The 144179-nt window shown below is 44.7% G+C and overlaps 1 protein-coding gene across 2 annotated transcripts; it reads right to left on the bottom strand.

The window, feature by feature from the left end:
- Positions 1-70034: 70034 nt before the first annotated feature.
- DOK2 (docking protein 2) lies at positions 70035-129814 on the bottom strand. 2 transcript variants are annotated; one of them, XM_040414850.1, is made up of 5 exons: positions 129337-129814; positions 92616-92903; positions 75885-75984; positions 74000-74172; positions 70035-70924 (listed from the first exon to the last, which is right to left on the bottom strand). In XM_040414850.1, the coding sequence occupies exons 1-5, from the start codon at positions 129397-129399 to the stop codon at positions 70286-70288; spliced, it is 1263 nt and encodes a 420-aa protein (XP_040270784.1). In that variant the 5' UTR covers positions 129400-129814; the 3' UTR covers positions 70035-70285. The 2 variants fall into 2 exon arrangements, with proteins under 2 accessions (XP_040270784.1, XP_040270785.1); XM_040414851.1 differs by lacking the exon at positions 129337-129814 and adding an exon at positions 108047-108051.
- Between the last annotated feature and the right edge of the window lie 14365 nt (positions 129815-144179).

The following is a 144179-nucleotide window of genomic DNA, read 5'->3' as shown; positions in this document are numbered from 1 at the left end:
AAAGGCTGGCACCCTGGCCAAAGGCTGAAGGCCCAGGGTCTGTGGCAGAGTATCCCTGTTTCGGTGTCTTCTTCTGGTCACTGAATAGTCTGGCAGAGTTTTCCCCTCCAAGCACTGGTCACTAACTGCAGAACACTAGGGGCTCTGACTGCTCTCCTGATATACAGTTTCTGGCTGAACTAGAACCTTCTAGTGGGAGGGGTGCGGTGGAGAAACTCAGCACAAACAGATACAATGTTACAACTTTCCGTCTCTCATAGACTTGTATTAGACCATAAATGATACTCAATGGCAATGACACAGAAGTTGTTCCAGACAAAAACAGGCTTTCAGACATAACAACATAGCTAAACCAGACATTCAAAAGGTAAGGCTGTCTGGTTTTCTTGGTAAACAAGTTTTTTCCTCCAACACATGCTCTTCTTTAAACCTTATGGTAACTGTGAAAAATTACCAGCTTCTCATTATTGGCTAGAAAGTCCCAAAAGTGTCTCAGTATTCATTATCCCTTTCCACAGTGCAGTGCAAACACAGTGCAAATGAACATATATATATATATATATATATCACAGCCTACATATAAAATGCAGTTACAAAGTATTAAACAGTATTAGGCTACTTTCACATCTATGTTTTCCCTTTCCGCTATTTTGATCCGTCATAGGATCTCAATAGCGGGGGAAACCGCTTCCGTTTTGTCCCCATTCATTGTCAATGGGGAGAAAACTGAACTGAATGAAACGGATTGCACCAGAATGCCTTCCATTCTGTTTGGCTGCGTCCCCATCGTGGACAAAATAACGCTGCAATAGCTTGGCTATTTTAGAGATAATACAACCGGATGTATTATTATTATAATGGAAACGTTTTTGGTGATCCATGATGGATCCAGCAAAAACACTGGTGTGACAGTAGCCTAAGTCTACTTTTACACCAACACTTTCCCTTTCCGCTATTGAGATCCGTCATAGGATAGCGGGGAAAACGCTTCCGTTTTGTCCCCATTCATTGTCAATAGGGACAAAACTGAGCTGAACGAAACGGAGTCACCAAAATGCATTCTGTTCCGTTTCATTGCGTTCCCATGGCGGACACAAAAAAACTCTTTAAAAGTGTGGCCTGGGATGCGGAGCAAGACCGATCAGTCATGACACACAAAGTGAGTCAATGGGGACGGATCCGTTTTCTCGGACACAATCTGACACAATAGAAAACTGATCCGTCGCCCATTGACTTACAATGGTTTTTGCATAGGGGGAACAGGCAAATGTCCAGACTTCAAAGTATCCCTGCTCCAGGGCACTACATTAACATCTGGTGTGACGCAGGTCACATGACCCAGTGACATGATGCATTGGGGGGGGACATGTCACCACTGCAACCAGTCATTGGCTGCAGTGCCCATGTGGCCCACATCAAACAAGATGCTGTGTATAATTCCGTCCACTGGTCCGACCACGCCGGGGTGGGGGTTGAACATACTATTTAAGGGTCCAGTTGGCGGTCCCTGGATAAGAGCATATACAGATAGCTATGAATCATTGATAGGACCACCCACTGGACTCCTAAGCTCAGAATGAGCAGAGATTTAGACATATTGCTGTCAGTACAGGACTTAAAACATCATAGAACGCCATCATTCAGTGAACTTGGCTCAGCTGAGCTGCGGTCGGTGGCCATCACAGGGACCGTATTTCCCGGACAACACGCGCTCGTGTGAAACTGGTCCAAGTGTAGTCTACTATTGAAAGGGTCCAGAAAAATCACCGCAGGCTGGTTCTCGGATTGCTGTTCAGCCCCCATCTCTTGCTGTAATACCAGGCATAGCCAAAGGACAAGAGTGGCGCTGTTTCTGGACAAAAGGTCCCTCCTGGCCAGATTCCCATTATGGTGGCACCCTCAATGTCCAAGCGCTCGCTCAGTATACATTAGCTGTACGTTACGCCTTATTCCCCCCGACTGGAGAGGACATTTGTTTAAGGCGTAGACACCAAGCTGCAAGTTAAACATATAAAAACGTACATGCACCAGCAGTAAGATCAATATGGCTGTGAAGATGAGAGCGCTGACAGGAACCTCATCTGGAAATGAGCGCTTGTCCCCTGGGACCGATTGTCATCAGGAGATCACAGGACAGACATAGAGACCTGCAGAGCGTCTCCACATTAACTATGTCCCCTGTCAGAGGTCTGTGGAACATCGCTCCATTACCCCCGTCCCAGCAGAGACCACTCACTTAACCCCTCCCCTGCTGGCAACGTGTCCTCCGAGGACTGCCGCACTACCGCCGTAGTGATGGACATTGCTCCATTTAACTTGCCTGCGAGGCTGCAGATTATTACTCCCATTAAGTACCAGCTTATGACTCCATTAACACTCCGCCAGTGTCTATAATAAAAAGCCTGCAGAGCAGAACTCTAGAGGTGCCCCATAAGAGGCTGCAGATCATTGCTCTGGTGGTCAGACGCTGTAGTCCATAGACCTGCACTGAGCCTACGAGGCCGAGGAAGCCATGACTGAGGTCATTTGGGCACATTCCCTTTAAAAAGTTTGTAAATATACTACAAGTCAAGCGACTTTACGTCAGAGACTCGGCGTGGCTGGCACCGTGTCAGAGTCGCAGCCGCAGCAGCCGCTATGGGGGCCAGCAGCTAAGGGGCGGCATCGCCATGCAGATGTGAAGGGCCGGCTATTGAACATAGATCAATGAATACCACAGATCAGGCTGGGATCCCGGGCAACATCCCCGCAACCCCCTATCCCGCCGCTAGTCAAGACCGCCCACACTTGCCATACAACCCACCACCCATGAGTCATGTAAAAAATATGGAAATAAAATTATAATTCATCAAGACATCTCAAGACATAAGGAAGAGTCGAGAGTTTACTTTACAGTATGGTGCCTTGGCCCTCTATGCCCCTTAAGACTCCACACAGTAGTTATGTCCCCTTAGTGCTCTTACACAATAAAATGTCCCCCTTAGTGCCCCCACACAGCAGTTAACCCCTTAGTGCCCCTTATAGTAGTGCTGCCCCCTTAGTGCCCCCACACAATAAAATACCCCCCATAGTGCCCCCACACAGTAGTTATGTGCCCTTTGTGCCTCCACACAGTAGTTATCCCCCTTAGTGCCCCCTGATAGTAGTGCTGCCCCTTTAGTGCCCACACAAGGAATGCCCCCTTAGTGCTCCCATATAGTAGCTATTCCCCCTTAGTGCTTCCACAAAGGTATGCCCTCTTAGTGCCTCCACATATTAGTTATGCCCCCTTAGTGCCCTCACATGATAAAATTCCCCCTTAGTGCCCCCACACAGTATTTCTGCCCCATTAGTGCCTCCTTATAGTAGTGCTGCCCCCTTAGCGCCCCATACAATAAAATCCCTCCTTAGTGCCCCCACACAGTAGTTATGCCCCCTTAGTGCACCCACACCAAGAATGCCCCTTAGTGCCCTCATACAGTAGCTATTCCCCCTTAGTGCTCCCACAAACATATGCCCTGTTAGTGCTTCTGCACAGTAGTTATGCCACCTTAGTGCCCCCACACAATAAAATGCCCCCCCAGGTGCCCCATTATAGTAGTGCTGTCCCCTTAGTGCCCACATATAGAATGCCCCCTTAGTGCCCTCATACAGTTGTTATTCCCCCCTTAGTGTTCCCACACAGGTATGCCTTCTTACTGCCCACACACCATACAATGTTCCCATATAGTAGTTATGCCCCCTCAGTGCCCAAACACAGTAGAATGCTGCCTCAGTGCCCAAACACAGTAGAATGCTGCCGCAGTGCCCAAACACAGTAGAATGCCCCCTTAGCGACCCCTATAGTAGTTTTGCCCTCTTATAGTAGTTCTACATTTTAGTGCCCCCCTTGTAGTGTTAAATGATCACTGGTTCCTGATAATTCTCCCATGTGAATGTTCTGGCTGATGTTCCTGCAGCACAACCTTCTTATTAGTTGCAGTTTATGATCATTCTATGATCCTTTCCCATTGGCTACATTCAGACGACCGTATGAATGAGTCCGCATCCGTTTCGCAACATTTTTTGTGGAATGGGTGCGGACCCATTAATTTCAATGCGGCCACAAACGATGCGGACAGCAGACCGTGTGCTGTGCGCATCCATAGTTCCATTCCGCTGCCCGGCAAAAAAAAGTAGAGCTTGTCCTATTTATGTACGCAATTGCGAATAGGCGGTGTGTGGTCCGCAAATTGCGAAACGCACACAAGTCGGTATCTGTGTTTTGCGGATCCGCAATCTGCGAATCCGCAAAACACTACGGTCGTGTGAATGTAGCCCGAAGAACATTGCCGTTACACACAGTGATCAGCTTGTTTTTTACGCCCAGCAGTTTGTAGGAAGCAGAAAAGCAGTGTAAAGCACTAGGGACAAAGTATGAATCTAACATTACTTCCGACTGGCAACGAGCAATGCAGCTAAAACTGAGTCACTGATTATAATGTACTCCAAAAGCTAAGAAGAAGCAATCACGAAACACTAAGAAAATAAAAGGAACTTACCATACTACTATATTATCATTACTTAAACCTAGGCTGTAATCGCACACAGTGTTCAGATCACACAAGCAATGCAGAAAAACCCCAGATTTAATTTAGATAGTATAGAGAGCTAAAAGGATCAAGAGGGTTAAAAAAAAAAAAAAAGATTCCCGTTCACTGAATGTTCTGTTGCTCAATTATTTGAACATTAACGTTTATTTTAGGGAAATTCCTATGCAAGAAATGAACTGAAGCGAGTTCTACTCTCCACAGCAATGGATTTGACTTTGAAAAGAAAATTGTATTTGCTTCTTGGGTGTGATCTGGGGTCCGTATTTGTTTATTAGGTCTGATCTAGAGGCTGTATCTGTTCCTTGGGTCTGATCTGGGGTCTGTATTCTTTCTTTGGGTCTGATCTGATACTGTGTACATACAGATACCGGTAACCGTAATCATTATATACGTGTACATTATCAGTGTATATACAGATACGGCTCATCATTATATACCGTGTACATTATCAGTGTATATACAGATACCTCTCATCATTATATACCGTGTACATTATCAGTGTATATACAGATACGGCTCATCATTATATACCGTGTACATTATCAGTGTATATACAGATACCTCTCATCATTATATACCGTGTACATTATCAGTGTATACACAGATACCTCTCATCATTATATACCGTGTACATTATCAGTGTATATACAGATACGGCTCATCATTATATACCGTGTACATTATCAGTGTATATACAGATACCGCTCATCATTATACACCGTGTACATTATCAGTGTATATACAGATACCTCTCATCATTATATACTGTGTACATTATCAGTGTATATACAGATACCGCTCATTATATACCGTGTACATTATCAGTGTATATACAGATACCTCTCATCATTATATACCGTGTACATTATCAGTGTATATACAGATACCTCTCATCATTATATACCGTGTACATTATCAGTGTATATACAGATACCGCTCATCATTATATACCGTGTACATTATCAGTGTATATACAGATACCTCTCATCATTATATACCGTGTACATTATCAGTGTATATACAGATACCTCTCATCATTATATACCGTGTACATTATCAGTGTATATACAGATACCTCTCACCATTATATACTGTGTACATTATCAGTGTATATACAGATACCTCTCATCATTATATACTGTGTACATTATCAGTGTATATACAGATATCCGCTCATCATTATATACCGTGTACATTATCAGTGTATATACAGATACCGCTCATCATTATATACCGTGTACATTATCAGTGTATATACAGATACCGCTCATCATTATATACCGTGTACATTATCAGTGTATATACAGATACCTCTCATCATTATATACCGTGTACATTATCAGTGTATATACAGATACCTCTCATCATTATATACCGTGTACATTATCAGTGTATATACAGATACCTCTCATCATTATATACCGTGTACATTATCAGTGTATATACAGATATCTGCTAACTATTATATACCGTGTACATTATCAGTGTATATACAGATACCTCTCATCATTATATACCGTGTACATTATCAGTGTATATACAGATACCTCTCATCATTATATACCGTGTACATTATCAGTGTATATACAGATACCTCTCATCATTATATACCATGTACATTATCAGTGTATGTACAGATCCCGCTCATCATTATATACCGTGTACATTATCAGTGTATATACAGATAACTCATCATTATATACTGTGTACATTATCAGTGTATATACAGATACCGCTCATCATTATATACCGTGTACATTATCAGTGTATATACAGATACCTCTCATCATTATATACCGTGTACATTATCAGTGTATATACAGATACCTCTCATCATTATATACCGTGTACATTATCAGTGTATATACAGATACCTCTCATCATTATATACCGTGTACATTATCAGTGTATATACAGTTACCTCTCATCATTATATACCGTGTACATTATCAGTGTATATACAGAGACCTCTCATCATTATATACTGTGTACATTATCAGTGTATATACAGTTACCTCTCATCATTATATACCGTGTACATTATCAGTGTATATACAGATACCTCTCATCATTATATACCGTGTACATTATCATTGTATATACAGATACCGCTCATCATTATATACCGTGTACATTATCAGTGTATATACAGATACCTCTCATCATTATATACCGTGTACATTATCAGTGTATATACAGATACCTCTCATCATTATACACCGTGTACATTATCAGTGTATATACAGATACCTCTCATCCTTATATACCGTGTACATTATCAGTGTATATACAGATACCGCTCATCATTATATACCGTGTACATTATCAGTGTATATACAGATACCTCTCATCATTATATACCGTGTACATTATCAGTGTATATACAGATACCTCTCATCATTATATACCGTGTACATTATCAGTGTATATACAGATACGGCTCATTATTATATACCGTGTACATTATCAGTGTATATACAGATACGGCTCATCATTATATACCGTGTACATTATCAGTGTATATACAGATACCTCTCATCATTATATACCGTGTACATTATCAGTGTATATACAGATACCGCTCATCATTATATACCGTGTACATTATCAGTGTATATACAGATACCTCTCATCATTATATACCGTGTACATTATCAGTGTATATACAGATACCTCTCATCATTATATACCGTGTACATTATCAGTGTATATACAGATACCTCTCATCATTATATACCGTGTACATTATCAGTGTATATACAGATACCTCTCATCATTATATACCGTGTACATTATCAGTGTATATACAGATACTGCTCATCATTATATACCGTGTACATTATCAGTGTATATACAGATACCTCTCATCATTATATACTGTGTACATTATCAGTGTATATACAGATACCTCTCATCATTATATACCGTGTACATTATCAGTGTATATACAGATACCGCTCATCATTATATACTGTGTACATTATCAGTGTATATACAGATACCTCTCATCATTATATACCGTGTACATTATCAGTGTATATACAGATATCTATCACCATTATATACCGTGTACATTATCAGTGTATATACAGATACCTCTCATCATTATATACCGTGTACATTATCAGTGTATATACAGATACCTCTCATCATTATATACTGTGTACATTATCAGTGTATATACAGATATCCGCTCATCATTATATACCGTGTACATTATCAGTGTATATACAGATACCTCTCATCATTATATACCGTGTACATTATCAGTGTATATACAGATACCTCTCATCCTTATATACCGTGTACATTATCAGTGTATATACAGATACCTCTCATCATTATATACCGTGTACATTATCAGTGTATATACAGATACCTCTCATCATTATATACCGTGTACATTATCAGTGTATATACAGATACCTCTCATCATTATATACCGTGTACATTATCAGTGTATATACAGATACCGCTCATCATTATATACCGTGTACATTATCAGTGTATATACAGATACCTCTCATCATTATATACCGTGTACATTATCAGTGTATATACAGATGCCTCTCATCATTATACACCGCGTACATTATCAGTGTATATACAGATACCTCTCATCCTTATATACCGTTTACATTATCAGTGTATATACAGATACCTCTCATCATTATATACCGTGTACATTATCAGTGCATATACAGATACCTCTCATCATTATATACCGTGTACATTATCAGTGTATATACAGATACCCTACGCTGACGACACACAAATCTACCTCTCTGGTCCAGACATCACCACCTTACTATCCAGAATCCCACAATGTCTATCTTCTATATCATCCTTCTTCTCCTCTCGCTTTCTAAAACTTAACATGGATAAGACAGAATTCATAATATTTCCCCCATCTTGTTCAACCCCCCCAACAGACCTATCTATCACTATCAATGGCTGCACACTCTCCCTGGTCAACAAAGTCCGCTGCCTTGGAGTGACCTTGGATTCTGCCCTCTCCTTCCGACTGCATATCCAAGCCCTTTCCACCACCTGCCGCCTCCAACTCAAAAACATCTCCCGCATCCGCGCTTTCCTTAACTTTGAATCTGCAAAAATGCTTGTACATGCCCTCATCATCTCCCGCCTAGACTACTGCAACATTCTCCTCTGTGGCCTTCCATCTAGCACTCTCGCACCCCTCCAATCTACCCTCAACTCTGCTGCCCGACTACTCTAACCCTGTTACTCCTCTGCCTCTCCCTTCACTGGCTCCCCATTGCCCAGCAAATTCACTTCAAAGTACTAACAAATACATACAAGGCCGTGCTACTCTGAGCTACTTTCCCGATACATTCCCACACGCAATCTCCGATCCTCACAAGACCTCCTTCTCTTCTCTCCTCTTATCGCCTCTTCCCACAATCGCCTCCAAGACTTCTTCCATGCATCCCCCATTCTCTGGAACTCGCTACCCCAACATATCAGACTCTCACCTACATTGGAATCCTTCAAAAGAAACCTGAAAACCCACCTCTTCAGACAAGCCTACAACCCGTGACCCTGCTGCCTCTATACCGCCACCACCAGCTTCACCCGCACCTACTGTGTCCTTCTCCCATACCATGTAGACTGTAAGCCCTCGCGGGCAGGGCCCTCTCTCCTTCTGTACCAGTTTGTAACTCGTCTTGTTCATGCTTAGTGCAATTGTCTGTATTATGTATGTGCACCGCTTATCATATGTACAGCGCTATGGAATGAACGGCGCTTTAACAATAAATAATAATAATACCTCTCATCATTATATATATATATTTGTCCCTTGGGTCTGATCTGGGATCTGCATTTGCTAATTGTACTTAAGTTGTAATTAGAAATGCAGTATAGCTGCGGAATTATTCTCTGATAACTATCTGTATAGCGCCATCTGCTGTTTGTTGTTTTTCTAATTGAAACTCCCTGAGGTGGACACACATGCCCAGTTATATTCTTTATCTGCCACCAGCTGCAGCAGAAAGGACACGTCCCCGTAGCTGCAAGGCTGAAATAAATCTAGCAGAACAACTGGGGCAATGAATGGGGAGATCTCTGGATCTGTGTATGTGAAGTATGTGTCTGTTAGAAAGAGATTGTCATGTACTATATGATGTCTGATTTACATCAGTCATGGGACAACCTCTTTAAGTTTCTGAAGTTTCACGTTCATTAACCACTTTCCTGCCACTCAGACCTGTAGAGCGTGATCCTCAGCGGAGTGATGGTCTGCAGACTCTCTCACTCCTCTCTCTTTCCTTCCCCGGTCACTCTGGTCCTAATTGATTTCCGAAGAGCTGATGCCTGATGAATGGCCGGTTCCACCTATCAATCAGCCGACGTCGCAGTACCACGGGCTCTCATCGCATTTTGCTGAGAGGTCCCCGGGGAGGGTTGAGTGGACCAGCGTATTATTATTTATGTGTTATTCTTATTTAATGGACTTAGTGCTGAACAAGGAAAAAAACATGTTGGCAAAGCTTAGGCCACAGAGCTAGCAATTCACTTACATAATCAATAACACTATAGTACAAACTATCATCTAATCAAGATCCACCGTGACATCATATTTCATACTGCCATAGACTAGGCTTGTAGATGATGACATCATACATAACGCTGATTTAACGTGACACCATCCTCCATGGCACAAGATCCTCAAGAAGTACGACACGAGATGACAGAAGAGATCTGCAGTGCATCCCCTCCTCACTGCAGAGCATTGCTCTTGATGAGATTGATAGCAGACCCCAAAACACTTTTATCTCTGGAGTGACGCACTGCTCGGCATGAAAACGCAATGCAATCCACGTCTGTGTGGGCCCCAAGGGCTTCTTTCGGCTTGGGCCCCAAGCCCCTGAATTTCAATTATTCAGAAAAACGAAGAAAAAACTACTTGAAATATGCACAACGTATAAAAAATTCACCATTCTCCCGTCTGTTCTGCTCCCATTCCTGAGGACATCGTCTTATCCCCTCCCCGAGGCTGTAAAATGATGCCGAATAACTCCAGGAGCTTATAGTACAACTGCCTGATGCTGGGAGGATAATGAGCCATATACTGATGAAAAGACTGTGTATATACCAATAGTTATATACCACACTATATACACTATATATAATGTACACGGTATATAATGATGAGAGGTATCTGTATATGCACTGATAATGTACACGGTATATAATGATGAGAGGTATCTGTATATACACTGATAATGTACACGGTATATAATGATGAGCCGTATCTGTATATACACTGATAATGTACACGGTATATAATGATGAGCGGTATCTGTATATACACTGATAATGTACACGGTATATAATGATGAGAGGTATCTGTATATACACTGATAATGTACACGGTATATAATGATGAAAGGTATCTGTATATACACTGATAATGTACACGGTGTATAATGATGAGAGGTATCTGTATATACACTGATAATGTACACGGTATATAATGATGAGCGGTATCTGTATATACACTGATAATGTACACGGTATATAATGGTGAGAGGTATCTGTATATACACTGATAATGTACACGGTATATAATGATGAGCGGTATCTGTATATACACTGATAATGTACACGGTATATAATGATGAGAGGTATCTGTATATACACTGATAATGTACACGGTATATAATGATGAGAGGTATCTGTATATACACTGATAATGTACACAGTATATAATGATGAGAGGTATCTGTATATACACTGATAATGTACACGGTGTATAATGATGAGAGGTATCTGTATATACACTGATAATGTACACAGTATATAATGATGAGAGGTATCTGTATATACACTGATAATGTACACGGTATATAATGGTGAGAGGTATCTGTATATACACTGATAATGTACACGGTATATAATGATGAGAGGTATCTGTATATACACTGATAATGTACACGGTATATAATGATGAGCGGTATCTGTATATACACTGATAATGTACACGGTATATAATGATGAGCGGTATCTGTATATACACTGATAATGTACACGGTATATAATGATGAGAGGTATCTGTATATACACTGATAATGTACACGGTATATAATGGTGAGAGGTATCTGTATATACACTGATAATGTACACGGTATATAATGATGAGAGGTATCTGTATATACACTGATAATGTACACGGTATATAATGATAAGAGGTATCTGTACATACACTGATAATGTACACGGTATATAATGATGAGAGGGATCTGTATATACACTGATAATGTACACGGTATATAATGATGAGAGGTATCTGTATATACACTGATAATGTACACGGTATATAATGATGAGAGGTATCTGTATATACACTGATAATGTACACGGTATATAATGATGAGCGGTATCTGTATATACACTGATAATGTACACGGTATATAATGATGAGAGGTATCTGTATATACACTGATAATGTACACGGTATATAATGATAAGAGGTATCTGTACATACACTGATAATGTACACGGTATATAATGATGAGAGGGATCTGTATATACACTGATAATGTACACGGTATATAATGATGAGAGGTATCTGTATATACACTGATAATGTACACGGTATATAATGATGAGAGGTATCTGTATATACACTATATATAATGTACACGGTATATAATGAGAGGTATCTGTATATACACTGATAATGTACACGGTATATAATGATGAGAGGTATCTGTATATACACTGATAATGTACATGGTATATAATGATGAGAGGTATCTGTATATGCACTGATAATGTACATGGTATATAATGATGAGAGGTATCTGTATATACACTGATAATGTACACGGTATATAATGATGAGAGGTATCTGTATATACACTGATAATGTACACGGTATATAATGATGAGCGGTATCTGTATATACACTGATAATGTACACAGTATATAATGATGAGAGGTAACTGTATATACACTGATAATGTACACGGTATATAATGATGAGAGGTATCTGTATATACACTATATATAATGTACACGGTATATAATGATGAGAGGTATCTGTATATACACTGATAATGTACACGGTGTATAATGATGAGAGGTATCTGTATATACACTGATAATGTACACGGTATATAATGATGAGAGGTATCTGTATATACACTGATAATGTACACAGTATATAATGATGAGAGGTATCTGTATATACACTGATAATGTACACGGTATATAATGATGAGAGCCGTATCTGTATATACACTGATAATGTACACAGTATATAATGATAAGCGGTATCTGTATATACACTGATAATGTACACGGTATATAATGATGAGAGATATGTGTATATACACTGATAATGTACACGGTATATAATGATGAGAGGTATCTGTATATACACTGATAATGTACACAGTATATAATGATGAGCCGTATCTGTATATACACTGATAATGTACACGGTATATAATGATGAGAGATATCTGTATATACACTGATAATGTACACGGTATATAATGATGAGAGGTATCTGTATATACACTGATAATGTACACAGTATATAATGATGAGAGGTATCTGTATATACACTGATAATGTACACGGTATATAATGATGAGCGGTATCTGTATATACACTGATAATGTACACAGTATATAATGAGAGGTATCTGTATATACACTGATAATGTACATGGTATATAATGATGAGAGGTATCTGTATATACACTATATATAATGTACACGGTATATAATGATGAGCGGTATCTGTATATACACTGATAATGTACACGGTATATAATGGTGAGAGGTATCTGTATATACACTGATAATGTACACGGTATATAATGATGAGAGGTATCTGTATATACACTGATAATGTACACGGTATATAATGATGAGAGGTATCTGTATATACACTGATAATGTACACGGTGTATAATGATGAGAGGTATCTGTATATACACTGATAATGTACATGGTATATAATGATGAGAGGTATCTGTATATACACTGATAATGTACACGGTGTATAATGATGAGAGGTATCTGTATATACACTGATAATGTACACAGTATATAATGATGAGAGGTATCTGTATATACACTGATAATGTACACGGTATATAATGGTGAGAGGTATCTGTATATACACTGATAATGTACACGGTATATAATGATGAGAGGTATCTGTATATACACTGATAATGTACACGGTATATAATGATGAGCGGTATCTGTATATACACTGATAATGTACACGGTATATAATGATGAGAGGTATCTGTATATACACTGATAATGTACACGGTATATAATGATAAGAGGTATCTGTACATACACTGATAATGTACACGGTATATAATGATGAGAGGGATCTGTATATACACTGATAATGTACACGGTATATAATGATGAGAGGTATCTGTATATACACTGATAATGTACACGGTATATAATGATGAGCGGTATCTGTATATACACTGATAATGTACACGGTATATAATGATGAGAGGTATCTGTATATACACTGATAATGTACACGGTATATAATGATAAGAGGTATCTGTACATACACTGATAATGTACACGGTATATAATGATGAGAGGGATCTGTATATACACTGATAATGTACACGGTATATAATGATGAGAGGTATCTGTATATACACTGATAATGTACACGGTATATAATGATGAGAGGTATCTGTATATACACTATATATAATGTACACGGTATATAATGATGAGAGGTATCTGTATATACACTGATAATGTACACGGTATATAATGATGAGAGGTATCTGTATATACACTGATAATGTACATAGTATATAATGATGAGAGGTATCTGTATATGCACTGATAATGTACACGGTATATAATGATGAGAGGTATCTGTATATACACTGATAATGTACATGGTATATAATGATGAGAGGTATCTGTATATACACTGATAATGTACACGGTATATAATGATGAGCGGTATCTGTATATACAATGATAATGTACACGGTATATAATGATGAGAGGTATCTGTATATACACTGATAATGTACACAGTATATAATGATGAGAGGTATCTGTATATACACTGATAATGTACATGGTATATAATGATGAGAGGTATCTGTATATGCACTGATAATGTACACGGTATATAATGATGAGAGGTATCTGTATATACACTGATAATGTACATGGTATATAATGATGAGAGGTATCTGTATATACACTGATAATGTACACGGTATATAATGATGAGAGGTATCTGTATATACACTGATAATGTACACGGTATATAATGATGAGCGGTATCTGTATATACACTGATAATGTACACAGTATATAATGATGAGAGGTAACTGTATATACACTGATAATGTACACGGTATATAATGATGAGAGGTATCTGTATATACACTATATATAATGTACACGGTATATAATGATGAGAGGTATCTGTATATACACTGATAATGTACACGGTGTATAATGATGAGAGGTATCTGTATATACACTGATAATGTACACGGTATATAATGATGAGAGGTATCTGTATATACACTGATAATGTACACAGTATATAATGATGAGAGGTATCTGTATATACACTGATAATGTACACGGTATATAATGATGAGAGCCGTATCTGTATATACACTGATAATGTACACAGTATATAATGATAAGCGGTATCTGTATATACACTGATAATGTACACGGTATATAATGATGAGAGATATGTGTATATACACTGATAATGTACACGGTATATAATGATGAGAGGTATCTGTATATACACTGATAATGTACACAGTATATAATGATGAGCCGTATCTGTATATACACTGATAATGTACACGGTATATAATGATGAGAGGTATCTGTATATACACTGATAATGTACACGGTATATAATGATGAGAGGCATCTGTATATACACTGATAATGTACACAGTATATAATGATGAGCGGTATCTGTATATACACTGATAATGTACATGGTATATAATGATGAGAGGTATCTGTATATACACTGATAATGTACACGGTATATAATGAGAGGTATCTGTATATACACTGATAATGTACACGGTATATAAAGATGAGAGGTATCTGTATATACACTGATAATGTACATGGTATATAATGATGAGAGGTATCTGTATATACACTGATAATGTACACGGTATATAATGAGAGGTATCTGTATATACACTGATAATGTACACAGTATATAATGATGAGCGGTATCTGTATATACACTGATAATGTACATGGTATATAATGATGAGAGGTATCTGTATATACACTGATAATGTACACGGTATATAATGAGAGGTATCTGTATATACACTGATAATGTACACGGTATATAAAGATGAGAGGTATCTGTATATACACTGATAATGTACATGGTATATAATGATGAGAGGTATCTGTATATACACTGATAATGTACACGGTATATAATGAGAGGTATCTGTATATACACTGATAATGTACACGGTATATAATGATGAGAGGTATCTGTATATACACTGATAATGTACACGGTATATAATGATGAGAGGTATCTGTACATACACTGATAATGTACACGGTATATAATGATGAGAGGTATCTGTATATACACTGATAATGTACACGGTATATAATGATGAGAGGTATCTGTATATACACTGATAATGTACACGGTATATAATGATGAGAGGTATCTGTATATACACTGATAATGTACACGGTATATAATGATGAGAGGTATCTGTATATACACTGATAATGTACACGGTTTATAATGGTGATAGATATCTGTATATACACTGATAATGTACACGGTATATAATGGTGATAGATATCTGTATATACACTGATAATGTACACGGTATATAATGATGAGAGGTATCTGTATATACACTGATAATGTACACAGTGTATAATGATGAGAGGTATCTGTATATACACTGATAATGTACACGGTATATAATGATGAGAGGTATCTGTATATACACTGATAATGTACACAGTATATAATGATGAGAGGTATCTGTATATACACTGATAATGTACACGGTATATAATGATGAGCGGTATCTGTATATACACTGATAATGTACACGGTATATAATGATGAGAGGTATCTGTATATACACTGATAATGTACACGGTATATAATGATGAGAGGTATCTGTATATACACTGATAATGTACACGGTATATAATGATGAGCGGTATCTGTATATACACTGATAATGTACACGGTATATAATGATGAGAGGTATCTGTATATACACTGATAATGTACATGGTATATAATGATGAGAGGTATCTGTATATACACTGATAATGTACACGGTATATAATGATGAGCGGTATCTGTATATACACTGATAATGTACACGGTATATAATGATGAGAGGTATCTGTATATACACTGATAATGTACACGGTATATAATGATGAGAGGTATCTGTATATACACTGATAATGTACACGGTATATAATGATGAGCGGATATCTGTATATACACTGATAATGTACACGGTATATAATGATGAGAGGTATCTGTATATACACTGATAATGTACACGGTATATAATGATGAGAGGTATCTGTATATACACTGATAATGTACACGGTATATAATGATAAACGGTATCTGTATATACACTATATATAATGTACACGGTATATAATGATGAGAGGTATCTGTATATACACTGATAATGTACACGGTATATAATGATGAGAGGTATCTGTATATACACTGATAATGTACACAGTATATAATGATGAGAGGTATCTGTATATGCACTGATAATGTACACGGTATATAATGATGAGCGGTATCTGTATATACACTGATAATGTACACGGTATATAATGATGAGAGGTATCTGTATATACACTGATAATGTACACAGTATATAATGATGAGCGGTATCTGTATATACACTGATAATGTACGCGGTGTATAATGAGAGGTATCTGTATATACACTGATAATGTACACGGTATATAATGATGAGCCGTATCTGTATATACACTGATAATGTACACGGTATATAATGATGAGAGGTATCTGTATATACACTGATAATGTACACGGTATATAATGATGAGAGGTATCTGTATATACACTGATAATGTACACAGTATATAATGATGAGCGGTATCTGTATATACACTGATAATGTACGCGGTGTATAATGAGAGGTATCTGTATATACACTGATAATGTACACGGTATATAATGATGAGCCGTATCTGTATATACACTGATAATGTACACGGTATATAATGATGAGAGGTATCTGTATATACACTGATAATGTACACGGTATATAATGATGAGAGGTATCTGTATATACACTGATAATGTACACGATATATAATGATGAGAGGTATCTGTATATACACTGATAATGTACACTGTATATAATGATGAGAGGTATCTGTATATACACTGATAATGTACACTGTATATAATAATGAGAGGTATCTGTATATACACTGATAATGTACACGGTATATAATCTGTATATACTGTGGGGTTTCGCCCTGGTAGATAGGGTAGGCGGGTGCAGTACAGAGGCAAAATACAAGTTCTTAACTCAAAACGTCAGTGTTTATTCACATTTGAGGCAATTGCACAAAACAGCATGTGACTTTGCAGTCTTGGTGTTAATTCACACATAATGGAAAGGTCATGTAACACAAGTCACCTTGCTGGCAGTTCTGCCTCCAGTAGTCCACAGCAGGATTTAGGGGGCCTGTTTCCCCAGCATGCGGCTCTCAGCCCTCCAGCACGGCACAAAGCCTCAGATCCCAAAAACAGAGACATCTCTGCTGAGCCCAGCTGCCTATTTAGGGACAGCCAGGGGCTGCCAAAACCCGGACCGGCACTTAAACTCCGGTCCGGTATTTGACTTCACCTGGCTGGAAACCAGCGCAGCCGCACATGCTGGGAGGAATATACAGTACCTGCCTTGCCAGACACAAGCCCTCACTGTGTCACATATTCCCCCCCCTATTTGTTCAACCCTGAGGGGGTGGACACACGCCAGACAATGCACCCCGGACAGGGCATCCACATTTCCCTGCAACCGGCCTGCTCTGTGTTCTACCGAGAACTTAAAGTTCTGCAGAGACAAAAACCATCTGGTGACCCAGGCATTCCTGTCTTTGGCCTGGCTCATCCACTTGAGAGGGGAGTGGTCGGTCACCAGGCGGAACTTTCTCCCCAACAAATAGTAGCGGAGAGACTCGAGTGCCCACTTGATAGCCAGGCACTCTTTCTCCACTATACTGTACCTGGTTTCGGCTGGGGTGAGCTTGCGGCTTAGAAAGACAACGGGATGCAACTCCCTGTTGACTTCCTGAGACAGTACAGCACTGAGGCCTACTTCGGAGGCATCTGTTTGTACCACGAACTTCCTCTTGAAGTCAGGCTTCACCAAAACCGGTGACCCAAACAGGGCTGACTTCAAAGCTGCAAAAGCCTCTTCTGCCCGATCATCTCAGCGAACCATCACTGATTTTCGTCCCTTCAAGAGCCCTGTCAAGGGAGCGGCTAGAGTAGCAAAGTGGGGAACAAAACTCATGTAATAGCCCACCACCATTTCCAGGAATGACTTTATTTGCCTAGTGGTGACAGGTCGGGGCCAATTCCGTATCGCCTCTATTTTGTTCACTTGGGGCTTGATGACTCCGTGCCAAAAGACATACCCCAGGTACTTAGTCTCTTCTAACCCTATCGCAAATTTTTTGGGGTTGGCGGTTAGGCCAGCTTTCCTAAGGGAGTCCACTACAGCCTGCACTTTGGGTAGGTGACTTTACCAGTCGGTACTGTGAATGACAATATCGTCCAGGTAAGCCGAAGCGTACCGACGATGTGGACGAAACACAATGTCTATTAGTCGCTGAAAAGTGGCAGGGGCACCATGCAGACCAAAGGGTAAGACCTTATATTGATACAGCCCCTCAGGTGTGATAATGGCAGTTTTCTCTTTGGCAGCCTCCGTTAAGGGCACCTGCCAGTACCCTTTCGTGAGGTCCAAAACAGAAAAATACCGGGCTTGCCCTAACCTTTCGATGAGCTCATCCACCCAGGGCATGGGATACGCATCGAATTTGGAAACCTTGTTAAGTTTTCGAAAGTCGTTACAAAACTGCAATGTACCGTCCGGCTTGGGTATCAATACTATAGGACTGGCCCACTCACTTTTTGACTCCTCAATGACGTCTAGCTGCAACATTAGTTGCACCTCCTCCGATATGGCTTGTCGCCGAGCCTCTGGTACCCGTTATGGTTTTAATCGGACTTTTGCCTGAGGCTCAGTGACAATGTCATCCTGGATTATGGAAGTGCGTCCAGGGAGGTCTGAGAACACATCCGTGTTCCGACTAACGAACTCCCTGGCCTCCTGAGTCTGGTTAGAAGAAAGGCTGTCAGCAATTTTTATTGTGGCAGCCGCCTCTCTTGCATCAGACAGAGGGGCCGGAACCTCTTCTCCTAGAAAACCCGGCCATGGGCTGTCTCCTGCACAGGTTTCCCTATCTTTCCGCGGTTTGAGTAAATTCACATGGTAAACCTGCTCCGGCTTTCGCCGGCCTGGCTGGTGTACCTTGTAGTTTACATCTTCAATTTTCTCGAGTACCTCGTAGGGCCCCTGCCACCTAGCCAGGAACTTACTGTCCACTGTCGGCACCATAACCAAAACCCGATCACCTGGGTTAAAGATTCGGACCCGAGCCTGCCGATTATAGACCCGACTCTGGGCTCGCTGAGCTGCCTCTATATGCTCCCTAACAAGAGACAACACTGTCTCTATCCAATCTTGCATCTGGGTAACGTACTCAATGACACTTTTATGTGGAGTCGGTTGTTGTTCCCACAGCTCTTTGACCACGTCCAAGAGACCACGAGGGCGTCTGCCATATAGCAGTTCGAAGGGTGAGAACCCAGTAGAGGCCAGGGGTACCTCTCGCACTGCGAACATGAGATAGGGCAGAAGGAGGTCCCAGTCCTTCCCATCTTTAGACACTACCTTTTTCAACATATTTTTTAATGTTTGGTTAAACCGTTCTACAAGACCGTCCGTTTGCGGATGGTAAACGGACGTCCGTAGTTGTTTAATGTGCAACAACCTACAGAGTTCCCTCATCACCCTGGACATAAAAGGGGTCCCTTGGTCAGTCAGAACCCCTTTAGGTAGTCCAACTCAGGAAAACATCTCCATAAACTTTTTAGCTATGATTTTGGCCAAGGTATGTCGCAGTGGCACCGCTTCCAGGTACCGAGTGGCGTAGTCTAGAATGACTAATATGTGTTGATGCCCTCTGGCGGACTTCGGTACTGGGCCTATGTGTCATGGTCTTACCTGCTTGCTGCTCTCCTTCGTTTGACATGTGCTGGTGGCCATCTTGGTTTCTGGGTTTCTTGTAGCCTTCCACCCTGCGGCTCCTCCTTCCCCTGGGATGAGCTGGATGCCTAGCTCATATATATAGGAGGTCTGTGGCTTCAGTTCCTTGCTTGGTCCTCTTGTGTTCACATGCTTCTAAGACTGCTGCTGCTTCTGGTTCCTGATCCTGGCTTCGTCTGACTACCCTGCTGGTTCCTGATCCTGGCTTCGTCTGACTACCCTGCTGGTTCCTGATCCTGGCTTCGTCTGACTACCCTGCTGGTTCCTGATCCTGGCTTCGTCTGACTACCCTTCTGGTTCCTGACCTCTGGCTTCGCAAAGACTCTGCTCGGTTTCACCATCCGTTTGGACTTTTGCTTTACAGCTTTATTTTCATTAAAGCCTTCTTATTTTCACTTATCTCTTGTTGTACGTCTGGTTCATGGTTCCGTGACATTAGGACCAAGCCATGAATTCTGATGGTTGCCAGACTTGATCAGCAGGATCACCTGTTGGGTCGGTTCGCTGTGGCGTTGCAAACCCTGCTTGAACGCACGGCTCATTTCGCTCCCGTTGCTGATGGGTCGGTTGTCGCTCCTGGGCTCGCTCCTACTGCCGCTCCGGTTGTTGCGCCAGAGTCTACCCCGACACCTGTTGTTGCGCCTGCGGTGTTTCGGGGTATGACCGGTTCTGCCCCTCTTCCACAGCGCTTTGGGGGAGAGCCAACTCAGTGCCGAGGTTTCCTTAACCAGGTGGGCATTTATTTCGAGTTGCTGCCACATGCCTTTCCTACTGAGAGATCAAAGGTGGGCTTCTTGATCTCGCTGCTCTCGGACAAGGCCTTGGCCTGGGCCAGCCCTTTATGGGAGAACAACAATCCGGTGGTTGCCGAGTTTTCCGGTTTTGTTGCTTCTCTTCGGAAGGTATTCGATGTGCCGGCTCGTGCTGCCTCTGCTGCGAAGCTCCTTATGTCCATCAGACAGGGTTCACGATCCGTAGCTGAATACGCCATTGAGTTTCGTACCCTGGCAGCAGAGGTGGGCTGGAATAATGAGGCTCTGGTCGCTGCTTTCTCTCATGGTCTCTCGGATGCCTTGAAGGATGAGGTTGCAGCTAAGGACCTACCAGTTGAGCTCGAGTCTCTTATTTCTTTCCTGATTTTGATTGACACCAGACTCAGGGAGAGACCTTCCTTTAAGGAGAACCTGCGGAGGTCTTCTAACAGATTGGTGCCTACGTTTTCTGTCCCACCCGTGCCTCCCTCTCCTCCCACGCCTCCTGGGGATGACTTGTCTGGGGGTGAACCCATGCAGCTGGGGTTTGCTCGCCTGTCCGAGGGGGAGAGGGCACTCCGGAGACGCGAGGGCCGATGCATGTACTGTGGTCTCGGTGGGCATTTTCGGTTGGCATGTCCGAACCGTCCGGGAAACGCTCGTACCCTGAGATCCTGTCGGGGGCAGATCTTGGGTGGAGTCTCCTCGTCCCCGGTTTCCCGTGTTGACAAACCACTGATCACTGTTGTCCTCTCCTGGGTCGGGGGCTCGGTGACGACCCAGGCGTTGGTGGACTCTGGTGCTGGTGGTTTGTTCATTGATAGTGTGTTCGCTGCCGCCAATTCCATTCCTCTGCAGGCTCGAGGTTCCCCACTGGCTCTTGAGGCGATAGACGGCAGACCCCTTCTGCCGCCACACGTGACTCATGAGACCCTTCCAGTGGGGATAGCCATTGGTGCCGTTCACAGAGAGTCGGTCTGCCTCCAGGTTATTTCGTCTCCACACTACTCGGTGGTCTTGGGGTACCCCTGGCTCCAGAAGCATAATCCGACTTTCGATTGGAGATCGGTCGAGATCCTCTCGTGGTCACCGCAGTGTGGGGCTAGTTGCATCCATGGGTCTGTCAAGTTGCTGTGTACTTCCTCGGACTCTCTGTTGCCTCCTGAATACGAGGAGTACCGGGATGTATTCGATAAGGTGCGCGCGGTTGCCCTACCTCCGCACCGCCCATACGATTGTGCCATAGAGTTACAATCTGGTGCCGTTCCTCCTCGTGGCAAAGTCTATCCACTGTCGGTAGCGGAGAATGAGGCCATGGAGGAGTACGTGAGGGAGGCGCTTTCACGCGGACACATTCGCAAATCTTCGTCCCCGGCAGGGGCTGGATTTTTCTTTGTGAAAAAGAAGGGCGGTGAGTTGAGGCCTTGCATCGATTACAGGGGTCTCAATCGCATCACGATCAAGAACGCTTACCCGATACCCTTGATTTCCGAGCTGTTCGATCGCCTTAAAGGGGCCACGGTCTTTACCAAACTCGACCTGAGGGCGGCATATAACCTGGTAAGGATCAAGGCGGGCGATGAGTGGAAGACCGCGTTTAACACCAGGACCGGTCATTACGAATCCTTGGTTATGCCCTTTGGGTTGTGCAATGCGCCCGCAGTCTTTCAGGAATTCATCAACGATGTTTTCCGTGACCTGTTGCAGCAGTGTGTGGTAGTCTATTTGGATGACATCTTGGTATATTCTGAATCCATGGAGGCCCACATTCTGGATGTCAGACGAGTGTTGCAACGGTTACGAGAGAACAAGCTGTTCGGTAAGCTTGAGAAATGCGAATTTCACCGATCCCAGGTAACCTTCTTAGGTTACATCATTTCCGCTGAGGGGTTCTCCAGGGATCCTGAGAAGGTTTCGGCTGTCTTACAGTGGCCCCAGCCCAGTGGTCTTCGTTCCCTGCAGCGCTTTTTGGGCTTCGCCAATTATTATCGGAAGTTCATCAGGGACTTTTCCATGCTGGCCAAGCCTCTCACGGATCTGACCAGGAAGGGAAGTAATTCCCAGGTCTGGCCGCTCGAGGCCATCCGAGCTTTTGAGGCCCTAAAGTCCGCCTTTGTGTCGGCTCCGATTCTGTCGCATCCCAACCCTGGGTTGCCCTTTGTCCTCGAGGTGGACGCGTCTGAGACGGGAGTAGGCGCCCTTCTGTCTCAGCGTAGAACACCAGAGGGTCCTCTGCTTCCTTGTGGGTTTTACTCCCGGAAACTGTCTACCGCGGAGTGCAACTATCAGATTGGTGACAGGGAGTTATTGGCCATCGTGCAGGCCCTTAAAGAATGGAGGCACTTGCTCGAGGGTTCGGTGGTTCCGGTTCTCATCCTGACGGACCACAAGAATCTGACCTACCTTTCTGAGGCCAAGAGATTGACACCACGTCAGGCCAGATGGGCTCTGTTCTTGTCACGTTTTAATTACGTGGTCTCCTACCTACCCGGTTCCAAGAACATCAGGGCGGATGCCTTATCACGGCAGTACTCCGAGCTGTCCAGGGAGGAGTCGATTCCGACTTCGGTCATACCTCCGAATCAGATCCTGGCCGCCATTCGCACCAGCCTGACCTCTCCCCTGGGTGAGCAGATTTTGACGGCTCAATCTGGTGCTCCCTCTGGGAGACCCAACGGCAGATGTTTTGTGCCTGAGGAGTTGCGCACTCGGTTGTTGCGAACCTACCATAACTCCAAGACCGCGGGGCATCCTGGAAAGAATCAGCTGTCCTGGGCTGTTTCACGTCTGTTCTGGTGGCCTTCCCTACGTTCCGACATCGCCGCATATGTAGCGGCATGCTCCGTTTGTGCCCAGAGTAAGTCCCCTCGGCACCTTCCGTTGGGCCTTCTGCAACCCATAGCCACCGGGGAGCGCCTATGGTCACACCTGGGGATGGATTTCATTGTGGACCTCCCTGCATCCCGAGGCCATACGGTCATTCTCATGATTGTGGATCGGTTTTCCAAAATGTGCCACTGTGTTCCTCTCAAGAAGTTACCCTCTGCACAAGAGTTGGCCACGATTTTTGCCAGGGAGGTCTTCCGGTTGCACGGTTTGCCTAAGGAGATTGTGTCGGATCGGGGGAGTCAGTTTGTGTCCAGGTTCTGGCGCGCCTTTTGCTCCCAGTTGGGGATTCATCTCTCCTTCTCCTCGGCCTACCACCCTCAGTCCAATGGGGCCGCAGAACGATCCAATCAGGCCTTGGAGCAATTCCTTCGTTGCTATGTCTCCGATCACCAAGACAATTGGGTTGACCTCCTGCCTTGGGCTGAGTTTGCCAGGAACACGGCGGTGAACTCTTCCTCTGGGACGTCTCCCTTCATGGCCAATTATGGGTTCCAACCTGCCGTGTTACCGGAGGTATTCTCTCCCCAGGATATTCCGGCTGTGGAGGATCACCTTTCCGTCCTACGTGCTTCTTGGGTACAGATCCAGAAGTCCCTTGAGGTCTCTGCGCAGCGCCAGAGACTCCAGGCTGATCGCAGACGAGCGCCTGCTCCTTCCTACCAGGTCGGAGACCGTGTATGGTTGTCCACCCGCAACCTCAACCTTCGAGTGCCCACTCCCAAGCTGGCGCCTCGCTTTGTTGGTTCCTTCCGAGTGCTTCGCAGGGTAAACCCGGTAGCCTATGCCCTTGCGCTTCCTCCTGGCATGCGGATCCCCAACGTGTTTCATGTCTCCCTGTTGAAGCCACTGGTGTGTAATCGTTTCACTTCCTCGGTTCCTCGGCCTCGTCCGGTCCAAGTGGGCAATCGTGAGGAATATGAGGTGAGCAATATCCTGGACTCACGCCTGGTCCGCGGTCGGTTGCAGTTTTTGGTCCATTGGCGTGGTTATGGTCCAGAGGAGCGTTCCTGGGTTCCCTCCGCAGATGTCCATGCTCCTGCCTTGCTCCGAGCCTTCCACGCACGCTTCCCTCAGAAACCGTTTTGTGCTCCGCGGAGGAGGGGCCCTTGAGGGGGAGGTACTGTCATGGTCTTACCTGCTTGCTGCTCTCCTTCGTTTGACATGTGCTGGCGGCCATCTTGGTTTCTGGGTTTCTTGTAGCCTTCCACCCTGCGGCTCCTCCTTCCCCTGGGAGGAGCTGGATGCCTAGCTCATATATATAGGAGGTCTGTGGCTTCAGTTCCTTGCTTGGTCCTCTTGTGTTCACATGCTTCTAAGACTGCTGCTGCTTCTGGTTCCTGATCCTGGCTTCGTCTGACTACCCTGCTGGTTCCTGATCCTGGCTTCGTCTGACTACCCTGCTGGTTCCTGATCCTGGCTTCGTCTGACTACCCTGCTGGTTCCTGATCCTGGCTTCGTCTGACTACCCTTCTGGTTCCTGACCTCTGGCTTCGCAAAGACTGCTCGGTTTCACCATCCGTTTGGACTTTTGCTTTACAGCTTTATTTTCAATAAAGCCTTCTTATTTTCACTTATCTCTTGTTGTACGTCTGGTTCATGGTTCCGTGACACTATGAGGTCCATAGCTATTCGGTCAAACGGTACTTCGATAATCAGGAGAGGTACTAGGGGACTACGGAAATGTGGCTGGGAGCTATTTATCTGGCAGGTCGTGGAAGACTTACAAAACTCTTCCACTTCTTTGAAGTTGCTGGGCCATTAAAACCGCTGTAGAATACGATCCAGAGTTTTCTGCAGTTTCAGGTGACCCCCGAGAAGGTGTTGATGGGCTAGATCTAACACAAGCTTGCGATAAGCCATATTTTTGTAGTATTTCTTTTGCTCTAAGGATAACTTGGGCCAAGAATCCCAATGGATCATATATAGAAGCCACTGCGGAAAGAATGGTGCGTCTAGTTGCAACTCTCTCTTCAATAAATACTTCAAAGAAGAACTTGTCATTCTCTACATTCCATCCCAATCCAACTATGTTCTGAATTGGAAGATGATCATAATTGAGATCTACATTCTTCACTGTTGCTGAGATAAATTTGTTTGAGATAAATTTGAGAAGGCGCAGGTTTCCTCTTGCGCATAACTCTTGGCTTTCTTTCACTAGTTTGATTGCAGATTCTGTGGACTCTAGAATTATAAGACCATCATCTAAATAAAAGTTTTTATTCATAAATTTGCATATTTGCTGCTGATGGGAAATTCTTTTCATTCTGATTGGCCAGGTACTTCATACCATAATTGGCGCAACCTGGAGACGATGCTGACCCAAACAAGTGTACTTTCATTCTGTATTCTGCTGGCTCTGAATCTGTATATCCGTCCTCCCACCATAGAAACCTCAGGAAGTCTCTATCTTCATTCTTCACATGAAACTGGTGGAACATATTTTCAATGTCACACATGACCGCTACAGGATGCTTTCTGTATCTACAGAGTACTCCAGGCAGAGTGTTTGTAAGATCTGGTCATTTTAGTAGATGATCGTTCAATGCAACACCATCGTAGTTTGCTGAGCAATCAAATACCACTCTAATCTTATCTGGTTTCTTTGAGTGGTAGACACCTTGATGTGGGATGTACCACACTTCTCCTTCTTTAGGCTGATTATTAACTTTCTCTGCATGTCCTTCTTCAAGGATGCCTTCCATGAATTTCAAATAATCATTCTTCAGTTTGGGATCTCTTACCATCCTTTATCTTCAAACATTTCAATCTTGCTAGGGCAAGGTCGTTCTCTAAAAGGTAAGAGCATTTCAAGATGACCTTGTTAATTTTGCTGAATAATTTCTTCTAGAGTGTGTATGAACTTTATGTCTTCTTGGGATACACTCTTTTCTTTAGAACTTATGTCTGCAAAGTCGGATTCAAGGATCTTGATTACTTTTGCTGGACTTACAGTTGGTAACTCTTGGACAGATATTCATGTCTTGAGTGTGCGATCTGCTGTGTTCCTCCAACAACACCCCATCCTAGATCAGTTTTGAACAGCGTAGGGTTTACCCTTTCCTCCTGTGATTACCTTTCATGGTACCAAGGCTCTGGGACAATCATAGCCTATCAACAGTCCAACACCAAACTCTTTCATGAGATATGACAGATAGGTGTTCCCATTTATTGGCTGTTTCACAGGTAGGTATGTGATCTTTTGTATAAGCTGAAGGTAGATTTAATGTGAGTTATGTGATCTTTTGTATAAGCTGAAGGTAGATCAGTGAGTTTGAGCTTCGCTGGTTCTGTAGCCACTTGTAATTTCTTGCATATTTCTTGATCAATGAAGGTGACATCACTCTGGGCATCCAGTAGCACATAGGCTTATACCTTCTTGTTCCTCCTTTTAGGATTTGAAATGCACACTGGTACAACCAGTACACACTGGTACAACCATTGATGTGCTGTTGCTTTCTCCTTCCCTCACTCTGCAAGAGAATACCAATACTTTCTTTCCCAGTATCTTTAAGTATTGAGGATTTATCTTTCTTTGGACGTTCTTCATGTAGCGGTGTAGGATGGTGTCCTTTGCAAACGCTGCATGTGGACTTTTTCTTACACTCCTTAGTAACATGGCCTTTTCTTAGACATTTATTTATTTATTTATTTATTTAATGCACTTATATAGCACTACTATATTCCACAGCGCTTTACAGACATTAGCAACCAACTGTCCCCAATGGAGCTCACAATCTAAGGTCCCTATCAGTGTGGGAGGAAACCCATGCAAACACGGGGAGAACATACAAACTCCATGCAGATGTTGTCCTTGGTCGGATTCGAACCTAGGACCCCAGCACTGCAAGGCACCAGTGCTAACCACTGAGCCACCGTGCTGCCCTAGACATCCGAAACACAGTTGTTTATCCAGTACAATTTTTTTTTAATTGTTGGCACTTGTGTATGGAGTAGTTCTCTCCACAGAACATACATTTGAAGGTAGTCTGAACATTTGTCGGTTCTGTCTCTCTGCTGATCCCAGTAGTGACTTTGGTGTCGTAAGCAACCGCAGGTTGACATATGCTGCCATAAGCTCTGATTCAAATTCTTCTACCGTCTCTACCATATCACTCAAGTTCCCTTTGCCGTTCTGCCACTTTAAGAGTCGGCTGCAGTTTGAAAAATGCACATGTTCCTATGGTCTCTATGGTAGCTCCGCTGAGGTGTCTTTGCTTGCTCAATCATGGATCAGTTACTGCGCAGCGGTATAAGCTGGCGATCCGCTGCTCTAATGCGCTCTTTTCTGTGCAAGTTGAGGAGCGCTATCGCTTCACCCTCTGAGGGTAGTAGTTCCACTGTGGCAGGCGCTGCACTATGAAGTTAGAAGAGTTTTGGTATCTCTGAGTTTAACTGTTGTTTCTGCTGTGTCATTGAGCTTACCTCACAGCCATATAATGAATCTTAAAGGCATATTATCTTTTCTGCTTCTGTGAACACAATATATAACAGTTACATGACATCCAAACATGAAGTCACTGTAAATAACTCTGCTTTTGTCTTTAACACACAAACATAGGAACTGTATTAAGGTTATTGGCAGGTCTAGCTGTTGTAGAAAGCGCGAGGGGCCGTCATTGACCGAAGATATGTGTCACCGAGGTTCCTGGCCTCGGTAAAGTAAGAGCTGGTAATTTAAAATGTCAGCGGCAGCTAGTGCTGACACTATTGATTATTTAGTGTGGCTGTAAAGCCAATCCGGGCCGGCTCTTACTGGGAGCAGCCAAAGTGCAGGGTGGGTGGCTGTTCCCCATGTTCCATGCCGAATGGGTGGATTATCCTCCATCTGACACTGGAGCTTTGTCAGTCTGGGTGTTGGAGCCTGAGAGTTTGGGCCGGGACTAAGGCCTGCTATATTGTTTGGGAAAAAGCACGTGGACTTCTGCTTCACCCAAGGACTTATGTGCTGCAGCCTGGTGTGAACAAACACCAGACTCAAGGTGACTTTTTTTCCTTGAAACTGACTTTTTGTTGTCACTTTACTTATGTGTGAATAAAACACTGCACTGTTTAAGTTAGACATTGTCATTGCCTCTATATGCGTCCGCAAGCCTGTCTACCAGAGCAAATCCCCACACTGTATAAACACACAAGCTATATTAGCAACCTAGGACAGGTCTTAGCTGGCCAGCTACAGTATCTGTATATACACTGATAATGTACACAGTATATAATGATGAGCGGTATCTGTATATACACTGATAATGTACACTGTATATAATGATGAGTTATCTGTATATACACTGATAATGTACACGGTATATAATGATGAGAGGTATCTGTATATACACTGATAATGTACACGGTATATAATGATGAGAGGTATCTGTATATACACTGATAATGTACACGGTGTATAATGATGAGCGGTATCTGTATATACACTGATAATGTACACGGTATATAATGATGAGAGGTATCTGTATATACACTGATAATGTACACGGTATATAATGATGAGAGGTATCTGTATATACACTGATAATGTACACGGTATATAATGAGCGGTATCTGTATATACACTGATAATGTACACAGTATATAATGATGAGCCGTATCTGTATATACACTGATAATGTACACGGTATATAATGATGAGAGGTATCTGTATATACACTGATAATGTACACGGTATATAATGATGAGAGGTATCTGTATATACACTGATAATGTACACGGTATATAATGATGAGAGGTATCTGTATATACACTGATAATGGACACGGTATATAATGATGAGTGGTATCTGTATATACACTGATAATGTACACGGTATATAATGATGAGAGGTATCTGTATATACACTGATAATGTACACGGTATATAATGATGAGAGGTATCTGTATGTACACTGATAATGTACACAGTATATAATGATGAGCGGTATCTGTATATACACTGATAATGTACACGGTATATAATGATGAGAGGTATCTGTATATACACTGATAATGTACACGGTATATAATTATGAGAGGTATCTGTATATACACTGATAATGTACACGGTATATAATGATGAGAGGTATCTGTATATACACTGATAATGTACACGGTATATAATGATGAGAGGTATCTGTATATACACTGATAATGTACACGGTATATAATGATGAGAGGTATCTGTATATACACTGATAATGTACACGGTATATAATGATGAGAGGTATCTGTATATACACTGATAATGTACACGGTATATAATGGTGAGAGGTATCTGTATATACACTGATAATGTACACGGTATATAATGATGAGAGGTATCTGTATATACACTGATAATGTACACGGTATATAATGATGAGAGGTATCTGTATATACACTGATAATGTACACGGTATATAATGAGAGGTATCTGTATATACACTGATAATGTACACTGTATATAATGATGAGAGGTATCTGTATATACACTGATAATGTACACGGTATATAATGATGAGAGGTATCTGTATATACACTGATAATGTACACGGTATATAATGATGAGTGGTATCTGTATATACACTGATAATGTACACGGTATATAATGATGAGAGGTATCTGTATATACACTGATAATGTACACGGTATATAATGGTGAGAGGTATCTGTATATACACTGATAATGTACACGGTATATAATGATGAGAGGTATCTGTATATACACACTGATAATGTACACGGTATATAATGATGAGAGGTATCTGTATATACACTGATAATGTACACGGTATATAATGAGAGGTATCTGTATATACACTGATAATGTACACTGTATATAATGATGAGAGGTATCTGTATATACACTGATAATGTACACGGTATATAATGATGAGAGGTATCTGTATATACACTGATAATGTACACGGTATATAATGATGAGTGGTATCTGTATATACACTGATAATGTACACGGTATATAATGATGAGAGGTATCTGTATATACACTGATAATGTACACGGTATATAATGATGAGAGGTATCTGTATATACACTGATAATGTACACGGTATATAATGATGAGAGGTATCTGTATATGCACTGATAATGTACACGGTATATAATGATGAGAGGTATCTGTATATACACTGATAATGTACACGGTATATAATGATGAGAGGTATCTGTATATGCACTGATAATGTACACGGTATATAATGATGAGAGGTATCTGTATATACACTGATAATGTACACGGTATATAATGATGAGCAGTATCTGTATATACACTGATAATGTACACGGTATATAATGATGAGAGGTATCTGTATATACACTGATAATGTACACGGTATATAATGATGAGAGGTATCTGTATATACACTGATAATGTACACGGTATATAATGATGAGAGGTATCTGTATATGCACTGATAATGTACACGGTATATAATGATGAGAGGTATCTGTATATACACTGATAATGTACACGGTATATAATGATGAGAGGTATCTGTATATACACTGATAATGTACACGGTATATAATGATGAGAGGTATCTGTATATACACTGATAATATACACGGTATATAATGATGAGCGGTATCTGTATATACACTGATAATGTACACGGTATATAATGAGCGGTATCTGTATATACACTGATAATGTACACGGTATATAATGATGAGAGGTATCTGTATATACACTGATAATGTACACGGTATATAATGATAAGCGGTATCTGTATATACACTGATAATGTACACGTTATATAATGATGAGAGGTATCTGTATATGCACTGATAATGTACACGGTATATAATGATGAGCGGTATCTGTATATACACTGATAATGTACACGGTAAATGTGGTATGCCAGAACCGCAGGGGCGACACGTGAGGTGCACGGTGGGCCGATGAGGGGCCAGCAATAATACAGTTCATCGGTTTACTCACGGTTAGCAGAAAGCCTCCTTGGGCCAGCAGCACAGCACGAAACCTTCCGGGGCACACTTTGTGATAGGGGAGCACCAGCCAAGATGGAGGTTGAGGTGCCCTTGATGACAGCGGTGTTTAGGGTGCTTGTGGCGGCTGGGTCCCTTGGTGGTATTTGTCGTGACGCCAGTACCGTTTATGGTGGTACAACCAGTTGTAGTAGTAGTATTAAAGAATGAAGTAGACAGTGGTAGGATACAACTCACAACTTTTACTGTAGCTGGTTTTAGTTGCAGCATAAACATCCAGACAGAATACAGTCTCTGGGTATATAGATTACATAGATAGAAACATAGAATGTGTCGGCAGATAAGAACCATTTGGCCCATCCAGTCTGCCCAATATACTGAATACTATGGATAGCCCCCGGCCCTATCTTATATGAAGGATAGCCTTATGCCTATCCCATGCATGCTTAAACTCCTTCACTGTATTTGCAGCTACCACTTCTGCAGGAAGGCTATTCCATGCATCCACTACTCTCTCAGTAAAGTAATACTTCCTGATATTACTTTTAAACCTTTGCCCCTCTAATTTAAAACTATGTCCTCTTGTAGCAGTTTTTCTTCTTTTAAATATTCTCTCCTCTTTTACCTTGTTGATTCCCTTTATGTATTTAAAAGTTTCTATCATATCCCCTCTGTCTCGTCTTTCTTCCAAGCTATACATGTTAAGGTCCTTTAACCTTTCCTGGTAAGTTTTATCCTGCAATCCATGTACTAGTTTAGTAGCTCTTCTCTGAACTCTCTCCAAAGTATCAATATCCTTCTGGAGATATGGTCTCCAGTACTGAGCACAATACTCCAAATGAGGTCTCACTAGTGCTCTGTAGAGCGGCATGAGCACCTCCCTCTTTCTACTGGTAATGCCTCTCCCTATACACCCAAGCATTCTGCTAGCATTTCCTGCTGCTCTATGACGTTGTCTGCCTACCTTTAAGTCTTCTGAAATAATGACCCCCAAATACCTTTCCTCAGATACTGAGGTTAGGACTGTATCACTGATTTTATATTCTGCTCTTGGGTTTTTACGCCCCAGGTGCATTATCTTGCACTTATCAACATAAAATATTAGTTGCCAGATTTTTGACCATTCCTCTAGTTTTCCTAAGTCCTTTTCCATTTGGTGTATCCCTCCAGGAACATCAACCCTGTTACAAATCTTTGTGTCATCAGCAAAAAGACACACCTTACCTTCGAGGCCTTCTACAATTTCGCTGATAAAGATATTAGACAATATGGGTCCCAGAACAGATCCCTGAGTCACCCCACTGGTAACAAGACCTTGGTCTGAATATACTCCATTGACTACAACCCTCTGTTGTCTGTCCCTCAGTCACTGCCTAATCCATTCAACAATATGGGAGTCCAAGCCCAAAGACTGCAATTAATTGATAAGCCTTCTATGTGGGACAGTATCAAACGCCTTACTAAAGTCTAGATAAGCGATGTCTACTGCACCTCCTCCATCTATTATTTTAGTCACCCAATCAAAAAAATCAATAAGATTAGTTTGACATGATCTCCCTGAAGTAAACCCATGCTGTTTTTCATCTTTCAATCCATGGGATTTTAGATGTTCCACAATCCTCTCCTTAAGTATGGTTTCCATTAATTTCCCCACTATTGATGTCAGGCTTACTGGCCTATAATTGCCCGATTCCTCCCTACTACCTTTCTTGTGAATGGGCACAACATTTGCTAATTTCAAATCTTATGGGACGACTCCTGTTGCCAGTGATTGGTTAAATAAATCTGTTAATGGTTTTGCTAGTTCACCGCTGAGCTTATTTAATAGCTTTGGGTGTATCCCATCAGGCCCCTGTGACTTATTTGTATTAATTTTAGACAGCTGACTTAGAACCTCTTCCTCTGTAAAGACACATGCATCAAAAGATTCATTAGTCTTCTTTCCTAACTGAGGTCCTTTTCCTTAATTTTCCTTTGTAAAAACTGATTATAGAGGAATATTGAGGAATTCTGTTGATCCACTGTTAATAGGTTTGGCTGGGTTCTGACTCAGGCTGTGGTTCTGTAGTACTCTTTTCGGGTATGCTTAGACCTATAATTTCTGTATCTTCCAAGCCCTTGAACAGGTAGCTAATCTGTCTTCTATACTTACTCAAGGGGTATTCCCTTTTGATTAATCATCTTTGATTAAAATATTTATCCCCCATTTAACTTTTTTGTAAATATATTTCATCAACAAAAACCTACTGTTCTCTTTTAAATCTAAATTTCAAAATCCATTGTTTATCTTCGTGGCCCATGGATACGGCCACCGCTCGCCGGCCGCATCCATGGGCCGCGCTTGCGCAGTAGTTTCCCCTTCAATGCGCGGCCAGCCTCTAACTCACAATGGGGGTGCGCACGTCGCCAGCCGGGTGCGCATGCGCGGATCCATATTCTTTTGAGCCGCGTCTAAAAGAGAGCCGTGCATGCGCGACTCCAACGCAGCACAAAAGAATATAGTTCTGCGCATACGTGGCCGCCTGAGACGATTCCGGACAGCGTCGGAGAGGAGGACCGGGAGACAACTTCATAAGCGGTGGGTAAGTATTATTTTTACATGCACCACCAATTTCACCAACGATTGGGGGCTATTTGAGGCATTTGGGGGGCTATTTGAATGGGGGCTTATGGAGGCACTTGGGGGGCTATTTGGGGGCTTATGGAGGCACTTGGGGGGCTATTTGAGTGGGGCTTATGGAGGCACTTGGGGGGCTATTTGAATGGGGGCATATGGAGGCACTTGGGGGGCTATTTGAATGGGGGCTTATGGAGGCACTTGGGGGCTATTTGAATGTGGACTTATGGAGGCACTTGGGGGGCTATTTGAATGGGGGCTTATGGAGGCACTTGGGGGGCTGTTTGAGGCACATGGGGGGCTGTTTAAAAGAACATATGGGGTCTATTTGAGGCATATGGGGGCTGATGGGGGCTGAATGAGGCATATGGGGGGCTATTTGAGGCATATGGAGGCTGATGGGGGCTGATTACGGCATATGAGGGCTATTTGAGGCATATGGGGCTAATGGGGGCTGTTTGAGGCATATGGGGGCTATTTGAGGCTGATGGGGGCTTATGGAGGCTGATGGGGGGCTGTTTGAGGCATATGGGGGGCTATTTGAGGCTGATAGGGGGCTGTTTGAGGCATATGGGGGGCTGTTTGAGGCATATGAGGGGCTGTTTGAGGCATATGGGGGCTGATGGAGGCACTTGGGGGCTGATGGATGTAGCAGAGCTGAATATGCTGCTGTTTAGCCATAGTTCTAGTGGGGAAGGGAATAGACAGATGTAGCAGAGCTGTATATATGTCCGGTCAGCATCAATGCTGGTGGAAGAGAGAAAATGATGTAGCAGAGCTGTATATGTTGCGGGTCAGCATCAATGCTGGTGGAAGAGAGAAACTGATGTAACATAGCTGTATATGTTGCGGGTCAGCATCAATGCTGGTGGAAGAGAGAAACTGATGTAGCAGTGCTGTATATGTTGCGGGTCAGCATCAATGCTGGTGAAAGAGAGAAACTGATGTAGCAGAGCTGTATATGTTGCGGGTCAGCATCAATGCTGGTGGAAGAGAGAAACTGATGTAGCAGAGCTGTATATGTGGTGGGTCAGTATCAATGCTGGTGGAAGAGAGAAACAGATGTAGCAGAGCTGAATATGCGGCTGTTCTGACACAGTGCTGGTTGAAGAGATAAACAGATGTAGCAGGGCTGTATATGAAGCTTTTCAGACACAATGCTAGTGGGGGAGTAGAATAAAGATTTAGCATGGCTGTATAGGAAGCCATTCAGCCAAAGTGATGTTAGGGGACTGGAGAAGACACATGTAGCTGAGCTGTATATGCATCTATAAAGATACATAGTGTGAGGTTTATACACAACTAGAGTACAGCTGTAATAGAAACAAATCTCCATCAGTGCTGGTGGGTGGGGGTTGGTCAAGCTTTTGAGCTAATGTATAATATGGAATTATAGTTTTTGATGCGCAGAATGGGTTTGTAAAAGATCAGAGATTTTGTGTGTAAAACTGCATGACAGCCACGTGTTACTGTACACTGAGCTCACTTCACATGGCTCTCTGATTCCCCGGCAGGGGGAGGGGCCTCACACACACTGCAGGCTGCCAGACTGATGAGTCATACTCTTCACATGAACTAGCACGCAAGGACTGAGTTCTCAGTGTGATGTCATAAGGAGGCGTGGCCGGCCTTCACTCTAGCTGCCTAAGCCCGCCCAGCCTTAGCAGCAGAAAACCAGGAAGTGAACAGCTAGCTGGCAGCAATTCAGGATGAAGTAGCAAGATGAGAATACCCCTTTAAGCCTTAGGTAGCGGCTGTATCACCGATGTCTCTGTGCTTGAATTTCTTCCAGGGACGAAACTCTATCCTCTGGTTGTAAGATGAAAGGAACTAAGAGGGCCACAGGAGGAAAACACTCTCCTGCTCCTCATACCTTGGCACTACCACATATCTGTATATACACTGATAATGTACACGGTGTCTAATGATGAGAGGTATCCTGAGGAAGAGATAAGCTATCTCGAAACGCGTCGGGCGGGAATACATGGCCATGTACTAAACTTCATCGTCAAGAAGCAAAATATCGCTTTACCTACGAAACTTACAGACGGACCAAGTCTCTCGAGAATTGGGACGAGATCCCGAAAGACACTGCAAAACAAAACCAACATTGCTGGAGCGTGGTGGAGCTGTGGGACGCCACTGAAAGAACCTCTACACGCAAAAAGGTTTTTTGATCAGCGCAACGTATCGTGAGTACCAAATGTGTACATCATATTTTCTATAGAACGGGTAAACCCTATTGACTCTGAAAGCTTGGGACTACGTAGAAGTCGTGTCCCTCCACACAAAGAACAGAAGTCCTATGCATATAGACTGATTACATGGCACTTGTCACCGGGATTTCTACCTATACAAACATGTCTCTATAGAGAACCAAAGTACTGTAGAATTCCACCTAGAGTGATTAATTGATGTTTTTAATTTATGAATTTTTATCAATTATATATTTGTATCAATTATATATTTTATCAATTAGATGTATAGTACCTAGGTACATTGCGGTTTTACCACATAATAAATTTGTATGTTTTCACATATTCTCGGTATGTTTTGAGTGCCGGTTCAACTCTCTGACTATATAATTAAGAACAAGGGGTGTTTCTTTTCAACCTGAGCACCAGTCGTGGTTATCCACAGTGAGCCATCTGTATATCGTATTCAACAATAAACTTTACACAGTGCAAATCCTTTTCTCCGATGGTGAGGTATGGAGTCTGGCATAGTGGCAAATAATGTCACTTTTGGTACGCTATCTTGCTAAAGCCTCTTTCTCTATAATCTCTGGCTGATATCTGTACTCTGCCTGTAGAGTCCACTGTGGGACACATGTTTTAGATGATGTCAGGCCAGAATGTGATTAAGTGTGATTGGTGTCTTAACAGTAATCCCTCACAAGCAGCAACGTCTGCATATCTGTAGTCGCAGTATACCTTGCTAACTCCTATGCTTTAGCCATGCAGATTCTGAGTTCTTGTCTTTCCCTCTTTCTTGCCGTAGCAGAAGCTGTAAGGCCTCTTTCACACGGGCGTTGCGGGAAAAGGTGCGGGTGTGTTGCGGGAACATGCAAGATTTTTCCGCGCGAGTGCCAAACATTGTAATCCGTTTTGCACTCGCGTGAGAAAAATCGCGCATGTTTGGTACCCAAACCCGAACTTTTTCACAGAAGTTCGGGCTTGGGATCGGTGTTCTGTAGATTGTATTATTTTCCCTTATAACATGGTTATAAGGGAAAATGATAGCATTCTTAATACAGAATGCATAGTACAATAGGGCTGGAGGGGTTAAAAAAAATATAAAAAAATTTAACTCACCTTAATCCACTTGCTCGCGCAGCCCGGCATCTCTTCTGTCTTTTTTTTTGCTGTGTGCAGGAAAAGGACCTGTGGTGACGTCACTCCGGTCATCACATGGTCCATCACATGATCCATCACCATGGTAAAATATAATGTGACGGACCATGTGATGACCGGAGTGACGTCACCACAGGTCCTTTTCCTGCACACAGCAAAAAAGAAGACAGAAGAGAAGCCGGGCTGCGCGAGTAAGTGGATTAAGGTGAGTTTAATTATTTTTTAATTTTTTATAACCCCTCGAGCCCTTTTTTACTATACATTCTGTATTCAGAATGCTATTATTTTCCCTTATAAGGGTACTTTCACACTTGCGGCAGAGAGATCTGGCAAGCAGTTCCGTCGCCGAAACGTATGCCAACTGATGGCATTAGTAAGACTGATCAGGATCCTGATCAGTCTTAAAAATGCCTGATCAGTCAAAAAAATGTATTGAAATGCCGAATCGGTCTTTCCGGTGTCATCCGGCAAAACGGATCCGGCATTTATTTTTTTCACCTTTTTTTCAGTCTGCGCATGCGCAGACCGAAAGGACGGATCTGGCATTCCGGTATTTTGAATGCCGGATCCGGCACTAATACATTCCTATGGGAAATCCGGCATTCAGGCAAGTCTTCAGTTTTTTTCGCCGGAGATAAAACCATAGCATGCTAAGGCCTCTTTCACACTTGCGTTGTTGGGATCCGGCATGCACTTCCGTTGCCGGAGGTGCCTGCCGGATCCGTAACAACGCAAGTGTACTGAAAGCATTTGAAGACGGAACCGTCTTCCAAATGCGTTCAGTGTTACTATGGCACCCAGGACGCTATTAAAGTCCTGGTTGCCATAGTAGGAGCGGGGAGCGGGGGAGCGGTATACTTACAGTCCGTGCGGCTCCCGGGGCGCTCCAGAATGACGTCAGAGCGCCCCATGCGCATGGATGACGTGATCCATGTGATCACGTGATCCATGCGCTTGGGGCGCCCTGACGTCACTCTGGAGCGCCCGGGGAGCCGCACGGACGGTAAGTATGCCGCTCCCCCGCTCCCCGCTACACTTACCATGGCTGTCAGGACTTTAGCGTCCCGGCAGCCATGGTAACCATTTTGAAAAAGCTAAACGTCGGCTCCGGCAATGCGCCGAAACGACGTTTAGCTTAAGGCCGGATCCGGATCAATGCCTTTCAATGGGCATTAATCCCGGATCCGGCCTTGCGGCAAGTCTTCAGGATTTTTGGCCGGAGCAAAAAGCGCAGCATGCTGCAGTATTTTCTCCGGCCAAAAGACGTTCCGTACCGGAACTGAAGACATCCTGATGCATCCTGAACGGATTTCTCTCCATTCAGAATGCATTAGGATAATCCTGATCAGGATTCTTCCGGCATAGAGCCCCGACGACGGAACTCTATGCCGGAAGAAAAGAACGCAGGTGTGAAAGAGCCCTAAGATTTTCTCTTTTGCCTGATCAGTCAAAACGACTGAACTGAAGACATCCTGATGCATCCTGAACGGATTACTCTCCATTCAGAATGCATGGGGATAAAACTGATCAGTTATTTTCCGGTATAGAGCCCCTGTGACGGAACTCTATGCCAGAAATGGAAAACGCTAGTGTGAAAGTACCCTTACCATGTTATAAGGAAAAATAATAATGATCGGGTCCCCATCCCGATCGTCTCCTAGCAACCGTGCGTGAAAATCGCACCGCACTTCCTTGCAGATGCTTGCGATTTTCACGCAACCCCATTGATTTCTATGGGGCCTGCATTACGTGAAAAACGCACAAAGAGTAGCATGCTGCGATTTTCACGCAACGCACAAGTGATGCGTGAAAATCACTGCTCGTGTGCACAGCCCCATATAAATGAATGGGTCCGGATTCAGTGCGGGTGCAATGTGTTCACCTCACGCATCGCATCCACGCGGAATACTCACCCGTGTGAAAGGGGCCTAACTTTCACAGAGATCGGTTAGTCTCTGGATACTGAGGCGTAAGGAGAAGGAGCACATAGACTTGCTTCCTCTATCCTCACTCAATAGTCTAGACTCCTCCTCTAGACAGGAAGTCGAAGTAGCCCACTACTGCTAATAGGGCAGGAACAGAGTGGTTACCCCAGTTCCTGCCAACCATACCACGTCATGCTGGGTGTACATAACATAGTAAAACAACACATTACACATAATAAACCATCTGTAGATACCCTCTGTACTGCAGGTACAGTTTGCTATTGAATACCGGTGTGTACGCGTTATACTGCAGCTTTATTTCGGCTGTGTACGGCATATTTATTGGCAGGATTGCTCAGTAGGTGCCTCTATAATCTACACAGTATTTGTGCTGCCATTTGTGTTTTTTGGTGCTTTAGTTATAGATAAACAGTCCACTTGCAGTGGAAGTTAAACAGAAGTTTTTCAGTAATTTCTGTGCTGGAAAATAAATGATGGCAATTTCTACCTCCTGGAAAAATCCATGAAATAGCTGCCGCCTACTGAACCTTACTTTCAGAAAATAACTTTGGTAAATTAAGGCCTGCTTTATGCTGTGTCCGCCCCCTAGTGTTCACTTTAGGAACTGCAATCATATACTTTGTATGTACTTGAAAGGATAGAAAATTTTTCAAAGATGCTGAAGATTTTTATTTTTCTTGGTATTTTATTAAGAAATAATAGCCAGGTGACTATGAGGATGATGATGTTTTTAGTACTATTTTTATTTTTTACTATAGCTATAATAGTCATGCCTGAACACACTAAGACCAGACATATTGCAGATACCACAAATGCATGTTGCCATCTGCTGGATGTCAGTGGTAAAACAAGAAGTGTTATCCTTTAGGCCTCATGCAGATGACTGTATCTGTTTTGTGGTCCGCAAAACATGGTTCCCTTACGTCCTCAACAGCAGCACAGATGGGGTTAACTGCCCCTGTGGACTGGTAGGACCGGCGGAATTTTAATGAGCCCAAGAACCAATAAACGATCTTCAGCTCCCTGAAAGGGAGGAGATCACCCCCCAGCCCACCGTGTTTTTTTCTGTCCTCTGGACAGGTGGACTGGCGTGTCGCTCCCTCTCTGGGAGCTGAAGATTGCTTAGGGGTTCTTTTCCCCTCCTTAAGCTTAGCTCGCTTTCTATGGATCTCAGTGCCTTTATTTTAGGCCTGATCATGGCGATTTCGGTCTGGGGTACCGTCGGGGAGGGGGGCGTCCCCTCCCCTCTTCTCTCATCATCTGTAGACGGTGCTCCGTCCCTCCGTTACCGCATGTGTGCGGCGCTATGGGCGCCGCCATTTTCCGGAAGTGACGCGCCCTAGGTGCGCTACGTCACTTCCGGTTTTCCGAAGCGTTGCGGTGATGTATAAAACTCACTTTTCTTTTAAACTGGCTCCCTAGAAGGACATCCTGGACTTAGGATTAGTCTGGGGAGACAATTTTCGTATAGGTAGAGCCAGTATAGGCTCTGGTTTTTCTACAAGAGAAAAAAAAAAAAAAGGGCGTGGTGCTGATCTCGTTTCAGGAACCCGCCCATTGGGCGGGGCTTCCTCCTTTTAAGCGCCCAGAGCCCATCAGTCAGTGCTCTGGTTGCGTTGCTTTCACAAGTTAGCTCCAGAGCTCTCCTGTGCTTTGTGATATTCCTGCAGTATTGCTTTGCTTGGGTTTTGTACTTCCTCTTCTTTCAGCTCTATTTCTTCTAGTGCTAGTGGGCCCCCTTAAGGTCTGGTTTTCTCCACCTCCTGATATTGTAGGTGTTATGACCTGTTTTGTTTCTTCCATTACAGACTATGGCTTCCCCTAAGGAGCAGGATCAGCGGAAGGCTGGGGCCAAGAGGAAGCATTTGGCATGTTACGAATGTAACACACCCCTAGATGACAGGCTGTCCTTACTCCAGATGTGAGAGTTGTCGCACGGCATCCACGGAACCCACGATGCAGGAGATGTTCCAATGGACCAAGACATACGTGGATGATTCCATCAAGGGAGTAGTTCAGCTGCTTAATGAGAGGCTACCAGGTCCCTCTCAGACTCCCATGGAGGTGGTCGCACCGGTCGAAAGACCTACCCCCTGTTCAGTGGGGTCTTCTTCTTCTGAGGAAGAAGAATCTACTTCTTGCTTTTTCCCTCCAGAAAAGACGCAGAAGTTACTCAAGTCCATCAGGTCGGGGGACCAGGATGTTGACATGGGGGAGTCCTCCGATCCCGCCGGTCGGACACAGCGTGTCTTTAGAGCGGATGAGACCCTCCTCTCTGTGATGCGCACAGAGTGGAAAAAGCCTGAGAAGGGTCCAGTGCTTACCAGAAAATTCAGACTCATGTACCCGATGGCTAAACCCTTGGTGGAATCGTGGGGTTCTGTTCCCAAGGTGGACATGGCTATAGCCAAGTTGTCCCGGCGCACTCTAGTCCCTGCAGACGATGGGTCTAGCCTGCAGGACCCTCTAGACCGGAGGGCAGAGTGCACCCTTAGGAGGGGTTACGCGGCGGCCGCTGCCTCCGCATCTACTTCCATTGCGGCCACTGAGGTAGCCACCTATCTACGCTCTAGGCTTAATCAAATCCAGACGGATGTGGACCAGAGCGTATCAAGAGACGACATCCTGGCAGCCTTCAAGTCAGCCAACCTGGCTATGGACTTTTTAGTTGATTCCTCCCAGATGCAGCTGAAGCTGGCCGCCAAAACTATGGCCCTAGTTTCAGCTGCCCGCAGACCACTCTGGCTGAAACCGTGGATCGCGGATAACGCATCCAAGTTTAACCTTTGTGGGCTCCCCTTCGAACCAGATAGGTTATTCGGGTCCGAATTGGACAAAATAATGGAGGGGCTCTCCGATAAAAAAGGGAAGAGCCTCCCCCAGCAGCCCTTTCGGGGACGCCCCAGACAGGAAAATAAGGGCGGAGGTCGTCCTGGGCAGCAGTCTAGGCGCAGAGATTGGGGGGGGGGCCGTCTCGTAAATATCCGAGACGCCCCCGCAAACCCACCAGGGAGGCAAAACCCTCCTGACTATGGGCCTCTTCGAGGCTCTTGGATAAGCCCTGCTGCCCCTGCAGTGTCTCCTCTAGATTTTCCCGTACCCCTCCCCCAGATTCCCGTGGGGGGCCGTCTTACCCATTTCAAAGACTCTTGGAGCCGGTTGATTGCAGACCCCTGGGTCCAGGACATAGTTTCCGCCGGGTACCGGGTAGATCTTATCTCTCTCCCCCCAGAGAGATTCATCGCCACACGAAACTTCGGGTCTGCCAAACAGGTGGTCCTAGAATCTTACATTCAGGACTATATTTCCAAGGGAGCCCTAGAGGAGGTACCGGCAGGGGAGAGGGGCCTAGGGATTTATTCACCAGTGTTCCTGGTTCCCAAGAAGACAGGAGATCTCCGGATGATCATCGATTTGAGATTCCTCAATCGATTTATAAGGAAAACAAGGTTTCGCATGGAAACCATAAGGTCAGTCAGCCATATCCTCAATCCTGGGGACGTCATGGCTACTCTGGACCTCAAGGATGCGTACCTTCACATTCCGATCCATTCCGCTTCCCGGAAACTCCTCAGGATCGCGGTCCAGATTTCAGGGGTTTGCAGGCACTTTCAGTTCGCCGTGCTTCCCTTCGGAATCTCTTCTGCCCCCCTTATCTTCACCAAGGTGGTGGTTTCGGTGGTGGCAGCTTTGAGAATCCAAGGACTGACTATTATTCCTTATCTGGACGATTTGCTTTTCATAGCCTCTTCAGTTCCGATCCTTACCCACCATCTTCAGGTCGCAATCTCTTTTCTCTTCCGCCTAGGCTGGATTATCAACTGGCAGAAGTCGAATGTGAGCCCATCGACTTCAATCCATTACTTAGGATTCGTAGTCGACTCTGTGGAGATGTCCCTCCGGTTGACTCCAGAAAGGAGAGCGCGGATTCAGGACCTGGCAAAGGTCCTTTATGTCCCTCGTCGAGTCTCTATCCGGACTCTCATGAAGATGCTGGGGCTCATGTCAGCGGCTGCGGTCCCTTGGGCGCTATGGCACCTCCGTCCTCTTCAGTCGGAGGTCTTACACCTATGGAACGGCAGCCCTGCGGGGCTAGATTCCCTGTGCTCCCTGTCCGGTCAAACCCGAAATTCCCTCAGATGGTGGTTTCAGCTACCAGCAGGGAAGTCTATGACCCAACCAGCTTGGGTCATATTGACTACAGACGCGTCCCTTGTAGGCTGGGGCGCTCACCTGGACGGATCCCCAATTCAGGGATCTTGGTCTCCTCTGGAGCGGCATCTTTCCTCCAATCTTCGCGAGATGCGAGCTATCCGGCTAGCCCTCCTTCACTTTGCGCCTCAGATCCGGGGCAAAGCAGTGAAAGTCCAGTCAGACAATATGACTGCAGTTCTCTATATAAACAAACAGGGAGGCACAAGATCATTGCCCCTTCTGTCAGAGATCGGGGTAATTCTTCGGTGGGCAGAGCTGAACCTTTCCCATCTATCTGCCGTTCATATTCGAGGCTCCCTCAATATGATAGCGGACCGCTTAAGTCGAGGATTACCGACCATGGAGTGGTCTCTGCATCCGGAGATCTTCAGGCAGCTAGTTCACAGATGGGGTATGCCAGAAGTGGATCTCATGGCAACCAGGTTCAACGCCAAGGTGATGAGGTTCTGTTCCCTCTACAGGGAAGACAACCCCCTGGCGGTAGATGCTCTGTCAATACCGTGGAGGTTCAGGCTGGCTTACATCTTCCCTCCCTTTTCCATGATACCGAGGGTATTGATGAAAATCCGTCAGGATCAGGCCTCGGTAATAGCCATCATACCGTTTTGGCCCAGAAGATCCTGGTTTACCCAGCTCATTCAGATGAGTCGGGGACAATACTGGAGACTCCCCCCGGATCAGACCCTGGTGTCGTGGGACACTCACCTCTGCCTAGATCTGCACAGGTTCAACCTGACAGCCTGGAGGTTGATCAGTCCCTTCCCAACATAGAAGGGCTTTCCGAGTCGGTCCTGAGAACTTTGTCGCATTCCCGAGCAGAGTCTATAAAGAAGGCCTACTCCAGGATCATGAGAATCTTCGAGGCATGGTGTGATTCCAGACAGGTGGCGTCTGCAGATCCGCCCCTTCCTGCGATACTTCAATTTCTTCAGGATGGATTAGATAGAGGCCTATCTCCAGCTACCTTGAAGGTACAGGTTTATGCCATCTCGGCCTGTCTCAACAGGCCACATTCTCGGGACCCACTCATCAAACGCTTCCTGAAGGGAGCTGAAAGACTAAAGCCTACTATACTGAAACCTATCCCCCAGTGGGATCTTTCAGTAGTGCTCAGGGGGCTAGCATCTCCCCCCTTCGAGCCCTTGGAGGAGGTAAATTTTAAAATTTTGACTTTAAAGATGGTCTTTCTTCTGGCTATAGCTTCAGCCAAAAGAGTTTCTGAATTGCAGGCTTTCTCCGCAATTCACCCGTACATTATTTTTTTTACAGGATAGAGTACTCCTGAAGTTTTTACCTTACTTCAGGCCTAAGGTGCCTACTTTCCAGAACATCAATCAGGTAATATCTTTACCAGTTTTGTTTACAGCCTCCTCCTCTGATACTCCAGCTAGAGACCCGCTGGATATTTCAAGATGCCTCCAGATCTATGTGGATAGATCTAGTGAGTTCAGGATAAATGAGAATCTTCTTATCCTGTTTGCCGGTAAGTCTAAAGGCCGTAAAGCGTCTAAAGCCACCATTAGTCGCTGGATCAAGGAGGCCATTATGGAAGCTTTCGTCTCCCAATCCTTAGATCCTCCTGAGTTTGTGAGGGCCCATTCTACTAGGGCGGTCTCCACCTCGGTTGCGGAGAGAAGACTCCTCCCCTTAGAGTTGATCTGTAAGGCGGCCTCCTGGAGCTCTGAGTCAACCTTCATCTCCCATTATAGGATAGATGCTAGGATGGCAGAGTTTTCAGCTTTTGGGCAGACTGTTCTTAGTTCTGCCAGGCATGAGGACCCTCCCTAGGGGATTCTTCTTGCTATCTCCCCATCTGTGCTGCTGTTGAGGACGTAAGGGAATCGTTAATTTCTAACGATAATTTGTTTTCCCTTAGTCCTAACAGCAGCACACAAATATCCCACCCTAAATACATTATGCTTGTTAAAAACACGGTGGGCTGGGGGGTGATCTCCTCCCTTTCAGGGAGCTGAAGATCGTTTATTGGTTCTTGGGCTCATTAAAATTCCGCCGGTCCTACCAGTCCACAGGGGCAGTTAACCCCATCTGTGCTGCTGTTAGGACTAAGGGAAAACAAATTATCGTTAGAAATTAACGAATACTGGTTGTTTGCGTCCCACATTTTCCTATTTCGCACGACCCGCACTCTGTTAAAAATACCTATTCTTGTCTGCACAAAAACAACAAAAATAGTACATGTTCTATGTTTTTTGCAGAACAGCAGACCGGGCATATGGATGCTAAAGGGCACACAGTGTGCTGTCCACATTTTTTGCAGCCCTGTTGAAATGAATGGGTCTGCATCCGATCCTCAAAAAAATGCAGCTTGGACGCAGGCCAGGAATACGGTCGTGTGCATGAGGCCTAGACACATGACAGGTTATGGCTGTTTAAATTTAGGCCTTTTGAACACACTGCTGGTTTGATAAGTATTTTGCATCAGTATTTTCACTCTAGAATTGTGGGGGAAGGGGGGGGGGCAAAGAAAAGAAGAAGTAGAAATCTTTCTAATATATTCCCCGTGCAAAACACGGACACTGGCAATGTGCATTCCGCAATTTGCGGACCGCACATCGCCAGCACTATAATAGAATATGCCTAATCTTGTCCGCAATTGCGGACAAGAATAGGACATGTTCTATTTTTTGGCGGAAACGGAAGCACAGATGCGGAAGTGCGGATCCGCAAATGCGGATGCGGACAGCACATTCCGGCCCCATTGAAAATGAATGGGTTGCGGAACGGATGCGGACCCATTTTGCGGATCTGTGAATGGACCCTAACAGTCCCGTTAAAATTGGAAAAAACCCTCCCAAAAATGTCACTTTTGTATTGTAGATTTTTAATGTGTGTCTGCAGTAAATCTTGTTGGAGCACAAATCAGGGGACACACTTGCATTTTTAACCCCCTAGTGACCAATAATATTTTCCCCCTTTGAGTTTCAGTAGTGATAACTTTTTAATTTTTTTCTTCTAATTTTTTTTTATTGTAGTTGTAGGTTTGTTTAGGAACCATTTTGGGGTATACTGTATACTGTATAATAACTTTTATTTTTTATTTTTAGGAGGAAAGATACAGCATTTTTTCCTTATTTTGTGGAATTTATTTACGGTGTTCACTGTGTGGTAAAAATAACATAACTTTATTATCTGGGTCAGTACACTGCTTATAATACCACATTTCTATATATTTTTACTATTTTTCTCTCCTCCTGCAGCCTGTCAGCTCTGCAACTGATCCCTCTCCTCCTCCAGACTGACAGGGAGGAGGGGCTGCTTTAGTTGCTCATAGCTCTGGTTTGGTACTAGCTAGAGACTAGCTGACATTCCAAGCTTTCAGACAATACCAGAATGACAGGAGTATGTTCAGTACAGGGGAAGATACCGCTGTTAGAAATTGCGACGCAGTGAATGCAACTGAATGTAAAAGCAGGTTTTATTGGTGATTATTCCAGACTCGATTTCTAACAGTGATTTCTCTTCTGTTGCTTGGACTTTAGCTGTCATTTGTTTTGAAAGCCTGGAATGTCAGCTTTCAAACAAGACCAGTTGCATGCTTCTAGCTGCTACCATTCATGAGATATCAGCAGCTAAAGCAGCCCTCCCCCCTCGACTTTCTGCCCGAACGGATATCGGGTACAACAGTTAAAGGGGTCGTCTCACTTCAGTAAGTGGCATTTATCATGTAGAGAAAGTTAATACAAGGCACTTACTAATATATTGTTATTATCTATATTGCTTCCTTTGCTGGCTGGATACATTTTTTCAATCACATTATACACTGCTCGTTTCCATAGTTACAGACCACCCTGCAATCCATCAGTGGTGGTCGTGCTTGCACAATATAGGAAAAAACACCTGCCTAAATGCGCTCCCGTGGTCCCGGCCACTAGAGAGGCTGACTCTTTTTCCTATAGTGTGCAAGAACGACCACCACTGATGGACTGCAGGGTGGTCGGTAACCATGGAAGCTAGCAGTGTATAATGTGATAGAAAAATGTATCTAGCCAACAAAGGAGGCAATATGGACAATCACAATTCATTAGTAAGTGGCTTTTATTAACTTTCTCTACATGATAAATGTCACAACCCCAATAAGTACTTTTCCCACTGCCCAAGCTGAGTTCAAGCAGAACAGTTAGGTGGTTAAAGGGGTATTCCAATCTCAGACATTGGGGGCATATACATACAAGGGAGCCCGGAAAGTCCTGGATGTACTGCCTCCCTCTATTCATTCCTATGGGAGAGCCGAAAATATTTTCGGAAGCTCCATTGAGATAAATGGAAGACGCACCACACAATCGCAGCCACCGCTCCATTCAATTCCATGGGGCTAACGGAAATAACCGAGCCAATGCTCGGCTATTTTTGGTACTCCCATAGGAATGAATGAAGAGCGGCCATGCATACGCTGTGTACCCTCCTTCACTTTGTGGGCTCCGTTCTAAAGATAGGTTCTGGTCCCACCTCTGGAACACACACCTATCAGATATTGGGGGTCTATCCTAGCGATATGCCCCCAATGTCTGAGATGGGAATAACGCTTTAAGATCCACTCCAGTTTTTGGCTTTTATGAAAGAAAAAAAATACTGGGGGTCACTTACTAAATGTGCTGTGCCAGGTTAGTTACAAGACCCCTTTTTGCAACTTTTTAAGTGCCCGTGCAACAATATTTTTGTGCTGTCCCCTCCATTTGGAAGCGATGAGGGAGAGTCAGGGGCTTAGCCAGGACCGGGACATCGGGCCAGACAAATTTACTAACTTTTACTCCTGAAAACAGATGTAAAAGCAGAGTAACAACTACTACAGTTAGGGGCACGGACTGCCAGAAGTGCGCCTAATTATTGGGCCTTCGTCTTGTCATAAATTAGCAGGTTTTGGGAGTACCCAAATGTTATTGTTATTAGTGCCCTAATTATTATTAAAGTATCCTAATGTGTTATTAGTGTTAACCAATTGAATACCAGAGGTGTTTTCAGTTTTGCGTTTTCATTTTTCCTCCCTGTCTTCCCAGAGCCATAACTTTTTTTATTTTTCATTTCACATAGCAGTATGAGGGCTTGTTTTCTGTGGGACAGGTTGTACTCTCTAATGCCACCATTTAATAGGACATAAAATGTAGTGGGAAACAGGGAGAATTTTTTTTTCAAATGGGGTGGAATTGGAAGCAAAACGCTATTCTGACATAGTTTTACGGGTTTATCTATAGCGCTAGCTATGAGGTAAAACTGACCTGTGCACTTTATTCCCAGGGTCAGTACGATTACAACAATAACACATTTATATAATTTTTCTTGTGTTTTATAATAAAGAAAAAAATAATTTTCTTTCTTTTCATCACCATATTTTGACCCCCATAACTTTTTTATGGTTGTGCCTTCGGAGCTATGTAGGGGCTCATTTATTGCTGGACATTCCATAGTTTTTATTGATACCAATTTTTTGGAGTAAGGGATGTCTTTTTCCATTACGCCATATGGGATAAATATTTTTCGATTTTAATAGTTCAGGCATTTTGGGATGCGGTGATGGTCATGATCATTATGTTTTTTATTCATTTTTATTTTAATCCTGGGTGATTTAAATTTTTCTTTTTTAAAATATTTTTAAAACTTTTTTTTAGCCCATCTGGGATACTACAATATGCAACAATCTGATTTATTTCCGCTTAGACTGTGGTTCAAAAGAACTACAGTTTAAAGGGGTTGTCTCATCATGGACAATGGGGGCATATCACTAGGATGGGACCCACGCCTATAAGACAATGGGGGCATATCCTAGTGATATGCCCCCATTGTCTATGATGAGACAACCCCTTTAAAGGGGTTTTCCGAGTTATTTTTTTGTTCTTTGTATGTTTCTATGAAAGGTCTTTATAATTTACTTACTTTATCTCAAGTTGCTGGTTTCTTAGATTTCACTGAGGGTCACATGACCTGTGATGTCAGCTTCTCTCCCTGCTCTGATGATTGGTGCACAAGCCTGAAAGGGCAGATGTGTGTCTCTACAGAGGTCACTGCGCTGGCCACGCCCCCTTCACTGCTGTCTGCTCTCTCCCTGGATTCTTAACCCCTTTAGCTGCACAGACTCAGGGCTGAAGGCTTTACTGAGTAGCTGCAGGCAGTGAGGAGACAAATGGTGGGCATAGGAGCTCACAGACTAGAGGAGTTCTGCACAAGAACAGGTAGGGGGAAGATCCTGTGTGTATCAGCAGTGTCATTGTACAGCTGGGACTTGTAGTCCTACACATACAACATGCCAGGGGCGGACTGAGCGGTCGGACACTTCGGACGTGGTCCGAGGGCCCGGCCGGGAAGGGGGCCCTCGGCGGCAGGTCACAGGGAGATGAACGCTTCCATTGTGGAAGCGTTCATCTCCATAGTCATTAGAGATGTCCTGAACTATTCGCCGGTGAACATCGCTTGTTCGCGTTCACCGCGGCGGGCGAACATATGCGATGTTCGGTCCGCCCCCTATACGTCATCATTGAGCAAACTTTGACCCTGTACCTCACAGTCAGCAGACACATTCCAGCCAATCAGCATACCCTCCCTCCCAGACCCTCCCACCTCCTATCAAAAAGCAAGGACAGCATCCATCTTAGATTAATTCTGAAGCAGCAGTGTTAGTGAGAGCAGGGAGAGTGCTGCTGCTGCTGAATTAATAGGGAAATCGTTAGCTAGGCCAGTGTTCTGTGTCCACTCCAGTCCTCAAAGACTCATCTGCTGTAAGGACAGCGTCCTGACAGCACCCCAAAAAGCCCTTTTTAGGGCTGGTACATCAGTCTGCTTTTATTTTTTTTCTTCTATATATATATTGCAGTTGCCTGCCAGTGTGTGAGAGGCCACAGGCCCACAGACTGTACTGTGTGCACACCACTCATATCGGGTGGCACAGTACCTTGCAGATAAAAAAGTCATTTAATATTTACCATTTAATATAATTGCAGTTGCTTGCCAGTGTGTGTCAGGCCCACAGACTGTACTGTCCCTACTGCCCACCACTCATATAGGGTGGCACAGCACCTTGCAGATAAAAAATTCATTAAATTTTTCCTCTGTAATATAATTGCAGTTGCCTGCTAGTGAGTGTGAGGCCCACAGACTGTACTGTGCCCACTGCCCACCACTCATATAGGGTGGCACAGTACCTTGCACGCATAGTACCACTAATCTAAAAAAAAATGACAGGCAGAGGCAGGCCACCCCGCAGGGGCCGTCGTGGTCGTGGTGCTGTGATTTCCTTTGGCCCTAGAACAATGCCCAGTGTTCAGAGGCCACGTACCCTGAACTCGAAAAATTCTGAGGACATAGTTGACTGGCTTACACAGGACACCCAATCTTCTACAGCTTCCGCTCGGAATCTTGACGCACCATCCTCCTCCAGCTCAGCTTCGGGCACCTCACAAGTTACCACTCGCCCGCCCGCCACCACCAACACTAGCACCACAGCCACTTCACTTGATCTGTCAGAGAAGTTATTTACACATCAGTTGGAAGAAATGAGTGATGCGAAACCATTATTGCCAGAGGATGTAGATAACAGGGATATGTCTCAGTCAGGCAGCATTACATACATGGACGTATGGTGGGATGATGATGATGATGTTGTACCCGCTGCTGCTTCCTTTGCTGAGTTGTCAGATACAAGTGAAGCGGTTGATGATGACGATGTGTCCGTGGATGTCACGTGGGTGCCCGCTCGAAGAGAAGAAGAACAGGGGGAAAGTTCAGATGAGGAGACAGAGAGGAGGAGGAGACGAGTTGGAAGCAGGGGGAGGTCATCGCAAGGAGCTAGTGGCACAGTCAGACAGCATGTATCAGCACCCGGGGTCAGCCAGACAGCACGCCAATCATTGCATGCTGTTGCCACCACCAGAATGCCGTCATTGCAAAGCTCAGCAGTGTGGCATTTTTTGTGTGTGTCTGCCTCTGACAACTGCGATGCCATTTGCAACCTGCCAAAAGAAACGTGGGAACAATATAAGTTGCCCCTTATATTGTTCTTAAATACGATTTTATTCCTGCATTTTCATCCGCAACCGCTGATACGTACTTCACTATTTCTGCGCCTTCCTTCCTTTCTGAGTCCTATGGAAGTGTGAGACGGGTGCTATCTTGAAGTGACGCTCTCCTGGTGGGATCGGAGTTCAGACAAAGATCTCCTGAACCAACGGCTCCTGGTCCTCGCCTGCTTTACAACTAGAGCTCCCTGATTGAAGACACACCGGTCTCTTTCTATGCGCATTACGAGCGATCTTTGTGAGTACACTCACCTAAAGAATTATTAGGAACACCTGTTCTATTTCTCATTAATGCAATTATCTAGTCAATCAATCACATGGCAGTTGCTTCAATGCTTTTAGGGGTGTGGTCCTGGTCAAGACAATCTCCTGAACTCCAAACTGAATGTCAGAATGGGAAAGAAAGGTGATTTAAGCAATTTTGAGCGTGGCATGGTTGTTGGTGCCAGACGGGCCGGTCTGAGTATTTCACAATCTGCTCAGTTACTGGGATTTTCACGCACAACCATTTCTAGTGTTTACAAAGAATGGTGTGAAAAGGGAAAAACATCCAGTATGCGGCCGTCCTGTGGGCGAAAATGCCTTGTGGATGCTAGAGGTCAGAGGAGAATGGGCCGACTGATTCAAGCTGATAGAAGAGCAACGTTGACTGAAATAACCACTCGTTACAACCGAGGTATGCAGCAAAGCATTTGTGAAGCCACAACACGCACAACCTTGAGGCGGATGGGCTACAACAGCAGAAGACCCCACCGGGTACCACTCATCTCCACTACAAATAGGAAAAAGAGGCTACAATTTGCACGAGCTCACCAAAATTGGACTGTTGAAGACTGGAAAAATGTTGCCTGGTCTGATGAGTCTCGATTTCTGTTGAGACATTCAAAGGGTAGAGTCCGAATTTGGCGTAAACAGAATGAGAACATGTATCCATCATGCCTTGTTACCACTGTGCAGGCTGGTGGTGGTGGTGTAATGGTGTGGGGGATGTTTTCTGGGCACACTTTAAGCCCCTTAGTGCCAATTGGGCATTGTTTAAATGCCACGGGCTACCTGAGCATTGTTTCTGACCATGTCCATCCCTTCATGACCACCATGTACCCATCCTCTGATGGCTACTTCCAGCAGGATAATGCACCATGTCACAAAGCTCGAATCATTTAAAATTGGTTTCTTGAACATGACAATGAGTTCACTGTACTAAAATGGCCCCCACAGTCACCAGATCTCAACCCAATAGAGCATCTTTGGGATGTGGTAGAACGGGAGCTTGGTGCCCTGGATGTGCATCCCTCAAATCTCCATCAACTGCAAGATGCTATCCTATCAATATGGGCCAACATTTCTAAAGAATGCTATCAGCACCTTGTGGAATCAATGCGACGTAGAATTAAGGCAGTTCTGAAGGCAAAAGGGGGTCCAACACCGTATTAGTATGGTGTTCCTAATAATTCTTTAGGTGAGTGTATATTGCATACATTCGATGCGACAGGTGTCTAGAACATACTACACCATAGTGCGTTTTTTTCATTGCATTTTAGGTTTCCATGCAACGGTTGAAAATTAATGATTGAATGTGGTCCATATAACTGAAGATTTTTCCCAAAAGAGAAGAAAATAGGAACATTTAAAAGAATCTTCTCCTGTAGCGCAGTCCTTTTTTTATCATTTCACATCCCGGATACGACAGTGTCACGCCGTCTTGGGGTTGACTTGCCTGAAAGCAGAGAGTCACACCGGACCAGCACTCCTGTCCGCCCTGAACGCACAGTTGGATCAGTGGCTGACCCCGCACCAACTGGAGATTGGCAAAGTGGTGTGTGACAACGGAAGCAATTTGTTGGCGGCATTGAATTTGGGCAAGTTGACACATGTGCCGTGCATGGCACATGTGTTGAATCTGATCGTACAACGCTTTGTGCATAAGTACCCAGGCTTACAGGACGTCCTCAAGCAGGCCAGGAAGGTGTGTGGCCATTTCAGGCGTTCCTACACGGCCATGGCTCACTTTTCCAATATTCAGCGGCGAAACAACATGCCAGTGAGGCGCTTGATTTGCGACAGCCCGACACGTTGGAATTCAACACTCCTAATGTTCGACCACCTGCTCCAACAAGAAAAAGCCGTCAATGAGTATTTGTATGACCGGGGTGCTAGGACAGCCTCTGCGGAGCTGGGTATTTTTTTGCCACGTTACTGGACGCTCATGCGCAATGCCTGTAGGCTCATGCGTCCTTTTGAGGAGGTGACAAACCTAGTCAGTCGCACCGAAGGCACCATCAGCAACATCATCCCATTTGTTTTCTTCCTGGAGCATGCTCTGCGAAGAGTGCTGGATCAGGCCGTAGATGAGCGTGAAGAGGAAGGGGAAGAGTTGTGGTCACCATCACCACCAGAAACAGCCTTATCATCATCGCTTGCTGGACCTGCGGCACCGCTGGAAGAGGAGTCTGAGGAAGAGGAGTCAGAGGAGGAATGTGGCTTTGAGGAGGAGGAAGACCAACCACAGCAGGCATCCCAGGGTGCTCGTTGTCACCTATCTGGTACCCGTGGTGTTGTATGTGGCTGGGGGGAAGAACAGACCTTCAATGAGATCAGTGAGGACGAGGAACGGGACATGAGTAGCTCAGCATCCAACCTTGTGCAAATGGGGTCTTTCAGTCATGCCTGTTGAGGGACCCTCATATAAAAAGGCTGAAGGAGAACGACCTGTACTGGGTGGCCACGCTACTAGACCCCCGGTATAAGCAGAAAGTGGCTGAAATGTTACCGAATTACCGGAAGTCGTAAAGGATGCAGCAGTTCCAAAACAAGTAAAAAAGTATGCTTTACACAGCGTATAAGGGTGATGTCACAGCACAACGGGAATCTAACAGGGGAAGAGGTGAAAGTAATCCTCCTCCTACCACGACCACGGCGGCAAGGACAGGACGCTTTACAGACGTGTTGTTGATGGAGGACATGCAGAGCTTTTTAAGTCCTACGCATCGCCACAGTCCTTCGGGGTCCACCCTCAGAGAACGACTCGACCGACAGGTAGCAGACTACCTCGCCTTAACTGCAGATATCGACATTCTGATGAGCAATGAACCCCTTGACTACTGGGTGTGCAGGCTTGACCTGTGGCCTGAGCTATCCCAATTTGCGATAGAACTTCTGGCCTGCCCCGCTTGAAGTGTCCTGTCAGAAAGGACCTTCAGTGCAGCAGGAGGTATTGTCACTGAGAACAGAAGTCGCCTAGGTCAAAAAAATCTAGATTACCTCACCTTTATTAAGATGAATGAGGCATGGATCCCTGCAACAATACCTGATTTTTCAGGCATGTGTACATGCCTAATTTTTCTGGCCTCTGGTGCTGCACTGTGGTTGCAAAAACAAAACAAAAAAAGGCACATACATGTGTCAATTCCCCTTCGTGATCGTTACCTTGTTGTGGTGAAGGGGCTTGCGTATCACAATGAAGCGATCACCTCTATGAGTGTGTTGGCAATGTTGGCACACCCCAGATGATAAGGTCGTTGCTTCATTGTGAACAGACCAAAAGCGATCGGCTGGATAATTTTTCATAGAAAAAACATTAATTTTCTTTGTGATCATCTAATCATTGTTTTCTGGGTCACTTAACTGTCACTGAACTACCTCAGCACGACCATAGGCTTTGAAAAACCGCCATCGCCTGCAATCTCCCAAATGTGCGCATGAGCACAGTCATCACTACACTAAGATTGACGCATAGAGGAATAAAATTTATGTCATGAGTGTGTCAACTATTGACAACTCTTTGCGGTTGTCTAAACTCTATTCGATACACTTCCCCTGATAGGGGACGTAACAGGGATTAGTAACATAGTAACATAGTATATAAGGCCGAAAAAAGACATTTGTCCATCCAGTTCGGCCTGTTATCCTGCAAGTTGATCCAGAGGAAGGCAAAAAAAAAACCTGTGAGGTAGAAGCCAATTTTCCTCACTTTAGGGGAATAAAAAATTCACTCCCAACTCCAATCAGGCAATCAGAATAACTCCCTGGATCAACGACCCCTCTCTAGTAGCCATAGCCTGTAATATTATTACGCTCTAGAAACACATCCAGGCCCCTCTTGAATTCCTTTATTGTACTCACCATCACCACCTCCTCAGGCAGAGAGTTCCATAGTCTCACTGCTCTTACCGTAAAGAATCCTCTTCTATGTTTGTGTACAAAACTTCTTTCCTCCAGACGCAGAGGATGTCCCCTCGTCACAGTCACAGTCCTGGGGATAAATAGATGATGGGAGAGATCTCTGTACTGACCCCTGATATATTTATACATAGTAATTAGATCTCCCCTCAGTCGTCTTTTTTCTAACGTGAATAACCCTAATTTTGATAATCTTTCAGGGTACTGTAGTTGCCCCATTCCAGTTATTACTTTAGTTGCCCTCCTCTGGACCCTCTCCAGCTCTGCTATGTCTGCCTTGTTCACAGGAGCCCAGAACTGTACACAGTACTCCATGTGTGGTCTGACTAGTGATTTGTAAAGTGGTAGGACTATGTTCTCATCACGGGCATCGATGCCCCTTTTGATGCAACCCATTATCCTTGGCAGCAGCTGCCTGACACTGTTTTTTGCAGCTTAGTTTGCTGTTTATTAAAATTCCTAGATCCTTTTCCATGTCAGTGTTACCAAGTGTTTTACCATTTAGTATGTACGGGTGACTTGCATTATTTCTTCCCATGTACATAACTTTACATTTATCAGTGTTAAACCTCATCTGCCACTTCTCTGCCCAAGCCTGCAATCTATCCAGATCCCTCTGTAGTAGTATACTGTCCTCTTCAGTGTTAATTACTTTACACAGTTTAGTGTCATCTGCGAAAATTGATATTTTACTATGCAAGCCTTCTACAAGATCATCAATAAATGTATTGAAGAGAATAGGGCCCAATACTGACCCCTGAGGTACCCCACTAGTGACAGTGACCCAATCTGAGTGTGTACCGTTAATAACCACCCTCTGTTTTCTATCACTGAGCCAGTTACTTACCCACATACAGATGCTTTCTCCCAGTCCGAGCATTCTCATTTTATATACTAACCTTTTATGTGGTACAGTGTCAAATGCTTTGGAAAAGTCCAGATACACGACATCCATTGATTCGCCGCTGTCAAGTCTAGAACTTACCTCCTCATAGAAACTGATTAAATTAGTTTGACATGACCGATCCCTCACAAAGCCATGCTGATATGGCGTTATTTGCTTATTTCCGTTAAGATGCTCTAAGATAGCATCTCTCAGAAAACCTTCAAACAGTTTACCCACAACAGATGTTAAACTTACTGGCCTAAAGTTTCCAGGCTCTGTTTTTGGACCCTTTTTGAATATTGGCACCACATTTGCCATGCGCCAATCCTGTGGGACATTCCCTGTCAGTATAGAGTCCGCAAATATCAGAAATAAGGGTCTGGCTATGACATTACTTAATTCCCTTAGGATACGGGGGTGTATGCCATCCGGTCCTGGCGATTTGTCTATTTTGATCTTTTTAAGTCGCTGTTGTACTTCTTCCTGGGTCAGACAGGACACTTTTAATGTCGAATTTATTTCAACATTCAGCATTTCATCTGACAGTTTATATTCCTCAGTGATTACATTGGAGAAAAAAATATTTAACAGCTTTGCTTTCTCCTCGTCGCTCTCTGCGACACCCCCCTCATTACTCTTTAAAGGGCCGACACCTTCAAATTTATACTTTTTAACATTTATATAATTAAAGAACATTTTAGAGTTAGTTTTACTCTCTTTGGCAATTAATCTCTCGGGCTCTAGTTTGGCCGCTTTTATTTGTTTTTTACATGTTCTGTTTTTTTCCTTATAGTTTTTCAGTGCTTCCGTGCTACCCTCCTGTTTTAGTGTTTTATATGCTTTCTTTTTGTCATTTATTGCTTTCTTTACAGTTCTGTTTATCCACATTGGTTTCTTTTTGTTCCTTAACCTTTTATTCCCATACGGTATGTACCTCTCACAATGAGATTTTAGGATGTTTTTTAAAGATATCCCATTTTGTGGCTGTATTTTTATTTTTGAGGACTTTGTCCCAGTTAGTTAGGCCTATGGCCTCTCTTAGTTGGCTAAATTTAGCTTTTTTGAAGGTTGGTATTTTTGTTCCTCCCTGTAAAAACGCTCTTTTGAATGATAATTGGAAGGTTATTACTTTATGGTCACTATTTCCCAGGTGTCCCCCAACCTGCACATCTGTTGTTCTGTCAGGTCTATTGGTTAATACGAAGTCCAGTATGGCCGTCCCTCTAGTCGGGTCCTGAACCAGTTGGGAGAGGTAATTGTCTTTGGTTATTGCCAAGAATCTGTTTCCTTTATGAGATATACAAGTTTCAGTTTCCCAGTCTATATCTGGGTAGTTGAAGTCCCCCATAATAAGCACCTCATTATGATTTGCCGCCTTGTCTATCTCGTTTAGTAGTAGATTTTCTGTGGACTCTGGTATATTAGGTGGTTTATAGTAAACTCCTATTAGTAATTTATTGTTGTTTTTAGCTCCATGTATTTCTACCCACAGTGACTCCACATGTTCATGTCCCTCACTTATATCTTCACGGAATGTGGGCTTTAGACAGGACTTTACATAAAGGCAGATTAAACTGATAAGAATAGTACTACTTAACACACCACTCATATAGGGTGGCACAGTACATTGCACGGCGCACGCGCAGTGCCCCAAATTGGAAGTAAGAGGACCGACCAACCATCTTTTTTCATCTCCCGGTTCCTAAAATCTATTCCATACACCGGTCCCTGATAGGGGACAAAACAGAGATTAAACTGGTAAGAACAGATTTTTTTAATTTAAAAAAAAGAGGACAGCCTCTGCGGAGCTGGGTATTTTTTGGCCGCGTTACTGAACGCTCATGCACAATGGCTGTAGGCTCATGCGTCCTTTTGCGGAGGTGACAAACCTGGTCAGTCAAACCCAAGGCAACATCATCGACCTCATCCCATATGCGTTTTTTCTGGAGTGTGCCCTGCGAAGAGTGCTGGATCAGGCCGTAGATGAGCATGAAGAGGAAGAGTTGTGGTCACCATCACCACCAGAAGCAGCCTTGTCGTCATCGATTGCTGGACCTGCGGCAACACAGAGAGAGGAGTCTGAAGAAGAGGAGTCAGAGGAGGAAGGTGGCTTTGAGGAGGTGGAAGACCAACCACAGCAGGCGTCCCAGGGGGCTTGTTGTCACCTTTCGGGGACCCTTGGTGTTGTGGCTGGGTGGAGGAAGAGACCTTCAATGACGTCAGTGAGGACAAGGAACGGGACATGGCTAGCTTGGTATCCAACCTTGTGCAAATGGGGAGTTTGCGGTTGTGCAAATGGACTGTTTGCAGTGCGTTAAACGGGAGTTTGATCTGTCAGAGTTTGGTCTGTCACTGTGAAGCGGGCGTAACCCTTACACTACCTGATCGATACAACATCATATCTGATCGTATACACACACTGGATGTTTTAAAGCACGTTATTCCAAACAATTTAGGAATGTTAGGTGACTTATGCCCTTTATGGATTAAAACCCGACTCTGCGTCAACTATGTAATTTTCCATGGGAGTTTTGCCATGGATCCCCCTCCGGCATGCCACAGTCCAGGTGTTAGTCCCCTTGAAACAACTTTTCCATCACTATTGTGGCCAGAAAGAGTCCCTGTGGGTTTTAAAATTCGCCTACCTATTGAAGTCTATGGCGGTTCGCCCATTTGTGAACATTTGCAGAATTTCGCGTTCGCCGTTCGCGAACGGAAAATTTTATGTTCGCGACATCTCTAATAGTCATATATATTTCTGTCCTCAGGACTATACCGGACTATCTGTTCCTGGCACATGGGGGGGGGGGGGGGGGGGAGAGGCACTTGTTACTGGCACATGCAGGGGGAGAGAGGCACTTGTTACTGGCACACGGGGGGGGGGAGAGGCACTTGTTACTGGCACATGGGGGGGAGAGAGGCACTTGTTACTGGCACATGGGGGGGAGAGAGGCACTTGTTACTGGCACATGGAGGGGAGAGAGGCACTTGTTACTGGCACATGGGGGGGAGAGAGGCACTTGTTACTGGCATATGGGGAGGAGAGAGGAACTGGTTACTGGCACATGGGGTGGAGAGGCACTTGTTGCTGGTATATGGGGGGGAGAGGCACTGGTTACTGGCACATGGAGGGGAGAGAGGCACTTGTTACTGGCACATGGAGGGGAAGAGAGGCACTGGTTACTGGCATATGGGGGGGGGGGGCGCTTGTTGCTGGTATATGGGGGAAGAAGCACTTGTTACTGGCACATGGGGAGAGAGAGGCACTTGTTACTGGCATATGGGGGGGGGGAGAGGCACTTGTTACTGGCACATGGGGGGGGGGAGAACTGGCATATGGGTGGGGTGAGAGGCACTTGTTACTGGCATATGGGGGGTGAGAGAGGCACTTGTTACTGGCATATTGGCAGGAAAGAGGCACTTGTTACTGGCACATGTGGGGGGAGAAGCACTTGTTACTGGCACATGGGGGAGAGAGGCACTTGTTACTGGCACATGGGGGGGAGAGAGGCACTTGTTACTGGCACATGGGGGGGAGAGAGGCACTTGTTACTGGCACATGGAGGGGAGAGAGGCACTTGTTACTGGCACATGGGGGGGAGAAAGGCACTTGTTACTGGCATATGGGGAGGGGAGAGGCACTGGTTACTGGCACATGGGGTGGAGAGGCACTTGTTGCTGGTATATGGGGGGGAGAGGCACTTGTTACTGGCACATGGGGGGAGAGGCACTTGTTAATGGCACATGGGGGGGAGAGAGGCACTTGTTACTGGCATATGGGGGGAGAGAGGCACTTGTTACTGGCATATGGGGGGAGAGGCACTTGTTACTGGCACATGGGGGGAGAGATACACTTGTTACTGGCATATGGGGAGGAGAGAGGCACTTGTTACTGGCACATGGGGTAGGCACCTGTTACTGGCACATAGGGGGGGGAAGAGAGGCACTTGTTACTGGCACATGGGGGGAAGAGAGGCACCTGTTACTGGCACATCCGGGGGAAAGAGAGGCACCTGTTACTGGCACATGGGGGGAAGAGAGGCACCTGTTACTGGCACATGGGGGGGGGGGGCATGGAAAAGCACTTGTTACTGGCACATGATTGGGGGGCACTATGGGGGCTTCTACTGAGGCCACAAAGAAGGGGTATTTTATATGGGGGGCTCTGTGTGGTACTAGTATTATCAGGGGTATTATCTGTTTCTGTAGTATAGTATTGGGGAGCACAGCGGCACAGTATTGGGGGTAGTAGGATGATTTGTCCAGAAGATGGGAGGATGATGGAAAAGTAGTAACTAGTAAAGTAAGATTTTTTTTTTTGCTATCAAACTGCAGAGACGGAAAATGGCGACAAAATGGTGGTCTGGTCTGAAAGGAAAAGATGAGGACAAAGAACATCTACATCAAAGGAGATGTCACTGGATGTAAGAGGTATGGGACGCTATATTTCTGTAGTGATGGGATCAGGGGCATAACGATCGCAGGGGGTGGAGGCGGGATATGGGTGTGTCTGGAGGCGGAACATGGGTGGGCCCTGGAAGGGAGCCCTTGATCTATTTTGCCCGGGGGCCCTGAGGGTTCTAAGTCCGCCCCTGCAACATGCTGCTGAGTCTCCTAGCAGGTAGACATGTTGTCACACAGGGCAGCACTTGTATTCACTCCCTTTGCAGAGCAGGGGAAGGGGCAGAGATTGGAAATGAGGAAATATAATTTTTTTTACCTAAAACTTGCTTAGCTCAGTTATATATTGCTGCCCATCAGATTTACAGTTCCATAGGTACTGCAGCTCTGATACGCTGGGTTTCTTCTGAGAGACGCAACACATCAGAAAGAAGGAACAGCTGGGGAGCTGGTCCTAACCTGAAAGTGAGCGCCTCCGGTTTTTAAGAAGGGTTAAATGTATGTGATCTGCATTATTGCCAGACATTAGCCCCAGGCCTCTGCTGTTTGTAAAATGGGTCGTGTGATTATTTTTACACCAAACTGATGATAGTAAATGACCCCCCCCCCATGTGTCCGAGGTACTTCCCACCCTGAACGTTGCTCAGACGACATGGATGATATATATCTTGGAATTGCAGGCACACTGAATTAGCTGAATCAGTCATTTTTAATGCATTGTATCTATAATAGGGACAGTTTTGCCGTCAGAATTTAAGAAGTAAAAAAATGGCTGCCACAACGGTGTAGAAAAATGTCAGTATCTTTGTATGTAAAATAAATCTACTTACCAAACTTTCAGCGTTTCTCTAACTTCTTAGAGGGTATCAGACTCAATGCCATAACTGCCATGTGCCAAGCCTTGTGACGTCTTCGTCCTGGGACCTGCACATGTGCAAGATTTCATCAAGGTGCACAAGAACAAGGCAGGCGGAGTTGTGGCCAGATCGTGGCGTCGAAGAGGAGGGGGCGGACATAATGGCGCAAGGAGCAGCACTGGGAACTCATCTAGGGGCGGGCTGGGGCACTTGCAAGAGGCGGGCTTGGGTTCCTACAGCTGATAATCCTGCCCCCTGGGCACTTTGCAGCCTAATTTGCATATGAATAAAACATCTTTTTCTGACGTTTGCAACCTGCGCTTTAGGTAGGGTTGAGATGATGTACAATGAACTAGAACGTATTGCCATTTGTTAGATAAACATGAAGGAGGTGACAGAGTCCCTGTAAAGGGTGACTGTCACCATGGAATTCACTGTTAAGCCTTGGAGGGCCCAGCCGCCAGAATACTAACCCCTCTCATAGTACTGGTCGATCGGTGGTCCGTGCCCCACCAGCATCCCCAGGAGGTTCTGCTAGTGTTTGCATGTGTCTGTTTCCAGTGTTTGCATGTGTCTGTGCGTGGAGCAGTGTGCGGCTACATATACTGTAGTGTGTGTCTGCTCCACGCTATAGGCCTCTTCTGGCTCTTCACCTCTTACCTGCTATTCTCTGGTCCCGTAGAGTGCAGACGCTTTTAGAGGGTCAGAAAATGGCGGCTTTCCCCTATGTGCAGATACCTGAGCAATAAAGTCCTAGCTTGTTTAGTCCTGTGAAGGTGCGCCCATGTGTTGTGCTTTCTCCTGTGCCTGACCTCTGCCTGTTTACTGGATTGACCCAGTGCTGCCTACCCTGACTCTTGCCTCACTTCCATATTCCCCCTGTGCTACCTGCGCTGATATTCTGCCTGTTTATTAGATTGAATGAACTCTGCCTGCACCAACCTTGTCTTGTCCTTTGACCTCGCTCTTGTCTGTCCTGAAGCCGGACTTTAAAGAGGCTCTGTCACCAGGATCAACCCTATTAAACCAGGCATACTGGTTGGTAGGGCTCCTCATTTGCTGATTAAAACAATACCTTTCTTTTGTCTGTATGATAAATAGCTGCAGAGAAATATGCGTTTTTATTCATATGTAAATGAGCATTTTGAGCACTCAGAGGTGGGGCTGAATGGTCTGAGCACTGCTCTGTAACACCCCCTGTTTCTGCACACGCCCCCTCCCTTTGATTGACAGGACGAGACATGCTGAGGGCAGAGCTGTGTCCTAGCATCTACATATCATATACTCCATGTACTATAGCCTTACCACACTGAGATCTGCTCAGAAAGCTAATATACATATTACCGCTGTACAGGCACAATATATCATTATAAAGACACCAGTAATATGTGTTAGCTTCTAAGTATAGAAACACCATGTATCTCTATGAAGTAATGCTATAGCTTAGTGGTGTAGTGCTTTACCCTGTATGTAGAGATCTCAGGAGATATACACGTTTTCTTTCTGTTATATATTTTTTCTCTTATTCAAAACCATATTAAAAGGCTAAACTATAATAAATAATATATAATCATATAATAACAAGGCCTTACTATATTGAGAAAAGTTTTTTTTTTTTTTTTTGCTAAAACCTATTACTGGTTTATTCACAGACACAATATATGATTATACAGAAACCAGTAATATTTATTAGCTTTCTCAAAAAAACATTATTCTTAGGCCTCATGCACACGACCATATGCATTTTGCAGTCCGCAAAAAATGGATTCGCAATAAATACGGATGACATCCGTCTGCATTTCGTATTTTGCGGAACAGAACAGCTGGCCCCTTATATAACAGTCCTATCCTTGTCCGTAATGCGGACAATAATAGGACATATTCTATTTTTTTGCAGAATGGAAATACGGACATACGGAAAAGGAATGCACACGGAGTACCTTCCGTTTTTTTTTGCGGACCCATTGAAATGAATGGTTCCGTATACGGTCCGCAAAAAAAAAACGGAACAGACACGGAATGAAATTACGTTCGTGTGCATGAGGTCTTAACATAAGGACATAGAATTTTCTTATGGGATAAATGTTGAAGAAAAAAAAAATTATGTCTCTCAGGGATTTCTACATACAAAAAAACAACCACTTAACCACTAAGCTATAGAATTACCTCATATTTCTCTGCAGCTGTTTAGCATACAGACAAGAGAAAGGTATAGTTTTAATCAGCATGATCAGCCCTACCAGCCAGTATGCCTGGTTTAATAGGGTTGATCCTGGTGACAGAGCCTCTTTAAGAGACTATGGACACTCAAATAAAGGCTGCCCAGGCTGCCGTATGATTGTCAGGAGTCAGAAGTTGCAGCCTATGAGGATCAGCAGTTGTAGCTGAAGAACAGGGGCATAACAAAGAACAAAGAGCCCCATAGGAAAACTTGTAATGGGGCCCCACTCCACTAAGATCACATTCAACAGCAAGTTCAGAACATGAAAAGCTTATGATTATTTTGGTTATCCTAATGAACAGGGACAATACACAAAGTAATGTCACAACTGAAGGATAATGCACTCAGTGATGTCACTGTACGCAATAATGCAGGTATAATAAACAGTGATGTCGCAGTACAGAGATGATGAAAATTAGCTCTCTTTCCAAAAGAAACCTGAGCCTCCAATGCCACTAGAAGTAAGGTAGCTATCCTATAACTCAATGCTCAACTTAGTGTCACTGCCTGCCCTGTGAGAGATCTGAGAAGATCGGATAGACTTGCAGCACGTGAGTCTGACAGCTCTTTCTGTGTTTCCTTTCTGCTTGTTGTTGTGGGCTGGATCCCACCTCTCCACAGGTTCTGCTCGATAGCTGTTTAAGGCCTCTTTCACACGGGCGAGATTTCCGCGCGGGCGCAATGCGTGAGGGGAACGCATTGCACCCGCACTGAATCCGGACCCATTCATTTCTATGGGGCTGTGCACATGAGCGGTGATTTTCACGCATCACTTTTGCGTTACGTGAAAATCGCAGCATGTTCTATATTGTGCGTTTTTCACGCAACGCAGTCCCCATAGAAGTGAATGGGGCTGCGTGAAAATCGCAAGCATCCGCAAGCAAGTGCGGATGCGGTGTGATTTTCACGCACGGTTGCTAGGAGACGATTGGAATGGGGACCCGATCTTTATTATTTTCCCTTATAACATGGTTATAAGGGAAAATAATAGCATTCTGAATACAGAATGCATAGTACAATAGGGCTGGAGGGGTAAAAAATAAAAAAATTAACTCACCTTAATCCACTTGTTCGCGCAGCCGGCATCTCTTCTGTTTTCTTCTTTGAGGAATAGGACCTTTGATGACGTCACTACGCTCATCACATGGTCCGTCACATGATCCATCACTATGGTAAAAAAGATCATGTGATTGACCATGTGATGAGCGCAGTGACATCATCAAAGGTCCTATTCCTCAAAGAAGAAGACAGAAGAGATGCCGGCTGCGCGAACAAGTGGATTAAGGTGAGTTAATTTTTTTTTTTTAACCCCTCCAGCCCTATTGTACTATGCATTCTGTATTCAGAATGCTATTATTTTCCCTTATAACCATGTTATAAGGGGAAATAATACAATCTACACAACACCTAACCCAAACCCGAACTTCTGTGAAGAAGTTCGGGTCTGGGTACCACATTAAGTTTTTTATCACGCGCGTGCAAAACACATTGCACCTGCGCGATAAAAACTGAACAACGGAACGCAATCGCAGTCAAAACTGACTGCAATTGGGTACCTACTCGCGCGGGACCTTATCCGGACACGCTCGTGTGAAAGAGGCCTAAGAGGCTCTATTTAAAGGGAACCTGTCACCAGGATTTTGTGCATAGAGCTGGGGACATGGGCTGCTAGATGGCCGCTAGCACATCTGTAATACCCAGTCCCCATAGCTCTGTGTGCTTTTATTGTGTTAAAAAAACGTTTTGATCCATATGCAAATGAACCTGATATGTGTCCTGTGTCCGGAGATGAGTCCAGCGGAAAGGAGCCCAGCACCGCCCCGCGTCCTCCGAATCTCCTCCTTGCAAGCTAGCGCATGCGTAGTTCGTTCCCTGTGCTGATGCCAGCACAGGGAATGAACATGATGCTGACACTGCGCATGCGCTAGCTCGCGCATAGCGAGATTTCGGCGCTCCAGCTCTGTGACGTCAGCCAGCAAGGAGGAGATTCGGAGGACGCGGGGCGGTGTTGGGCTCCTTTCCGCTGGACTCATCTCCGGACACAGGACACATATCAGGTTCATTTGCATATGGATAAAACATTTTTGTAACACAATAAAAGCACAGAGAGCTATGGGGACTGGGTATAGCGGCCATCTAGCAGCCCATGTCCCCAGCTCTATGCACAAAATCCTGGTGACAGGTTCCCTTTAAGTCCGCCTCTTACTGCTGACTTTGCGGTTGATATTTTCCTTCCGGAGATCTATACTGGTTGTTTGCGGATCCTCTACTTCCCCCTCGTCTCAAGCTAAGTCCTCCTGTTTTCTCCTTTTGTGCGTGTGTTGCTGCTAGGTCTCAGGGAGACGCTGGTCCCTTCATGGTGGAAGGTACCGGCTGTCTCATTCCCCTCTCCCTAAGTTAGTGTTTGCTACAGTGTCAGCAGGGCTTAGGTTCCAGTGTATGAGTTTGTTCACCATCAGGACTTGCTCATACTGTTAGCAGTCAGGGAGAGGCTCAGGAATTGTTAGGAGGTTGCCATTCCCTCCTCCCTAGCTTTGGGGCCTAGTCTGTTTACCTGCTGTTGTTTGTTTACTTGGTGTTCCTCTTATCCCCACTTGCCGTGACACCTAGCTGTTTCAGGATGCTTGCCCCTCATCAGTGCAGAGTAGAGAGATGGAGAAATATTATCAATGCCTGGCGAAGGCCTCTCACCCAGTCAAGCCAATTCTCTCTGCTCTGCACCGATGAGGGGCAATTACCATGAAACAGCAGTCTGCATATGAGGTGCTGGCTTAGTTATAATCCTAATTATGTCTCAAGGCCTGTTTAACAGGTTGAGCATTGACTTATAGGATACCTATCTTACAGAGGCTCAGCTTTCTTTTCTTTTGGAGAGCTAATTTTCATACCCTTTTCACAGAGGAGCATTGTCTGACCTATAAAACGTGCTACATCTACTAGTCACTCTCCATAAGAAGAAATAGTACCCCCAGAGTGTAGAAATAATAATTCCACAGTACAGGTATAATAAACAAAGTGATGTCACAGTACATGGATAATGTGCACAGTGATGTCATAGAACAGGTATAAGCACACAGTGATGTCACAGTACAGGGATAATAAACACAGTGATGTCACAGAACAGGGATAATAAACAAAGTGATGTCACAGTACATGGATAATGTGCACAGTGATGTCATAGAACAGGGATAAGCACGCAGTGATGTCACAGTACAGAGATAATAAACACAGTGATGTCACAGTACAGGGATAAGCACACAGTGATGTCACAGTACAGGGATAATAAACACAGTGATGTCACAGTACAGGGATAATAAACACAGTGATGTCACAGTACAGGAATAATAAACACAGTGATGTCACAGTACAGGGATAATAAACTCAGTGATGTCACAGAACAGGCATAATAAACACAGTGATGTCACAGAACAGTGATAGTAAACACAGTGATGTCACAGTACAGGGATAATATGCACAGTGATGTCACAGAATAGGAATAATAAACACAGTGATGTCACAGTACAGGGATAATAAACACAGTGATGTCACAGTACAGGGATAATGTACACAATGATGTCACAGAAAAGGGATAATGTACACAGTGATGTATCAGTACAGGAATAATACACACAGTGATGTCACAGTACAGGGATAATAAAAACAGTGATATACACAATGGTGGGCTAGTGTGCAGTTAGAGGTACAGTAAAGAGATAATGCACACAGTGATATAATTGTTCAGGCATAATCTACTCATTACAACACAATAATTGTACTAACAGTACAGGAATAATGCACAATAAAAGGACGCCATGTACCCCTTGACATCACAGCATAGGAATAAAAAACATAATGATGTCACCATGCAGATATAATTAATACCTGATATCATAGCTCAAAAAAAGGCAAAAGTAATAATACCCCTTCCCATTGAGCACAGTACAATCACTAAGTGCACGTTATGCCAGAGTGGACATGGGCCCCCTTAGTTGTTGGGCCCCATAGCCGCTGCTACTCTTTCTAACCTGGTAGTTTTGCCCGTGTTGGGAAAGCTTTTGATGTGTCTCCTCTCTGACTAATAAAGCAAAGTTCGGCAATACGGTATAATTAGGGACAGTGGTTGTTCAGTTGGGACAACAAGTTTAACACCTAAATACTGCCTCAGTCATAAACATATAGGTCCCATATATGAGGTACACATACATGAATCTAGTAGCTGAGCAGTTCATGTGTCAATGAGTGGGGCTGTATGGGTAATCGTTTGCCCACAGGCAATACAGAACAGCCCTCATGGTACTTCGTAGCTACAAATACAACCCATAATAATATCCTGCTGCGGGATCTAGCCTGCTTGTTGACAGTTTACGGGTCGAAAATATATTTTTCTACACTGCAAAGCGTCAAAATAAATTGTAGCAGAAATAATGTTATGGTCCCCTACATCTTGACTTGTCTTGAGGATCGTTCAGTGTTATAGGGGTTTTCCAAGATTTTTTAACCGATGAATCGATGACCTATCCTCTGAATAGGTCATCAGTATCTGATCGGCATGGATCCGATACCCGAGACCCACTCCGATCAGCTCTTTGAGAAGGCACCGGCAGTAGCACCGCAGCCTTGTCTCAGCTCACCAAGCACAGCGCCGTACATTGTATAGTGGCCGTGCTTGGTATCACAGCTCAGCCCCATTCACTTCCATGGGGATGAGCTGCGCCTAGGTCATGTGACCGATGAACGTGATGTCACATGACCTAGGGAAAAGAGAGAGAAGGCCGCGATGCTACTGTTTGCATGGTGCCTTCCCAAACAGCTGATCGGCAGGGTTCCCGGGTGTCAGTTAAAACCCCTTTAATGTATTTTAAGGACACCCAATAAATAGTGTGCCTACAATTCCCACACTAATTAGTAAGAAAAAAAAACTGCACATCAGTTTTTCATAACAGAATTCTGTATTTGATCATTTTTGGTATTGGAGAGAAACATAGGTTCTGTCAAATATGGCAACAGTTCTTCAGCTGTCCTTTGCTCCCCTTAATGTAATATTGTCATATTCCCTTTCATTTGTTGCCTGTGTTCCCCAATCATCCTCCTGTTCTTGCCCCTCTCCTTGACGGGTCTTTACCCCTCCCCTGGGTACTGCATAATCATCCCATCCTGGTAGATATGGATATTCATACCCAATCTCATGAGCATCAGTGGCTTGACTTTTCCAAGCATCCACACGGATTCCCTCTGGCTCATCGTACACTGGAGTAAGTTCTGGCTCGTCATAAATATGCTCAGGTTTACGAACCTTTCTCGATTTTGCTTGTGGAGGAACATTAGGTCCAAGAAGACCTCCGAAGCCCGTAGCCAAAAGATTTTGTGCCACTTTATCAAAAGGTACGGCGTATTCACTCTCAGGGATGGGTTGGTTGGAAGGCAAAGTGGAGTGTGACGCTCCCACAGCTAAGGAAGCAGAACGAACTGGTTGACGAGGTACATTGGTGACCTCCTCGTGATATTGTTCGTGGCCAAGTGGGGAATCATTGTGATTTGCTTTGATGGCGGATTCAATGGATTGGAAAATGTTACTTCCGTGGGATGTTTCAAATTCAAAGTTGCCTTCTCCTGAAGCACAACGCCGGCCAGCCTCGAAGGAAAACATGGTCTGTTGGTGGAGATAAGAACTATGAAATGAGGAAGGATGAGGTATGGTCATAAGATGTAGCTGTACATGATCTGTCTGAAAGCCACTGGTGACGTATGGCCAGCCACATCATCATGAAAATGACAATCGAGAAAAACTTTTACATAAGCAATTATTGTAAATTAAAGTAATTGCCCAGTTTTTTTTAGTTTTTTTTAACCTGTTTTACCAGTGGAAATAATATTCTTTCCTGCTCCTGACACTCTGTCCAGTTCTCAATGATCTTCAGATCGTTTATATATTGATTCTGTAAAAGTATACCAAAGCATTTTTGCCTGCCAGTACAAAACTGACAGGCAATCAATAAGCCATACCTTTGGCAACCCATTGGCACCATGCAAACACGCTGCACCAATGGGTTGACAGAGGGAGTCCACTGCCTCTGTGCCTAACCACTTAGATGCTGCGGTTGCTACTGACTGTGAAATATAAGAGGTTAAACCATCAGAATATCTCTGATTCTGGACATTGTATATTGCTGTATATTATAGCTGGCCCCAATGCTGAAGAACCAGGCACAGTGCCTGTACCTATGCTATTAATTAGATATAACTGTGCTTCCAATTTGCAGCAGTGCACCAGTAAAATGTACAGTTACATCTATTTGGGAAATGGGGTTGCTCCAACAGTACAACCCCTTTCCATATGCTGATTTTCTGGGCATATGCAAGTCGTACAATCTGACAATTTCTGACCCCCACCTCTATGAGCTGTATAAAGGGGGCCTCCAACTCTGGCTGGCTCAGCCCATCTGTTTGACTGAGCAGTATATAATACTGCAAGGGATGTATGTGGCCATCTGAATCTTCCCATATCATTAGAAGTACATGATTTCCCTTTAGCGATGACTGCAGTAAGATGAAGGGATTTGGAGCTCACACCCCAGCTTATTACCCAATGCGGGGAGCTGCTAACAAGCGGGGTGTCTCCCAGTAGTCTCAGCAAATAAATGTGCTACATAAATGCCAATTTATTCAAGGTACTGCCGAGGAAATGTATGACACATTGCCAGGGGTTTCTAAAGTTGGATATGTCCATCTGACAAGGGGTTGTATTCATGAACCATCGGGGCAGTACTGGCGGTACTGTAGTACGGGGCCGGCAGCGTCTGGGGGGCCCCACAGCCTCATAAGTACTCACTTCAGTGCAGAGAGTATTAATAAAGCTGTGCTGGATATGGGTTGGGTGAGGGGCCTTCTCCCAGTACATAGAGTTTTACTAAAGAAATTAGTAGGTTTTTACTGGGATTTGACCTTCTGTACAGCAGACAGAATAGTTACCATTACACTACAGACCTGCCCTGTTGGAAGGGCAGAATTTTCTGGGCTTAAAGGCTGGGACCCACACCTACCTCTAGAACCGGCTCCCGAAAGTGAAGGACAGCGCACCGCACATGCGCGACATTCTCTCCATTAATTTCTATGGAGTTTCAAAAATAAGCAAGCACACTCAGCTATTTTTGGAAGCCCTATAAAAATGAATGACTCCATTCACTTCTATAGGACTGATGGATATAGTCGAGCCAGCTCGGCTATTTTCAACAGTCTCATAGAAATGATTGGAGGGTGGTCACGGATGCGTGGCTGCTATCTACTCACTTTGGGGGTCTCATTCTGGATATAGATGCAGGTCCCTATGTCACCTCTCTGACAGTGGTGGCATATCCTAGCGATATGCCACTAATGTCTCAGATGAGACAACCCCTTTAAGCACAAAAAAATCATGTCTATACAACAGAGTAGTGCTATAGATTAGTGATAAGTCTATTGCCTTACCACTATACTTGCTATTAAATATCACAAACCAGTATCTGGTATCCTTGTAATTATAACAGCCCATACAATATATTGAACATATTATTTATGGTGATTGGTAAAAGGCGTAAATAAAAATGGCGGCAACTGTTTTTTTTCCTTTCATTTAACCTATAATAAAAATTGATAAAAATTAAAATCTTACTGATGTCTATGACAAAATGGCCTGACGCAAAAGAAAAGTTATGACTGTTATGTCTATGGATGTGAGAAGGGTCCAGGAGGGGGGCACACGGTTTACCTGTATAGGGCCACAAAATTCCTGACGCTAGCCCTGGATTTACCGCTACAACAGACACACCAACAAAACTAACGGGAAGATATTTGTGTAGTTTTCCTATCATTAAATAGGTTCCATTTAAATGTATTCCCCATCTATAGGATAAGAGATAAGTGTCTGCTAGGTAGAGGTCCAACTACTGAGACCCCCATCAATCATGAAAACGAGGGTCCTGTGTCTTCCTGTATGAATGGAGCAGTGGTCGAGTATGCGTGCTGCAGCTTTATTCATCTCAAATGCCAGCTTCTCGGCATGCTTGCATGCTTGACTGCAGCTCCATTCATATGGGACAACACAGGACCCCTGTTCTCGCAATCTGTGGGGGTCCAAGTGGTCAGACTGTCCTGTAGTTAGGGGTTTTCCAGGACACACCTTAATTATGCATAACACAACTATAGGAGAAAGTTTGTAATATGCTTACTGTTTCGAAGTTGCATGAATCAGCCTTTTGGGAACCCAGTCATTGGACACCCCTCTTCTGCTTCCACTGACGTAACGTCCTTTACCAGGTTTTTGGCCAGGGATATGGACAAGACATCCCTTTTGCTTTGGATGAGGCCTGAACTATTCCTTTCCGTGCCACATGCCCAATTTGATGGATTCAGGAGTTTGCACATACTCCAGAAAGAGGAAAAGTTCTGGCCCTCTCCACAGCAGAAGGGCTGCCCCAGAGTGTCTCGTCAGGCCCATCAATGTAAATTCAGAATAGTAAGTATATTACAAACCTTCTATAGGCATGGCATGTGTAATTAAGGTTGGTTTGTGGGACCCTGAAAAACCACTTTAACACTTGGCACAACCCCTGACAAATGTCCTCCACCACAGTTGTGTTAATGTATCCTGTAGACCGGGGATAAGCTGAAAACTTGGCATAAGCCCTTTAATCTTCTTGAAGGACACTACAGTATCCCTTTAAGAAAAGCACAGAACAGATCTTCTCACCTTGTCTCTTCCAAACCTCCTCAAGTATGGATAAGGCCAGCTGAAAACCACATTTCCCGTTTGGCGATCTCTCAGAGAAAGACATTTGCTTTCAGTTACTAGTGTGTACATACCGGACAGACCACAGCGAGAAGAAGCATCTGTCTGCCTCACTCGCACTGCAAACTGACCACCTATGGACAAGAAAAAGTCACATGAACATTGCAGAAGATAGTTTGTTGGAGGGGCTGTGTCTCTGAATAATGCAGAGGGGCCTTCGTTCGTGGTGGGGTTCCCACTAGCTCAGACATTGTATAACCTGGTCAAAGTCTATGGCAAGGACTCATTAGCCAAACACCAGCAGTACTAAACATAGTGCCAAGAACCCCAAAGAGTCGTGGATCCAACACAAAATGTGCTGAAAAATAAGCAAATAATCAGCGGAACAATTATACACTACAGGGTCCACATTATTTTCAACTTGAACTTATTTTTGAGAAATGTGATAAAAAATTGTCTGCTGACTTTATGACATGCTATGACTACTGCCATGTTCAGGGGGGACTGGGAAGTTAAAGTGGCCCTGGAAAAAACACTAAAAGTGTAACAGTGACAGAAGGCAGAGTAACACGAGCCGGCAGGGTCAGCAATAAATACCACAGTGCACACAATATTCTGCCCCAAAAGCTGTCCCTCTGTGGTGGCCATAAATGGCTGCCATCTTCTGTTCCTCTTCCAGTTCTCTCTGATTAAGATATGGAGCAGGGGGCTTAGGAGGTGAGGTATGGGCCACAACAGTTAAATTCAGGAGGACATGTGTGGTCGCTGGCCGGGTACATGAGTACCTGATTCTCACAGCGTTAATTACCACTGATAGCTCATTATGTACCCAGCCAGAGGCAGAGAGGAGGGCTTGGGTGACCCCTGGGCATTGGCCCACCAGGAAATTTCCCTGTAGGGTCTATGGCCAGCCTGCCCCCTGGTTATGTTCATTTCCCCTTCTCTGTACAGTGCCAATGTGCATGGTCACTGTGATTAAAGTAGATATACTACTGCACACTACAGCAGCATTGTCAGATAAAGCACCCCTAATAACCAACCCGTCTCAGATTTACAGGTGTAAATGAAAGCTCCTGAACCCCCCTTCAAAATATCGTGTGCCATTTATAGTACTGGTCTCCGCTATGCAGTAAATAGGTCATTTGTCCCATTGAATTGGTACTCCCATCTCGACCTTTAAGGCATACCCATGGGATATGTCATAAATGTCCAATAGGTGTGGGTTCCACTCGAGAACGAAGCCCCTCGTGAATGGCAAGGTGACAGCGCATGTGCGGTTCTCCACTCACTATGGGAGTTCCGAAAATAGCTGCCCTCCGCTATCAGAACTCCTACATAAGTAAATAGAGAGAGCCACACATACGCATCCACCTCTTTGTTCACAGTAGTCACAAAACGGGGCCCCCCCCCATTGTTAAGATAGGTGCAGGTCCCCAGAGGTGGAGACATGTACAATTCACAGAATGTTTAAGCCCCTTTAAATTTGGTCATTGTCCCTGAAGATTGGAGACCAGATTAATGTACTGTATAATGCTGTTCAGCTTCTGCTAATCCTCCCATCTCCTGCCCAATAATTATCTTGTCCTCTGCTACGCCCTGCTGTGCCATCATCTGCACATGCTTTGTCTATACCCCCTGCTTATTATCCGATCCAGCACAGTGCTTTCCTCCACACCTGCTGAATGCCACTTTCTCATCTCCGGCTCAAAGCTTTCTCTCTACCACATCAAAGACTTCTCAGACTCATTAGTTTCCTATATGTGCAAAAAATGCACTTTTTACTGACTGCTTGACCTGTTTTTGCTCATAAGATATTGTGAACATGTCAACCGATGTCTTTCCTCACCCGGTGAGGCCTCCTGGCTGGTGCTGTATAAAGAGTTCTCTTGTAGTTGGAGACTAGAAGTTGGCGGCTGGCTGCCTGTCCTCTCCAAAGTTCGGCGTTCCTGAACACAAGCAGAAAGCTATGTAAATACTACAATAAATCCATAACCGCACTTATGTGCTATGCAGTTGAATTAGATTATTTTCTGTTATTGCAGTGAGCCCCTGAGGAACCGGAGCGGAGGTTAGGAGTGGTAGTGGCCCTGACTAGAGAATGTGTCACAGTGGTCTCCTTCAGGCTGTCACTCACTAGGGCTGGTACAGTCAAAAGGAGGGTGCACCCTTTCTTCCCTCGGGGTACTACCTTTAGTTGGGGCTCCTGACTTATGGTAGTTTTGGGTGCCTGGCTGGAGGTGTAGTAAGTGCAATGCCATGCAAGTGTCAGCGTGTGGTGTAGTAGGAGTCAGTAACCAGGCCAGGTTAAACACAACAAATGTCTTTTCTTTACTTGAATGCAAAATTGGACTTGTAGTACATCTAACAGTCTGTACACAATCTACTCAGATGTCTGTGCATGAGTTAGGCAATATTGGAAGCAAACAATGGTCCTATTGTTACATTATTTTGCTAAAGTCTCTCTGTAGAATCTCTGGCTGACCTTCAATTTTCACTGTGATGTGCAGGTTCAATGATATGACTGGCCAAGTTGTTACTGAGTTGGGTAGGGTGTCTTAACTTGTTTACCCCTCAGCAGCAGCAGGGTAATCAATGCTGAGAAACACAGGTACATACTTATCCATCATGCAATACCATCAGGGAGGAATCTGATTGGCTTCAAATTTCCTCTGCAGCAGGACAACGACACCAAACATATAGTCAATGTCATTAAGAACTTTCTTCAACGTAAAGAAGAACAAGGAGTCCTGGAAGTGATGATATGGCCCCCACAGAGCCCTGATCTCAACATCATCAAGTCTGTCTGGGATTACATGGAGAGACATAGGATCTGAGCAAGCCTACAGCCACAGATCTGTGGTTAGATCTCCAAGATGTCTGGAACAAGCTCCTTGCCGAGTTCCTTCAAAAACTGTGTGTAAGTGTACCTAGAAGAATTGATGCTGTTTTGTAGGTAAAGGTGACACCCGATATTGATTGAATTTACATTTCTCATTTGTTCATTCACTTTGCATTTTGTTAATTGATAAAATGAACTATTAACGCTTCTATTTTTGGTAGGCATTCGTAAGTCAGGTTCACACGTTGCAATGTACAGCCGATTGTCGGGAAGGAAGCGTTCCTTCCCGACAGTCGGCTGCTCGTTCAGTGGATGTGAAGCAATGCATTTACATGCAGCGATCTCCTTATGCGATCGCTCACCCCTATACAGCTGCACTGTTTCTGGGCAGCAGATTGCTGTTTAGACCGCACGATCTGCTTCCCAGAAACGATGATTGATGTGCCTGCGCGAACGACGGGATCACCCGATGAACAAGCACTTTGTTCGTTCATCGGGTGATCGGCGGCACACTTACATGGGCAGATTGTTGGGAATGAGCGTTCGCAGGAACATTCATTCCCGATAATCTGCCCAATATTCGGCCTGTGTAAATACCCCCTTTACTGTGCAGAATTTTCATACATCTCCCTAAAACTATTGCGCAGCACTGTATGTCTGGAAATAATCTTAGTCCTAGCGGTAGCAGCTGTCACGATTATTGTTGGGATTGTGTAGAGGCAAACACTTATCAGTTCGGTGTAACTACCACCAAACTGGCCAGGTGATAGCCCAAACTTCTTTCATCCTGGCCACTTCATATAAAATGAGATTTATTTTAGTAAGTCAGTTTTGCTTATGAATCCATTTTATTTTAATTGATCCAATGTTGTTTTTGCTTTTGCGCATTTCTGTTTATGGTTATGGGAAACGACAAGCCTATAGACAAAAAGAAATGCTTCTATTGATCCACTCAGTGACCGTACTCCAAATACGCCATTTATAGAAATGTAATTTTTCTGCCGGAATCTAGTGATTGATCAGAGACGTAGGGATACGAAAGACTAAATATACCGGTTGTGCAGTCATAAGTTTACAAACCCCTGCAGAATTTATGGTTTCTTAACCATTGTTCAGAGAATATGAATGATAACACAAAAACTTTTCTCTCACTCATGGTTAGTGGTCGGCTGAAGTCATTTATTGTCAAACAACTGTGTTTACTCTTTTTAACCCCTTCTTGATATATGACGTAATAGTACGTCATGGCGGCAGGTGCGTTCCCGCATTTTGACGTACTATTACGTTATGGTGATCGGGCGGGCAGCGGAGCGGTGCGTGCCCGATCACTGCAGGGTTCCGGTAGTCCCTGGTAGCCAGGCCCCTACTGTATCCGCCAGCATCGCTGTACAAGACGATGCCGGCGGATTAAGCCCTTCTTTGACGTGATCAGAGCTGACTGCGGCATAGAGGGGATTTGCGGCGGGTGAGGGAGCCCATCGAGTCTCCGCGCTGCTGTGGCGGGGACCCGATGGGTGAGAAGGCAGCCCGATGCCGTGCAGAGGCTCCCCAATGCCCTGCACAGCATCGGGACCTGCCTTCTACAGGTGCTCAGGAGATCCAGCCTTAGGCTCATCTCCTAGGCAAACTGTTAGGGCTCATGCACACGACCATATGGCTTTTTCAGTGTTTTGTGGTCCGTTTTTCACGGATCCGTTGTTCCGTTTCCATTGTGTTTCCGTTTTTCTGTTCCGTTGCTCCATATGGCATATACAGTATTCAGTAATTACATAGAAAAAATTGGGCTGGGCATAAAATTTTCAATAGATGGTTCCACAAAAACGGAATGGATACAGAAGACATACGGAGTACATTCCGTATGTGTTCAGTTTTTTTTGCGGACCCATTGACTTGAATGGAGCCACGGAACATGATTTGCGGGCAATAATAGGACATGTTCTATCTCCGAACGGAACGGAAAAACAGAAATACGGAAATGGAATGCATTGAAATGAATGGTTCCGTATACGGATCATATACGGAATGCTAAAAACTGCCCGTATAAGGAACGCAAAAACGTTTGTGTGAACGAGGCCTTAACATACATAGAAACATAGAATGTGTCGGCAGATAAGAACCATTTGGCCCATCTAGTCTGCCCAATATACTGAATACTATGGATAGCCCCCGGCCCTATCTTATATGAAGGATGGCCTTATGCCTATCCCATGCATGCTTAAACCCCTTCACTGTATTTGCAGCTACCACTTATGCAGGAAGGCTATTCCATGCATCCACTACTCTCTCAGTAAAGTAATACTTCCTGATATTACTTTTAAACCTATGCCCCTCTAAATTAAAACTGTGTCCTCTTGTGGTAGTTTTTCTTCTTTTAAATATGCTCTCCTCCTTAAATATGCCTTAGTGTATTACTCAGTGTGATACACTAACAGGCAATGCATTACAATAGAAAAGTGTAGTAATGCATTGCAGAGGGGATCAGACCCCCAGACCCCCAAAAGAAAAGTCCCAGAGTGGGACAGAAAAAAGTCAAAAAAAAGAGTTTTTAATTAAAAAAAAATAAAGTTTCAACTAAAAACTAGAAAAAAACGCCCCTTTCCACTGATAAAAAATAGAAAAAAAAAAAAACACACACACACATATTAGGTATCGCCGCGTCAGTAACGACTGGCTTTATAAATATATCACATGATCCACCCTGTCTGATAAACACTGTAAAATAAATAAAATAAAAACAGTTTGAAAAAAAAGCCATTTTTGTCACCTTACATCACAAAAAGTGCAACACCAAAAAGGTGTATGCCCCCCAAAATCATGCCAATAAAACCGTCACCTCATCCCGCAAAAAAAGAGCACCTATTTAACCACCTCAGCCCCCAGTGCTTAAACACCCTGAAAGACCAGGCCACTTTTTACACTTCTGACCTACACTACTTTCACCATTTATTGCTCGGTCATGCAACTTACCACCCAAATGAATTTTACCTCCTTTTCTTCTCACTAATAGAGCTTTCATTTGGTGGTATTTCATTGCTGCTGACATTTTTACTTTTTTTGTTATTAATCGAAATTTAACGATTTTTTTGCAAAAAAATGACATTTTTCACTTTCAGTTGTAAAATTTTGCAAAAAAAACGACATCCATATAGAAATTTTGCTCTAAATTTATAGTTCTACATGTCTTTGATAAAAAAAAAATGTTTGGGTAAAAAAAAAATGGTTTGGGTAAAAGTTATAGCGTTTACAAACTATGGTACAAAAATGTGAATTTCCGCTTTTTGAAGCAGCTCTGACTTTCTGAGCACCTGTCATGTTTCCTGAGGTTCTATAATGCCCAGACAGTACAAACACCCCACAAATGACCCCATTTCTGAAAGTACACACACTAAGGTATTCACTGATGGGCATAGTGAGTTCATAGAACTTTTTATTTTTTGTCACAAGTTAGCGGAAAATTATGATTTTTTTTTTTTTTTTTTTTTTCTTACAAAGTCTCATATTCCACTAACTTGTGACAAAAAATAAAAAGTTCTATGAACTCACTATGCCCATCAGCGAATACCTTGGGGTCTCTTCTTTCCAAAATGGGGTCACTTGTGGGGAAGTTATACTGCCCTGGCATTCTAGGGGCCCAAATGTGTGGTAAGGAGTTTGAAATCAAATTCTGTAAAAAATGACCAGTGAAATCCGAAAGGTGCTCTTTGGAATATGGGCCCCTTTGCCCACCTAGGCTGCAAAAAAGTGTCACACATCTGGTATCTCCGTACTCAGGAGAAGGTGGGGAATGTGTTTTGGGGTGTCATTTTATATATACCCATGCTGGGTGAGAGAAATATCTTGGCAAAAGACAACTTTTCCCATTTTTTTATACAAAGTTGTCATTTGACCAAGATATTTATCTCACCCAGCATGGGTATATGTAAAAAGACACCCCAAAACACATTCCTCAACTTCTCCTGAGTACGGGGATACCAGATGTGTGACACTTTTTTGCAGCCTAGGTGGGCAAAGGGGCCCATATTCCAAAGAGCACCTTTCGGATTTCACTCCTCATTTTTTCCTGAATTTGATTTCAAACTCCTTACCACACATTTGGGCCCCTAGAATACCAGGGCAGTATAACTACCCCACAAGTGACCCCATTTTGGAAAGAAGACACCCCAAGGTATTCCGTGAGGGGCATGGCGAGTTCCTAGAATTTTTTATTTTTTGTCACAAGTTAGTGGAAAATGATGATTTTTTTTTTATTTTTTTTTTTCATACAAAGTCTCATATTCCACAAACTTGTGACAAAAAATAAAAACTTCCATGAACTCACTATGCCCATCAGCGAATACCTTGGGGTCTCTTCTTTCCAAAATGGGGTCACTTGTGGGGTAGTTATACTGCCCTGGCATTCTAGGGGCCCAAATGTGTGGTAAGTAGGTAAATGACCTGTGAAATCCGAAAGGTGCTCTTTGGAATGTGGGCCCCTTTGCCCACCTAGGCTGCAAAAAAGTGTCACACATCTGGTATCTCCGTATTCAGCAGAAGTTGAGGAATGTGTTTTGGGGTGTCTTTTTACATATACCCATGCTGGGTGAGATAAATATCTTGGTCAAATGCCAACTTTGTATAAAAAAATGGGAAAAGTTGTCTTTTGCCAAGATATTTCTCTCACCCAGCATGGGTATATGTAAAATGACACCCCAAAACACATTCCCCAACTTCTCCCGATTACGGAGATACCAGATGTGTGACACTTTTTTGCAGCCTAGGTGGGCAAAGGGGCCCATATTCAAAAGAGCACCTTTCGGATTTCACAGGTCATTTTTTACAGAATTTGATTTCAAACTCCTTACCACACATTTGGGCCCCTAGAATGCCAGGGCAGTATAACTACCCCACAAGTGACCCCATTTTGGAAAGAAGAGACCCCAAGGTATTCGCTGATGGGCATAGTGAGTTCATGGAACTTTTTATTTTTTGTCACAAGTTAGTGGAATATGAGACTTTGTATGAAAAAAAAAAAAAAAAAAAATCATCATTTTCCACTAACTTGTGACAAAAAATAAAAAATTCTAGGAACTCGCCATGCCCCTCACGGAATACCTTGGGGTGTCTTCTTTCCAAAATGGGGTCACTTGTGGGGTAGTTATACTGCCCTGGCATTTTCCAGGGGCCCTAATGTGTGGTAAGTAGGTAAATGACCTGTGAAATCCTAAAGGTGCTCTTTGGAATATGGGCCCCTTTGCCCACCTAGGCTGCAAAAAAGTGTCACACATGTGGTATCGCCGTATTCAGGAGAAGTTGGGGAATGTGTTTTGGGGTGTCATTTTACATATACCCATGCTGGGTGAGAGAAATATCTTGGCAAAAGACAACTTTTCCCATTTTTTTATACAAAGTTGGCATTTGACCAAGATATTTCTCTCACCCAGCATGGGTATATGTAAAATGACACCCCAAAACACATTCCCCAACTTCTCCTGAGTACGGCGATACCAGATGTGTGACACTTTTTTGCAGCCTAGATGCGCAAAGGTGCCCAAATTCCTTTTAGGAGGGCATTTTTAGACATTTGGATACCAGACTTCTTCTCACGCTTTGGGGCCCCTAGAATGCCAGAGCAGTATAAATACCCCACATGTGACCCCATTTTGGAAAGAAGACACCCCAAGGTATTCAATGAGGGGCATGGCGAGTTCATAGAAATTTTTTTTTTTTGGCACAAGTTAGCGGAAATTGATATTTTTAATTTTTTTCTCACAAAGTCTCCCGTTCCGCTAACTTGGGACAAAAATTTCAATCTTTCATGGACTCAATATGCCCCTCACGGAATACCTGGGGGTGTCTTCTTTCCGAAATGGGGTCACATGTGGGGTATTTATACTGCCCTGGCATTCTAGGGGCCCTAAAGCGTGAGAAGAAGTCTGGAATATAAATGTCTAAAAAATTTTACGCATTTGGATTCCGTGAGGGGTATGGTGAGTTCATGTGAGATTTTATTTTTTGACACAAGTTAGTGGAATATGAGACTTTGTAAGAAAAAAAAAAAAAATTCTGCTAACTTGGGCCAAAAAAATATCTGAATGGAGCCTTACAGGGGGGTGATCAATGACAGGGGGGTGATCAATGACAGGGGGGTGATCAATGACAGGGGGGGTGATCAATGACAGGGGGGTGATCAGGGAGTCTATATGGGGTGATCACCACAGTCATTGATCACGCCCCTGTAAGGCTTCATTCAGACGTCCGGATGCGTTTTGCGGATCCGATCCATCTATCAGTGCATCCGTAAAAATCATGCGGACATCTGAATGGAGCTTTACAGGGGGGTAATCAATGACAGGGGGGTGATCAGGGAGTCTATATGGGGTGATCACCACAGTCATTGATCACTCCCCTGTAAGGCTTCATTCAGACGTCCGGATGCGTTTTGCGGATCCGATCCATCTATCAGTGGATCCGTAAAAATCATGCGGACATCTGAATGGAGCTTTACAGGGGGGTGATCAATGACAGGGGGGTGATCAGGGAGTCTATATGGGGTGATCACCACAGTCATTGATCATGCCCCTGTAAGGCTTCATTCAGACGTCCGGATGCGTTTTGCGGATCGGATCCATCTATCAGTGCATCCGTAAAAATCATGCGGACATCTGAATGGAGCTTTACAGGGGGGTGATCAATGACAGGGGGGTGATCAGGGAGTCTATATGGGGTGATCACCACAGTCATTGATCACGCCCCTGTAAGGCTTCATTCAGACGTCCGGATGCGTTTTGCGGATCGGATCCATCTATCAGTGCATCCGTAAAAATCATGCGGACATCTGAATGGAGCTTTACAGGGGGGTGATCAGGGAGTCTATATGGGGTGATCACCACAGTCATTGATCACGCCCCTGTAAGGCTTCATTCAGACGTCCGGATGCGTTTTGCGGATCGGATCCATCTATCAGTGCATCCGTAAAAATCATGCGGACATCTGAATGGAGCTTTACAGGGGGTTGATCAATGACAGGGGTGTAATCAATGACAGGGGGGGTGATCAGGGAGTCTATATGGGGTGATCACCACAGTCATTGATCACGCCCCTGTAAGGCTTCATTCAGACGTCCGGATGCGTTTTGCGGATCGGATCCATCTATCAGTGCATCCGTAAAAATCATGCGGACATCTGAATGGAGCTTTACAGGGGGTTGATCAATGACAGGGGTGTAATCAATGACAGGGGGGGTGATCAGGGAGTCTATATGGGGTGATAACCACAGTCATTGATCACGCCCCTGTAAGGCTTCATTCAGACGTCCGGATGCGTTTTGCGGATCCGATCCATCTATCAGTGGATCCGTAAAAATCATGCGGACATCTGAATGGAGCTTTACAGGGGGGTAATCAATGACAGGGGGGTGATCAATGACAGGGGGGTGATCAGGGAGTCTATATGGGGTGATCAGGGGTGATCAGGGGCTAATAAGGGGTTAATAAGTGACGGGGGGGGGGGTGTAGTGTAGTGTAGTGGTGCTTGGTGGGACTTTACTGAGCTACCTGTGTCCTCTGGTGGTCGATCCAAACAAAGGGGACCACCAGAGGACCAGGTAGCAGGTATATTAGACGCTGTTATCAAAACAGCGTCTAATATACCTGTTAGGGGTTAAAAAAAACACATCTCCAGCCTGCCAGCGAACGATCGCCGCTGGCAGGCTGGAGATCAACTCTCTTACCTTCCGTTCCTGTGAGCGCGCGCGCCTCTGTGCGCGCGTTCACAGGAAATCTCGCCCATCGCGAGATGACGCATATATGCGTGACTCTGCGCAGGGCTGCCACCTCCGGAACGCGATCCTGCGTTAGGCGGTCCGGAGGTGGTTAAGACAATCGCCCAAAAAATAAAAAAACTATATACAGGGAGTGCAGAATTATTAGGCAAGTTGTATTTTTGAGGATTAATTTTATTATTGAACAACAACCATGTTCTCAATGAACCCAAAAAACTCATTAATATCAAAGCTGAATATTTTTGAAAGTAGTTTTTAGTTTGTTTTTAGTTTTAACTATTTTAGGGGGATATCTGTGTGTGCAGGTGACTATTACTGTGCATAATTATTAGGCAACTTAACAAAAAACAAATATATACCCATTTCAATTATTTATTTTTACCAGTGAAACCAATATAACATCTCAACATTCACAAATATACATTTCTGACATTCAAAAACAAAACAAAAACAAATCAGTGACCAATATAGCCACCTTTCTTTGCAAGGACACTCAAAAGCCTGCCATCCATGGATTCTGTCAGTGTTTTGATCTGTTCACCATCAACATTGCGTGCAGCAGCAACCACAGCCTCCCAGACACTGTTCAGAGAGGTGTACTGTTTTCCCTCCTTGTAAATCTCACATTTGATGATGGACCACAGGTTCTCAATGGGGTTCAGATCAGGTGAACAAGGAGGCCATGTCATTAGATTTTCTTCTTTTATACCCTTTCTTGCCAGCCACGCTGTGGAGTACTTGGACGCGTGTGATGGAGCATTGTCCTGCATGAAAATCATGTTTTTCTTGAAGGATGCAGACTTCTTCCTGTACCACTGCTTGAAGAAGGTGTCTTCCAGAAACTGGCAGTAGGACTGGGAGTTGAGCTTGACTCCATCCTCAACCTGAAAAAGGCCCCACAAGCTCATCTTTGATGATACCAGCCCAAACCAGTACTCCACCTCCACCTTGGTGGCGTCTGAGTCGGACTGGAGCTCTCTGCCCTTTACCAATCCAGCCACGGGCCCATCCATCTGGCCCATCAAGACTCACTCTCATTTCATCAGTCCATAAAACCTTAGAAGAATCAGTCTTGAGATATTTCTTGGCCCAGTCTTGACGTTTCAGCTTGTGTGTCTTGTTCAGTGGTGATCGTCTTTCAGCCTTTCTTACCTTGGCCATGTCTCTGAGTATTGCACACCTTGTGCTTTTGGGCACTCCAGTGATGTTACAGCTCTGAAATATGGCCAAACTGGTGGCAAGTGGCATCTTGGCAGCTGCACGCTTGACTTTTCTCAGTTCATGGGCAGTTATTTTGCGCCTTGGTTTTTCCACACGCTTCTTGCGACCCTGTTGACTATTTTGAATGAAACGCTTGATTGTTCGATGATCACGCTTCAGAAGCTTTGCAATTTTAAGAGTGCTGCATCCCTCTGCAAGATATCTCACTATTTTTGACTTTTCTGAGCCTGTCAAGTCCTTCTTTTGACCCATTTTGCCAAAGGAAAGGAAGTTGCCTAATAATTATGCACACCTAATATAGGGTGTTGATGTCATTAGACGACACCCCTTCTCATTACAGAGAGGCACATCACCTAATATGCTTAATTGGTAGTAGGCTTTCGAGCCTATACAGCTTGGAGTAAGACAACATGCATAAAGAGGATGATGTGGTCAAAATACTCATTTGCCTAATAATTCTGCACGCGGTGTATAGCTCTCATAACATGGAGACTCTAAAACATCATTTTTTTTTGTTTCAAAAATGCAATTACTGTGTTAAAGTGAAATAAAAATCAGCTCAAAAAAAAAAATCACATGACTTAACCCTCCAGGTGAACACAGTAAAAAAAAAAAAAAAAGAATGCCAAAAAAATGCCATTTTTGTCACCTTACATCACAAAAAGTACAACAGCAAGCGATCAAAAAAGCGTATGCCCACCAAAATAGTACCAATCTAACCGTCACCTCATCCCAGAAAAAATGAGCCCCTATCTGAGACAATCGCCCAAAAAAAGAAAAAAATATGGCTTAGAATATGGAGACACTAAAACATCATTAAAAAAAAAAAAAAAAAAAAGCTGTTATTGTGTAAAACTTACATAAATAAAAAAAAAAGTATACATATTAGGTATCGCCGCATCCGTATCGACCGGCTCTATAAAAATATCACATGACCTAACCCCTCAGATGAACACCGTAAAAAATAAAAAATAAAAACTGTGCTAAATAAGCCATTTTTTGTCACCTTACATCACAAAAAGTGTAATAGCAAGTGATCAAAAAGTCATATCCACCCCAAAATAGTGCCAATCAAACTGTCATCCCGCAAAATCTCATCCCGCAAAAAATGAGACCCTACCTAAGATAATTGGCTTTCAGAATATGGAGACACTAAAACATGATTTCTTTTGTTTCAAAAATGAAATCATTGTGTAAAACTTACATAAATAAAAAAAAAGTATACATATTAGGTATTGCCGCGTCAATAATAACTTGCTCTATAAAAATATTACATGACCTAACCCCTCAGGTGAATACCGTAAAAAATAAAAATAAAATATATAAAAATAAAAATACCACATGATCTAACCTGTCAGATGAATTTTGTAGATGACCAAAAATAAAAACGGTGCCAAAACAGCTATTTCTTGTTACCTTGCCTCACAAAAAGTGTAATATAGAGCAACCAAAAATCATTGGTACCCTAAAATAGTACAAACAAAACTGCCACCCTATCCCTTAGTTTCTAAAATGGGGTCACTTTCTTTGGAGTTTCTACTCTAGAGGTGCATCAGGTGGGCTTCAAATGGGACATGGTGTCAAAAAAACAGTCCAGCAAAATCTGCCTTCCAAAAACCGTATGGCATTCCTTTCCTTCTGCGCCCTGCCGTGTGCCCGTACAGCGGTTTACGACCACATATGGGGTGTTTCTGTAAACTACAGAATCAGAGCCATAAATATTGAGTTTTGTTTGGATGTTAACCCTTGCTTTGTAACTGGAAAAAAAATATTAAAATGGAAAATCTGCCAAAAAAGTTACATTTTGAAATTGTATCTCTATTTTCTATTAATTCTTGTGGAACACCTAAAGGGTTAACAAAATTTGTAAAACCAATTTTGGATACCTTGAGGGGTGTAGTTTCTAGAATGGGGTCACTTTTTTGGAGTTTCTACTCTAGGGGTGCATCAGGGGGGCTTTAGATGGGACATGGTGTCAAAAAAAAACAGTCCAGCAAAAACTGCCTTCCAAAAACCGTATGGCATTCCTTTCCTTCTGCGCCCTGCCGTGTGCCCGTACAGCGGTTTACGACCACATATGGGGTGCTTCTGTAAACTACAGAATCAGAGCCATAAATATTGAGTTTTGTTTGGCTGTTAACCCTTGCTTTGTAACTGAAAAAAAAAATATTAAAATGGAAAATCTGCCAAAAAAGTAAAATTTTGAAATTGTATCTCTATTTTCCATTAATTCTTGTGGAACACCTAAAGGGTTAACAAAGTTTGTAAAATCAGTTTTGAATACCTTGAGGGTGTAGTTTCTAGAATGGGGTAATTTTTGGGTGGTTTCTATTATGTAAGCCTCACAAAGTGACTTCAGATCTGAACTGGTCCTTGAAAAGTGGGTTTTTGAAAATTTCAGAAAAATTTCAAGATTTGCTTCTAAACTTCTAAGCCTTGTAACATCCACAAAAAATAAAATGTCATTCCCAAAATGATCCAAACATGAAGTAGACATATGGGGAATGTAAAGTAATAACTATTTTTGTAGGTATTACCATGTATTATAGAAGTAGAGAATTTTAAACTTGGAAATTTGCAAATTTTTCCAAATTTTGGGCAAATTTGGTATTTTTTTTATAAATAAAAATGATTTCTTTTGACTCCATTTTACCAGTGTCATGAAGTACAATATGTGACGAAAAAACAATCTCAGAATGGCCTGGATAAGTCAAAGCGTTTTAAAGTTATCACCACTTAAAGTGACACTGGTCAGATTTGCAAAAAATGGCCTGGTCCTTAAGGTGAAAATGAGCCCGGTCCCTAAGGGGTTAAAGGTAACTATCTTCACCTGTGATCTGTTTGCTTGTAATTAGTGGGTGTGTATAAAAGGTCAATGACTTTCTTGACTCCTATGGGGTATAAAGGGAGAGAGAGAGTTTGAGGGTCAGAAAGATCTGGTGGAAAGGATTCCACTGGATCTGAAAAACTTGAAGCGCCAAGGGTTTGTAGGAGTGGAGTGGAAGAAACGGAGTGGTAAAGGCTAAAGGCTGCTCGGGGTTTGTCAGGCCGACTAGAGTGTCTGCCTGTATAAGATATGGGAGTATACCGAACTGGGGGGACTGATGGGTGTTGATAACACCTCAATCTCGCCTATTCTTGGAAAACCCCTATTCAGCGCCAATAGTGGTAGGTCAGTGTGGAGATATTTTTGGGTAAAGTGGGTTTCAAATATAATAAAAGTTCATAATAAAATGTTTTGTTAATTTGGCGCCATTTTTAACTACAGACAAAGGGTATAAATACTCTGCCATTCCACACAAATGAAATATTGCTCCGGATGAAGGGACGTGCCTGTCCCGAAACGCGATGAGCCGGATTTATACATATATTCCAATAAAGACAAGTGAACAGAAGCACCGGTGTGATTGGCTGCCTTCATCTTGTTAAGATTCTAGAAGCGATCCAGGCTGGGGGGGTGTTTGGTTTACAGGTGTATTATGCTTATCCTAGTAAACCACCCCCCTCGTGATGTGAGTAAATAAGTATACGATACTTCAGTATTTTTATCATATTTACTTGTATCCTTTTAAACAGATTTTACTTATTTGTTACAACTCATTCGCCCCATTATGCCACACTTGGACGTGTATGACACTACAGAAAACGGTCTCTTAGGCACTTGAGACCTAATGTAGTGTACGTATGCTCATCCAGTTCTGAATTGTTCCTACCATTCCCTTTACATATATATATATATATATATATATATATTTGAAATATCATTATTTTATTATATTATTTATCTATATATTTATACACATTTTATTACACTTTTTAGAACTTTTATTATATTTGAAACCCACTTTACCCAAAAATATCTCCACACTGACCTACCACTATTGGCGCTGAATAGGGGTTTTCCAAGAATAGGCGAGATTGAGGTGTTATCAACACCCATCAGTCCCCCCAGTTCGGTATACTCCTATTTCTTGACTCCTGACAGACCCTTGCATCTTTCATCCAGTGCTGCACTGATGTTTGGATTCTAAGTCATGGGGAAAGCAAAAGTGTCAAAGGATCTGCGGGAAAAGGTGGTTGAACTCTATAAAACAGGAAAGGGATATAAGAAAATACTACGGAGCAGAGATTACATGACGTCAGTATAGTGCAGTGAATAAATTAAGTAGTAGGCGGTGCTGGGCTCCGGATCGATGTGCGCGGCTGGGCTCCCGGAGATCGTAGGACAACCCCTTAGGCTCCTGACAGAGGTGATTTACATATGAATAAGATCGCTTTTTATAAGAATATAAGGCACACAGAGCATAAACAGTGGGATCATTGTAAACACTGCATGAAGACTAATGGGCACATATACAGTCAGGTCCATAAATATTGGGACGTCGACACAATTATAACAATTTTGGCTCTATACACCACCACAATGGATTTGAAATACAACAAACAAGATGTGCTTCAACTCCAGACTGTTAGCTTTAATTTGAGGGTATTTACATCCAAATCAGGTGAACGGTGTAGGAATTACAACAGTTTGCATATGTGCCTCCCACTTGTTAAGGGACCAAAAGTAATGGGACAGAATAATAATCATAAACCAAACTTTTACTTTTTCATACTTGGTTGCAAATCCTTTGCAGTCAATTACAGCCTGAAGTCTGGAACGCATAGACATCACCAGACGCTGGGTTTCATCCCTGGTGATGCTCTGCCAGGCCTCTACTGCAACTGTCTTCAGTTCCTGCTTGTTCTTGGGGCATTTTCCCTTCAGTTTTGTCTTCAGAAAGTGAAATGCATGCTCAATTAGATTCAGGTCAGGGGATTGACTTGGCCATTGTATAACATTCCACTTCTTTCCCTTAAAAAAACTCTTTGGTTGCTTTTGCAGTATGCTTTGGGTCATTGTCCATCTGCACTGTGAAGTGCCGTCCAATGAGTTATGAAGCATTTGGCTGAATATGAGCAGATAATATTGCCCGAAACACTTCAGAATTCATCCTGCTGCTTTTGTCAGCAGTCACATCATTAATAAATACAAGAGAACCAGTTCCATTGGCAGCCATACATGCCCACGCAATGACACTGCCACCACCATGCTTCACTGAAGAGGTGGTATGCTTAGGATCCTGAGCAGTTCCTTTCCATCTCCATACTCTTCTCTTCCCATGTCTCTGGTACAAGTTGATCTCAGTCTCATCTGTCCATAGGATGTTGTTCCAAAACTGTGAAGGCTTTTTTAGATGTCGTTTGGCAAACTCTAATCTGGCCTTCCTGTTTTTGAGGCTCACCAATGGTTTACATCTTGTGGTGAACCCTCTGTATTCACCCTGGTGAAGTCTTCTCTTGATTGTTGACACACATACACCTACCTCCTGGAGAGTGTTCTCGATCTGGCCAACTGTTGTGAAGGGCGTTTTCTTCCCCGGGGAAATAATTCTTCGGTCATCCACCACAGTTGTTTTCCGTGGTCCTCCGGGTCTTTTGGTGTTGCTGAGCTCACCGGTGCGTTCCTTCTTTTTAAGAATGTTCCAAACAAGTGTTTTGGCCACGCTCAATGTTTTTGCTATCTCTCTGATGGGTTTGTTTTTTCAGCCTAATGATGGCTTGCTTCACTGATAGTGACAGCTCTTTGGATCTCATCTTGAGAGTTGACAGCAACAAATTCCAAAAGCAAATAGCACACTTGAAATGAACTCTGGACCTTTTATCTGCTCATTGTAATTAGGATAATGAGGGAATAACACACACCTGGCCATGAAACAGCTGAGAAGCCAATTGTCCCATTACTTTTGGTTCCTTAACAAGTGGGAGGCACATATGCAAACTGTTGTAATTCCTACACCGTTCACCTGATTTGGATGTAAATACCCTCAAATTAAAGCTGACAGTCTGCAGTTAAAGCACATCTTGTTCGTTTCATTTCAAATCCATATAGAGCCAAAGATTTTACAATTGTGTCCATGTCCCAATATTTATGGACCTGACTGTAAATATCTACATATCGTTAATCCTGGTGACAGAATACCAGGGTGTTCCCAGATGGAAGAAAAGGTGCACCCTACACTCACTACATGGCCCCAGGGAATGCCAGAGGGAGATATTGTTATTGTGATCTGTGAGTACTACCACCACCGTCAAGGCCACAACTACCACTCCCTACCTCCTCGTCTCACCTCCAGGTCGCTACATATGTATATCTGTTGCCTGGTCATCCAGACCGAGGATGAAGGACCGAGGAGCACGTGCAAGTAAGTCCACCAGACACTACACGGGTCAAGGGCAGTATATTCACAGTGTATATTTTATATAGGTTATTTATCCACACTTAATTTGAGCACTGTGTAAAATTCTTACTTTTTCTGTGTATCTAGGGTTTTGTGTCCGGTTTCTTTTTGCTGTGATTTTGTGCAAATTGTGGGGTAAAAAAGCCACAAAACAGGTGTATGTAAATATACCCTGACATAGGTAAAAAGTCATAGTTGCCAACAGTCCCCTGATTGTCCTGAGTTTTTAGAGATCATCCTGGGAAGTTCGGCCTCGGCTCGAAAGCGGTGGAGTTTATGTAAACCCTGTCCAGAAGTGGGCCACCCCGAGCAGGTTTGAGCAGGGGTGGGTCTCAAACACCCCAAAAGTATTGGTAAGTATGTGCGGTGTTGTGGGCATGACTCCATACTGGGCATGATTTGCTGCTAGGACCTAGGACTGCCTCAGACATACACTGCCACATTCCTCCCCTTCTGACCTCCGCGTTTGTCACTCACCTGTGGAAATGCCAGACTGCAGAGCATTCTCACCCAGTTTGGCTGTTCAGGGATCTCGCTGGCAATCAGGTACACCCGCTGTGCTGTCTCAATGCTGAATGCCCGGGTGTCTTTTGGGCAGCTCTCTCCACATCGATCTGATAAACTCACGCATTCGCTGAGTTGTAGCAGTTTCCAGCACTCCTGCTTCCGCCCTGTTTCAGGAGGCAGAGAGCCCTCGTACATCTCCAAGCGTGCCAGGCCGGAGGACGTGGCTTCATACAACAGTGCCCATACCTTCTTCCACTTCTGTGAAAAAAAAAGAAAAAAAAACAACTACTCAACATGGCGACTATACGACGTACCTTGATTCATGGCATGTTGGCACCTACCCGTGCCTATTTTAAGCAAAGTGGCACACATAAAAACAAGATCCAGGCAGGATCACAGCAGCAGCATGGGAGCAGTGGGACATTCAGAAGTGAGAAATGTATTATTTTGTTTGCCAGTTTTAAAAAATATTGTAAAGCCCCTTTAAGGAAGAGCCCTGAGCCTATACAGGCCCCCAGCTCTTTCCTATGTAAATTGTTGTTACGTATGCCTTCACAGGCGCCTATGTTTTTGCAATGCATTATACTTATAATACAAAAGCGCATTGAAAAGTAAAAAAAATGAAGTTTGTTCAATCAAATAAAAAAAACGCATTAATATAATTTGACATATTAGATCATTGTAACCTGTAAAGTAAATGTAAAACATAATTAAAGGTTCTCAGAATGACAAGAAAACTTCCTTACAAACAAAATAATGGCGGCATTTCATTTTTGTGCATATATACAGTACAGACCAAAAGTTTGGACACACCTTCTCATTCAAAGAGTTTTCTTCATGACTATGAAAATTGTAGATTCACACTGAAGGCATCAAAACTATGAATTAACACATGTGGAATTATATACATAACAAACAAGTGTGAAACAACTGAAAATATGTCATATTCTAGGTTCTTCAGTAGTAGTAGCCACCTTTTGCTTTGCACACTCTTGGCATTCTCTTGATGAGCTTCAAGAGGTAGTCCCCTGAAATGGTTTTCACTTCACAGGTGTGCCCTGTCAGGTTTAATAAGTGGTATTTCTTGCCTTATAAATGGGGTTGGGACCATCATTTGCGTTGAGGAGAAGTCAGGTGGATACACAGTTGATAGTCCTACTGAATAGACTGTTAGAATTTGTATTATGGCAAGAAAAAAGCAGCTAAGTAAAGAAAAACGAGTGGCCATCATTACTTTAAGAAATGAAGGTCAGTCAGTCAGCCGAAAAATTGGGAAAACTTTGAAAGTAAGGGCTATTTGACCATGAAGGAGAGTGATTGGGTTCAGGTCCGGTGACTGTGGAGGCCAGGTCATCTGGCGCAGCACCCCATCGAGATGGTTTGGTGTGAGCTGGACCGCAGAGTGAAGGCAAAAGGGCCAACAAGTGCTAAGCATCTCTGGGAACTCCTTCAAGACTGTTGGAAGACCATTTCAGGTGACTACCTCTTGAAGCTCATCAAGAGAATGCCAAGAGTGTGCAAAGCAGTAATCAAAGCAAAAGGTGGCTACTTTGAAGAACCTAGAATATGACATATTTTCAGTTGTTTCACACTTGTTTGTTATGTATATAATTCCACATGTGTTAATTCATAGTTTTGATGCCTTCATAGTCATGAAAATAAAGAAAACTCTTTGAATGAGAAGGTGTGTCCAAACTTTTGGTCTGTACTGTATATATATATATATTTATGGTCAGGGCTAGGAATGTAGTCGGCGTACGCAAAGAACCCTGCCCTGAACATAGTGGCTGAATTGTGGAGGGAGCCACGGGCGCGGGTACACCAAGAAAAAGGGGGCATACCCAAGAGAATCTGGAAAGAAGGGCGGGAGGGAGGGGCGTGATGATCGGGCGTCTGGCTGACCGCAGGCATGGAGAATAAGTAGCCAGACGCCCCTCCCACAAATACAGGCTGGCACCAGCCTTACCTATTTATGGTCAGGGCTAGGAATGTAGTCGGCGTACGCAGAGAACCCTGCCCTGAACATAGTGGCTGAATTGTGCCGGGAGCCACGGGCACGGGTACACCAAGAAAAAGGGGGCAAAAACAACAGTTAGGTGCAACACTTTATTGTGAATGATTACAAAGCCAAGGAACAAAAGGCTCGAGATATCTCTAATTGAGGATTGGGTATATATCTGGTGAAACAGGAGGACCGCCATCGACCCATGGACCGAATGACATGAGCTGGCACCTGATGCCGGGATGCTGCTGAAGCCCCCCCCCCCCCAAACGGAATGAATGCCCCGAAATTACCTTGGGGTCATAACCTAGGCCCTGGGCGAGAGCACGGATGTAGGAAATGAAATGCGATGTGTTAAGAAGTTTGCCTGCGTGTGGCAGGAACGGGCTGTCTGGCCGCGAAGCTTGAATATGTGACAGTAATTGATGAAGCACCTGAACCGGGCACCAATTCTTCGAAGTCGGGTAGAATTTGACCTCTGTGGGGGAACCGGTCTGATTAGTTTTGGTGGAAGGTAGTAGGAGGGTATAATGGCCAATGCCCCATGACAAATGTTGCTTCAAAGGGTAACCTTGACGATTTGGGCCGGCTAAAACTTCCCCGGGCCTAAGGAACCCGTAAAAACTGAGGTACATGGCAGCTTTCAGGATCAGGCTAGTGGAGGGCCCAAAAGGATTACCATCTAAGGACAAGGAGAGTTCTCTAAACAACTCGCTGGACACTGGTTGCTTACGGCTCACGGACCCCTTTTGAATACCCCGGAGGGTGGCTTTAATAGCCTGAATGGAGAAAATTGACCTGCTGTGTGGATTAGACAGCATGAAGTGATGTTGTAGTCCGGCTAAATAAAGTTTGATGGTATTATGTGAAAGAGACAGTTGTGAGTGACAATAAGCTAAGAAAGCCATGATATAGGAGGTTTCGGTATGATGACCCCTCGGATGGATCTTGGTGAATTTATCAAAAGCTCTCAACCCGGCCTGATAATTCCTTGCCGTATTGCGAGATTTCTTAACCAGATTCTTGGCCTCATCTATGAGGGAATCTAGTCCAAAATGAGTGTGCTGAATCGAGGAACGGGCGTGCCTGACTGATCCGCGTCGGGCATTTCCTGAAAAAAAAAAGAAAATTAAAACGGGAAAGAGCATCAGCGGCCCTATTCTGCTCGCCTGAAATGTGAACATATCGCATATGAAAGTTGTGGCGGAGGGACAGCCAAACCAATTTACGCAACAAAGCCATGATCTTGAAGGACTGGGCCCTGCCTTTGTTGACAATGTCCACCAGGGTCTGACTATCTGTAACAAAGGTCACAGAGGTGTTAGACCAATGGTGACCCCAAACCTGAGCTGCCGCCACGACGGGATACAGTTCCAGAAGGGGAGAGGATTTGAGTGCCGCTGAGTCTGAGGCTAATTCCGGTGGGCATCCGGCAGCCAGCCAGTGGGATCTAAAAATGGCGGTGAACCCGGTGGAACCCGCGGTGTCAGAAAATACAATGGTGGAAGAGGAGTCCCATTGTGGAACGAACAAAGAAATACCGTTCCAGTCGGAGAGAAAACTGTTCCACATGACTAGGTCAGCAATGGCCTGGCTGTCCAGATGGACGACGGAATCCTGCTCTGGGGCAGAGGGCAGAAGACGTAACAACCTGGAAAGAAAGGCCCTGCCCTGAGGCATAATTCTAGTAGCGAAGTTTAGCATCCCCAGCAAGGATTGCAGCTCCACCTTGGTCAGAGAGTGGGACCGAACCACCTGGGAGTTGGCCGAGCGGATCCAGAGCAATTTCTCGCTGGGGAGGCTAGCCTCCATCTTAATGGTATCTAAGATGATGCCCAGGAAGGTGACGCTGGTAGCCGGGCCCTCAGTCTTAGCGACAGCCACAGGAACCTGAAGACGGGAAAATATGTCCAGGAGCGTGTGGGGAATGGATGGAACCTGCCTGGGCCTCTCAACGAGAAGAAAGTCGTCCAAGTAGTGGACGACCATGGATAAACCGCCGTGATGAATGAGAATCCAATGCAGGGCTTTGGCAAGTTGTTCAAAAAGCCAAGGGCTACTCTTAGACCCGAAAGTGAGCCGGTTGGCAAAGTAGAATTTATTCGCCCACTTGATGCCATAATACTTCCAAAGCTGCGGATGGATTGGAAGCAACTTGAAAGCATCGGCGATATCTACCTTGGCCAACCAAGCCCCGATACCTTCTTGCAGAATGTACTGAATAGCCTTATCGACTGAAGAATATTGCATTGAATATTCCTCAGATGGAATGAGCGAGTTGAGACTGGGGATGGAAGACATATGAGGTGCGGAAAGGTCGTAGATGAGACGCTTTTTATTAGAGGATTGCTTTGTGACAAGGCCAATGGGATTGATGCGCCAAGACTGGAAGGGAACTCTAGAAATGGACCAATAATGAACCGTTTGTCGACCTCTGATTGGATGAGGGCAGCCACCGCCTCTGGGTCACTGGAAGCAGATAGCAAATTGGGGCCTACCCAGCAGCCCTGAGGAAGCGTGATGAGACCGGTATGGAAACCTTCTCTGAACCCCTCCAACAAGAAGGTGGCGAAAGGTCGGTCGGGGTGGTCCCGCAGAAATGCAGCCAGTAATTCCAAATTGATGTCGGCTAGGCAGGAATCCTTGGCTGCCTTCCTGGGACAGGAGGGACGGGGGTGGGCCTGAAAACACAGAGAACAGATGTGAAGTGCTCGGCAAGCACTGAAGGCGCAGCCCTTAGCATTGACATTATTGCATACCTGGCTACTACCGAGGTACACAATGGGCCTGCCCAGCTTATCCAGGGAAGATGAAGACCTAGAGCAGTGTTTCCCAACCAGTGTGCCTCCAGCTGTTGCAAAACTACAACTCCCAGCATGCCCGGACAGCCTTTGACTGTGCGGGCATGCTGGGAGTTGTAGTTTTGCAACAGCTGGAGGCACACTGGTTGGGAAACACTGACCTAGAGGACCCGGAGGGACCTGGCGTGGATACTGACTGCGGGGAATGCACCGGGTTAGGGCACCACTCAGATTAATGGAAAATAGACTGGCAAATGGCACAAAGAGGGGCCTTGAGACCCGCAAAGTGTCGACAAAACAGCTCCATATCCAAATCTGCCTAGTTTGACACAAACTGAAACTGGTTTAGGGCAGCAGCGGCTTTGGCAGAAAATGAGCGGTGATAGTCATAGAATGCCGAGCCGCCGTACTTGTGCCCCAAATCCGTAATCCGGTATAAATAAGTGTCCAACTCTTCCCTACGACTAGGCTGGGCTGAGCACACAACATCTCTATAAAGGCTGAAGGCCAGAACAAATTCGGAAATAGATAATTTCCTGTTGAGCCGGGTATCCTTAGCCTTCAAAACCACTGAAACCTCTCTGCAGTTAATGACCTGGTTCTCAGAAATATCCTGGGAGGCAATAAGAATAGACGCCAGATTCACGTCCTTGCCTGCCAGGAGATCCTTTTTGATATGCTCCGGGACGAAATGAGAAGGTGCAATTTGGGGAGTGGCAGAAGGCCTACCTGCAACGTCCTGAGGAATGGCAGGAGTGACTGCCGAACCCGGAGATTGCGGCGAGGCCGCTGGCCTGGTTTCCAAAACTGCCACCCTAGACTGAATGTCTGCGACCGAGCTAGCAAGACCACCGATGGAGGACTGGATCTGAGCTAGCGCGAGATGTATTGAGCTGAAATTGGACTGCTCAGCTGTCGGACCCGGGGCCGTCATCAGTAGACGGTACAATTCAGCCTTGCGGGCGGACGCGGGATGCCAAATCCCCCTGCGATTAAGCTCGGCAATCAGCTTTGGCACAGTCCAACTTCTCAAAGATGTGCTGCTGTTGTGTCCTGAGACGGAAGTTCCTGGCATGGAGATGTTGTCATCCATATCGGACACGTGGGACATGCTTGACCTGAGAACAAAAAGGCGAATTATAGCCACCAGAGCAACGGCAAAGGGCACAGACGGATGCGGAGAAAGCAACCGGGAAGAATGTGAGAGACTGGAGGAGTGCGAAAGTGACCATCGGATGAACAGCCTACCTGGCGTGACACAAACGGATTTGGAAGCATGGCACCAAAACGCCAAGCGCTACGTTGAAACTAATGAAAAAGATAACCCTGAGTATCGAATCTGACGGCTGACCCCCCCACAGCAACCATCTCTAACCCGACTTACCTGGGAGCGCCTCGGAAATTGCCTAAACGATGTGTAGGAAAAGAGAACAATTACTGCCCAATCTAAGAAAGGAACAAAACAACATCAGAACTGGAGATGATGACTAGGTACCAAAGCAAGAAACAAAAGAGGAAAGGACCCAGAACACATAGCCACCCTGGGTGATTCAGGAGAGCCTGACACCCTGGGCGAACCAGGAGACACAGACAACCTGGGCGATCCAGGAACACTGACACCCTGGGCGAACCAGGAGACACAGACACCCTGGGCGATCCAGGAGACACTGACACCCTGGGCGATCCAGGAGACACTGACACCCTGGGCGATCCAGGAGACACAGACACCCTGGACGATCCAGGAGACACTGACACCCTGGGCGATCCAGGAGACACTGACACCCTGGGCGATCCAGGAGACACTGACACCCTGGGCGATCCAGGAGACACTGACACCCTGGGCGATCCAGGAGACACTGACACCCTGGGCGATCCAGGAGACACAGACACCCTAGGCGATCCAGGAGACACTGACACCCAGGGCGAACCAGGAGACACAGACACCCTGGGCGATCCAGGAACACTGACACCCTGGGCGATCCAGGAGACACTGACACCCTGGGCGATCCAGGAGACAGGACCCAAGTAAGACGGAAAACAAGGCGAAGCCGTAGTGCGCTGTAAAACACATGTGCTGACAGAGGTAGACAGCTGAAAACCCCCAGTGAGGGAACATTGCATCAGGTGAACTGAAACCGCATGAGCAGATGACCCTAGCAAGCTGTCAGAGGATATAAACAAAAATCCGTGCCCCCCTAAATAATACAACCCCAGCACATGCCCCAGATTGGGACTGTGGCGACCGTACCCTGTGAATACACTGCAGGACAGAAAAATAATCTAAAGGGTTCTGCACCCCCAGGCCAAATGAGAGCGCAGAACCCCCTCAAACCCCCACCTGTAGCCCAGCCGCAGGGCAGAGTGCTTATATGGCTCTGCTTCCCCCCTTACCAGCCTTCTAATAGTGGTGACCATGAAGGCCTGTCACCACGTCCCATCTTAAGAAATGGAAAAGCAAACTGACCCATCATGTCACAGGGCAGGCAACTTTGATGTGATGCCGCTCCCCAGACCCCGCCGCCTGTACCTTAGAGTAGATGCGCGAGCGGCTTACGTTGGGAGAGCGGCGACCACATCCTATACCACCGGGTGCCGGAATCAAGGCCGGGCGTGAGGCTCAGCTAGAGCGGAGCCAGCTGAGCCCCGATTACCTGGTAGGCTGACGTGCGGCAGTCCGGACCTCAGGAGCGCGCGTGCGCAGACACGACAGGAAGCCAGATACGACAGGAAGAGGAAGGAGCGCGATAACCGGCAAGTAATGCGTGATGATCGGGCGTTTCGCTGACCGCAGGCGTGGAGAAAAAGTAGCCAGACGCCCCTCCCACAAATACAGGCTGGCACCAGCCTTACCTATATATATAAGAAAAAATTCCACGGCACATCCCATTCATATATCAAATAAAGTGTATTTCAATCACCAAACAGCAACGTTTCGGTCCACTCACTGAGACCGAAACGTTGCTGTTTGGTGATTGAAATGACATTATACATAGATGCTCAACAAAATCAACAAAATTATGTGCAGAAAGGTAAAAAAGTGAAATACATATAAGTGTATCTAGAATTAATATGATATCGTAATTGCCAATCATAAAGTGATAAAGTGCACATGTGCAAGATTAAAAACAGATAGTTTAAAAACATAATTATGTGGGCACTTAGCCAGCATGGATTCCCGATACAGCAGGTGCTTCTCGGCGTATTACTCAGTATACTGAGCATGCGTGAGTAGCGCTTTCACTTCCGTCATTCCCATGAAGCGCATCGGTGGAACGCACATGTGATTTACAGGGCCTGATCACATGATCATCGCTTTTACTTCCGCCATATACATGGACCGCATCAATGGAACGCACATGTGATTTCCATAAGCAGGCCACGTAACCGCTGATTTCATAGTATATAATTTAACCCCAACCTCATTAAAGAAACAAAGTGTATACAGTCCTGATCAAAAGTTTAAAACCACTTGAAAAATGGCAAAAAATCCTATTTAGCATGGCTGGATCTTAACAAGGTTCCAAGTAGAGCTTCAACATGCAACAAGAAGAAATGGGAGCGAGACAAAACATTTTTTGAGCATTCAATTTAATGAAAACAACGAATAAACTAAAACAGGCTGTTTTTCAGCTGATCAAAAGTTTAGGACCACAACTCCAAAAAAAAACTAAACCCCCCCAAAACAGAAATCCAACTTCCAAACATGAACTCAGTAATGAGTAGCTTCGCTGTTATTGTTTATCACTTAAAAAATTTGTTTTGGCATGCTTGATGCAAGCGTTTCCATGAGGTGAGTGGGAACATTTCTCCAAGTGGTGAAGACGGCCGCACGAAGGCCATCTACTGTCTGGAACTTTTGTCCATTTTTGTAAACTTCCCTTGCCATCCATCCCCAAAGGTTCTCAATTGGATTTATATCAGGGGAACACGCAGGATGGGCCAAAAGAGTGATGTTATTCTCCTGGAAGAAGTCCCTTGTCCTGCGGGCATTGTGTACTGTAGCCTTGTCCTGTTGAAAAACCCAGTCGTTACCACACAGATGAGGGCCCTCTCTGCAACATCTGGACATAGCCAGCGGCCGTTTGATGCCCCTGCACTTCCTGAAGCTCCATTGTTCCACTGAAGGAAAAAGCACCCCAGACCACTATGGCGCCCCCTCCACTGTGGCGCGTAGAAAACATCTCAGGTGGGATCTGCTTGTCATGCCAGTAACGTTGGAAACCATCAGGACCATCAAGGTTACATTTTCTCTCATCAGAGAATAAAACTTTCTTCCACCTTTGAATGTCCCATGTTTGGTGCTCTCTTGCAAAGTCCAAACGAGCAGTTCTGTGGCGTTCAAGGAGACGAGGTCTCTGAAGACGTTTTTTGTTTTTGAAGCCCTCCAGTTTTAGATGCCGTCTGATGGTTATGGGGCTGCAGTCAGCACCAGTAAGGGCCTTAATTTGGGTCGAGGATCGTCCAGTGTCTTGACGGACAGCCAATTGGATCCTCCGGCTCAGTGCTGATGAAATTTTTTTGGGTCTTCCACTTGACTTTTTTGTTACATAACCCTCAGGATCATTTAAGAATTTAAGAAATTCCAAATGACTGTCTTACTGTGTCCCACCTCAGAAGCGATGGCGCGCTGTGAGAGACCCTGCTTATGCAGTTCAACAACCCGACCACGTTCAAAAAAGGAGAGTTTTTTTGCCTTTGCCATCACAACGTGTGACTACCTGACAGAAAATGACAATGAATCCACATCTTTGCACAGATTTGGCATTTTAAAGGCATGTGGTCCTAAACTTTTGATCAGATGAAAAAAAGCCTGTTTCAGTTTATTCGTTGTTTTCATTAAATTGAATGCTCAAAGGTTTCGTCTCACTCTCATTTCTTCTTGTTGCATGTTGAAGCTCTACTTGGAACCTTGTTAAGATCCAGCCATGCTAAATATGATTTTTTGCCAGGACTGTATGTATGTTGAACTTGACACAGGTCAATATACACTGCTCAAAAAAATAAAGGGAACACTTAAACAACACAATGTAACTCCAAGTCAATCACACTTCTGTGAAATCAAACTGTCCACTTAGGAAGCAACACTGAGTGACAATCAATTTCACATGCTGTTGTGCAAATGGAATAGACAACAGGTGGAAATTATAGGCAATTAGCAAGACACCCCCAATAAAGGAGTGGTTCTGCAGGTGGTGACCACAGACCACTTCTCAGTTCCTATGCTTCCTGGCTGATGTTTTGGTCACTTTTGAATGCTGGCGGTGCTTTCACTCTAGTGGTAGCATGAGACGGAGTCTACAACCCACACAAGTGGCTCAGGTAGTGCAGCTTATCCAGGAAGGCACATCAATGCGAGCTGTGGCAAGAAGGTTTGCTGTGTCTGTCAGCGTAGTGTCCAGAGCATGGAGGAGCTACCAGGAGACAGGCCAGTACATCAGGAGACGTGGAGGAGGCCGTAGGAGGGCAACAACCCAGCAGCAGGACCGCTACCTCCGCCTTTGTGCAAGGAGGAACAGGAAGAGCACTGCCAGTGCCCTGCAAAATAACCTCCAGCAGGCCACAAATGTGCATGTGTCTGCTCAAACGGTCAGAAACAGACTCCATGAGGGTGATATGAGGGCCCGACGTCCACAGGTGGGGGTTGTGCTTACAGCCCAACACCGTGCAGGACGTTTGGCATTTGCCAGAGAACACCAAGATTGGCAAATTCGCCACTGGCTCCCTGTGCTCTTCACAGATGAAAGCAGGTTCACACTGAGCACATGTGACAGACGTGACAGAGTCTGGAGACGCCGTGGAGAACGTTCTGCTGCCTGCAACATCCTCCAGCATGACCGGTTTGGCATTGGGTCAGTAATGGTGTGTGGTGGCATTTCTTTGGAGGGCCGCACAGCCCTCCATGTGCTCGACAGAGGTAGCCTGACTGCCATTAGGTACCGAGATGAGATCCTCAGACCCCTTGTGAGACCATATGCTGGTGCGGTTGGCCCTGGGTTCCTCCTAATGCAAGACAATGCTAAACCTCATGTGGCTGAAGTGTGTCCAGACGAAGGCATTGATGCTATGGACTGGCCCGCCCGTTCCCCAGACCTGAATCCAATTGAGCACATCTGGGACATCATGTCTCGCTCTATCCACCAACGTCACGTTGCACCACAGACTGTCCAGGAGTTGGCAGATGCTTTAGTCCAGGTCTGGGAGGAGATCCCTCAGGAGACCGTCCGCCACCTCATCAGGAGCATGCACAGGCATTGTAGGGAGGTCATACAGGCACGTGGAGGCCACACACACTACTGAGCCTCATTTTGACTTGTTTTAAGGACATTACATCAAAGTTGGATCAGCCTGTAGTGTGTTTTTCCACTTTAATTTTGAGTGTGACTCCAAATCCAGACCTCCATGGTTTGAAAAATTTGATTTCCATTTTTTTTTTTTGTGTGATTTTGTTGTCAGCACATTCAACTATGTAAAGAACAAAGTATTTCAGAAAAATATTTAATTAATTCAGATCTAGGATGTGTTATTTTTGTGTTCCCTTTATTTTTTTGAGCAGTGTATAAAAGAAAAACAAGGATGATACATATATTACTACATTATCAGACATTAGGAGAAATTGCAAAACATTACTATAACAAAATGGTGATGTATAAAGTCAGACGGTATATCGGTGATACATGGAATCATCCACACCCAGTCACACCATCAGTGTGACCACAGTGCTTCTGAAGGCAGCACTAGTTAGACCTCTTTAACATGACCGTATGGCTTTTTCAGTGTTTTGCGGTCCGTTTTTCATGGATACGTTGTTCCGTTTTTTTGCTTCCGTTGTGTTTCCCTTTCTGTTCCGTTTTTACATTCCATTTTTTCATATGGCATATACAGTATACAGTAATTACATAGAAAAAATTGGGCTGGGCATAAAATTTTCAATAGATGGTTCCGCCAAAATGGAATGGCTACGGAAGACATACGGATGCATTTCCGTATGTGTTCGGTTTTTTTTTTGCGGACCCATTGACTTGAATGGAACCATGGAACGTGATTTGCGGGCAATAATAGGACATGTTCTATCTTTCAACGGAACGGAAATACGGAAACGGAATGCATACGGAGTACATTCCGTTTTTTTTTGCGGAACCATTCAAATGAATGATTCCGTATACGGACCGTATACGGAACGCAAAAAGCGGCCCGCAAACGAAAAAAAAAAACGGTCTTACTCATTATCTGAAAATTTTTCACCAAAAGTATTTAATAAAGATAAAAAAAAAAAAGTGTTTATTGTCCCCATGACAAACTAAAATAATCACAATATTTTACAGGACAAACAGGCTCCAATGGCTTAATAACCACTGAGTCATGTTTTAATATATCAAGAATCCGCCTGTTATAGATTATCTTTGTTATTCTCTGTCACCTAATCACCATGTATAATGTATTGAGTATTTTAGCATTCACCCCTTGTCTGAAATCACTTAAAGGGGCAAATCTGTCCCTATAGAAAATATTATATTTGACATATGTCAAGCACCACAAACAAACAAGATGAAACATTTCTGTTGTAATATTATATATTTTTTTGTGCTGTACAGGGGTCAAAGTTGGTTTTACATTAATTTGTGTCCACAGTCATTTTTCTTTCTGCAAGAGATGTGCTGTTCACACCTTGTGGCTTTGTATATATATATACAGTACACACCCAAAAGACAGTCAACAAGACACCACACAACATCATCAGTAAAAACAAAAAGTTATGCCACTGAAAGGCAAAAATGAAAAAATATGCTGCATCTTGATGGCAAAAATTTGCTACATCTTGATGGCCAAAATTTGCTGTGTCCTTATGGGGTTGCACCATCCACCATGCTTTACAGCTGTGGTGTTCTGAGTTTTACTAACTCGCGTGTCATACTCAAGCAGCTGAGAACCTAAGATGTAAGGTAAACAACCACTGGGTTATGGTGCCATGACGGCCTTAGCTGAACTTTGTCTTAGTGCATATTAAACAGTCTGAGGAACTTACTGTATTGGATACAAGTATTTTCTATTGCCCCAAAGCCTCCTCTAGGCCCTGAATGTGCCCTGCTGAGCTTAAGAAAGTCTGGTCATTTACTGCATTATACTGACTCCCTTGCAAGTAACGAATCTCCCATGTCATGTACTTCTCTATCTATATGATGAAGCTTATGTCCTACAGAGTCCTCCATGATGAAGCTCATGACCTGCAAAATCCTCCATGATGAAGCTCATGTTCTGCAGAGTCCTCTATGATGAAGTGTATGGCCTGCAGAGTCCTATATGGTGAAGATCATGGCCTTCAGAGTCCTCCATGATGAAGCGTATGACCTGCAGAGTCCTCCATAATAAAGTTCATGAATGACAGAGTCTTCTATGGTGAAGTTCACAGCATGCAGAATCCTCTCTGATGAAGTTCATAGCCTTCAGAGTCCACCATAATGAAGCTCATGGCCTGCAGAGTCCTCCATGATGAAGATCATGGCCTGCAAAGTCCTCCATGATGAAGATCATAACCTGCAAAATCCTCCATGATGAAGCTCATGGTCTGCAGAGTCACCATAATGAAGCTAATGGCCTGCAGAGTCCGCCATGATGAAGCCCATCGTCTGCAGAGTCCGCCATGATGAAGCTCGTGGCCTGCAGAGTCCTCTGTGATGAAGTTCATGGCATGCAGGTTCCTCTGTGATGAAGCTCATGGCCTGCAGGGTCCTCTATGATAAAGCACATGGTCTGCAGAGTCCTCTATAATTAACTAATGGCCAGCAGGGTACTCTGTGATGAAGCTTGTGGTCTGCAGAGTCTTCTCTGATGATGCTCATGGCCTGCAGAATCCTCTGCGCCTTTAGTGCTCTTGCAATGTAATCAACAGACACTGATGATTAGTAACATAGTAGCATAGTACATAAGGCCGAAAAAAGACATCTGTCCATCCAGTTCAGCCTGTTATCCTGAAAGTTGATCCAGAGGAAGGCAAAATAACCCCTGAGAGGTAGAAGCCAATTTTCCCCACTTAAGGGGAAAAAAATTCCTTCCCGACTCCAATCAGGCATCAGAATAACTCCCTGGATCAATGACCCCTCTCTAGTAGCTATAGCCTGTAATATTATTACACTCCAGAAATACATCCAGGCCCCTCTCGAACTCTTTTATTGTACTCACCATCACCACCTCCTCAGGCAGAGAGTTCCATAATCTCACTGCTCTTACCGTAAAGAATCCTCTTCTATGTTTGTGTACAACCTTCTTTCTTCCAGACACAGAGGGTGTCCCCTCGTCACAGTCAGTCCTGGGGATAAATAGATAATGGGATAGATCTCTGTACTGACCCCTGATATATTTAAGAACCCTAATTGTAATAATTTTTCAGGGTACTGTAGGCTCTCCATTCCAGTTATTACTTTAGTTGCCCTCCTCTGGACCCTCTCCAGCTCCGCTGTCTGCCTTGCTCACAGGAGCCCAGAACTGTACACAGTACTCCATGTGTGGTCTGACTAACGATTTGTAGAGTGGTGGCAGTATGTTCTCATAACGGGCATCTATGTCCCTTTTGATGCAACCCATTATCTTATTGGCCTTGGCAGCAGCTGCTTGACACTGGTTTCTACAGCTTAGTTTGCCGTTCACCAAAATTCCTAGGTCTTTTTCCATGTCACTGTTACCCAGTGTTTTACCATTTAGTATGTACGGGTGACTTGCATTATTCTTTCCCATGTGCATAACCTTACATTTATCAGTGTTAAACCTCATCTTTCACTTCTCTACCCAAGCCTCCAATCTATCCAGATCCATCTGTAGCTGTATACTGTCCTCTTTTGTGTCAATTACTTTACACAGTTTAGTGTCACATCCAGTGACTTCTCTTCTCTGATGTAGATATTCTCTTTCCTCTTCTTCTCCTGTCAGACCAGACCACCATGGTGACTTCTTTCAGCTGCACCTCGTCTCTGCAGAGTTTAACAAACAGACATCTTACTTTCCTACTTTTCCATCCTCCTCCTCACCTTCTCAACACCCCATCCTGCCACCCCCAATACTGTCTCCACTGTGCTCCCCAATACTTTCCTGCAGAAACAGTCCCCCTGAAAATATTGGTACCACACAGATCAGTACAAAAACACCCCTTTATATTGTTCGCTAGTACCAAAAAATCCCCCCTTCCTTTCAGATCAGACCCCCATATAAAACCCTAAATGAGATCCCCCATCTCAGACCAAACCCCCTTTAGACCTTTATGTCAGACCCCATATAAGACCCCAGTTTTAGACCTCAGATCAGACCCCCATTAGACCTCCATGTAAGACCCCGACCCAATATCAGACCTCAGATAAGACCCCCATTAGACCTCCAGACCCCCATATCAGACTCCCACTAGACCTCCAGACCCCCATATCGGACTCCCATTAGACCTCCAGACCCTCAATCAGACTTCCAGACCCCCAATCAGACCCCCATTAGACCTCTAGACCCCCAATCAGACCCCATTAGACCTTCAGACCGCCAATCAGACCCCAATTAGACCTCCAGACCCCTATTAGACCTCCAGACCCCCAGTCAGACCTCTACAGACCCCCCAGTCAGACCTTTCCAGACCCCCCAGTCAAACCTCCAGATCCCCCAGTCGGACCTCCAGACCCCCCATAGACCACTCTAGACCCCCATTAGACCTCTCCAGACCCCCAATAGACCACTTTAGACCCACAGTCAGACCACTTCAGACCCCCAGTAAGACCTCCAGACCCCCCATAGACCACTCCAGACCCCCATTAGACCTCTCCAGACCCCCAGTGAAACCTCTCCAGATTCCCCAGTAGATCTCCATATCAGACCTCAGATCAGACTGTAAAATAATAAAGTAACTTACCTCTCCTGCCGCCACTCTCCTTGTCCTGGTTGTCTTCTCATTTCAAGGCCCGCGCTGCAGTCACCTGACCTCCTGCAGCGTCAGGTCAGAGTGCGCTCTGTACATCCTGACGCTGCAGGCAACCAGGACACAGCAGAGTGGTGTCACGGATGGTGTACAGGAAACAAGACAATGTAATACAATCAATGACTCACTGGATCCACAACTAAGGAACAAAAGGGAGACCCCTGCATAAGATCTGCAACTTTCCCTCACTGCTCAGCCTATGCGAACACCCCAAAGGTGGATGGGCGCATATCCACGTACCTCGGCTATCTAATACCTGAATACCCTACAATAGTGAGGGGACACGACCACCAGCTCCCAACACTAGACACGGAGGGAGTCAGGGTCTCCTAAAATCCAGCAGACAGAAAATAACAAATAAAGGAACAACACTTATCTTGCAGATGGATGGGAAATAGAAACAGCATGCACACACACTCCAGGAAGTTGTATAAGCCGAACACTACTGCATTCTGGGGAGGAACTTAAAGGGCAGCAATCAGTCCAACTGCATGACAGCTGAGATGGACTAACGAGATGAGGAACTAAACCAAAACAAAGAAATTCAAGAAGGAGGATCTGGAAAGCTCCTGTCAGAGCTTCTCAACTGTCTGGCTGTGACAAGTGGGCCCTGAGAAGAGCGAATAGGAGAAGGGGTAAGTACTGGACAGCGCTTCTCCCCCCCCCCCTCCCTTCCTGCAGACTAGTGAGCACTTCCATCATGGAAGCGCTCGCTAGTATTGCCTTTATAAATGCACTGCATCTTATAAAGGGAAAAGTACAGTACCACTGGCAAGGGGGGCCCAGGGGTCCAGTCGAAACCGCGACCGCTGCGACCCCTATAGTTATGCCAGTGGTTTCCGGGCTCTGTTTTTGGACCCTTTTTTAATATTGCCATCACATTTGCTATGCGCCAATCCTGTGGAACACTCCCTGTCAGTATAGAGTCCTTAAATATCAGAAATAAGGGTCTGGCTATGACATTACTTAATTCTCTTAGGATGCGGGGGTGTATGCCATCTGGTCCTGGCGATTTGTCTATTTTAATCTTTTCAAGACGCTACTGTACTTCTTCCTGGGTCAGACAGGGAACTTTTAATGGGGAATTTACTTTTACATTCTGCATTTCATCTGACAGTTTATTTTCCTTAGTGAATACAGTGGAGAAAAATAAAAAATGTAATTCCAGAGGGCCCAAGAGATTTCAGCCACAGGTGCTGCATTACTCATTGATGATAATCATATGTTTCAATTTGAAACAGGTTTTATCTCGACAAGACCCATCCATATGTCCTATTGAGGGGCACATCCTGTTCTGGGACCCCATCCATCTGTGTATGTCATAAATGGCAATTCTTTTGACTGACTGCATGTAGTAGTACACCTCGCCTATAGCGTCCTATGTATGTGAAGATCCCTGCAAAGATGTCAGTAGCCACTCAGAAATAAATGGGTTAGATGAAACAACATCTTTAATCCCTTGAGGGCTCTTTCAATGTATTTTAAAAAATGAGCAAAGAGGCAGAAATAAAATAAACAAAGAGGCTACAAACACCGGTTTAATCCCCAGGAGTTTCCAGTGCCGCTGCTCCAAGTTTGTTCACGATGGCATCTGAGGAGGTGTGTCCTTTCTGCTGCAGCTCTCTCCCTACCACAGCTTAGTGGTGTGTCCATTCTGCTGCAGATCTCTTCCTATCACAGCTCAGGTGTTGTACCCTATTTGCTACAGCAGTCTCCCTATCACAGCCCAGGGGTGTGTCCTTTCTGCTGCAGTTATCTCCCTATCACAGCTCACGGGTGTGTCCATTCAGTTGCAGCTCTCTCCCTCTTACAGCTCAGGGGATTATCCTTTCCTTTCTCAAGGGTATGTCCTTTTTAAGGAGGTGTGTCCTTTCTGCTACAGCTCTTTTCCTCTAACTGTCACAGCTTTTAACTGGAGATCCTGCTGCTGGCAGCTGAAGGATGGAACTGAGCATGTACGACCTCATCAGAGACGGGACAGAAAAATAAGGAAAAGCACCGCAATCTGCACTGATTTCTCGGATCCCATCCATTAGTGCAGGAAGGCAGTAGTCGATCACAGCCGCGTGATCACATACATGAATATATATGTGCCGCACCATTGCAACCCTATGGGACACTCAGAGGTAAGTGAGAGATGTACTTGGCTATCTCCAGCAGATCCATGTAGATAAATTAATATATCAGCAAACAAAAGGTACTAGACCCAAGATACCCTGACAAAAGAACCAACTTTATTGAAACTTCATATTAAAAATATATAATAGCGCCACATAAGATACGGATAAAAAGATAAGGGGGGTGAGCCAGCTTACAAATTACAGAAAATCCCCAAATCTGATCAATCAATGAAGAGTTGTGAAGGCAAGTGCCAAAGGTAACACACTGCAGGGCACCACTATGATCCCTACATAGCAAATGTAGCAGCACGGCTCCCCCACCACCCCCGACACACGGTTCTCCAACAGCTTCGTCTGGGGGTCTAGACAGATAAATGGAGTGGCAGTGTGCATGCTTGGCAGCTGCTCCATTCGTAAAAGGAGAGAAGGACCCTAGCTCTCGTGATCAGTGAAGGTCCTAGTGGTCAGGACCCCACAGATCAATTACCCCCTGTATTTGTATTTGTGAGAACCTCTTTAACCGTTTTCTCTGTCCTTAAGCATAGGAGGACCCATAGGCATTGTAATGGCTTGATGGTGATTGTCATTCATGTAGGAGAGCTAATAACTAGAATGGGGTGTACAGAATATTAAGGAATATTTACAGGGGTGCACCTAGCCTTTCTGCTGCCTGAGGCGAAAATTGAAACGGCGCCCAACCCTTCCAGCCCTACTGTTTAAGGCATACTGTGACACAGTTGAATATAAAGAGATATTCCCACAGCCCTGCCACTGTCCCCACTTGTCTCTAGGTCTTGCTGCCTGAGACAATTGCCTCACCTGGCCTCATTGGTGGTGCACCCCTGTATATATATAATAGAATATATACTCTGATGACGTGTAACGTATTCTTGAAAATTGTAAAGAAATTCTGGTACAGAAGTCATTGAGGAAGTGAAGCATTTGCACGGATAAGGGCAGCTAACAATTTTGGGGAAGTAGTGCTTACATAATTCACACCCTCTATCACACATCTCTCTTCTACACAGACCACTGACACTGTCTGCACCAAAGTGATAATTTTTATTCTCTTTCACTTCACTTTGACTTTGACCAAGCTACTTGCAGTGACCAGTCCTTAAAGGGGTTTTCCAGAACCCAGAGGGTCCCACAAACCCACTTTAAATACATATAACACACCTGAAGGAGAAAGTTATTAATATACTTACCGTTCTGAAGTTGTGTGGATCAGCCTCTCGGGGACCTGGTCATGTGAAGGTCCTCTTCTGAGAATCCAGGTTCTCCCGAAGTCTCGTTCTTTACTGGGTTTCTGTCCTGGGCTGTGGATGGGACATCACTTTCACCAATTGTCACGGTGGGGAGTGGGGAAAACCCCCAACGTACAATATCAGTCGCTGCTACGCCGGATAGCAGGGAACAGGTCACCTCCTAACGCGACCCTAAAGATCTTCCTAAACTCCTAATGCATGAGCGGCCTCAGAAGGTAAGGGGGCTCATGCTCACCAACCTAGAACACTAGGTATCCCTGCTATGCCCTAAGCCTGAAGACAGGGCAGAGACCACCCATTCATCCTACACAACGGATGCATGGTGTCTCCGGAAGCCCAGTAGCTGGCCACCAACTAGACAGGGTTCACAGCCGAACGACAGGTAAGTAACAAAAGGCAACAGACAACCTAGGTTACCAGAACCTGCCGCCGACGAGATGGACCAGAAACGCACTGTCTAGATGTTTGCTTAAACTCCTCCGGGAAAGCAACCCCCTTTCGGAGGAAACACATAACAACACAATAACCTCCAAACAAGGCCCACACCATAACAACATACACCAGGTGGGAGAGGGAAAACAGAAACACGCCGGAGGGGACACACAGACAGAGCAAGGGAAACAATGTAGCAAATAAGGGTGGCTCACACAGACTATACATACAGCCAGGGAGCAGAGCTCCTACACAGACTGACAACATACAGCCAGGGAGCGGAGCTCCTACTCAGACTGACAAACAAAATCCAACTGACCTCAGGTTCCACCACCCCAACATATAAGGAGGCCTGAGGTCACACCCACCACACCTAGCAAACACACCTTAACTCCGTGCACACCAGGATGGGAAGGGACACACAACTTAAAGGGGAAGTGTCAAAACATGCAAAAACAACATGTTGCCACGAGCAACAAGCATGCACGGCAAAAGTGTCATTGTCCACAATACCAGACCATGACACAGCCGTGACACCAATACTATTCCTCTCCCTGGCACATGTGTAAAATCCTGTGTCCACCTACACTGTGCACGAGTAGTTCTAGCCCTGTCCACAGCCCAGGACCAAAACCTGGTGAAGGACAGGATGTCAGTAGAAGCATGATTTTCAGAAGAGGAGCATAACGTGACCGGGTGCCCAAGAGGACTAACCATTAAACTTTGGAACTGTCACGACTGCTATCCCAGCAGCAGTCGTGTCGCACCAGACGGAGGGGAAGGGGGACCCTAATCTACGAATGGGAATAGAATGGCCACCCCTGACTAACCCTAAGCTGGCAACTGTCTGCCCTGATACCCTAGACGGGGTGTGAACCCGTGCGGCGAGCTGGATGCCTAAACCCTCAGTCACCCTAACAAGCCTAGAGTGGGGAAAGGCCGATGGGAGCACTAGTCACCATCACTCATGTCTAGGAGAACAGCAGGGGAAGACAGCAACAAACAAACTATAGCAGAGATAGACTTATCCAGTCACGAGCAGAGAAGGCGATCCCAATCACGACAGTCCACGCCGGACAAGAGCTCCACAGCAACACCATCAAACGATCTCCTTCAATGGTCAGAATAGAACTGGAAGTAAGGACTATATCTGGCAATGACTGCAAGTGAAACTGAAACTAATATAGTAGCTGGGAGTGGCAGACAGGACTCACCTGAGAAGGATGCCTACAAACTCCCAGTCAGGACAAAAAGGTTCACAAGGCAAAACCCAGATGACATACTCTGAACCACGGAGCAAACTCACAAGCTATCGCGAGTAGCAAGTCGCTGCGACCTTCTCCTCCCAGACCTCTCTGGATCAGTCACAGTCGTGACAGTACCCCCCTTTCTACGAGGGGCCCCTGGACCCTCAAGACCAGGCCTCTCTGGATGGGAGCTATGAAAAGCCCGAATAAGTCTGTCCGCTTTTATCTCTGATGCTGGAACCCACATTCTCTCTTCGGAACCATAACCTTTCCAGTGCACCAGGTACTGAAGAGAGCGGCGAACATATCGTGAATCAACAATCTTTTCTACCTGAAACTCAAGACTGCCATCAACAACCACCGGTGGAGGCGGTAGTGGCAATGGTTCAGGAGGTTCTACATATCTCTTAAGCAGAGATCTGTGGAAGACATTATGGATCCTTAGAGTCTGAGGTAGCTCCAGACGAAAAGCCACCGGGTTAATGATCTTAATTACCCTATAAGGACCAATAAATCTCTGACCTAATTTCCACGAGGGAACCTTCAACTTGATATTTCTGGTAGACAACCACACCAAGTCATTCACCCCAAGGTCCGGACCTTCAGAGCGCTTCCTATCAGCCGCACGTTTGTATCTACAACCAATTCTCTTCAAACTTTCTTGCACACTCTGCCACACTGAAGAAAGTGAAGACGCAAATCGTTCCTCCCCGGGAATCCCAGACGGCCCCCCCTCACTAAACGTACAAAACTGAGGATGGAAACCATACGCACCAAAAAATGGTGACTTATCGGTGGATTCTTGACGACGATTATTAATGGCAAACTCGGCTAACGGTAAATAAGATGACCATTCCTCCTGATTTTCGGAAACAAAGCATCTCAAATATGTCTCTAGGTTTTGATTGGTACGTTCAGTCTGACCGTTGGACTGTGGATGGAAAGATGAAGAAAACGACAGATGAACCCCTAAACGAGAATAAAAAGCTTTCCAAAATTTAGAAACGAATTGGGTACCACGATCCGAAACAATATCGGAAGGGACCCCGTGAAGCTTCACGATGTGGTCAATAAAAACCTGAGCCAGTGTGTTAGCATTAGGCAATGCGGCAAGAGCAATAAAGTGCACCATTTTACTGAATCTGTCAACAACTACAAGAATAACAGTCTTCCCCGCTGATACTGGTAGATCCGTAATGAAATCCATTGACAGGTGCGTCCAAGGCCTGTTGGGGATGGCCAGAGGTAAAAGACGCCCTGCCGGACGAGTATGATCTACCTTAGAACGAGCACAGGTAGCACATGCAGACACAAAATTCAACACCTCCTGGCGCCATTTAGGCCACCAGAACCGACGAGACACTAACTCAGAGGTTGCCCTACTACCTGGGTGTCCTGCCAGTGTGGAGTTATGGTGTTCTTTTAGTATCTCCAGTCATAAATTTTCTGGCACAAACAGTTTACCCGAGGGGCAGGAGGCCGGGGCGTCCCCCTGAGCTTCCAACACCCTCCCCTCCAAACCTGAGTGTAATGCAGAGACCACCACCCCCTTTTGCAAAATGGGCTCTGGTACCTCAACATCACCCCCTCCAGGAAAACTTCGAGACAATGCATCCGCCTTAGTATTTTTTGCCCCCGGGCGATAGGTTATTACAAAATTAAACCTAGTAAAAAATAACGACCACCGAGCCTGTCTAGGGGTGAGACGTTTAGCAGACTCCAGATATAATAAGTTTTTGTGATCAGTAATCACCGTGACGGGATGAACCGCCCCCTCCAAAAAATGACGCCACTCCTCAAAAGCCAACTTAATAGCCAGAAGTTCCCTGTTGCCAATATCATAGTTCCTTTCTTCAGTAGACAATTTCTTCGAAAAGAAAGCACACGGACGCCATTCACCAGGGGACGGGCCCTGAGATAGTACCGCTCCCACCCCCACTTCTGATGCGTCAACCTCTACAATAAAAGGAAGCGAGACATCTGGCTGTACGAGAATAGGGGCCGAGGTGAATCTCTCCTTCAGAGATGCAAAGGCAGTTTTGGCTGCATGTGACCATTTGGAAAAATCGGATCCCTTACGGGTCATGTCCGTCAGTGGTTTGACCACCAAGGAATAGTTCTTTATAAACTTTCTATAAAAATTGGCAAACCCCAGGAAGCGTTGCAATGCCTTCAGGTTCTCAGGCAGATCCCAGTCTATAATCACCCGGACTTTCTCTGGATCCATGCGGAAACCTGAATCTGACAACACATACCCCAGAAATGGCAGTTCTTTTACGGCGAACACACATTTTTCTAACTTAGCAAACAATTTGTTGGCCCTTAATATCTGCAGCACTTGTCTCACATGGATCTTATGTGTATCCAGATCCAGGGAATAGACCAGGATGTCATCAAGATATATCACAACAAATCTCCCGATAAGGTGACTAAAAATATCGTTGACAAAATGTTGGAATACCGCAGGCGCATTAGTAAGACCAAATGGCATGACCAGATTTTCATAATGCCCTTCCGGAGTATTAAAAGCCGTCTTCCACTCATCCCCCTCTTTGATGCGAACCAGGTTATAGGCTCCTCTGAGATCCATTTTGGAGAACCATTTAGCACCAGCAACCTGATTAAAGAGGTCGGGAATGAGAGAAAGAGGATAGGGATCTCGGATAGTTATCCGGTTTAATTCCCGGAAATCCAGGCAAGGACGTAGGCCCCCATCTTTCTTTTTAACGAAAAAGAACCCTGCAGCCACAGGTGAAGAAGAGGGTCTGATGTGTCCCTTAGCCAAACTCTCCGAAATATAATCTTTCATAGCCTTCCTCTCCGGGCCGGAAAGATTATATAACCGGGTTTTAGGTAGTTTTGCCCCAGGTAATAGATTAATCGGGCAATCATATGGACGATGAGGTGGTAACCCCTGACAACCCTTCTCAGAGAACACATCCATAAAATCTGACAGAAAGGCAGGTAAAGATGTTACAGAGAGTGTAGAGCACCTACTACTTAAGCAGTTGTCCTTACAATGTTCACTCCACTTCACAATCTCCCCGGCCTGCCAATCCACCACTGGATTGTGAGTCACCAGCCAGGGAAGCCCCAATACCATAGGAGCCGGAAGACCGTCCAGGACATAACAAGAGATATGCTCTTTATGGAGGTCCCCTACCTGCAGATGGATATTATGGATGATCTGAGTTAACTCTCTCTGAGTAAGAGGGGAGGAGTCGATGGCAAAAACAGGAATAGTTCTGCATACCGGTTCCGGAGTAAAACCCAGAGCCTGAGCATACCGTGAATCCACCAAGTTGACCCCCGCCCCACTGTCCAAAAAGACGGAACAGATCTCAGTTTTATTGCCCGCCTCAACGGTAGCGGACAACAAAAACTGAGACATGCGTATGGAGGAAACGAATACGCCCAGACTGTTCTCCTCCGCACAGTCTGGGGACTCTAGTTTTTCCGGCAGCTCCTTTGTTTGTGGTCTCTTGGGTTCTGAGGGACAAACCTTTACGAAATGACCCCTCCCCCCACAACGAAAACAAACCTCTGACCTACGGCGGAACTTAGGAGGATTCACCCGTCTAGTGGCGCCCCCTATTTGCATTGGTTCGACTGGACCATAACAGACCGATCCCTGCCCTATAGAGGCCTCCGTAAAATGTAATAGTCTCTCCCTGAGTCGTCTGTCGATTCTTATGGACAGAGACATAGCAGCCTCAAGAGACCCAGGGACCTCGTATACCGCCAGCGCGTCTTTTAATTTTTCAGACAACCCCTGGCAGAACTGACTCCTAAGGGCCGAGTCGTTCCATAACGTATCAGTAGCCCACCGACGGAATTCGGAACAATATAGTTCAGCAGACCGGTTCTCTTGCCGAAGTCTACGTAGCTTAGACTCAGCCAGTGAGACCCTGTCCGGGTCATCATATACGAGACCCAGGGCTTCAAAAAACTCCTCCACTGATCGTAAGGCTGGAGAGTCTGATGGTAGGGAGAAAGCCCAAGCCTGCGGATCTCCTTGCAGGAGAGAAAATACAATGCCCACCCGTTGTTCCTCACCGCCGGAGGATCTAGGGCGTAACCTGAAGAACAATTTGCAAGCTTCTCTGAAGGTTAAAAATTGGTCTCTCCCTCCTGAGAACCTATTAGGTAAAGCCACTTTTGGCTCAGGAGTACCTTGGTTTCACGTAGCAACGGTGGAACCCAAGGATTGCTGCTGCAGCACTGTTGCTTTTAATCCTGCCACTTCAAGGGATATCCCCTGTAATTGTTTCGCCAAAACCGCAACCGGATCCATAGTGGAACAGACAAAATACAAAGCAAAACAGCAAGCAGAAAAAAAAAAAAAAAGAAATGTCACTTTTTTTTTTTTTTTTTAAAAGGCCAGATATACTGTCACGACTGCTATCCCAGCAGCAGTCGTGTTGCACCAGAAGAAGGGGAAGGGGGACCCTTATCTACGAATGGGAATACAATGGCCACCCCTGACTAACCCTAAGCTGGCAACTGTCAGCCCTGATACCCTAGACGGGGTGTGAACCCGTGCGGCGAGCTGGATGCCTAAACCCTCAGTCACCCTAACAAGCCTAGAGTGGGGAAAGGCCGATGGGAGCACTAGTCACCATCACTCATGTCTAGGAGAACAGCAGGGGAAGACAGCAACAAACAAACTATAGCAGAGATAGACTTATCCAGTCACGAGCAGAGAAGGCGATCCCAATCACAACAGTCCACGCCGGACAAGAGCTCCACTCAGACAACATACAGCCAGGGAGCGGAGCTCCTACTCAGACTGACAAACAAAATCCAACTGACCTCAGGTTCCACCACCCCAACATATAAGGAGGCCTGAGGTCACACCCACCACACCTAGCAAACACACCTTAACTCCGTGCACACCAGGATGGGAAGGGACACACAACTTAAAGGGGAAGTGTCAAAACATGCAAAAACAACATGTTGCCACGAGCAACAAGCATGCACGGCAAAAGTGTCATTGTCCACAATACCAGACCATGACACAGCCGTGACACCAATACTATTCCTCTCCCTGGCACATGTGTAAAATCCTGTGTCCACCTACACTGTGCACGAGTAGTTCTAGCCCTGTCCACAGCCCAGGACCAAAACCTGGTGAAGGACAGGATGTCAGTAGAAGCATGATTTTCAGAAGAGGAGCATAACGTGACCGGGTGCCCAAGAGGACTAACCATTAAACTTTGGAACTGTCACGACTGCTATCCCAGCAGCAGTTGTGTCGCACCAGACGGAGGGGAAGGGGGACCCTAATCTACGAATGGGAATAGAATGGCCACCCCTGACTAACCCTAAGCTGGCAACTGTCTGCCCTGATACCCTAGACGGGGTGTGAACCCGTGCGGCGAGCTGGATGCCTAAACCCTCAGTCACCCTAACAAGCCTAGAGTGGGGAAAGGCCGATGGGAGCACTAGTCACCATCACTCATGTCTAGGAGAACAGCAGGGGAAGACAGCAACAAACAAACTATAGCAGAGATAGACTTATCCAGTCACGAGCAGAGAAGGCGATCCCAATCACGACAGTCCACGCCGGACAAGAGCTCCACAGCAACACCATCAAACGATCTCCTTCAATGGTCAGAATAGAACTGGAAGTAAGGACTATATCTGGCAATGACTGCAAGTGAAACTGAAACTAATATAGTAGCTGGGAGTGGCAGACAGGACTCACCTGAGAAGGATGCCTACAAACTCCCAGTCAGGACAAAAAGGTTCACAAGGCAAAACCCAGATGACATACCCTGAACCACGGAGCAAACTCACAAGCTATCGCGAGTAGCAAGTCGCTGCGACCTTCTCCTCCCAGACCTGTCTGGATCAGTCACAGTCGTGACAGGAACCATAAGTACATTACAGACTTTCTTTTACAAGCATGTTCTATGCAATTAATATTAGCACCCCTGTCGATAAGCTGTTTGAGGAGTCTGTGGCACTCCAGTGAGCTCCGCAACCTCCTCACAAGTTAAGCACACTGGATAGTGGATGTGCTTAGTCATACCCTAAAAAGTGGCACAAATTGGTGCAGTTTGGCACATCTAGGGTTATTCTAAAAAAAAAAATTTAACATGCTTGACAAAAGGGGGGGGGGGGGGGGGGGCTTAGAGAAAAAGGGTGGAAGGCCAGGGCCTAAGATGCGCTATTTTTCACCAAACAATTCTGGCATAAAAATCAAAGTACGGTAATCCAATCAATAGTTTGTATAGAACCAGAGAAAAGTGTCTGTCTCATCCGGTCTGAGCCCCCTGTGATAAATGTGGTGTAGGTATAGGCAGCCGGTCTAAGCTTATGCCATCTACAGGATTAGCAAATCTGGGCCATTGTGTCTCCATGGTAAAGGAATAAAAATGAACTCTGTGAGGCCTCATGCTGAAGTCACGTTCCCCTCCATCTATCCTCTAGGTTACTGTCATGCACACAAACGGTATCCCCTAGGATAGCCCAGTCTGAGGGGGTCAAGTTTAAACTGGCTTCATCTCCCTTTCCCATAAGATAAAACCACCTGCCTAATATTGTGTAGATTCCCCTTGTGCCACCAAATCAGCTCTGACCCGTCAAGTCATAGACTCCATAAGCAGTGGCGGATTACAATAGGGACGTTCGGGTCGGTAGCCCCGGGCCCAGCACCGCTGGGGGGCCCAACGCTGACCCGAACGCCCACATACTGCTGCGGGGCACGGGAGCGCATAGCTCCCTGTCCCGTCCGCGATCACCGCCATAGGCTTCAGGCCTTGAAGGCCTGAGGCCTATGCGGTAGAGAAATCCCGGCGCAGGCGTGCGTAATGACGTCATCGCGCGCCTGTGCCGGGACGCAGCACTGTGACGCGCCTGACTCTGCGAGCAAGCGCCTGGCCCTGGACATACAGTAGGTGAGTATTTATCTTTTAATTTTTTTGTTCATTTATGTGGGGGCTAATTACTATGTGGGGGCAGTGTGGGGGCAAATTGCAATGTGAGGGCAGTGTGGGGGCAAATTGCTATGTAATGGCTGTGTGGGGGCAAATTGCTATGTGGGGGCAGTGTGGGGACAAATTGCTATGTGGGGGCAGTGTGGGGGCAAATTGCTATGTGGGGGCAAATTGCTATGTGGGGGCAAATTTCTATATGGGGCAGTGTGGGGGAAAGTATTGTGTGTGGGGAAATTGCTATGTGGGGACAAATTACTATATGGGGCAGTGTGGGGGCAAATTACTATGTGGGGGCAGTGTGGGGACAAATTACTATATGGGGAAGTGTGGGGGGAAATTACTATATGGGGCAGTGTGGGGGGAAATTACTATGTGGGGGCAGTGTGGGGACAAATTACTATATGGGGCAGTGTGGGGGCAAATTACTATGTGGGGGCAGTGTGGGGGAAATTGCCATGTGGGGACAGTGTGGGGTAATTTCTATGTGGGGACAGTGTGGGGAAATTGCTATGTGGGGGCAAATTACTATGTGGGGAAAACTATTGTGTGGGGGCAGTGTGGGCAAATTACTATGTGGGGACAGTGTGGTGGAAATTACTGTGTGGGGGAAGTGTGGTGGAAATTACTATGTGGGGCAGTGTAGAGCAAATTACTGTGTGGGGGGCAAACTACTATATGGGGGCAGTTTGGAGGAAATTACTGTGTGGGGGAAAATTACTATGGGGGGATTACTATGTGGGGGCAGTGTGGTGGAAATTACTATATGGGGGTGTTGCTATTGGGGAGGCACTGTGGCTGAAAGAATTTTCCATGGTGGTCTGGGTCAAATGGAGGAGAAGCGGAAAGAGAAGGTCTACATGACAGGAGATGTCCCTGGATGTAAGAGGTATGTGGTGCTGTATTCTCCTCCATGTCTTTTTTATTACAATCATATGTATTTTAAATTTGGTGACCAAATTTTTCAGTTTAGGACCCAATTTGGGGTATTTTATTTTAGTCTGAAGATGTCATATGGCCTAAGAAGAGACTGTGGCGCCCATGAAGCACCGCAGCCTCTTCATACAAAAAAAAAAAAAAAAAACTAAAATGGAGGAGGAGGGGGGGGGGGGGGGGGGGGGGGTTAGTTTGGTAGACAGCCCCGGGCCTATCATGCACTTAATCCGCCCCTGTCCATAAGACCACTGATGGTGTCCTTTGGTTTCTGGCACATCTCACCACATTTCTGGCACCTGCGCATTGTTCCCTGCTGGAGTGTACTTGTCCTTAGTGTGATGTAGATGCACAGCAATGTACTGTGGCGCGCTTAAGCATGTGAGGCTGAGCCTGCACATTGACCCACTGAAGACAAGTACACAAGTACAATATGGTCACAGTAGATCTTCTGTGGGATCAGACCAGACGGGCTAGCCTTCACTCCTCACACACATCAAACCCTGTTGTTGGTTGACCCAGCTGTCCTTCTTCCTAGGACCACTTTCATATGTACTAACCCATGATTAATGGGAACATCCCACAAGATCTGCAATTTCAAAGAGGCTCTGACCCAGTTATCCACCCATCACATATGACACTTGTCAGACTTATTCAGATCTTCACACTTGCCCAAAAGCAATGTGTAAACCCAGTTTCAGGCTGCCAGTACGTGTTCAGGCATGTTAAGGTTTTTTCTGATTTTTCATGCAGTTTTTGAAACCATATTCGACAGGAGAAGTAGAATCTTTCCTATATACTTCCCCTTTGAGACCCACGCCTGGCTTTGACTTAAAGTGGATTAAAAACCTAAACCAAACCTGAACGTCTCTTGGCAGCCTTAGGCCTCTTGCACACAAACGTTGTGCATCTGTTCCGTGCATTGAGGACCGCAATTTGCGGTCCCCAATGCACGGGCAACGTCCGTGAGGCGGCCGCGATGGTTCGAGAACCATTTAACTTGAATGGGTCCTTGATCCGTCCGCACCGCAATAAAAATAGAACAAGTTCAATTTTTTTTGCGGTGCGGAGGCACGGACAGAAACAACACGGAAACACGTGGGGTTCCGATCCGTGCTTCCGTTCTGCATCTCTGTTATTGTGGACTCATTCAAGTTAGTGGGTCTGCATCTGTGATGCGGAGTGCACACGGGCCGGTGCCCATGTATTGCGGACCCGCCGTATGCGGGCCGCAATACGGCCACGGGAACACAACATTCGTGTGCAAGAGGCCTTAGGCTACCTTCCCAGTCAGTATTTGTTTAAGCAAAAACCAGGAGTGAAGCCTACAGAGAAAAATATAATGGAAAGACGTGTGCCTCTTCTGTGTCTTTGACCCACTCCTGGTTTTGGCTTCAAAATACTGACCATGTAAAAGTAGCACTAGTCTGGGTTTTCACGCAGTAGCCCCAAGCATGGGTGTGTGCTGCCAAACCTCTGCAGTTTGCTGCAAATTGCCGTGGTTTCTCAAAAAGTACTGGTGAAGAACTTGTTTTTTTATGTGCTTCACAATTTGCAGGAAACCACTAAGGTCTATCAGAGCCACACAGCAGTGCTACCCTGCAACCATGTAGGTATTCACTATTAGGCCTCTTTCACACGGGCGTCATGGATTTGGGCCGGATAAGATGCGGGTGCGTTGCAGGAAAATGCGCGATTTTTCAGCGCGAGTACAAAACATTTTAATGTGTTTTGCACGCGCGTGAGAAAAATCGGCATGTTTGGTACCCAAACCCGAACTTCTTCACAGAAGTTCAGGTTTGGGTTAGGTGTTGTGTAGATTGTATTATTCTCCCTTATAACATGGTTATAAGGGAAAATAATAGCATTCTGAATACAGAATGCTTAGTACAATAGGGCTGGAGGGGTTAAAAAAAATAAAAAATAATTTAACTCACCCTAATCCACTTGTTCGCGCAGCCCGGCTTCTCTTCTTTCTTCTGGACCTGGGTAAAGGAACTTTGATGACACCACTGCGCTCATCACATGGTCCATCACATGATCCATCACCGCGGTGATGGATCATGTGACGGACCATGTGATGAGCGCAGTGACGTCACCACAGGTCCTTTTCCTCCTGCACAGCAAAGAAGAAGAAAGAAGAGAAGTAGGGCTGCGCGAACAAGTGGATTAAGGTGAGTTAAATTTTTTATTTTTATTTTTTAACCCCTCCAGCCCTATTGTACTATGCATTCTGTATTAAGAATGCTATTATTTTCCCTTATAACCATGTTATAAGGGAAAATAATAATGATCGGGTCCCCATCCCGATCATCTCCTAGCAACCATGCGTGAAAATCGCACCGCATCCTCACTTGCTTGCGGATGCTTGCGATTTTCACACAGCCCCATTCACTTCTATGGGGCCTGCATTGCGTGAAAACGGCACAAAATAGAACATGCAGCGATTTTCACGCAACGCACAAGTGATGCGTGAAAATCACCGCTCATGTGCACAGCCCCATAGAATCGAATGGGTCCGGATTCAGTGCGGGTGCAATGCGTTCACCTCACGCATTGCACCTGCGCAGAAATCTCGCCCGTGTGAAAGAGGGTTAGGGTAACCATTGACGTTGTGTATTTGTATGCAGAAAATTCATATAAGAAGTCTGCCTCCAAACCACATAAAAAAGAAAACGCACATAAATCCACGCTTTTTATCGGTGTATTTTTATTGTGGATTTTGGTGCGAGTTTTTCTGCTTATGTTGACAACCCTATGAAGTCTATGAAGTCTGTGAACATGAGATCTGACTAATCTCATTTATTTTGCAGGTACTGTATTACGCTGTGTTTTTTCCCCGCACGAAAACCCGTATGAAAAAAAACGCACGTAATCAGCATCGTATTCAGATAGTCTTACCGTTCTGCGATAATCTATTAGCACCATGACAGTAATCACTTCTGATACCGGACAACACTGGAGCGCGTGCACATTACAGGCGGAGGAAGTGAAAAATGACACGTGGAATGATCAAAATAGAAATAACTGCAACTTACAGAAAGATGTGAAGAAATAGGAAACATGTGGCTTCTAATTTTAGTGGCTTTTCATTAACCAGTTCAAAACATGCCATTTTGCCCCAATTTATGACGGGAGACGTTTTTTTATTCAGACATGTGGCTTCAGAGCGCTAACTTGTTTTTTTTCCATTTGATTATTCAAATAATATTTTTGCTGCCTCTTTCTTTTATTTTTTTTTCTTCAGTTTGCTTTACTTTATATACCTGGGAGAATGCAAAAAAAAAGGGGAGGAGAGGAGTTTTCTTTTTTTTTATAAAGTGCAACTATATTTGTGTCCCCTTTCTGTTGTTTTTTTTTATCGGGGATATATGGTTTAGGGGGCAGGGCTAGAACTTCATTGTGGGCCTTTGGACTCGTTCTATTTTTTTTTATTATTACTATTATTGTTTATTTGGCCTTTTTTTTTTACCCTTTGCCCCCCCCCCCCCCCCCCCCCGATTTGGGGGGTATTTTAACACATTACATCATTTTTGTGTTGCTCTTTTCTCCTATAACTGGGGCAGACATATTAGAGCCAGTTACAGGAGAAATACGGCTCCTGGGGACTGATCACTGGAACTGCTAAAATCCAGTAACTTGTGCAGTTACCCAGCGCTCACTGAGCAGGAAACGTCATGGCTGTTTCCAGAAGCGCATACATGGCGCTCATTGTGCGCCACGTATACAGAGTACGGGAAGGCAATAAACCGCTTCTGCCTTCTCTATGGGGAGTCCGGCTGTCACTGACAACCAGCTTCTCACTCTTGCAAACACAGGCAGGATGCTCAGAAACATCTCTGGAGAGTACATGCGGACCCACCATTCGCTAGCAGTTAAAGGGGTATTCCAGTTTTGTAATGTGATGGCATATCGCTAGGATATAGCAGCATTTTCTGAGCTGTGCCTGGTATTGCAGCTCAGCCCTATTGAAGTGAATGGGACAGACCTGGAATAATGGCTGACAGTTAAATCTGCCCTACCAGATACAACCCATGGGCATGTGTGGCACTGTTCTAGAAGAAAGAAGCCATGCTTTTCTAAACTTGTACAAGCCCTTTAATCGCCTGGAGTGAGTGCCATAGCTGCTGTGTGCCTGCTGTTTGACACAGCAGACAACCGAGGTAATATCTGCGATCGGCGATAACACCAGTTGCACACATTTAACCCATCCAATGCAGTGGTCAAAGGTGACCATAGCATCTGAAAGAAGAGAACCCGGAAGCGCTGAGCTCCTGGGTCCTGAACGGCAAATCTACGCAGGCTCTAGTAAGCCTGGGTGTAAAAAACTGAATGGGAAAATCTCCAAGTCCTCAAAAGGTTAAAGAGGGAGTGTCCTAACTAAGATTGCATCTAAATGTATAATAAGTAGGTGAACAGATGGTTAAACATAATGTAATATAGAATATGAAGCATATAAATGGCATCCTCTTTGGGCTGGCTGGCCATGCACGGATCTCTGTGCGCTGTCCTGTAGGGCACATTGTATGTCCATGGAAATGAATGCACTTATACTACTTATTATAAATATTATTTTGCAGTTATGTAACCTGCATCACTCAGTGGCCCTTAGTGTTTGAAGCAGACTGTGCTATATTGCGTTCTTAGGTGGGATATACATCTAACAATTCTGCGGGTTGTTACAAAAAATAAAAAATATGATTGTTGCCAGACCCCCGGATAAGGTTCGCTGAGCTCCTATAATGCATTGTGACAAATGTTCCCATATTAGATTACTGTGCAATCCCTGACATAGAAACACTTCCTAGAATACAATTCCTCAGAGCAAGCTTTGCACAAAACTATATGGGGCATCTCTCCCCTTTTACCCTTCACACAGTAGTTGGTATGGCAGCTCCACCATTCATTTAGGTTAAGCTGCAGTACCACAGTTCAAAGAAAAGAGCGACGCTACCGATCACCTGTTAATGGAATATCTTAGATAACACCCCTCTGCATTTGGGGATCAATAACAGCATTCCACTTTCCACAGTAGTACAGGAAGTTTACAAATTGCCAAAGTCCAAAATAAAAAAAGGAAACCCCAAGTAAAAGTTTCTCCTTATTAAGCAAGATTTTTGCCGGCTGCTATCTTAAAAACATATGTGAAGCAGTTTTTTAGAAAAGGGGGCAGAATTGAATAAAATTAAAAAAACATAAAAAGAAGCATTACTCACCTTTCAGATTCCCCACCGCTGCTATTCTAATGCTTACCAGGGCAACCAGGAAGTCATTGCTCAGCCAATCACTGGCTACAACAGTGACCCGCCTCAGACAGTGATTGGCTGAGCGGGCATTTCTTGCCTTTTCCCATGGGTTGAGATGTGACCAAAAAAGAGGGGACTCAATAAGCACTGGAACAGCAGCAGATCGGTGAGGTGAGTAATGCTTCTTTTTTTGACCCATTCTGCCCCAGAAATCATCAGACAACCCTTCTAAAGATAAGCTCTGCCACTTTAAATATCATGTTCTCATAGAAATATTTCTGATATTTCTCGTTTAATGTGTTCTTGCAAAGGAGAAGCAATAAAGGGGTTGTCTGGCCAATTACAATAAAAGTAATAGAATAGTAATGGTGTAAAATAATAAGTCATACTCACCTCACTGATACCCCGACTTTCCCATTCCGTTGGTTTCCGGGACCACACTAGTCTCCAATTCCTGGTCCCTTTTTACACACAGAGGGAGGCTGGTCACCGGCCCGAGGTTGAGCCGACCTTTCTTGTGTGTCAAGAGGGACCAGTAAGTCAAGACAAGCAGAGACCAGGAAGTCAAGACAAGCAGGGACCAGGAAGTCAAGACAAGCAGGGACCAGGAAGAGATGGAACAGACGTGTCAGGGGATCAGTAAATTGAATAGGGCTTATTTTTATTATTTTTCACCATTTTGAGCCTTTAATAAAAGAAAAAATAATAATAAACAAAAAGTTCAGACAACCCCATTCCTGTTTAAGTCCTTCCTTTTTCTTCTTAACAAATGTGAGTTGTGTTTTTTATACTTTTTTCCTACAAGGGAGGAGATGGAAAAACACCTGAACAAACACCACTTCTACGGCATGCTATGTTAAAAAAAACAAAAAACGGCATGGACATAAAAAACACACCCCACTTAAAAAAAAACAGCACTAGTAAACAATTACCGTAGGCCCCTTTCACAAGCGAGTTTTCCGCGTGGGTGCAATGTGTGACGTGAACGCATAGCACAGGCACTGAATCCTAACCCATTCATTTTAATGGGTCAGTGTACATTTTTTTCACGCATCAGTTCTGCGTTGTGTGAAAATCGCAGCATGTTCTATATTCTGCGTTTTTCACGCAGGCCTGGCCCCATAGAAGTGAATGGGGTTTCAGTGGAAAACGCATTGCATCCGGAAACAAGTGGGGATGCAATGCATTTTTCACAGATGGTTGCTAAGAGATGTTGTTGTCGCGCAGAAAAAAACTGAACTGAACACAATCGCAGACAAAACTGACTGAACTTGCTTGCAAAATGGTTCTTGTTTCACTGAACGCATCCGGACCTAATCCGTCTCGTGTGAAAGAGGCCCTAATGTGTGCCCTGTGTTTTAAAATTCCCATAGACCTTCAGCTAAAATTTGGGGCTGACATTTCGACCCCACCACCACCACCACAAACACACAAAAAAGCTTAAAAATGTAACAAAATGTAAAAATGACAAAACAGCATAAAAATTGCTCATTGCAATGACTGGGTGACCATGTGGTACATTGTTGCGCCATGAGCACCCAAATGAAAAAAGACAATGCAGCAGCAGCCTGCAAATCAGATAAAGTGCAACAATGCTATAGTCGCAAAAATTATAGTGCTAATGCTACGCTTATTTATAAAGTTAGATGCTTGGCCAATGCATTTTGTACAAAACCATTTGAGCCCGTCTGCCGTACGTCAAGGCGATCTCTGTTAGACGGGTCCTAACACTAAATACTACCTGTTATGCGCCATAATGGCCGCCATAAAGTTCAGGGAGTGTTGGATCCACATGCATGCTGGGTCCACTCTGCTTTTTACCATTTTTGGTGCCATAATGGCCTCCATTACAAGGGATGCAGGTACCAACATGCATGCCGAGCCCAATCTATACTTTTCCTTGTGTCAGACAGCTTCCAATGAATGTAGTGAGAGCAGGCTACAGCTTTATACTGAAACTAATTAAAATCAGCCTATGGGGCAGACAGGCTAATCAGGAGTGCACGACTCGCTGGAGTGCCACATCTCCAGCATTGTAAATCTGCAAAAAAAGAGGGTTAGTCAGCACCTCCCAGTGCGCAGGTGCACGCCGCCATGGCAAAGACCTAGAGGAAAAAAAGAGACAATGCAGCAGCACTCTGCAAACCAGATAAAGTACAACAATGCCATAGTTACAAAAATTATAGTGCTAATGCTACGCTTATTTAGTGGGCTCGGCATGCATGTTGGTACCTGCATCCCTTGTAATGGAGGCAGCCAAAAATGGTAAAAGGCAGAGTGGATCCAGCATGCATGTGGATCCAACACTCCCTGAATTTAACAGGTAGTATTTAGTGTTAGGACCCGTCTTACAGAGATCGCCTTGACGTACGGCAGACGGGCTCAGATGGTTTTGTACAAAATGCATTGGCCAAGCATCTCACTTTATAAATAAGCGTAGCATTAGCACTATAATTTTTGCGACTATGGCATTGTTGTACTTTATCTGATTTGCAGGGTGCTGCTGCATTGTCTTTTTTCCTCTAGGTCTTTGCCATGGCAGCGTGCACCTGCGCACTGGGAGGTGCTGACTAACCCCCTTTTTTTGAAGAGCACCCAAATGGGAGGCACCTGTTGCAGTCACTTCCCACTATGACAGATGGGTAACTGAGCGGCGGACACCCCTCTGTGATGTCCTTGTACCATAATACATAGAAGGGAAACAATGGAGAGCAGTACGTTAGAATTAGTTTATATAAAGTACACAGTGTTACACTCACCTTTCCAAACCGCTGCTGATGCTGTACATACAGGACCCCCTGTTTCACCAAACCCCCATCCATCACCTACTCCAATTAGCTTGCTTATTTCAAGGTCTCTCAATGGCGCACTTTCACTGTAACTAAATTTTTCTCAACCTGCAGTCTCGAAATATAAGAGCTGTCTCTTCACAATCAGCGCCACCAACACTATTCTCTACTTCTCAGTATCTCTTTTTCGGAGTAACACTCAAGGCTTCCTCACCATCTCAGACTTATCTTCTCTCATTACACCTGTAGACCTCAATCCTAGTACTCTAATACTCCCCTCTTCCTCTACGCACACTCCTTCCTGAGGACATCTATCTCACAAGTCCCTGAAGCCATGCCTCTTCTGCCGCCCGTACAATGTCTCTTTCTTTTTTGTAAGAATCTTATTTTGCAGGCTCTTTCTGCATTCGCTCCGCGTTTCCTTTCCTCTCGGTTGCAGTATCTCTTGTGCAAGGCTTGTCTCTCTGCCTCTTTGCTGTCTCTCAGTTCCTCCCTGTCTTGAACACACTTCCGCTTTAAAGCCTATCCTGTATTTGGGGACAAGTTTAATATAGACACTGATCAGCCATAAGAATAAAACCACTGAACAGTGGAGTGAATAACACTGATTATCTTGTGACTATATAATATATATTAGGTAGCAAGTGAACAGTCAGTTCTCGAAGCTCAAGAGTTGGACCCAAGAAAAATGGACAAGAATAAAGATCTGGGCGACTCTGATGAGCCAAGTTGTGATGGTTGGATGACTGGGTCAGAGCATCTCCAAATTGGCAGGTCTTGTAGGGTGTTCCAGAGTTAGTATGTACCAAAAGTGGTCCACGAAGGACAGCTGGTGAACCAGCATCAAGGTCAATGGTGCCCATGCCGAAAGAGATAGCATGTTCCCCATATGGTTGGAGTGGAAGGAGGCCTACTGAAGAACTTTTTGCCTTAATTTCCCATATACCCCACATCCAGAAATGTAATTACTGAATATTAGTTTATATGAAATCCCTCTGGGCCATAAGAGGGTGTCACGGACGTACCAAGACTTATGGACGTCCCAGCGACAGTAAGTGGCAGGAGGTCTGTGAGACTGGCAACACATGGTTTGATCTGACAGATTTTCCTTGTGGATCAATAGGCGTCTGTGTTGTTTTTGGTAATGGCCAGACCCCTTGCCTTCAGGTGTTGCTAATGTGGTCATTTAACCTTCCTTATTTATAGTTGCTTATCCCACAATGCTGTGCGGTTTATAGCTTCTGTTGGACATGTGGATAGTTTGTGGTTAGATCTCGGCTGAGTTCCTGGTGCTTCCATTGCCCCTTTGAAGTTAAGTCTTTCCTTTCTCTTTTGTATTTTGTTTGGGTTCTGTGTGTTGCATTTCTCTATTGTTTGTATTAGGCCTGAAGGAGACTCCTGTTTGTCCTTCCTTTTGGAGGAACAGGTAGTTTCGTCCCTGCCATTAGTACCAGGGTCCTATAGGGCTAGATAGGACTTTAGGTATTTCTGCGTATGAACTCACTTACCTTTGGGATCTGTTCATACTGGTAGTCAGTCAGGATTTTGATTTGGGTTTTCACTAGGAGGTGTTCATTTTCCTTCCCTAGTTCTCAGGCCTGATTCCCTGTTCCCCTTTCCCTCATATGCCCGGTGTGGCGTTTCCCTCCCACACCGAAGGTGGACATTATAAACCGCCAAAACTGTCATTTTTTGTTTGTTTGCAGCCATGGATCCTATTGATGCATTGGCAGGTCAGCTGCAAGGGCTGTCTTTGGAGGTAGCTGACCTCTGCACGACTGTCTCGCAGATGCAGAGATCACAGGCTGTTGGTCCTGGTGGTGGTCGTTACCAGGCCTGTCTTGAACCTAAAGTTGCCCTCCTGGACAGATTCTCTAAGGACGTGATAATTTCATTTTGTTTAGGGAGGCGTGCAAACTGTATATTAGGCTACGACCACACTCATCTGGGGATGCTGGGGATGAGAAACAGCGAGTCAGCGTGGTTATTTCCTTGCTTAAGGGAGATGCGCAGTCATGGGCTTTTTCTCTGCAGTCTCTCCGGTAGGTAGATGAATTTTTCGAAGCTTTGGGTCTTATCTATGATGATCCGGATCGGACCTCTCTAGCCGAAACCAAGCTGCGCAGCGTTCGTCAGGGTGATCATTCCACTGAGATTTATTGCTCTGAGTTTAGGAGGTGGGCTACGGATACGGAGTGGAACGATCCTGCCCTCTGTAGCCAGTTTTGTCAAGAATTATCAGAGAGGCTGAAGGACGCTTTGGCCTTTCATGAAACCCCAGTGTCTCTGGAGGCTGCTATGTCTCTTGCTATATGCATTAATAGACGCCTGAGAGAGAGAGATCTGGGGGCCCCCACTCTCAGGACGTATTATCACATGATGTATCGTCCTCCTCTGACACTTTGGGTGAAGCTACTCCTGGGTTTATGTCTGGAGACAAAACCATGCAATTAGGGGGAACTACTCCTGGATCCGCTTTTAAGCATACTGGTAATAGGAGGGGAGTGTGTTTTTTCTGCGGAAAAAATGGACATTTTATCAGAGTATGCCCATGCATTCAACGGCAAAAAGAAAAAAGAGGGACATTTAATTCCCATCTGACTCTTGGAGGGGTGAGAAGAGAGTCAGAAAATGTGCATTTGTCTTTAACTAGTAGTACCCGATTTCTCCTGACTGCTGATGTGGCGCTAGAGTCAAAAACTGTGGGGATTGAGGTGTTTATCGACAGCAGGGCAGGGGTGAACCTGATTGATGCTCAGTTTGTCCATATGCATGGGTAGTCATCGAGTGCATTCGAGAAAAACATTTCCATTTTTGCTATTGATTCTGCACCTCTAGCTCAAAAGTGTTTATCTCGAGTGGTGCATGATATCAGATTAAGAGTGGGTGGCTTTCATCAAGAATTTATCTCGTGTTTTGCGTTTGGGGGTCTCCCTGCTCCGCTGGTTCTGGGTTTACAGTGGTTAAGCAAGCACAATCCAACCATCAATTGGCAAGCTAGACAGATTCTGGATTGGGGTAATTATTGCATTGACAATGGTCTGAATACATCTTTTTCTGTTTTAAAGGGACTCTGTCACCACTTTCTAACCCCCCCTTTTAAAAGTATTGTTCTCTCCATGGCGCCCTTGTGATTACAAAGGTGTTGTTATAACATAAATTCGCCGTCTCGTTTTGATAAAAATACCTTTTATCTAACCTGTCAATCTTGTGGATAAGGTGCCCAGGGCGTTTCTGAAGCTGCCGCCCGCCGCCGCCGCCGTTGGTGCCCAGCTCCTCCCCTGATCCTTTCAGCGCCGCCTGAATGTAAAGAAATCCGCCTCCGGCTCCGGCTCAGTGCCCCCTCCTCCTTTTCAAAGATCCCGCGCATGCGCACAGGCCTGTGCCTGATGCGCCCGTGCGGACATTTAGAATCAGCCTCATTGAGCGAAGTGCGCATGCGCGCACTTCGCTCAACCTCCTCATAAGACGAGCACAGGCCTGTGCGCACGCGCGGGATCTTTGAAAAGGAGGAGGGGGCACTGAGCGAGAGCCGGATTTCTTTACATTCAGGCGGCGCTGAAAGGATCAGGGGAGGAGCTGGGCACCGGCGGCGGCGGGCGGCAGCTTCAGAAACGCCCTGGGCACCTTATCCACAAGATTGACAGGTTAGATAAAAGGTATTTTTATCAAAACGAGACAGCGAATTTATGTTATAACAACACCTTTGTAATCACAAGGGCGCCATGGAGAGAACAATACTTTTAAAAGGGGGGGTTAGGCTACTTTCACACTAGCGTTCTGCTGTCCGCTCGTGAGCTCCGTTTGAAGGGGCTCACGAGCGGAGCAGAACGCTTCCGTCCAGCCCTGATGCAGTCTGAATGGATGCGGATCCGCTCAGACTGCATCAGTCTGGCGGCGTTCAGCCTCCGCTCCGCTCGCCTCCGCACGGCCAGGCGGACAGCTGAACGCTGCTTGCAGCGTTCGGGTGTCCGCCTGGCCGTGCGGAGGCGAGCGGATCCGTCCACACTTACAATGTAAGTCAATGGGGACGGATCCGCTTGAAGATGACACAATGTGGCTCAATCTTCAAGCGGATCCGTTCCCCATTGACTTTAAATGTAAAGTCTGAACGGATCCGCTCAGGCTACTTTCACACTTAGAAAATTTTCTAAGTTTTAATGCAGACGGATCCGTTCTGAACGGATGCGAACGTCTGCATTATCGGAGCGGATCCGTCTGATGAAACATCAGACGGATCCGCTCCGAACGCTAGTGTGAAAGTAGCCTTAGAAAGTGGTGACAGAGTCCCTTTAAGTACTAAGACATTACCCTCTTTTATATCTGATTTAGATTTACCTCTGCATTGGGAATATGATTGTCCTATCAACCTTATTCCCGGAGCTAAGTTGCCAAAATCTAGGTTGTATAACCTTTCTGGACCTAAAAGACTGGCCATGAGAGAGTATATTGCCGAGAGTTTGGCTAAAAGACACATAAGACCTTCCAAGTCTCCAGTGGCAGCAGGATTCTTTTTTGTCCAAAAAAAAGAGGACAGAGGTCTTCGGCCATGTCTGGATTTTCATGAACTCAATCGGATTACTGCCCATGATCCCTACCCTCTTCCTTTGATTCCCGATTTGTTTATCGAGATTGTTGGTGCCAAGGTGTTCTCCAAGTTGGACTTAGGGGGGGGCATATAATGTGGTTAGGATCAAGGAAGGGGATGAATAGAAGACAGCTTTTAATACTCCTGAGGGGCACTTTGAGAACCTGGTCATGCATTTCAGGTTGACCAATGCTCCTGCGGTTTTCCAGCATTTAGTGAATTACATTTTTCATCACCTTGTGGGGACGTTTGTAGTCGTGTATTTGGATGACATTCTATGTGTGGAGACACATCCGGATCACGTTAGACAGGTGTTACAGATCCTAAAGAACAATAAATTGTATGCAAAATTAGAGAAGTGTGTTTTTGCTGTACACGAGGTGCAGTTTTTGGGCTACCTGCTGTCATCTTCAGGTTTTCGAATGGATCCAGAGAAAGTCCATGCTGTATTGGACTAGGATCGACCCGAAAATCTGAAGGCTCTTATGCGGTTTTTGGGGTTCACCAACTATTACTGAAAATGTATTTAGAACTATTCGAAAATAGTAAAACCCTTAACTGACATGACTAAGAAAGAGACAGATGTCTCAGTGTTGTCTAATTCGGCATTGCAAGCCTTTTCTGTGATTAAGGAATGCTTCTCTTCTTCCACTATATTGGTGCAGCTGGATGTATCCCAACCTTTCATTGTGGAAGTGGACGCGTCCGAGGTGGGGGTAGGAGCAGTTTTATCGCAGGGCCCATCACCTGGTAAATGGCGTCCATGTGCCTTTTTTTCTAAAGAAACTCTCTTCCGCTGAGAGAAATTATGATGTGGCTAACAGAGTTACTGGCCATTAAGTTGGCTTTAGAGGAATGGCGTCATTGGTTGGAAGGGGCGATTCATCCGATCACAGTGTTCACAGATCACAAAAACCTGGCTTACCTGGAGTCGGCTAAACGACTGAACCCAAGACAGGCCAGATGGTCTTTGTTCTTCACCAGATTAAATTTCACTGTCACCTATCGTTCTGGTGTTAAGAACATCAAGGCAGATGCCGTGTCACATAGTTTTCCTGAAGGTGGTGATTTTGAAAATCCGAGTCTTATACTATTGGAAGGGGTGGTGATATCTGCTCTTTACCCTGACCTAGAGGTGAAGGTGTTAGAGGCTCAGGGAGACGCACCGGATTCTTGTCCCTCTGGGAAACTGTTTGTGCCATCGGAATTGCGACACAAGGTGTTTGAGGAACATCACTGTACTGTTCTTATGGGACACCCTGGGAGCAGATCCACTGCGGACCTAATCTCTCGTAGATTCTGGTGGCCGGGGTTGCGTAAGTGTGTTGAGGACTATGTGTCAGCCTGTAGTACCTGTGCACGCGCTAATGTGACACATACTCGGCCTTCTGGATCTCTACTTCAGTTGCCCATCAGTCCAGACCATGGACTCACTTATCCATGGATTTTATCACTGATCTACCTAATTCTTCAGGAAAGACAGTTATTCTGGTGGTAGTTGATCGTTTTAGTAAAATGGTGTACTTTATAGCATTGCCGGGCCTACCTAATGCTAAAACACTTGCACAAGTGTTTGTTGACAACATAGTGAAACTCCATGGCATTCCCTCTGACATGGTCTCAGATCGTTGGAGTCAGATTGTGTCCAGATTCTGGAACACGTTCTGTACTCAGCTGGGGGTACAACTGTCCTTTTCTTCGGCTTTTCATCCTTAGTCGAACGGACAGACCGAGCGCACTAATCAGACTTACTTGAGATGTTTTGTCTCTGAGAACCAGGAGGAGTGGTCTTCGTTTTTGTCTTTGGCAGAGTTTGCCATAAATAATCGTAGACAGGAGTCCACTGGGAAGTCCACGTTTTTGGCTCATATGGGTTTCGCCCGCAGTTTGGCACATTTTCTGGCTCAGATACTTCTGGTATTTCTAAAGGGGGAATGTTTTTCGTCATCATTTTATGGCGGAAAATTCAAGATAACTTGATGTATATGGAAAACAAGTATAAACGTGTGGCTGACAGGAAATGTATGAATGGTCCGGACCTAAGTGTGGGTGATTCTGTGTGGCTGTCCACAAGAAACATTAAGTTGAAGGTACCTTCTTGGAAGTTGGGTCCAAGGTTTATTGGTCCATATAAGATCACTGCCATTATTAATCCTGAAGCTTTTCGTCTTGAACTTCCTCAGGCCCTGAACATTTATAATGTGTTTCATAAATCTTTGTTGAATAGATATGTTGAACCCTTGGAGCCGTCTTCCTTGCCACCTGCTCCTGTCATGATGGACGGTAGTTTGGAATTTCAGATCGCCAAGATAATTGACTCTCGAGTTCTCCGTAGATCTCTTCAGTATCTTGTTCACTGGAAGGGTTATGGTCCAGAGGAGAGGATGTGGGTACCAGCATCTGATGTGAATGCCAGTAGTTTGGTGAAAGCTTTTCACAGGTCTCACCCGGATAAGGTCAATCCTGGGTGCCCGCAGGTAGAAGTGGGAGTACTGTCACAGACATACCGAGACATACAGACGTCCCGGCGACAGTGAGTGGCAGGAGATCTGTGAGACTGGCAACACGTGATTTGATCTGACAGGTTTTCCTTGTGGATCAATAGTCGCCTGTGTTGTTTCTGGTAATGGCCACAGCCCTTGCCTCCAGGTAATCACCAAAAAAATGAATGAAACTAACTTACATATGTATGAAGATCCAAAAAACTTTATTGTAAGTATATATAAACATATAAACAATACATACATATATAATAAAACAGGCAGCAGAAGGTGGGACACACAGATGAGTAGCAGGACCCAAGGAGAGGCCGGGAGATCGATGCACAAAATAACAGGGAAAAAAAGAATGCTAGCTGAAAGAGCATACCTCAAAACCTCATAGCAGCAACGCCCCAAACAAAGTGCAAAGGAGGCAATTGTGGAGATTGAGGTTGAAATAAAAAGGAAAAAGTATAAACATACCCTGAATGGTGCAAAGATCTCTCGGCCGACTCCTGACCCAACGCCGTTTCGCCAGTAGATCTGGCTTCTTCACCAAGACTTGCCACTCATCCCGTCAGATACCACAGATGTCTGGTTGCCACAAGCAACCACCTTGGTTTCACAGTACCTTGACATGGCAGCCTCACGCTCCGAGTTGCTATCGGTCACAGCACATACGTCACATGCACTGCTCATATCATTATTAATCCTGACCTCTAGGGGCACCGATGAGTCAATCCCCACCTGGGACATTTCCTTATTAACCAGAGAAACCTGTGGAGACTGCCTATCCACCTCTGGTACATGTGGTACACCCTGTAGCACTGCCACACTTTCCACAGTGGGTTCCCCTAGCTGTATTCTCTCAACATTTATCAACACTTCTGCATGGTGGTGCCTGCTTGTGGTGGAATATCTTTTCCTGGCCAGTACAATGTTTATTATCACCTACTATGTGTGGGTCAAGTATTCTCATTTAATGTGACTCATCAAAACATTACTCATGTAGTCAGCCTGGTGTACCTCTGCTTGTTATTTATAGTCTCTGTGTGGATTTTACTATATGGTATTGATGTATCTACCTGTGCTACCTTGTATATTGGTGTGAGTCATAATCTTTTTATCACATTGGGTGTATATAGTGTGGGCAACAATTAGGTATTTTACTTAGCTGGAGCCATTATACTTTATAGTATCACTTTAGTTAGATGCACTTTACATGGAATATTGTACCGACTAACCATGATATATTTGCACTAGCACTTTATATATACAATACTATTCACAATCATGGGCCACCAGTCATCTGTGTTTTAACATTTTAATTATTGTGTATTGTCAATCATGTGTAGCGAGTAATTAAAATGATGTACTAATAAATATGGATTTTGATATGAACATGGTGTTGATTTAGTCATTTACAGTATATGGAGACCCGTATATTTTCTGTAGGTTTTGTAGTTAAGTGATATACGTGTCGGTGGTATATAACTCCTTTTGGGAATAATTTTTTGGTTTTCAAAAGGAAACCACGGCCCCACTTCACCTCATGTAAGAGCACTTTAACATCATTAGTCCCAGTTCCCACTGAAGTCTCACACTCAGTGAGAGCCACTGGACAGTTCATGCTATCCCCATGAAAGTCCCATACATAAAGTGAGCCTGGTTCATGCCAGCCTGGAAGCTGGGAACTACTTCCCAGCTTCCAGGCTGGCATGAACCAGGCTCCCCTGGCTCTCCGCTTCCAACACCGCCTGGACTGGACTGCCATACACCACATTCTCGGCGCAGTCTCTAGTCCCGGTGTCTTCACACTGACTGGCTCGGCAGATAGCAACTGCTGCTGGCCCACATCACCACTCATGCCCTCTGAGGCATTAGGGCACCGGTTAGCAACATGCCCAACCTCCAGAGCCCTGCTCCCTGTCACTTTAACTGCTGTATAAAAAACAACTGGAACGCTCTTACCCACAGCCGTCACGGGTTTGGCGCTCCCAAGTGCTGTACGTACATCTCCACAGCAGTCATCTTTCTTCTCCGGGATGTTGGGAACCTCCAGCCCTTGTTTCCTGGTCACCCTAACATACACACAGGCTCCTCAGTGCAGTCGGAAACACCTTGACTCCAGTCTCCTTCCGGACGGTCCCTCCAGCCTCACACTTTAGGACTCTGTACCCACTGGCAGGGAATACCAGAACTCTTGAGAGCCGCACCGCTCTCCATCTGACTCTCTTCCCGTCGGTTGCCCTTGGCAACGGCATACATCTTTTCCTCCAGCACTCCACTCTCAGCCAAGTTCAGAGCAGCCTCCCCAAGTGCAGCACTCGGCTTCCTCAACAAGGAATTGGTTTCCTGCACCAGCTGCTCAATTACTTCCTCTGTGGCCTTGGTTTTCCGCCAAACCGGGCCACTTCCCACAGATGACATCACCTTCGGTATGAGCTGTTTCCGCCACACCGGACCATCTTTTACCTATGTTGCCATTTTGACCAAAAATGTTCCACAGGTCAGTCTCTGTAAATTAGGACTACTGGCCCTTTAAGCTCCACACAGCCTTACAGCAGCAGTCAGTAGCACCTGCTCGTTCTGCCTTGTCGTTGCTCCCAGCAACACTTTGCCTTTTACTGTTCAGCCCAGATGCATGCCCCTAGCAACACTTTACATCACCGTACAGCAATTTCCGCAGCACTTGGCACGGACAATGCTTGCTGGTGCCCGCAGGTGCCCTTGTGCCCGCATCCTCCACCAATTGGAGGGGTAGCTTTCACAAATACTTTCGCAGACAACAGGTTTTCATGTCCCAACTTGTGCTTTATTGCGACACAAGCACAAACAAATGATACAAAACAAAATGAAAGCCTGCCCGGCTGGGCTCTACCTGAACACAGTATATCCCTGACTCACCTAAGTCACCGTTCACACACATGTGAACCCATGCGGCTTTCCCAGCCTAATGTCCATCAGCCTCGTGGCTGTTACCATACCGGTGTCTTTTGGGGGATTGTGGTCTAGTCGTCCGCCCGACGCCGACCATGTGACCCTTATCCCTAGGCGTCGCGGGACCCCCCAAACCTCAGGCTAATCCCAGCCTCGTGGTCTCTCAGCGCTTCCAGCTCAGACCACACACAGAACCCCTCTCACTTTGAGGACAGCTATATGCTCTGTTGATTGTGGCACCTGTCGCTACCTCAGGCCTGACCACTGATGGGAAAGAGATGGATAATCCTGCCATTCCTCTCTCCTAACAGCCATGAGGCCTGTCACTGTCTCACAATATATATAAATATATATATAGATTAATATAAATCTTGAAGATTGACAGCTGAAAAAGACCACCTGGTCCACCTAGTCTGCGCTTATATTATTTATTTTTTATCTTAGGCTAGACATGTTTATCCCAGACATATGTAAGTTCACTTACTGTAGGTTTCCCAACCACATCTGCTCAAAGTGTTTTCCAAGCTTCTACCACTCTTTCAGTAAAATATTATTTCCAAACATTGCTCCTGATCTTATTCCCAGCTAATTTCAGAATGTGCCCCTTGTTCTTGTGTTTAGCTTCGTATTGAGAACACTTCCCTCCTGAACCTTATTGAAACCTTAAACATATTTAAAGCTTTCGATCATGACCGCCCCCCCCCCCTTCCCCTTCTTTTCTCAAGGCTATACAGAAAAATTGGATACATTGGATGACAAATTAGAGATAGTCCCAAACTCAGTGTCAAAACCAACTAACCCTAACCCAACAACGCCCCTCTACATTTAAAAGGCAATCTGGGGATATGCAACCAAGACCAGGTACATCTCTTGATTTACAATCTACAGTGAAGGAGAAGCCTCAATCCTCAGATTTTTTAGACCAAGGTCCACCACTAACAGGTCCAGACGAGGCGGAAGGAGACAACACAGGTGGAAGAAATCAAAGGGAACAACGGTCTGTGAAGAACAGGACTTGACGCAAAAAAAACACCACAACAGGCACAATAATGAATATCAGCTCTAATACATTAGTGGTAAACATATCTTCATTTATTCTTATTGATGCACAAGTTGGGGTATTGGAGAAAGGATTGTCTTACTGTCCTACTACTGGGACCAATTGGTTCCAGCTAGAAATAGACTTGCAAAGGTTTTTTCGGAGCATCAAATAGAAATTATGGTTTTCTAAACAACAACATTCTAATAATGTTACTACTGATATGTCTGATGTTAGGTCTGAACTCACTCTTAAACAGATGAATCTACATCTTAACCACCTCCCGTCCGCCCGTTGACTATAAACATCCAGGAGGTTGTTCTCTATCTCTGAATGGACGTTTCTGAACGTCCATTCAGAGATCGCAGCTGCACGCTAATCGTGCAGCTGCAGAGCGGGTTGCCGTCTGTCAGTGACAGCAGGGCAACCCAGAGAGAAGGCAGGGACAGTTCCCAGGTGTCCCTGCCTTCTAGATCACTGTACACACAGGAAGTGCTATGCGCTTCCTGTTCCGGCCCGGCGGTCATGTGACCGCCGAGGCCGGGAGAGTGCAGGAGCTGTTGGGTCTTCTACAGACCTTGATCTGCCCTGCACTGAGGCTGTGCAGCATTGTATAGTGCTGGGGGATGTGTTTCCCCTGTAACTGGGGCTACTATGTCAGCCACAGTTACAGGAGAAATCAATAGTGGAAAAAAAAAAGTAAAGTTAAATGTCCCCCAGAGATCTAGTATGACCTTATGGGGGACATAAGTGTAAAATAAAAAAAATAAAGTGTTAAAATAAAAAATAAAAAAAAAGGTTTCACATGTAAAAAAAAAAATCCCCAAGTAAGGAATAAAAAAAAAAATTTAAAAATAGAAAAAAATAAAATAAAATAAACATATTTGGTATTGCCGCGTCCATGACGGTCGGGTCTATAAATATATCACATGATCCACCCAGTCCGATAAACACCATAAAAAATTAAAAAAACGGGGACTAAAAAAGCCTTTTTTGTCACCTTACATCACAAAAAGTGCAACACCAAGTGATCAAAAAGGCGTATATACCACAAAATAGTACCAATAAAACCGTCACCTCATCCCGCAAAAAACGAGCCCCTACATAAGAAAATTGCTCAAAAAATAAAAAAAACTATAGCTCTCAGAACATGGACACATTAAAACATATTTTTTATGTTTCAAAAATGCTATTATTGTCTTAAAATGAAATAAATAAGAAAAAGTATACATATTAGGTATCGCCACGTCCACAACGATCTGCTCTATAAAAATGTCACGTGACCTAACCCCTCAGGTGAACGCTGTAAAAATAAATAAATACAAACTGCTAAAACAACTGATTTTTTGGTCACCTTGCCCCATAAAGTGTTATAATGAATGATCAAAAAATCATATGTACCCAAAAATAGTACCAATAAAACTGGCACCTTATCCCCTAGTTTTCAAAATGAGTCACTTTTTGGGAGTTTCTACTGTAAGGGTGCATCAGGGGTCTTCAAATGGGACATGGCATCTAAAAACCAGTTCAGCAAAATCTGCCTTCTAAAAACCATGTGGCGCCCCTTTTCTTCTGCCCCCTGCCGTGTGCCCTTACATCAGTTTACGACCACATGTGGGGTGTTTCTTTAAACCGCAGAATCACATGATCCTAAATTTGATATCGCCAGGTTAATTAAAAACAAGCTGGAAGCTGCCAAGTTAGGTGGAATTATAGATGTAGATCTTTACACCTTCTTATTGGTCACACATGCCAAAACACCTCTACTTTATATTTTACCTAAAATAATATTTTCCCCTGAAGTGTGTCCTAATTTGGTCTATTCATTTTAAATTATATGTGCACGGACCTGTCAGGTGACCTCCCGCTCCCTCCCCTGGGCGGTGCCATGAGATCTCTGGAGCGCTCACGTGTTTACGTGCTGACGTTCCGTGATCAATGTTTATTGATTATTAACCATTCAATTATGTATTATAATTAACTTGTGGGTATTTACGTATGCACATGGCATCATTCTACTGCTTGACAAAAGCCTCATTGGGCTGGGCTGAAACTGGGGAAATAAACGGGTCTAACACACCCTTCACCACATTGGAGTGCTGCCTCGTCATTTGTTTTTCTCGGTGTCAAAACCATATAGATGCCACTACAGCTTTCACCTTTGTGGGAGCTGGAAACTGTGGCCATGTTAGTAGTCTTAAACCTTTCCAAGAAATATTTATCACTAAAAAACAGCTAACCGTTTATTTTTGACAGAAGCTGACACTCTCAATCTCACCGTACCCCCAGAAAATAACCGATTTTGGCAGGGAAGTCTGTGGACGGTCACTTAATTTTACTAAAGCAGTCCCTAAAGGGATTTGGAGTATTACATATACGGTAACCATTCAAATGAATATCTAGCTAGCCATGTAATACATGGATGGTTTTAGCGTGGTAGAGTGACTCAAAGAGAGGGGGTCCCATGAAGGGTCCATGACCTAAGCTGCCCCCTGATACCACTGCAGTCCCAAGACTGGTGGAGCTACTACTATAGGGTCTGGATAATGTAGATATCAACTGCTGCAGATCTGGGGGAAAGGGTGTTCAAAAGGAGGTCCATTCTGATCTTGCTATGAGGCTTTATCTCTACTGGCTATGCTTCTTCATCACATTTATGCGCCTTATGTCATTGTATGTTTATTTTATCTCTGCCCGCCCCGCTCCTCTTGATTGATGTCCAAGATCCATGCATCGTTGAGAAAATCCTGCGCCGTTCACTTCTGTTTTCGACGCAGGCGCAGTGAGTGAAGGCCGCGCTCCTGGTGCCGGCTTCCTTACTGTGACTTAGTCGGCGCAGTGAGGAAGCCGGCACCAGGAGCGCGGCCTTCATTCACTGCACCTGCGCCGAATACAGAAGTGAACGGCGCAGGCGCGGGATTTCCTCAACATAGTAACATAGTACATAAGGCCGAAAAAAGACATTTGTCCATCCAGTTCGGCCTGTCATCCTGCAAGTTGATCCAGAGGAAGGCAAAAAAAACCTGTAAGGTAGAAGCCAATTTTCCCCACTTTAGGGGAATAAAAAATTCCTTTCCGACTCCAATCAGGCAATCAGAATAACTCCCTGGACCAACGACCCCTCTCTAGTAGCTATAGCCTGTAATATTATTACGCTCCAGAAATACATCCAGGCCCCTCTTGAATTCCTTTATTGTACTCATCATCACCACCTCCACCATAGTCTCACTGCTCTTAGGCTGGGTTCACACCTGAGCGTATTCGATAAGCGCTGTTTACAGGCGTTTTTATCGGGCGTTTTTGAGGCGTATTTTGGAAACGCGCATTCTTGCTATTGACCACAGAGGCGTACAATAAGAAAACAGAGGCGTTACGCGACAATATGCCCCAAAGAAGCTCCTGTACTTCTTGGGGCGTAGGGTGTTTTACAGCGCGTTCGTACGTGCTGTAAAACGCTCAGGTGTGAACCTAGCCTTACCATAAAGAATCCTTTTCTATGTTTGTGTAGAAACCTTCTTTCCTCCAGACGCAGAGGATGTCCCCCCGTCACAGTCCTGGGGATAAATAGATGATGGGAGAGATCTCTGTACTGACCCCTGATATATTTATACATAGTAATTAGATCTCCCCTCAGTCGTCTTTTTTATAATGTGAATAACCCTAATGTTGATAATCTTTTAGGGTCTTGTAGTTGCCCCATTCCAGTTATTACTTTAGTTGCCCTCCTCTGGACCCTCTCCAGCTCTGCTATCTCTGCCTTGTTCAC

Source organism: Bufo bufo, chromosome 1 (assembly GCF_905171765.1).
Source record: "Bufo bufo chromosome 1, aBufBuf1.1, whole genome shotgun sequence".
NCBI lineage: Eukaryota > Metazoa > Chordata > Amphibia > Anura > Bufonidae > Bufo > Bufo bufo.
The sequence above is the reverse complement of the archived record's forward strand: the minus strand, read 5'-3'. Positions and strand labels throughout refer to the sequence as shown.

Coding starts and splice junctions, on each gene's coding strand:
- DOK2 (XM_040414850.1), bottom strand. CDS start 129,399: ATGGATGGGGGTTTGGTGAAACAGGGGGTCCTGTATGTACAGCATCAG. Junction 92,904..129,336: donor ATCAGCAGCGGTTTGGAAAG/GTGAGTGTAACA, acceptor TTTTTTTCACAG/AAGTGGAAGAAGGTATGGGC. Junction 75,985..92,615: donor GCAGTCTGGCATTTCCACAG/GTGAGTGACAAA, acceptor GCTTGTGTTCAG/GAACGCCGAACTTTGGAGAG.